The 103,419-nt window shown below is 39.9% G+C and overlaps 3 protein-coding genes across 3 annotated transcripts in view; 1 reads left to right on the forward strand and 2 right to left on the reverse strand.

Moving 5' to 3' along the window:
- The first annotated feature begins 276 nt into the window (after nt 1-276).
- hspa12a (heat shock protein 12A) lies at nt 277-65,216 on the forward strand. Its single transcript, XM_030070933.1, has 13 exons — nt 277-539; nt 26,608-26,684; nt 27,699-27,826; nt 35,061-35,247; nt 36,448-36,552; nt 37,661-37,777; nt 43,020-43,191; nt 43,568-43,582; nt 50,441-50,527; nt 51,593-51,697; nt 53,078-53,336; nt 58,053-58,156; nt 61,528-65,216. The coding sequence occupies exons 1-13, from the start codon at nt 500-502 to the stop codon at nt 62,157-62,159; spliced, it is 2,028 nt and encodes a 675-aa protein (XP_029926793.1). The 5' UTR covers nt 277-499; the 3' UTR covers nt 62,160-65,216.
- An 11,533-nt stretch (nt 65,217-76,749) lies between these two features.
- Nucleotides 76,750-90,766, reverse strand: LOC115372675 (inactive pancreatic lipase-related protein 1-like). Its single transcript, XM_030070742.1, has 12 exons — nt 90,712-90,766; nt 90,221-90,372; nt 89,982-90,104; nt 89,480-89,614; nt 88,951-89,059; nt 87,869-87,988; nt 87,026-87,142; nt 82,222-82,340; nt 79,597-79,726; nt 79,301-79,415; nt 78,357-78,521; nt 76,750-76,819 (listed from the first exon to the last, which is right to left on the reverse strand). The coding sequence occupies exons 1-12, from the start codon at nt 90,764-90,766 to the stop codon at nt 76,750-76,752; spliced, it is 1,410 nt and encodes a 469-aa protein (XP_029926602.1).
- Nucleotides 90,767-100,508: 9,742 nt separating this feature from the next.
- pitx3 (paired-like homeodomain 3) overlaps nt 100,509-103,419 on the reverse strand; it is a 10,525-nt gene continuing 7,614 nt past the window's right edge. Inside the window, exon 3 of the mRNA XM_030070694.1 lies at nt 100,509-101,161. Within this exon, the coding sequence (XP_029926554.1) occupies nt 100,592-101,161 (570 nt within the window). The 3' untranslated portion in view covers nt 100,509-100,591. The remainder of the gene's footprint in view (nt 101,162-103,419) is intronic.

Consider the following 103,419-nt stretch of genomic DNA (forward strand, 5'->3'; position numbering starts at 1 on the left):
ATCAATTCTTGTTTGTTAGACATGACTTCTTTGTCCTTTGTTCATAACGACGGTCAAAAGATCAAATGTGGACTCAACTCAAAAATGCCCTGAGCCACCCATGTCTGAGTGGTGGAGAGCACAGCATCCCTACCGGCTGTCCTGAGCAGAGCTGCAGAGGAATGGGCAGCATTCCTGGCCAGGACAGCCGTGGATGTGATGGGAGGGGCGGGCAGAGCAGCAGTCTGGGGTCCAACATCCTCTCTGCCGAGGCAAACACTGACCCCCCTACTCCAAAAGCCTCCGGACCCCAAACCCTGCCTGTGAGCTTCTTCTTCTCACACGAGCTGCAGAAAACTGGGAAAGGAAGAGGAAGTTTAAGCGGAATAAGCAGCGAAGAGCCTAATTTGTGGTTCTTTTTTCTTCTGGTGGCCCGGTATTCCTTGTAAAGCCAGGAAAAATTGCTTGGTGTAGCTGTATTGGAGAGAAGGCTGGGGAGGAGGTGAAGCTGCGGGATACGATGACTGAGAAAGATTCGGTGACGGAGAACATAATATCAGGTAAAACAGCCTCATTTTGTCTTTGCTAACCAGTTTGTTTCGGAGTTTGTCCGCATTGATCATCTCTGGTTGCAATTATTGCGTGGTGTGGCCGTCGGTGTGATGCGTTCATGTGGACTTTTTTCGGCGGGGCGGGGAGGGGAGGGGGTCTGTGAATCATACATGTAAACGAGGAGTGTTGCGGCAGGATAATGTGACATTAGAGAGCCTTATTCGCTTTAAAAGTGACTTTGCATGACCTTTGCTGCAGCGCGGGGTGGCTGCAGGTTATTAAAGCGCTGCTCTGCGCTCGTTTTCCGAGGGCAGCTGCAGTGTGGAGGACCTCGCCTATCGCCCCGCAGAGAGCATATTAAACGTTTCTGTCTGTGTCTGCCGTGTTCCTGTTTGAGTAGACCTGAGTGTGTGTTCACAGTAGGCTGGGAAACCAATCCTGGTCGCTCAGTTCGGTCCTCCATAACGGTGCAGAGTTTGGTCACATGGTCCGTCCCACCGGAGGTCTGACTCAATGCAGCAAAAAGTCTGCACCATCTCCTCAGGTAGTGCGGTGTTGGTCCACCGCCCAGACTGTGCTACCTACCGTGAGCACTACTGCTTGGCCAGGCTAGTGCATTGGCGCATTTATAACACGGTTTATTCTCCATCTATCATCAAGTTTTGATTTTGTTTTGTCCTCAGTGGATGATACCAAGAGTGAGCCAAGCCCGATACGTTTTCTTCCGTATGTAAAGAACGCCGCGCCAATCTGCATTGAAAAATCTGGCATTGTGTTGTTTCCGTGTTCACGGCGAACAAAAACACTGTTTGAACATTACTCAAGACATTGTCGCGCATCATTAGGTGCTACTATTAAATTCGGCGTACTTACAAAACACCAGCCACCGCTCAGCTCAGTAAAAAGTCAACTTTTAGAGGTGGTTCGACAGCTACTGCCGTTATCGTTTCCCACCAAAATCCGTCGCCGAGGGCGCCGGCAGTGAGCAGTGAGAGGCAAACATTTAAATTACATTTATACTGAAGCTGCCCGCTTGATCACTTGCAGGCCTACGCCGAATATTTTAGTGGCACATCCTGATTCGTAAAGGGCCTTAAACTTTGTTCTGTGTGTATGAGCCGTAGCTAATAAGCAATATAGCGCTAAAATATAAGATTTTTAAATACAGCTTGGCGTCACAATTTTTTCTGCATAATATATAATGGAAGATACTGGTTAGACTTTTAGTACTTTAACCTGTTGATTAATATAACTGATATTATTATGATGATGTTTATGTTTCAAGACTGCATCCAAGTGAGGAAAGCAAAGCCCTGTTCACTGTGTGTTTCGAAAGCCTGAGAGAAAAGGGTATTTAAGGTAGAATGTCATGTTGTTGATGGGAGAATGCATGTGAAATCCCTCCCGTCAACCTGGGAGCCCATGCTACATTTCAGTCGCATGGGAAAGATGGCTACCAGAACCCACCTCAACTGTCAGCTGGCAAATGCTAGAGACAGTTTCTCACTTAGGGTTGCCAGTTTGTGAACAGATCACCCAAGACACCTTAATGCCAGGTGTGAACAGGGCCTCACTTTATTATTTCTGGCATCACAAACAAGGACATACCTGTAGTTCCGTGTATAATTATAATGACTGGTTGGATACACACATTATTGCTGGATTTTACATTTGTGATCAATTGCTGAGGTTGTAAAACAGGAGTAAAATATATCACTTTCCATGTGTGAAAAAAGGTAATTAGAAGCAAACCAAAGTTGGAAAACTTAAGTTTTAGCGTCAAAAGAGTTCAAACACTTGAAGCCGTTGCTTTGAGCTCTCAGGGTGTTCTGATTATTCCCACATGACACTATCACTGCATCACTTTGCTGATGCCCCGCTGTGCTGCCTCACCCCTCCACCCCCTCAAAACCAAGTCGCATAATTAGATGCAGGAAGTTGCACAAGCTTGTTGTTTGTTAAATGAAGAGACTCACTCTCTTGCCATATGTTGTGACAATGACCTTGATTGACTGGCTATTTGCCTGTTAAAAACAACAACAAAAAAAACTTTGGCTCAGGAGATTGCAGCAGCTTTTAGAGTTCCAGTTTTCCCACAGAAGTGTATCAGTTCACTAAAATCCCAAGCTATGGTAAAATTTCTACACCTAATATGATTTACAATGAAAGCTTGTGAACCTATTTATATACATTTGATTTCTGGGGACAAAATGGAGCAAAGACTGATAACTCAGGAAATATTATTTGGTTAGTATGATTTGTTAGATGTAAGTTACCATACTTTAAGCTTACAGGGAGCATTGGTCCTATATGTCCCACAATTTCTGCTTTATCTTTGCTTTGCATTGTCATGATAAAAACTACAAGATCACATTTGAACTCATATAGGCTAAGGTTCTATATAGCTTCCTTATTCTATGTGATTTGACACGCTGTCTTTGAATTATGTTCTAATTTGTGTTTACTTTTGCATTCCCTCGATGGCACTTGGAGGATACTGGTAAAAGGGGCCCTTTGTTCAGGATTCAAGCATGCTGCTGCTCTGGCCGGCTGAACCCTCTGTGGGCCAACAACTCAGGATGACTAAAAAGCAGGCATGTTGTCAGATGTTAAACATGAAAAGGGTTACAAGTGTCACGAAAAGAGCACATTTGGTATTTTCAGCAGACTGAGGAGAACCTCACTGGTTGTCTTCGTTTTGTCTGACATGGAAGTGACAATGGAGCAAAGATATTATGCAGTAGTACTACATACTGATCTTTCATCTCCATACTATAAAGGAGGACTAAGGCTACACAAAAAAATGAAAAAAAAATGTGTTCTGAGATTAATCTCAAAATTCAGAGATTATAGTAAGAATTGTGAGAATAAAGTCAGAATTCCGGGAATAAAGTCTGAAATTAGTCTCAGAATTCTGACTTTATTCTCATAATTCAGGCTTTTTTCAAGTTTTTTTTTTTTTTTGTGGGTGTGTGTGTGGCCCAAAAGCTCCTCTGTACTTTGGTAATCTATTGTGGTTTAGCTGTTTTTACTCCCTTTGCTGTGCCCATTCTGTGGGACAGTGGATAAGGAGGAAAGTTCGAAACAACCGTCTCACAGCAATTTGTGCAGTAGTCTCAAAATTAATCCACAGATTTGTATCCATGGACACCGGTTGTCCTTTTTTTTTCATGCACAAATGGACACATTAATTTCATGTCCATGGACACAAATTTTACTCAACCAGAAGTAGCTATATTCTGGTAGCTTTAGCCAACAAAACAACGTGCTCAGGTTAGAGAGAGGTAATGGTTGCAGCTAGGAAAATGTGATGGTTATGGTTAGGAAACGTTAACCCCTCATAACATAACAGGAAATGAACAGTGGACCCGTGGATCAAACTCCGATCTCCTGTGGGAAAGTCGTGATGATTTACCCATACATCACCCCACCTTCGTCCTGTCTCGTGGACTGTGGACTGTCTCGCTCTTTCTACTACCCCATGGTGCATGGCACAGGCATGAAACATCTTGCAATTGAAATACGTTACTCTGAAAGTCATGCTGTCACAAAAAAATGGCAATTTGTGAGTGTGCACATTAATCGAAGCATTACATTTCCTTAGTATAACAAGAAATTCTGGAACATTTGAAAAAACATCTGAAGGAGGCGTAGCGGCTAATTTCATTAGTGTCTCACAGAGGCCCTGGTGAATTGATCTGTACACATAGGAGCTGATGCAGCACATCTGGACACACATTGCCATACTGTGCACGGTATGGCTCTAAGCTGAAAATGCCCTGTCCTATCAGGCACTCATCTTTTTCAAAGTATTGATAGATTTTTCGATGGATGGATGGCACTGCAGTTATGCATAATTCAGGGCGTAAACGTGGCACATTGACATCAGTTGGAATGCCACTCATGTGATTACCTGAAGCATTAGAAATGTTTCTCACCATGAGAGGTAATTATTGGCTGATCAGTGATTCAAGTGCTCCATCAAGTATGTTGATTCCACATCACATGCAAGATCTTTATTAGACATCACCACAAGAGCTTGTTGATGCATCTACATACAGTTGAAATTCTGAATACCCATATAATTGAGCCAGTAAGCCTACATTGTTGTGCTGCTGTTATCTACTCAGTCTTTGCTTAGAAGTGAAAAATTAGAGGCGGATATTTGGGAGATTTCAAAACATAAGCTGATGTCAAGTGAGCCTGCCCAATTACTGGAGGAACAGAGGAAGACTACATATGTTCAAACATTCTAAAGTCAGATTGGAGGATGTTAGAAGAGGAAGAATTTTAAAGGACCATACCAACGATTTTTAATGTTTGGCTGATGTAGAACAATTTACCCACATTTTACATTGCACAAGTGAATCTTTATTTTTATTTTTATTTTTTATGGATAAGGAAGAGAGTTTGAAACAACCCTGTCTCTCGGCAATTGGTGCAGTAGTCACAAAATTAATCTACAGATCCGTGTCCATGGAGACCATTTGTCCAATTCTCCATTTTTTGTGCATGAATGGACACAAAGAGGAAGGAATTTAAAGGACCATACAAGTGGTTTTGAATGTTTACTACAATTTACTCACATTTCACATTGCAACAAACTATTTTTTAAATATTTGAACTATTTTTCAAATTTGAATTTCTGGATGAAATACCCACCTTAGAATGTTCTGCCTCAGCAGCAAACAAAGTCGTCACCATCCCTAAACCACAGAACTTACAATTAAATTTAGTAAAACTAATGTGGTTACCTTTATTACCGTGATGGAATATTGGTGTGAAGAAAGTTTGAAGTCTTTGAAAGTTCAATATTGTAGTGTAGTGCAATGAATGGAAACCAATGGCTGGATAAAATGGATTAAAATGATATTGAAGTTCTAAAATCCGCCTGCCTGCTTTGGGAAAAGATTAGCAAAAATAAGCAGGACTGGAATGGTGATTGAAGATGCAGAGGAGGGTTTGATCACTGAGATGTTCACATTTTTAAAAGGCTGAACCGTTCATGATTCCAAGTTGCTTGGTATTTTTCAGTGGCTGTCGTCCTGATTACATGGTAGATGTAATGTGTGTAGCCACCACGCATGTTGTTCTGTCATTCCTCATATCAGCTCAAAGGAGCCTCATCAGTCTGTGGGTTGTTTCACACTCACTCTGCAGCTCTGCGATGTACTTGGAATCCAGTTCCGTCAGCAGAGCAGTCAGCTAGGACTGTCAGCCAGCAGCTCTGCCAGTGGTGATAGTAGATGTACAGCATGTTCTTTCTGACTGCTTCATGTTCTAGGCTCTGTGTCGAGCCAGCTGACCTGTATCCAGGTTTGTATTTACATTTCCAACACACACGCCTCTGGTCACGTTTTGTGTGCCCAGCATTCCCTAAGCAATCGGAGAGCAGTTTCATAACCATTTTCGGGGTTTTAAGTAGTTGAAATTGTAGTTGGCCAGAATGTGACACTGAAATTTCAGAAACTTCAACCTGGTTTGAATTTACCAAGCAAAGTTATCAGCCAATTAGCACGTCTTAACATATATTTGCCCGAGTTTAATTGCACAGTTGCATGATTGACTAAATCCTTGTTGGAGCAAAATAGCAAATATCAAAACGCGCTAACACCGCAATTTAACTCATGTAACACAATTAGGATATTGAGCATGGTAACATAAAGATCATCACTCATGGCTGGTAAATTTTAGTGTTTAGAAATACTCTGCCACGGGAGCTATGGTCTTTTGTTTAATCTCTATCTTCTAGAAATGCTTTGATTGCTGATAGGCTATATTGGACCTTGTCTTTTTATTAAAAATCAGATACTGGTCAGTCAGCATGATCCACCTCTGACTAGATGGAAATTCCTTCCAGACCAGCCCTAGTCAAAATGTTTGCTTTATTTTCATATCAGACACCAGAAAGGTAATTCCAGTATTGTATTCGAGGATTGACTCAGCTGCAGTAAAATTTCATTGTTAATTTTTGTCTTGCTTGAAATCATTTGATCATTTTCTTTTTGCAAATGAGCTCTTAATTTAAAGGACTAACGTATTCCCAACCCAACCCGAGAAGAATTCCGTGACTGTGGCTATATGGGTCAAACCCCAGCTTCAACCTGAACCCCAATCCAGATGACAATGCTAGTAAAAAAAATCTTGACTACTGAGCATTGCTGCAATTCACTTGCCACTGAAACAGTTGTAGGGCAATCAAATTACTCACAACCACGTTCTAATGAACGCCAAGATCTGTTCTGAATTCTTTGTGTAGACGAGTAAAAGCTCTGTTGGCATGTAATTTACTTACCAGTGTCGAAGCAAATTCTCTCCCTCACGTTCGTGGTTGTCATCTATGTGTGAAGTGTGTGGGGGTGGCGGGTTCACGGGGGGGTTGGGTGGGCTAGGTTGGAGTCCTGTGGTGATTTAAGGCCATGGTGATTAACTTCTCTGTTTGAGGTCAGCACACTCTGAACTATCTTTATCAGGTTTAAAAAGAGTTCCTCAACCCTTCTCTGGTATCCTCAAAGTACTGCTGCTGTTCATTTACTCAAGCACTAGTAAAAGTATTGATGTAACTAGTTAAATGAAAGAAAAAGAAGCTCTTTTAAAATGTAAACAGAGAGAAAAAGCTTTGGAGTGACATAAAAAGCTGACTTTAAAACCTGTATGAATGCAGAAAATAATGTGTGAGGGCGATGCAAAGTAAATCAACACAACAGTCAAAATCCAAAGTCAGATAATGATCAAATTATTTGTGATTTTAAACTATTTAATTTCCCAGATTAGATGTTTGGAAAAATGAATACAAAATATAATCCATGTGGATCTTGACATCTCCATTCACCAACTTTTATTTGCTTTTGTAAATATAGCATCTCTTATGTATCGTCATTTTGGATCATAGCTTTTGTTGTTTTTGTTTTTTTTCCAATGGCAAAAATGCTTTTTTTTTTTTTTTTTTTTTTTTTTTTTTTAAATCCCCTGTACCAGCTGTTTTGTGAAATAATGTTATCAGGAAAGACCAAGCTGTTACATATTTGTTACACAGGCTAGTTTAACATGCCACAGAGTTTTGAATTTACTAAGAGTCCTGGAAGAGTTGATGCCACAAAATGCTAGAGTGCTAAGCTAAGTAAAGCTAGATTATTTGATTGCAGCTGTCAAAACTATCAGCATCCACCTCAGTAAATAACAAAATGCACCATAGACTCTCAGGAAATAAAGCACATAATTGTACCTTTAGGGGTCCAGCAGCTTGTCACTAGGGCCTCTAAGGTCCAGTTTTTGTATCCTTGACACCGAGTTCTTATTTGTCTGCTTGTGGTTTGCACCTTATAGAGGGCAGTCTTGTTCCTGTATTGTAACTACAATATTAACTGGAGAATTGTATTACCTGTTTTACATATTCACAAATCTACAAAACTGCTTTCATTTTGAGGAAACGGTACATTTATGTTCCTTTTGCTGCTGTGGAACACACACACATATATATATGTATATATATCTATAACTATAACTATATCTATATCAATATATCTATCTATCTATCTATCTATCTATCTATCTATATCTATCTATCTATCTATATATATATCTATATCTATATCTATCTATCTCTATCTATCTATAGATAGATAGATATAGATAGATATAGATAGATATAGATAGATATAGATATATATACCTGTTTGGCTGTGAAAAAAAGGTTACCTTGAGGTCCAGTAATTAGCTCTATAGGGGGGACATCTGTATAGATTGTAGCGTGGGGGACAGAAATGGACTCCTACTGCACTGCTGTATCTGACAGTGCAGAGGAGCCCTGGAAAGCAAAAATTATCAGCATTAGATCTGAACATATAAAGGCATTAACATAATTTTAGCTTGGAATATTGCTCATGCTGTAAAAACAGTGTTGAAATTGCATTTGTTTTTATAGACTGCTGAGCGTGCAAAAGTTATATCTTTACTGAACCTGCAATTGAAAAAATTGCCTAAAAATATCCACTTGCTTTAGACTGTACTGTGACATTACTACACTGATTCTTTTGCTATCAGCGAAACACTAACCGAAAATACTTTATCTTCATGGATGTTATGTCAGCAATTTTATTGATAGCAGGCTGTGAGAATTAAATCTAACAGCTGGTTAAATTAGATACTCGTGATGTAAATGCAGTTCAGTTTCTGATGTGTTCGCCTACTAACAGAGAAGAGCCCACAAAATCTGCACTTCTATAAAAGATTTGATTTTAAATCTAGTGAAGTGTAACTGTTAAGTCAAAAATACAGGAAGGAAAATTACAGACTTTGAAAAACTCCTTGTGTGAGAGTGTGTGTGTGAGAGACAGACAGTGAGAGAGAGAGAGAGAGAGTGTGTGTCATCATAATCATAAGAAATAGAAATCATAAGATCATAAAAATAGAAAATAAAAATAGTTGCTGACGTTTTGGAGTCTCAAGGAGAGTAAGATTACCACCACAAAATATTAAAGGCTTTTTGATACTTTTTTCTAAATGGAGTGCCTTTGCAACATTTCTTTTTGAATTATAAAAATAGGTGCATTAGAAATTTGTAAAAAAAAAAACAAAACAAAAAAAACCATTGTGCATTATTTATACATATGTGTGTTAATCCTACTTGTACGTTAATCCTAGTTGTAAAAGAATATGTGCGTTGTGTGCATTTTGTATAAATATGTGTCTTAATCCTACAAAAATATTACAACAATAGATACAGAAATAAGAAACTGATCATATGATTTCCAGCAAATCATGAGCAAGGACTCGACATATTACACACATGTAAACAATGCAAGTTGTGTAATGTTCCAAAAGGCTCGACAAATGGCTTGTGAGGTGGAAAAAACATGCATGTGTTTTTTTTTCCCAACACAACATGTTTTGGTGAGAAAGTTTAATGGAAACAACACGGAGTGTGTTAACAAGGACAACTACAACTACAACTACTACTAATTGTCAATTACATCTTACAACAAATATGGCTACCTTATGAAGGGTTATGTAGGTTTTCTCAAAAGGGCATTTCTTTCCAATCAAAAGCCAATTTGACATGCCCATTTTGGCATGGATCAAAAATTTCATTTCAATCATAGAGCCAGTTGCACTAAAAAAAATCTAAAGGACCAAACAGGACAAACCACCTTGAAAGCAGTTACGGCTCATTTACAAGGTATCAGTCATATTGCAAAGAAGTAACACAATCTGAATGTAAATTGAAAACATATTTGGGTCAAAATAGACAGTACACAATACCAGACCATAACTGACTTATTGTCTGATTGGCCGATGAGGAAAACCTTGACAAAGTACAGAGACAGTGACCTGTTTCTCCAAATTCATAAAATGTGTAATCCAGAGATAGTTTCAGGGTATTTCACTTGTGTGAGGCCGGCTCCAGGGGGCGACGTAGAGCAATAAAACAGGGCTAAACAAATTCAAATGAAAAGCAGTCAATATGACTTTTACCAAAAAAAAAAAAAAAAAAAAAAAATCAGCTCTCTTAATGATAATGATTCTTTTACTGTGCACCGGTGACAATTACAGCGGCGTATTAAGGCCCTTGTAAGGGAAAAAATATGGAGCCAGTAGAGGCAGGCAATATTACAAGAAAAAACATACTCTGTGAGATTAAAGTGGTAAATTTATGAGAAAAAGGTCACAAATTTATGGAAAAAAGCTGAAAATTTAGAGGTGGTAAAGTCAAAAATGCATGAGAGAAAAGACTTTTTTTTGGTCAAGGAACCACATACAGTAGCTTCACTCTGCTGAATCCGGCTCTTGGTTTCTTTGATAAAAAAAAAAAAAAAAAAAAAAATTAAGAGAAAAACTATCAAGTTTTTTTACTTGTAAATTTGTGATTTTTGAATCTCAGAAATTTTTTTTTTTGGAATTTTTTTGTAAATTTGTGATTTTTTCCCTCATAAATTAACAACTTTAATCCTAGAGAATTCCACCAAGATTTTTTTCTCAGAAATTTGTGAATTTATAATCTCAATATTTTTAAGTTGTTTTTTTTTTTTTCTCAGAAATTTATGACTTCAAGCGCAGAAATTAAAAATTTCTTTCTCAGAATATTACCTCCCCGGCTTGGCAGTTTGACCATCTCTCTGTATTGGCCTTGGTATGTCGCTTTAGCTGCTTCTTATGTAACATCCTGTGGAAAAACAAGACAGGATACACAAACCACTTGCTGGAAGAGGTTCCATCCTCACGTACACATCAACTGATTTCATACATTATGACAAACAGCCTTTCTTTGCATGCGACAATGAACAAAATTTGATAGCAATTTGACAGCAGTCTGTCAAAAATACAAAAATTTCCTTTTTTATTATTATCACTATTGCTGCTTTTATTAACATGTTTTGCTTGGCAAGCAGATATTAGTATTTATTGCCAGGATATCTCATTTGAAATGAACTCAACTGAATTAAATGGAACTGAGAGTCACAGTGACATTTGCATTGGCGCTTTGACAGTATACCAATTGTGGTTATGTAACAGCAGAATAATATCAATGCATGTTCATCTTATATTCAGTGCATGGCTACTCATAAATTTTGACTAAAGAATGTTAACTAAAGACTACACTGCATTGCCAACAAAATTTAATCAAACAGGCACAAAAAAAAGATTAAATTAGTTGATTCTGGATGTGTGAAGTAGCTTGTTATTGTGCAAAGCAAAATTAGAGGGCAGATTTCACCTTTTTACAGCCTTTCCAGTGGTTCATAATTGGCAGCTAGATAGTTTATGAGAGTGTTTTGGAAACTTCATGAGAGATTTCAAATAGTCTTGTGCTAGAAGAGCAGTTTTAGTGATGCAGCCCACTTATGCCCAATAGTCAGACATATTCAAAAAGATCATGTCAGAGCAAAATATTCCTCCCAGTCTCTTAGAAAGGAGATTTGTTGGCTTGGGAACACAAGGCCCTTGGTCAGCATTATGTCATGTCTAAGATATTGGCCATGTGGAGGAGGAGGTGGCGATCTGTGAAGGAGTGGGAGTTACAGGATGGGGGAGGCGCTACTCACATGCCATGAGATAGGATCTGAGAGAGAGGAGGAAACGGGAGTCATTCGGAGGACGAAAACAGCAGTTGGCAAAAATCTTCACAGTCTTTGTAAATATAAATACAGTTCCCCCTTTGTTGACTCATTAAACCTCTCAGAAATGCTTCAATGGCAGCATACCAGTTCAGTTCAGCAGTGCTGAGTGCAAAAGCAGTGCTGCTTAGAGTCTTTTCAATGAGATGGTAATTGGTTTCAAATGTTGCTGTGGTATTTCAAGTATGTAAATAAGCACCAAGTGTGTGTACATTGTAGTTACTCATAATATTTGTGCATTTCCAGTGTTGCTGTTGAGACTTTTAACACTCAATTTGACAGCAACATGAGGACGAAATGCAGGATTGTTAGTTCTGAAGTCCAGTGTTGTTGTTGGTGTTCAATTTCCTCACACCTTTCTAAAAATGTGCAACAGTATGCTCACTTTTTTTTTTTTACCTGGTACAGCTGAGATTTATTTATATGGAGACCACAAACATAATGTCTCATATCTTATTTGTTATCGCCATCTTTATTGAACACTGTAGCCCTAAGAAAACAGTTTGGGTAAACAGGTCAAACTTAGCCACCAGGGGTTTATAAACCTACAGCTATGTGGGGACAAGGGCTCAACAATACCACTGTTCCATGGGATCTGACAGTCACAGCTTTGGCCAGGAATCAGGAATGCAACGTATAACTGATTGCTTTGAGAAAAAAACTGCTACTTTTTTTAAATTAGGAAACAAGCCCCGTCATTGCTTGATGAGGTTTCACTTTTACTGACATTTGAATCGCAGTAATCCAGCAAAAACCACATGATAACAGTGGATGAAAATGACTCCATCTGTTTTATTTCACTTTAGAAGCAGCCAGCACTGAAGGTTTAAATGTCTGTCCAGTCAGGTTGCTTGTGGGCATGACAAAACCAAAGGCCGCCCGCTGGACATTTGTGTAAGAAATGCAAACTAAAAATGCCAGAAAGGTGAACCAAAACCCAGGGCATGCCAATGCTGTTAAAAAAAAATGAAGAATTGCAACTCATGAGGAATTTAATCGCAAACGGAGTGAAATTGAAAATATGAAATCATGTTGTTTGAAAACGAACTTTTAAATTTAACCTGCAAAGGCAGTGAGTTTGAATGCAAATTAGATTTCCTTGACCTTCACATTTTGTGCTTTGTCGTATTTTGCAATTTTCACACTTTTAGATCGTAGGCTAATTATTGGCTTTTGAATTGTGATCCTACATTTCTGTGCATTTTGACATTTGTATAAAATTAGCTAAAATTACTTCAAAATTACTTGAAATGGTCATTGCACTGTTTGTTGTGATCACACCTTAACTTTGCATATTCCCAGGCCTGGCATATAGTGACAGTGAGTGGTTTGGGTCTCGAATGCCTTCTGGACAATCATGCAGTTCATACTCACAGGAGCTAAACCACTGGACGTACAGAGGTGAAAATGGAGTATTCTTTTAAATAAAATTGTGCAAATTTCCAGAAATTAGGCAAGAAATTAGGTGAGTGGCCCAAACAGACAAGGTGGCCCGCCACATTTGTAATATGCTCAGGCAAGCCCTAAGAATTTAAATGCCTCTGTCATCTAGTGTGTAAGCCAGCCTGGACAGATTTGTACCCTGGTAGTACCGTTTTGTAGGCCATGCTGTACGCTGGGATGCTCTGCAAAGCTTTGAATAATTCTTCCCTGTTAAATAATGAATAGCTTATTTAAAACATACACATACACACACACACCCAAAAACACACATCTGAGGCCAAGCAAAGCATGGGTGTGGATGAGACTGTTTAGTACAAGATCGAACAGCTGCACACTCAAAATGTTGAATTTCATTGAAATCATTGAGTTTTTAACTGGTTATGAAGCAGTCTCAATTTGATATTGATAAGCAAATGAGACCATCAGTGAGAAGATTTGTATATAGTTATTCTAAATGCCTGTCAATACGTCTCTGCGCAGTCAGATAAAGCCATTTACGGTGCACAGACCTGTGCTCTGTGTGAGAACTGTCAGATCCCAGTTCCCAGTGGACCTGGCTTCACTGGGAACTTCGCTCTGCTTAATGTCCTCTCTGCCTTTGCTGTCGCTCCCCTCGGCCGTGGCCTGGAAGACGAATGCTGTGCTACTGAGGCAACACCGCACTTTGCAGCATTTTCCGCAGGTAGCCATGGTCCCCAGTCCAAACCGAAGTATTTCTGTTCACATGCTTTTTTGACGTCTTTCTTTCACTCGCTTTCGAAACGAGGCCAGATCAAGATCTTTGCAACACGAGGCGGCGATGCGCGCGGGGAATACGGTGCTCATTCTCGGAAACACCGCTTCTTTTGTTCGCAGGGGCCGCCAAAGTCAACACCAAATGAACGCTCCTTGTAGCTTTTATCCAGAGTTTGGATACTGGCTAAGCCACACACAGATGTTGTTGTCAAAGGATACTTGATGCATTGACGTGGATGTCAGCACAACAGTAATCTATTTTTGTCTTGTCTGGGTTGAAGTGAATTGTGTTTTACTACCAGACTATTTCAGTCAGGCTTTGGTTGTTATCAGTTTTTCCATTGCAGACAGGCAGGAAGGAAAGCCATTGTTCAGCCAAGAGTTTTAAGGCGTTTCCTCAGTATGCGACCAAAACGCTCTGCCCTCTTCAGGAACCTGCCTCACTCTTCCTTTCTTTCATACATCTCTGTTCATTGTTTCATATATGGGTTTTTTTGTTGCTTTGTTGTGGTGAGCCACACTCCACCGGGATCTTTTATGCATCTGTCTTATTGAAAGTCAGGCTGAGTCTGGCTGCTTCAGTCTGGAAATACTGAGCACGGTTTGGAGGTGGATGGTGTCAGGCACCGAGTGACTTCATGACCAGCAGGCAGTCACAGATGTCGCGGGTAGAGTTTTGGACTTGCATACTCAGCACTTGAACTTGGGACTTGATCGCCTTAGACACATCTTTTTAGTGTTACCCTAAATTATCCATGATCAATTTAGGCCTACATGCTGACCCAAGCTATGTATACTTACCTTACAGCAATAGATGATAGAATGATAGATGAAAAAGGTTCCACCATGAATTCTAACATGAATTTGACATGTAGTGCCAAATGTGAAATATACAAAAGGACAGTTGAGGAAAGGACTGCACTAGCATGGATTATTTGACTCAAAACAGGTTACCTGGACTCAAGTACTGAAGACTTGAGACTTGACTTGAATATGACCCCGTATTTAACATAAAAAAAGACAGTACTTAGAGTTGAATATCATGTCGGGTCATGCCAAGAAACACATTGGGATGTGTACAGGGTTTTCTTTTATCTTGTTTCCCTCTCAGTGAAAGCAGCTTTTCGGCAGACATTTCCATAGAGGACCTGAATGATCCGTTAATTGAAACAGCTAGACTTAAGGAACGCTTTGGATAGATGTGCAAGATATGGCCTTGTCCATTACTTCACCTAGTTACAGCCTGAATGCTGTGTTCTGAGCTCTCACTGCTGCTGACTATACTGACCACTGCATTTTTAATACAGCATATCTGATTGAATAACTAAGTGGAAAATAACCAAATGTGTGGTAATTATATTTTTAAGCATATGTTTGGTTCTTAGGTCATATGCAGTCTACTTGCATGGTAAAGCATTACAACATGTAGTACACTGCTGTGAGTATATTGGTTATAAATCTGTCAAAACATTCTGATGGCATGTGTTTGAAGGCCTATGACTTTTAATTCAAGTCTTTCAGAAATCACACACATTCACAGAAAGGGGAATACAATACAAAAATTACAGTTCTTAAAGGGGTAGTTCATCCATTTCTAAAATGATGTGGTGCTATCTTCCTCTCTTCGTTATTGAGTACTGGATACTGGTTTTAGAAAGTGATACCTGTGAAATGATGTTAATGATGACCTTCTTTGAATGGATTTAAGGCGATTATTTTTAAGAACGTTCGTCCACCTTGTTGACAGGAGGCTAACAGTTAGCATTTGGAGCATCCAGCCAGTATCCAGCACTCAGTAACAATGACAGGAAGATAGCACCACTACTGTCCTACACAACAGCTGGGGAGGAAGTGAAATATCATTCTTCCCAAAATGGGTGAACTATCCCCTTAAAAGGTATTGTTCATTTTAACACTTCCTTGGGTCAGGTCTGGGACAACATACATTTGTGTTACGTAGGTTATGTCAGCATAACCTACGTAACAATGTAACATAACTGTGGTATGTAAATATCCACTGCTACTGACATGTTGTGTGTTGAAAAGTAGCATAAATTCCTGTTATCTCAAATGGAACACATGGAGGATTCAAATGAACTTAGAATTCAGAGAAAATACAAATTTTTTCCTCTCAGTCATAACACTTCCTTATCATCAGATAAGGTGAGGGTGCAGTTTCTTTTCATTTTCATTCCAATGAATAACTAAATATATCAAAACGTAAAAAAAAAAAAAAAGATGATTAATAGTTTTTTACTGACTGTATGCCATATTCGTAGATATCTCAAACTGGACCAATCCAGCCAATATAGCCATTTTCAACTTTGATGCCTCTGGGCATCTGTAGACATCTACAGACATCTAGACATCTATAGTCACTAACACATTGAAAAAAATATCTATTTAGTGTGACAGCTGGCAGCACAGGAAACAGCAAGATCAGTTATCTTACAGGGAGAGGAGGAGGAAAGTGAAACAGAATGTCCATGTGAGTGTGATGAAGTTGATTTTGTTCCAAATTGTATTATTTACCTCACTGTAGAACTGTAGAACCACATAACCTCAAGTCCCCTGGAGTCTTACAACACATCCTTTCCACAATATAACCCATTCTGCAGTGGAATCTGACTATGACCAAATGCTGCCAGAAACCTGTGTATATTGTGCCATCAGATATGTTTTTGTAACCAGTTAAAACTAGCTAGTTGACAAGTCAACCAGCGATGCAGCATTGATGTGTTGGAGTTTCTGTAAATGCTTCTGCCAAATCCCAGCCATTACTTAGCGAGGCATTCACAGCTGTTACCTCCCTGTCTTTTTTGGTGGACCAGTCAAAATTATCAGGTGAATATCCACATTCCTCAGCATGTATTCTAACACTTCCTCAGGCAGCTGAAGTACTGCTATCACTGTGTCATCTTCATTTATCTCCATTTGGACTCAATCCAAAGGGAGTCCTGCTTACCCTGTAATCAGAGGGCTTTTGCCCTCCTGACAGACTGGACCTAGGGGTTGCTGTGTCAGTGGGTCTGTCTGACTGTCTGTCCATATATCCAGCTGTTCAGCATTTTACTCTGAGGCAGTATGTCTCCAAATCTATCAGACTGGTTGCCATTAAATTTGATATGTGGGTTCATGCTCCCCAGAGGAAAAACCCTGTTGATTTCGATGACCTCAGTGCAGCGCCACCCTCAGGCCAAAATACCAACTTTGCACAGAAGATGTCATGAAGTGTAGTCAGTGGATCGACATGATATACTCCCCCGAGGAAGATTCCTCTTGATTGTGGTGACCTCGTGACCTTTCCTCCAGTGCAACCATCAGGCCAAAATTTGGCGTGTACACAACAGCATCTGCACATGTATAGATACCATGGACAGACTGACATGTAATTTGTCGAGCATACTTATGTTTCAGCTTTGGTGTCACCATCACCTTTCCACTAGTACCACTGTCATGCCAATGATATATCATTATCATATCATTATCTGAAAATGCATGGTATTTACATCAGAAAAGGCAACAATATGGACGATATTAGGGTTAGCAGCAAAATCTTTGATTTTATTATTTTTTTTATTTTAATGCAGCCTGCAGTCTGTTCTGATCAGAAAATGACTTTGTGAAGTAACAAAAATGATATCCATTTGGTATTATTATGCTGTTTTTTGTAGAATGCTTACTTTCTGCAGATGTTACACTTACGTGTGAGCCCATATTGCATTACTATCGAGACATTCGGCGTAAATATCGAGACATGAAATTTTGTCCATATCATGCAGCCCTAGTCGATAGCCTTGAAATTTTATGAGCACATTTGTGCTCTCCAGAGGATGGACCCTATCAAATCTGCACGAGGTTGTGTCCTTTCATGCCAACACAGACCTGTGTGCATGCCAGCCGTCAGCGGTAATCTGCATGTTCATGTGCAATTTTTAGCAGAAAGCATTTGATAATCCAAAGCGTCTGTCTCAGCTGGTGCGATTTCTCTGAAGTTAGCCTTGAATATCTCAGGCTTTAGCTGAGCGAGCAGCAGAATGGTGAGGATGTTTACGAGGGGTCACCATAAATGCTAAATAAAACCTGTGCAGAAGCCTGGCCTTAATTTCAAAAAATGTAATCTTTAATTGTTGAGAATAATATTTTGACATATTTGCTTTCCTTTTATTTGGACATCCTCATGTTGTATGACTTTGCATCAGAACCTCACATATTTACCACCACTTCCCAGGCAACTGTACATACGTAAGGGGGATGAGGTGCTGCTGAGGGTGCAAACACCTTTGTCTGAAATACATACCTGAATTCAATGTGTGTGTTTGTGTTTCTGAACACAGTACACATTCCACAAGATGAGGTTATTAGTGGTCTGTAGAAGACTGAGGTCGCCATGTCAAGCTTTCTGTTAAAATTACATTTGAGCCAGTCAGTGTCATGCATCTCTGAGATGATGAGTTTGTTTATTATTTTTATATGATGTTCAAGGTTCAAGGTTTATTTGGATCCCCATTAGCATATGAACATAGCTATTCTTCCTGGGGTCCTCAAATGTGTGACCAAAGAAATAATTCCAGTGAGGTGTAATGGTCTGTTAAACCTGCATTGAAAACCGCCTCACCCTGCCTTGAGGAATTTCATGATTATATATTATTGTAGCTTTTAATGTGTTAGTGTCCCATTGGTGTTTAATTGGTGTTTCAGGGGCTTTTCCACTCAGACCCAAACAAAAATGTAAGGAGACACTGAAAACTTACCACTTTTAACCCCTTACGTCCTGGCAGTCCCACATTTATTTTCAATTCTATGGTAGATCCCAAACTTTTTACAGATAATTTGTTTAGCTGAATTCCAGGAAAATGTATATAAAATGATGTGCAACACATCTAGATTTTTTTTTTTTATGTAATCCTGCAGCCATAAAACAATGACATTGACACTGACTTGACTCAGTGTAAGTGTAGCTTCAATGAGGCATTGCATTTTTCAACTCTCAATTTAGAGATGAGCATGGCATGAAAATCATGAAACCTAACAATATTGAACAATATTGAATATCAGCAAGCTATTAGCATCAATCCAAAATATTGGCAAAATATGATCCACCTTCAAATATACATGTTAGTTGGTTCTGTGTGTATTATATTTTTGTGTGGATCTTTGTGTGTTTGTACATGTGAGGTGAAGTGTGTGTGTGTGTGTGTGTGTGTGTGTGTGTGTATGTATATATGTGTAGTGGCTGCAGCTGTTGTCAGGCTGTTTCTCCTCACTGTGTGTCTGGGCAGACGGCCAGCTGGATGCAGTCAGCCGAAAGAGGTGGGGGAGGTACTCTCTCTCTCTCTCTCTCTCTCTCTCTCTCTCTCTCTCTCTCTCTCTCTCTCTCTGTCTCTCTCTCCCTCCCTCCCAGTCTGGCTGCATGGCATGAATGAATAGAACCTCAGATGGGAAGAAGAAACGGGACATTCTCTCCAAAATAGAGCTGCCCCGAACTCATTTTGCCTTCATTTTCATGAATGTTGGCCTTTGATAGCTGATTTTGTGTGTGCATGCATGCGTGTGTGTGTGTGTGTGTGTGTGTGTGTGTGTGTGTGTTTGTGCGCCACTGAGTTTGCTGCAGTGAATTTAATGAGGTTGCTCTTTTGCAATTGTAGGTGATGATTGGTGCCTTGCATTGTATTTGCTCTGCTTTTCACCATCCTAGTTGCCACCATCTCTGAAACAAACTGCTGTTGTTACAGAGTTTGAAGACCTCCCAAGATTCTTTCTAGGTTTATTAACCAGTGGCACTGCTTCATACTACACCAAGTATATTACAAACACCTCCCCCACATACATTTTGAAGATATGTTACGGGATAGCTGAACTTTACAGCTGTGAAGCCTCAGAATGACATTGAGGTGAAATTGCAGAGTCTTAGTGGAATTTGCATTTGTCTATGTTAAGCTTCTAAAATTGAATGTGCTCGGCTCAACACTTCTAATAAACCATCTGCCTGCCCATGTGGGAACCATCCAGTGTTGCTTTTCTTGTACTCTGTCTTGTGGTTTCTGTATTCCTTTGTTTTTCTTTATAAAATTACTTTATTATTTGGTTGATAGGTCAGATAATACTGGCTTTCCACAGCTCACCTCTAATTTCCTCATACACTTTTGATTTCCTTTGTGAACTTTTCAACTTGTCCTGGACGTCTCTATTGTACCATATTGACAGCAATGTCTTAGTGTCTACGTCAGACCACAGGCTTATTGTTTTCGGTGCTTCACTCATTTTTTCTCGTGATGAACTACCTTTGTGAAAAATGGCAGTGCATCTAGTTTCTTGTAAATAACAACATTACCCCACTTCCTCTTCCTTGTGGTCCTGTATAGCACTAGTTCCTTGGTTCCAGACCAGTAACTGTATGAATCTGGCAAAATAAAAAAAACACCAACCTTTTCACTTTCACTCCGGCACCAGCTCTGAGAGAAAATTCATGATGGAGTCTTTGGCTGACAGCTGGCCCTGACTCTTCGGCTTTTTATTAAGGAATGGTCCCTTTTTTGGTTAATATTCTAGTAGTAACACTTGATGGACCAAGGATTCAGGAGTGTGGTGTGAAAGAACATTAGAGTAACTGTGCAAGTTTCTTGTTTAATTGTTGCTCGCCAGTCACTGCCATTTCAGGGATTTCACTGGATAGATGTTGACCAGTGTTCAAAACCTGAGTAAATATAATGCCAGAATAAAACTGAAGATGACATCTTAGTCATCTTAGACTGTTGTCTTGGCATAATTGTGCAAAATATGGACATATCTATTTTTCTGACACAGTTCAAATCAGTTTCCAAACCTGTTTTAATGTCAGTTTTTAACATGCTATAATATCTCATTGGGAAAACTGTGTGCTCGTTTGGATTGGATTAACTTGGTCTCTTTCTGTATGCAGCCATCCATCAAAAGCCTTTTGGGATGTGAAGGACATGGCATATTCAGCCATCTTGTGTGTTCTGGTGGAGTGAGGATTGCTGTCTAGGTCTAGGTGGCTGAAAGAGTCATCGGTGATGTAATCTGTCCCTGGGGCACTGCAGGGCTGTAGGTTAAAAGCATAGATTGGATTAGTTGCTTTTTCTACTGCCCAGATACTCAATAAAAGTGGCTCCTGAAGGATGCAGCATAGTCATCAGAAAATTGAAGCTATCCCTCGCTTCATGGTGTGGGAAACTCTTAAGGAACCTGTTTTCTACTCGACTGAAATGAAATTGCTTCATGGCTAAGCTGCCTGATCATTTTTCTAATATCCCTGGACTGGGCTGCAGTTTACAGACCAGCTATGTTACAGTGTATGTGGCCTGTCATATTTTTGTCTTTTGAGACATAGCGCACAGTAGAGGATAGACATGTAAGTTTCATTACCTCTGCCAGTGGAGTTGGACAGGGGTGATGTTTTCAGCCCATTCCATTTGTCTGTCTGTTTGTTAGGGCGATATCTGTAGACGTTATCAATGGATTTGCATGAATTTTTTTGAAAATGGCAGGTCATGGGGCAAAGAAGAACTGATTAATATTCCAATCCAGTCTAATCCACTTTATTTATATAGCACATTTTGAAAGCATAAAAAGTTTATCAAAGTGCTGCACAGTAATTTACAATAATAAAAGACACAATGGTTAAGAAAATGAGGATTAAAATGAGGATACAGATAATAGAGGAAAAAGACAGGTTTAAAAAAGAAGATAAGAGTCATACAACAGATTAAAAAAAATATGTATATTGCACACAGATTGGCCAAAGCGGGGTGTGGCAGTGGGCGTGGCTTTGCATAAAATGCATGTAGTTTCTGTGTAGATTCACGCAACACCACGTAACTTTGTGGAGAGGATGGTCATGGGGCAAGGAAGAACTGATTCACTTTTCACACCAATTGGTCAATGGCAGGTGCAGCAGTGGGCATTATTAACTTGTATTCCGCATCTGGAAGTGACATACACTATATTGCCAAAAGTATTCGCTCATCTATCCAAATCATTGAATTCAGGTGTTCCAATCACTTCCATGGCCACAGGTGTATAAAATCAAGCACCTAGGCATGCAGACTACTTCTACAAACATTTGTGAAAGAATGGGTCGCTCTCAGGAGCTCAGTGAATTCCAGCATGGTGCTGTAATAGTAATGTAATAGGATGCCACCTGTGCAGTAAGTCCAGTTGTGAAACTTCCTCGCTACTAAATATTCCACAATCAACTGTTAGTGGTACTATAACAAAGTAGAAGTGATTGGGAACGACAGCAACTCAGCCACGGAGTGGTAGGCCACATAAAATCACAGAGCGGGGTCAGCGGATGCTGAGACGCATAGTGCGCAGAGGACGCCAACTTTCTGCAGAGTCAATAGCTACAGACCTCCAAACTTCATGTGATCTTCAGATTAGCTCAAGAGCAGTGCGTAGAGAGCTTCATGGAATGGGTTTCCATGGCCGAGCAGCTGCATCCAAGCCTTACATCACCAAGCACAATGCAAAGCATCGGATGCAGCGGTGTAAAGCACACCGCCACTGGACTCTAGAGCACACGTGTTCTCTGCAGTGACGAGTCACGCTTCTCCGTCTGGCAATCTGATGGACGAGTCTGGGTTTGGTGGTTGCCAAGAGAACGGTACTTGTCTGACTGCATTGTGCCAAGTGTAAAGTTTGGTGGAGGGGGGATTATGGTGTGGGCTTGTTTTTCGGACGTTGGGCTCGGCCCCTTAGTTCCAGTGAAAGGAACTCTTAATGCTTCAGCATACAAAGACATTTTGGACAATTTCATGCTCCCAACTTTGTGGGAACAGTTTGGAGATGGCCCTTCCTGTTCCAACATGACTGCGCACCAGTGCACAAAGCAAGGTCCATAAAGACATGGATGAGCGAGTTTGGTGTGGAAGAACTTGACTGGCCTGCACAGAGTCCTGACCTCAACCCGATAGAACACCTTTGGGATGAATTAGAGCGGAGACTGCGAGCCAGGCCTTCTTGTCCAACATCAGTGTTTGACCTCACAAATGCACTTCCGGAAGAATGGTCAAAAATTCCCATAAACACACTCCTAAACCTTGTGGAAAGCCTTCCTAGAAGAGTTGAAGTTGTTATAGCTGCAAAGGATGGGCCCACATCATATTAAATCCTATGGTTTAAGAATGGGATGTCACTCATGTTCATATGTCTGTGAAGGCAGCCGAGCGAATACTTTTGGCAATATAGTGTATCTTGTCAGATACATGGTGCTGGCAGAGGTGTGCACTTGACTGAGTGCCTTCTATTCCTTGGTTTTGTTTGTTCACGGTTGTTATAGCATTGTATATGCTATAACTAAGATGATCAATTTAGTTTACTGCAGACATGCTGACCAGTAAGTTGAGGCCTTCCTGCCTCATATACAGTAGCACTGTGTGTACTCAGTCACACAGTGCATGAATAGTACTAGTGGAGAAGGAAATTTTGATGTAGCAATCTTTGTTTCTGGATCAAAAAGAGTGCAAAAAAGTGCTCCACCAAAAAAAAAAAAAAAATCATATTAATAGGAGATATAGTAGATTGACAAAAGGACTAGCAGACAGCACAACCCCCAAGAAAGAATCAGAGTGGCCGTTTGACACACTGAACCCCTCAGTTGTCTAGGGAAAAGGTGGAATGCGAGGCCAACAGGAAGTCACTGCCCCTGCTGAGAGGAGAGAAAAAACTAGCACTCCTCACATTCTTTTTCAGCTGTGGTGTCGATGCAGCAGTATCCACACCAGTCTCACACACTTCTCAAAGCAGTGACAAATTTCATGTTTAATCTTACTGATTCTTGATTCTGTAGATCAAGGGTACCCTGTAACTCCTGTGAACCCCTAATACTCTCATGGCTTAGCTGTTTAGCCTGTTGAAAGCTGTCTATCTCTCTGTTTACTATCAAAATGTATCAGAAATCACCATTTACTTCCCAAAGCTAATGTACTACTAATGTATTACACCCATTACCACCCATTACCTTCTCTACATAATCCACTGGAATACTCAAGATCACTAATACAGTTTGGTTTCCTTTTGTTACTTTCATATAATTCATACTTTTACTACTATGCCATCAAAATGTAAACAATTAATGGCTATACATTAAACAGTGTATAAAAATGATTATCCATTGAAACATGTTTGAGTAATCCAACAAATAAATTATATTACTTTCTTATAATTAGACGAATAATTTCCAGTCAGTGTAACTGGTTTATATTCCCATGTTGGATTCTACTAGATGAAAAGTTGAGTGGGGTATGTGGATGACACTCTGACACTCAATCTGTCCATAGCAAAGTTTTTGTTTATTTCCTTGTTTTCCTGATTGAAACAAGTGGGAATGAAGCCAGCTCAGACGCTGAGATGCTGAAGGAGTTTGGGAGTCTCATTTAAAACCAACACCCATCAACTGAAGGGCTCAGATTTAACAGTTTGATTGCGTGACTGAATCTAACAAATCCAATCACACTGCATTGACCAGAAAGGGTATCTAGGAGAAGATATGGAGTGATATTTTGAAAGCTTACATTTTTTTTTTTTTTTTTTTTCTCATACTGTACGAATACAGTAGGAATGACCTTCATACAAATCGGAAAAAAGGAATACCACTGGAACTGAATATAACATCATTTATTGTATATCTGCTATCTTTTTTGGTATTGTTCAAGAAGTGCAAGGCTACACACAGACTCAAACGAGATTGCCCTGGCTGTTTGATAAGTGACCTATAGCCTAGGTGTTATTTGCAGTCTTGTTCACAGTTGATTACTAATACTTCACTTGATGTCTCTGTTTTTGTATTCCATGAAGAGCAGCAAGTTGTTTCAAAAGAATCCAATTTAGAAGTTGCAGATAGATTAACAATTGTCATCGACTATTCGCAACTGCCTGTTTAGAAACTCAGTAATGAAATTTCTTATTACATGCAGGTAAACAAACCGAGCCAATAAAATAAAAAAGAATGGTTGAGTGAACCTTCAAATAACACTGCAGTTGAAGTATTATTTATCACAAGAGCAATCATTTTACTCCCCTAATCTTGATTTGATTTTTCATAGTGAACGTTGGAAATAAAAACTCAAGGTTGTAAAGGTGATTTTGGGAGCGGGCAGGGGCTGGGGAGGGACTAGATAGATAGTGGCTAGATGGAGTCTATCCACAGGTGGTCTCTAATTCTGCACCGTAATTGCCTGGCAAAGTGTATTATGGGTCTTCAGACCACTCATCCACTCCGTAGGGGTGGACGAGAGAAAAGGGTGAGCGAAGCGGAAAAACAGGACGGATAACGTGATGTCCCGTTGCGAGACAATTCCCCCAGACACTTACAATACGTCGAGGCAGTATTATTATTGTGTACGTTAAAAGAACCACTTTGAAGGCTATTAAGCCAAACTAATGAAGATGATGGTGGAAAATGGGGAGACACATTCTCAGATTCAATTGAAATGTCATTGTGTGTTTTAAAGGCAGGTGCAAAAGACATTTTCTCCTTTTTGAATGGACTAGAAGTTGTCAGATAGCCTGTAACATCGCACTTGAAAGGGAGGCATCTTTTCACTTCTAGGGCATTTACTGCCTATGATTTGTAAGAGTGCAGGATCAGCAGCAGGGCAGCACCTCTGGAGTAATTTTGGCGTTCAGAGCCTTGTTCAAGGGCACTTTTGCAGCGTTGCTGGACACTGCAGTTTCAATAGAAGGCACTGGAAAGGCCGAATGGAAAACACCCTCTATCCAGAATGAGGGATCAGACCAAGAACATTTTACGACCAGGCCGACCATCCTTGATAACGACTTGTTCTTGGTTGCTTCACTTACATATTCATGACATATTCAGTTAGTTTTAGGGTGTGTTTACACCAAGCATGCCTGGAGCTGATCTAGTTTACTCCTTTGGCTAATTTGGCTCAATCAGATGCAAACAATGCCATTCTAGCTACAGAGGCACCAAATAACCACACCTCGACAGTACGGCTGGGCAATACAGCCAAAATAAAATATCACAGTACTTTTGACCAAATACCTCAGTATTGATATTGTGATGATACTGAAAGGATGAGTATTGCTGCTTTCACAAAATGTTTACACAAAGGCATTTTTGATAAAGTCATTAAGAATGTGGATATGATGACCAAGCAGGTGGAGGGAAATAATAGAACAGCTGCAAGAGTCCAATAAGTTCAGGAAATTGCATCCCTTTGCTGAAATGCAGCCTTCAAAATCACAAAAAACAACACTTACACCAAATCAAAATCCCAGATGATATTTATTATTATATCACAATGTCAATGTAATACTATAATAATGTCCAGCCCTACAAGATGCCAGAGAATCGTCTCGGTCCTCTTCCAAGACAGTTATCAGCGGAGAGAACATAAAAGTACCAATCACAGGAAACAACCCCAAAAGGCAAAGTATTATGGGTAGATGGAGATGGGTGTTGACATCCAATGAGCAGCATACTTATAGTGTGGAGTGATATATTCAGCTATGTCTTCATTGATCCCTAGCTGGCATTAAGACCAGAGAAGAAGTGCACACAGTTCATCATGCTTAAGTTACAGGAATCAGGTTTGTTCAGGTTCCCTTGCCCTGCAGCTAACCTGGTGGAATACCACGTTACCAAAGCTCCGTCCAGTAGACAAGCTTCTTGGTGCGGTTTATTTGTAATTGGGGTTCACTGAGTTTCAAAAATGCAACAAAAGTTATAGTTCAGAGCAGTTCAAGCTGGGGGTGTCACAGCACTGTTAATGTATTTTTCTCTCTTAATTTGCAGATGCCATGGCAAATCCATCTCCTGCCAAGAGCATGGGTGACCCTGGAATCACTCCACTGTCTCCCTCACACACCCAGGTGAGGAGCTAATCACAGCAAGACAGCTAAACAAATTAGAGAATTTATTCTCCTGTTATCACACCTATCTGGTGCCACAGCAATATATACCTATGTACCTAGGCTGTATGTATACCACAAGAATGAAAGTTACTAGTCCCTTCCTCAACCCTTAGTAAAATAAGTCAAAAGCCTGTAAAAAACATTGTAGAGTGCAAGCAGTTGTGTTGGGCACCATGTAAAATGATGTGCTCCTATTTAGCGGCAGTCACACAGAAAAATGTTAAAGTATCTTTTCCATTGTATGGAAGCGTTTTGTGAATAGACCTCGCCCAGTATTGTTTTGTACTGCTTATACTGTGCCATGATTTTAGTTGTATTTGATAAATTATTCTAATCTCCATGCAACATTTCAGTTGTGAGTAAGCGATTAACACAACAGTTCTTTGTCATGATCATTGAAGAAATTGTTTAAAATGATCACTGAAATCATCTGACCAGCAAGCACATAGTACAGTTATATAATGTAATTTATAAAGCATGTCTAATGTGCAGAAATGGAAAACAAACAAACAGTCTTACTTCTGGGTATTTGTAGATTCTTTAAAATGAAACTAAATTATGGTATTATAAGAATGTGTGGGCACAATAAAAAAATACATGAAAATGTGTAGGTTGAAAATGAAAAAAAGGAAATTAAATATATGTGGTATGATAACAGGAAAAACATATTCACAATATGAACATGTTTGCAATAAGTAACAATATAAATAGAATTTGAAGAAAACAGTTCTGTTCATTTGCAGTGTCTAGGCATACATTGCAAAAGTTATGTTGTTGCATTTATATGTATATGTCTCATTACATTATCCTCAGGGTTACAAATGATCCAGCGTTACTGATATTATTAATCTTGATCCTTTGTTGCTCTTGTCGATGCTGTCTTTTTGTGCTGCTGGTTGAGGTGGAACTCTGAGTGGGTGTGTACCTGTAACAGAATAACCCCGACAAACTGTGTCCCGTCTCTCTCTATAGCAAAATAACACGGACCAGGTACCTTCAGGACCATCCTTCGTGGTCGTGGTCGCCATTGACTTTGGCACCACGTCCAGCGGCTACGCCTACGCCTTCACTAAGGAGCCCGAGTGCATTCACACCATGAGGTGAGCCAGCGCTGCAGTGCACACACTGAGGGTGGGGGCGGGGGCGATGATGTATTACTTTTCCGATATCAAGCTGATAGCGGCATTTCATTAAAAATTGGATGTGGTCCAGTCACTGCCGTCCTCCTCTGACATGATGGATACGAAACTAGCACTCACAGCAGAATTGATCACTAGTGCACTGGTTGTCTGTAGGAAGATCTTAACCTGAACTGATTGTAATGCGACACTTTGATCATTAAAATGGGTGGCAGATTTTCAGCGTCCAGTGTTGGCTTGTTGTTTCAGAGGCTTTTCCATCCTTACAACAATACAGTTCAGGGGAAACACTGCATACTGGGAATTTTGGGCAGGACTTTCCAAAGATAGTCTGAGGTAACAGTTAAATATGAGACATTCAACTTTATGATTCAAATACAATACCAGCTGGCACAAATTTTTACCCGTGTTGTTTTGTCATGTTTTATACTGATCTTATCTTTGTATACAGAGAGACTGAGGGAGCCATTGTGGCTGCAAAGTTCATGTTATTGTCTGTAAACTACAAAGGGGACTGGGCATATTTCTTGTGACCACCCACTTAGCTGCCTCATTGACTCTCATAAGGATATGACCCTCGACCGGTCAGAGTAATGGGCCATGCGTTGATGGTCTTTTGACTCAGATGAGCACTCTAGCCAGTGTTTTTAGCTGTATTTGCATAGAACCAGCATTACTTGGGGATGCCCACTGACTTGTAATAACTTTCATATTTAACCCTATAAAGCCTGAACTATGAAAGAATTGGCAGAAAATTCCAATTTTTTGAAATTGAACCCTTTATTTAGTCCTATAACAAAATGTAAAAAAAAAAAAAAAAGAAAAGATTTTTCAAAAAATATGTTATTACACACGGTTTTTCTGTTGTATCATATATGACAGTACTTGAAGTGCCAATGGTATGGTCCAGGGTGAAGAGTGGAAGTGTTCAAAGGTATACAACAGTATTTTGGTTAGGTATTGATTAAACTGAAAATGGAATGTGTTATTTGATAACGTGTATCATATATGATACAAATGGCTTTATAGGGTTAAAGGTGCACAATGCAAAATTTTCAAGGGCTGATTGAGGTGAGGATCTTTAAAATCCATCTGACAAAAAATGAAGTAAGCATGGAACTGGATGGTTGTGTTGACATGGTTAGTTGTCATTGTTGGACCAACTCGCTGATAAATTATGTGCTTATTCTGTTTTTTCTCAGCTGAGTGGAAACACTTGAATACTGGTAATTTTGCACAATGTACTTTTAATATAAAGACAGGTGTCCTGTAGTGGTACTGATCCTATACAAATTGACCTCTCTGTAATATCTGTAAGAAAGTCTGCTTTGGGTGCATAATTTCTTTTTCGTCTTCTAGACACTATTTCTGCCCTCCTGCTCCTCTGTCTTCTACATGACAAATGGAGGCTTTAGCAGAATCTATAGAGGAAGGTTGGACTTTTTTGGGCAGCTTTTTTGTTTTGCTCAGTGGGAAAGCTTAATGAGAAATGGGTGTTCACAAAACACTCACACTTCTTATTTCGGTACTTGCGCTGATAGCAACACCGAAATTCAACTTTTTTTTTTATTGTTGCACATATTGTAATTGGCATTGTCAGCTACATGTGTAATATCTGGGACATAAATTTTAGCAAGCTCTCAGGCACTCTGAGGCAGGGAGTAACAGGTGTAAGAAGTATGAGCAGGATAAAAAACCTCTGCTGGATAGGTTAACATAGAAAGGAGCCGGACTGAAGCCCTGAGAGTCTCATGACCTCTCAGGTCAGTGCTCCTCAGGGGTTAACAGCCTCCATCCCACTGACAGGTGTTGAAGTCGACCTGCTCATGTGTGACTCTCCAAATTCTTGGCATTGCTGAGCAGAGCTGCAGCTCTTGTACATGTGTTATGGGGATCCGTCTGCTAAGCACTTGTAATCAGATCAACCAAATAAAGCAATGGAAACCATTTGTTGTGTGAGGACAAGTGTCTCTTGGCAGGGGAAACCGCTGAAACGCTCCCATTTCTGAAGTTCATAGTCATGGCACCTAGTACTTAGGAAAGAAGCCTTGGCTGTGCAGGCTGCATGTCATACCGTTACATGAGCCTGAACCTTCTGCGCTATTCAAACCTTTTATAATTTTATTTAAAATTATTATTAATTTTTTTGATCTGTTAACTCTGAAGAAGCTGTTTTTGACAGTTTGTCAGCAACCAACATATACATAAGAAATGACCACTATGGATTTTCAAAGTTTTAATGTTGTGGACCCCCAGGTAGTCTTTCATAAAGCCACAGACCCCCATTTGAATTGATTTTGCTCTCTGGAACTTGAAATTGAAAGATAGTTTGGTTTGTGTTGTATTAAATAGTTTAGATGTCATACATGGACACTGACAAAGTGGTGAGATTAAAATGTGGTATTAGAAATTCCTCATGTTTCTGAGGAGCCCCTGGAATCATAAACTACTGCTCTAACTTAGCCTATTTCCTATTTGTAATTAGCAGTTAGAATTATTAATCACAGTATGAAGGACAGTGCATTGAGTGGTGCGTTGATCAGTTTTGGCTGATACTTGATACTATAGCACTAATTCTCTAAAAATCTGGAAAGTTCTGTGGCTAAATGACAGCGAGTGGCTGGTCACTTCCAGGTGGATTTTCTTCTGGTTTAGGAATATATGTTGCAACACTTTGGCAATAGAACGTTTTATTGTCCACACAAATATAAGCAAAATGATAGTGGCAACAAAACTATTGAAAGCCTAACACAATAAATAAAGGGCTGCAATGCAAAATGAACACATCCTTTGGTGGCCATATTGGAAGTCCCCGGCTCAATAAAAAGCTGATTGCGCCTCCAAATGTAAAACAGCTTTCTCTACATAATTAAAGAACATTTTCTTTGTGTTTGCTTTTGTTAACTGGAAACTGCTCATATTTTTCCTGATATGGTCGACTGATTTTGTTAGCTAGGTAACTACTACTGTCTTGCTTTTGCACATTTGCTCGGCCATAGATCAAAGCAGATGTGCAACAATAAGCAATTCTAGCAAGCTAAGTAACATTGAGAAATTACTGTTGTGTGATTAATTTTTATCATTCTTTTAATTTACATTAAGTCAGACACAACATTTTATTCAGCGATTAATATTCTTTTTATTTTATTAGTTGTGACACACCTTGTACTATCAGTTTACGTATACGTAATCATTGATACATTTATGAGATATCACTTGAAGGTTCACCCAATTGGTGAAACCGCACTTTTTATGTCTCATCATCGCACAATGATGCTTACACACAGCTTTATATTAGGCTGATGAAAAATTGATGTAAAAAAGAATGCTTATGCATATTTGTGCCAGTTTTCTGCCTCTGGCTCCTCTGTGTGGCTGTGCACTGGGAATGTTCAGGCCTGGGAAAAAAGGATTCTGGGTTTTAGCCCCGAATGCCCAGGCCTGGCAATGACCAAGCCACAGGAAAATGTATTGTTAGGAAATCACCACTACCTCACTATCATAGCGGCACCACCAATAGTGTGTGGGTGACAGCACACAAATCTCTTCCGGTCCAGGCAGATGGCCGCCCACCCAGAGCCGGGTTCTGCTTGAGGTTTCTGGCTCTGTTAAAAGGGTTTTTTCCTCACCCCTGTCGCCCTGTGCTGCTCCTGGGGGAGATTTTGGTCCATGGATTTGGCCAATATCTGCTGGGTTTCTGTAAAGCACCTTGAGATAACTTCTGTCATGATTTGACTCTATACAAATAAAATTGAATTGAATTGAATTAAATTCAATCTACTTGTGTGTCTTGTGAGCGTTTTAAAACTGCAGTGTGTGTGCTGTAGACTGTCCGCGCGCTGCACTGCCCTTGCATCAAGAGTTCTGCCTTTCATTGTCTGCCAATATCACATTAAGAATAACAATATAAAGCCAGTTTTTGCAGCTAATGAATAGTAAATACTCAAACTTGTCAGTGCACTGCGGATGCTCCTCAGCAGCACACCTGCCAAGTTTAAAGCTGATCTGAAGTTCGATCGCAGACATAATCGAGCCACAGACACGCATACAGCGCTGCCCCCAAAAGGCCAAAAGTCTGCACTGCACTCTTTTTTCTGTATCACAGTCGGTAACCCTGGTTTGGCTTTCTCGCTCTCTGTAGGCTTTGCTATAGTGTGTGTTTCTGAGAAGCGACTAGATGTCAAGACAGTGACAGGCTAAAGACAGGGCCAAGAACAGGGCAGTTTACTGTGTCACAGTAACCTGCATTCAGGAAACAAATATACCTACACTTACTGACTGAGCCCACATCCACACCACAATAATATTTTCAGGTGGTCGCTGTTTTTATTTGATTTTAAAATGGTAAATATCTCATCTTGAAATCAATCTCTTGAATGCCTTTGGAGAGAGAGAGAGAGAGAGAGAGAGAGAGAGAGAGAGAGAGAGAGAGAGAGAGAGAGAGAGAGAAAACACTTAACGCACAGCCAGGCCTAGTATGGCGCTGATGGGGGAATCCTCTCCCCAGTCCCCGTACGGGTCATTAACTCTGACCATCAGATAAAATCAAGCAGGATATTTTAACTTAGTGCTCATAGATCTGCAGTGAAAACAGCCCTGGATACCCAGGATTATTTGGTTTGGACTGAGCCTTCTTCTGCCCAAATCCTTACCCAAACAACGGTTGCTAAGGCTAAGCGCTCAGAGAGGATGGGCAGAGGTTGCCTGTGTTGTGTCAAGGAGAAAGTTTTTAGTTTCTAGTGAGGAATGCTTGAGCATAAGGGAGGGGAGCGGACTGCTACATTAGTGGTGGGTATCAGACATTCTTTTCCCTATAGACATGGACATTATTATTCATCAGCTGTCCTCACAGTTGCAGGGGGAACACAAAGGCCCGGGAATCTGATTGCATGGCCTAACACTCCAACTATTGAAAACCAACCTGAGTTGCTGACAGCTTTTCAGGAACTGGCAGCCAGCTCCTCATCTCATCATTCAAACTGTCCCACAGAGAGACAGCACACTCAAAAACATTCTCTTAGGAAAATGTTAACTAGTTTAACCAAAAAAAAAAAAAAAAACCTCTTCAGAATTAAGCACCTACGTATATGTGGAAGTGTCATTATATGCTTAAAAGAATTTATGCTGTGATTTTCATGGTGTTGAATAGATTGTCAGCCAGATGCTGCTCTTAAACCTCTCTTGGTCAGTTCACAGGAAAAACACATTCATTATTGATAACTCCACACTACTCAGTGCATGTTTCAGTGAGCTGGAGCAGACTGGTCACGGTCCACTCTGGGGTTATGGTAGGCCATACTCAGTCACGTAGCAGTAGTTTGTCATCTGCCATTTTAATCAAGACTAGCTTCCAGGCTAGTGAGCTGCTTTATCATTGTTAAAGGGGTTGTTCAACTTTTTTTTTTTTTACGTGATCATTTTTTACAACACAGGCGGAAGTACAGCTTCTTCTTCTACTACTATTTCCAGAAAATTAGACAACTCCGCGCATGCCCAAATGATTTATTCTGATCAAACGCTTGGTGCATGTATACGCACGTCATGATCGGATCATTTTATTTAGTGTACATGTAAACAGTGGATTTGGAATTTCCGATCAACCAAGGTTTAGATCGGATTGGAGAAATTTTGCGCATGTAAACATAGCTAGTGTTACTCAGTGCTGGATACTGGCTGGATGCTCCAAATGCTAACTGTTAGCCTCCTGCCACTGAGCTGGACTTCCCCCCAGCTAACATTCTTACAAATACAGTCAAAGGAAGTTTAACATCACTTTAAATGAACTCTAAAATGCACATGATAGATAGATAGATAGATAGATAGATAGATAGATACTTTATTCATCCCGAAGGAAATTCCCAGTTTTCAGCAGTATCCACAGATTACAAGATTAAATAAATAAAAAATAAAGAATAAGAGATGACACTAGAGATCTAAGTACAACAATGTGCAAAATACCGTGTGCATAGGTGTATACAATGTGCATAGATGTAGGTCAATGTGCAAATTTAGAAGAAATATACAGTATAAACAGATGATAAATAGCAGCAAGCAATATAAACACTATAAACAAGGAATATATAAACAATAGAAGTATGAACAATTTAAACAGCAGTGGAAAATAACCTAACCTGAGGAACACACGCTCCGACCGAGGTTCAGAGTTAGTGTGAAACCATGAGACCAAGACCGTCGACAGAGCCCGACGCCCGGTACTGGGATTCAAGAACTGTCAGACTTGATCCAGCCTTATGGAATCACCCCTTCCCCTCCAGTCTTTACATGTGCACACAGATGATAGTTTTGCTTAGATTACTGTTTATAACTGTATTTTTCTTGTTGTCAACATCCAGAAGGATCCAGTAACTTCTGTACTTCCTTTAACAAACTGATTGCTGTAGTGCTTGTGGCACCATAGTTGTAGTGGTTACCAACTACATTGGGTACACTGGGCAATAACCACAACAACAGCCACAGCATAGTAAAATCCTCCAGTAAAACTTTCAGTACGTTGTGCTAACAGAAGAGATCATCAAATCAAACCAATCATCTGCAACATAATTAAGATCAAATAAAGGCTCTTTCATCTAGTATTTCCCTGAACCTCCCAAATTAGTTCTGCTTCATGTCAGGTGTCCCCAAGTGAGATGACCTCCATAATCCCATCATGCCTTTGTCCCAAGGAACAGAGCTATGCTAATAATAGCTGGCCTTCATTTGTCCAGAACTACAGTGGCAGACCTCAATTAGGTTCGAGGCAAAGTTCAGATGTCTTTTTTTATTTTTCTACTGACTGATTTCCCAAAAGCTTGATATGAGAGCTTTCTCTGTTAGGAATGTGCTTCTTTTCTCCTCCACGCAAGGATTTAAATACTGTATGTTAATGAAATCAAAAGCATTCTGTATTAGTTCACTGGATCAAGTGTGTCATACTGTATGAAATATGCTGACTGTACAAATAGTTTGTCAAAGATGCATGCTTAATTGATGGAAAGTCACAAAAATGCACTGCTCAAACAGTGGTACATGTAGGACCGTGCTATTTAGCTCACATGCAATAAAATGACGCATGCAAAACAAGAGACGTGGATGTATCTTTACATGTAGCAGTTCTGACAGGTGCCTCCTGATCAGTACTATGAGCTTTCACACATGTCTGTGTATGAGAACTGACGTGATGTGTCCTACCGTTCAGGCGCTGGGAAGGCGGGGACCCTGGCGTGTCCAATCAGAAGACTCCTACTACCATCCTGCTGACTCCAGATAGAAAGTTCCACAGTTTTGGCTATGCAGCACGTGATTTCTACCATGACCTGGACCCCAGCGAGTCCAAACAATGGCTGTACCTGGAGAAATTCAAAATGAAACTCCACACCACTGCGGTAAGGGCACACACACAGAGGACACACACACACATAAAGTATATAAATGCACACTTGTTATTCAGGATTGCTCACCTTGCAAGCCCACAAGAAACGCAAGGACAGACACACTTTGCTGTCATCGCTCAGTGACTGTCTGTCCTTGTGGGAAGCAAACAAGGTGGCTTAGCGAGCCTGAGCTGATACTGCAGCAGAAACTCCAGAGTTTCTCTCTATCCTGCCAAGTGGGAGGTCTCTCTGCCAGCGGCTGTTGGCCCAAGATGTTTTATTGCACACGATTCACCTCCAGGACATGATCTGGAGGAGGCGATTAGAATCAGCACTTCGCCTGGTGACTGCTGTAGCATTTTAATCAGAAACTCAATCAATAGGGTTACTGTATGTCCATAGGCTAACATTAGCTTTTTATTATATTATTATATTTATTATTTATTTGTTATTTTATTATACTCTATCATAGTCTTCAACTGTAATATTAACTGTAGTTAACTCTTGTCTGTGGAGAGAGATGTATGTCTGAGAGAAACATGTACTAAGCTATGATTGGCTAGTTTGCATTTGGGGGGTGGGACTTATGATCAGTCAATTGCATGTTGGACACATGGACGGAGCCCAATGCATAGTTCTCTCCCAGATCTTTGATAATCACGGCCAAAAATAAGAGTTGTCGATTTGTAACAATACTAAGCAACCAACAACCAGGGCAAAATGTAATTATATCTTTTCTGTTTTCCTTTAACATGAATTGATGCTAATGTTGCGCTTGAATCAGATCAGATACACAAGTATGAATGAAAGTTTATTATTACAATTAATATTACTGCTACTAATTACTGCTACTAATATTATTAATAGTAGTAGCAGTGGTAGTAGTGGTAGACTGGTAGACAGAGCACTGGAGCTTGTAGACTGTAGTAGTGATAGTAGTGGTAGAAGTCATGATAGAACTGATTTCTAACCGTGTGGTTCAGTCATCGGGAGACTGAACCAAACACAGAATATACTGAGTATTTATAGAATATTTGCCACATTGTTTCATCACCAGACTCTCATGTTTCAGTTACACATCACAGGTCTGCATGGGAAGTTGAGTATCAGTGTTGTGTGAGGAAAAATGAAAAGAAAAATTGAAACCCGTTTTTGTAGCATTTCTTCATTCAACTCAGCATTTAACCTCTCTGTTTTCTCTTCCCCAATCAGAATCTGTCCATTGACACAGATCTCCACGCAGCCAATGGAAAGAGAGTGAAAGCTCTGGATATCTTTGCGTACGCCCTTGCCTTCTTTAAGGAGCAAGCACTAAAGGTAGTGCTGCATTATGTAAATAATGCATTAATGCTTGCTGTGAATTCTGTATTATGTCGCACTGTATTCATTCCTTTGTTTAGAGAGCTGGCAGGTAATCAAATATTCAGTAAATCTGTTTGAAATTTTAATCATAAGGCATGGTACAGCAGCATAAGCAAATTATAAAAATTACAAGAGCATGGTGACCTAATTAGAGTGTATTATCATCGGCATACAGTCTGCATATTCAGAGAATTGAAATGCATTATCAGGTTCTGTGTCATTATTAGCACCTCAAAGTATGAGTCTTTTAATGTGCTATTATTCATGTCACAGTGTGTTACAGTGAAAGTAATTTTGTTATTTGCTTTTTGTAAGGATGGTGAATATACACCTATAATGTACCTATTATATGTCATAAGGTACCTCTAGTAAAGTGTTTCCTATATTATTATGCGTGGTTAAAGATTATCATTATTAATTAAAACGTTAAGTCCAAAACCAGGTGTTAAAATGTTGTTGTTATGAAATAGAAATGAAAACAACCCTTTGTGAGACTATGAAAACTAAGTGAAAGCTATCTTATCTACATGTAAAACTGATACTGATTTTGGCAGTGTTGTAATGGACCAGAGCTATGATGCCAGGGTCTTTATTCAGAAAATACATTAATATGAAAGTATCCATACATTTTCTGGGAGTTAATTACTATGACAAAGCCACATTACTACTGCCTTACTCTAAGTCAGGGGTCACCAATCATGTGCCATGCAGGGCCGAGAGGCTGCAGGTTTTCATTCCAACCAAGACCTCCACCAGGTGATTTCACTGATTAGCTCCTCCTTTCTGATACAAGGTGAGGTGATCAGTGAAACCACCTGGTGGAGGTCTTGGTTGGAATGAAAACCTGCAGCCTCTCTGCCCTCCATTGCACATGATTGGTGACCCCTGCTCTAAGTGATAGCTAAGATGACAAATTATGAGAAGCGACATATAAAGTAAATTACATATTTGACACCCTGATAATCCAGGCCTGTGCTCAGGTTGAATGGAAACATTTTGTTTGTCTGTTTGATCTGTCAGTGCAGCAAAGAGAGACAAAATTGTTTGAATTTGCATCCTGCAGGAGCTGAGTGACCAGACAGGCAGTGAGTTTGACAACAACGATGTGAGATGGGTGATCACTGTGCCCGCCATCTGGAAAATGCCCGCCAAGCAGTTCATGAGGGAGGCTGCTTATAAGGTAGGCTGAGATCCGCAAAAGCATTTATATGTACATACTTGTTTCCAAATTCCTGCCCAGCCTCACTGACCTCAGTTAGCTCTTTTCAACCAAAACAGTTGTTCTTGAATCAGCTCTGTTTAGGATTCTAGGAACCAAGGTGCTAACCAGCAAACCGGCCCGTGTTTGCAGCAGTTTGCAGCAGAACTACTGTGACAGAGGTGTCTGTGGGTCACTCACCACTAACTTCAGCAGTAGTGGTTGAATTCAGCCACGTGTATACGTGTACATGGTTAGCCAATCATACACGTTTAGAGAAAACACTGACCGCGTACACGTTTTTTCATCACGTGACTTCAAGTTCACTCACGAGTGCGATGGCAGCCACCAAAAATAGAAGCACTGTTTTGGCTGTTTGTTTGAAAGAAACGGAAACACTGTCAAGTGCACATTGTGTCACGCTGAATTATCCTTTAAGGGTAGCAGCACAGGCTCAGTGGTAAACCACCTGTGGTGGAAACACCCGAACAGCCTGGGGACAGAGCCCAGCGTCAGTGCAGGTGCGAGTGGAGGACGACAACAGCAAGCTAGCATGAAGGATTTCATGTCCAGAAAATGTGACAAGTCACGAAGCGAAGCAATTAACAACTTAATTATGGAAATGGTCGCCCTCGACATGCAGCCTGTGTCAATTGTTGAGGACGCCGGATTTTATGTGTACACCTGTACATGCAATTATACGGTGCGTATACACGTTTAGAATTTTTTGTATACAATCCCATCCCTACTCTATACCAACTTTTTGGGTTCCAAACCAATTTATTTTTAGTTAAAATGCTTAGGCTCGTAATTAGGTTTGTGTAATTATGATGCAGCAGTTTGTCTGCATTTGCAAACTTGGAGGAAAAGTTGACTACATGCCATCAGGTAAGAAGAGGTGACTGGCCAAAGATCAAAGATCTGATGTAATGGCTTCCTCCTTAAAGGGATGGCAAACAATGAAACATGGAATTCTTCATTGAAATAATTTTTATTGTCAGCACTGTGTGTAGAAATCATTGTGAAACTGAGAAGCTGAAGTCCTTTCTATGCAGAGAAAGGCCCATCAGTTGATTTCTTCTGAGTCAAACCAGCAGTTTTGCTGGGGATTAAAAGCTACTTTCACACAGAAGAGTGGAATGATCCAATGAGAATGCAATGTCAGTTGTTGTTCCTCCCTCACCCGTTTGACTGATCCTTCAGCTGTATCTTTTATCCTCCGCCAGGCTCAACAGAGAGTAACAGTAACTGTTAGCTCATTAGCATTGTGCATGTTGGCATTGTGCTGTTGTTGGATATAGAGTAGATCCACCATTTTATCAAGGAATATTTTGCCAATCTAATGTCATATCACAAGAGGCAAGGGCTAGCAAAGCACTTAATTCAGTATACATTTTTTATAATTTTTAGAATGGAAAAAAGATGTACCAACATTTAGTTTTGTTAAAATCCACTTTGAATGTCTCAGGGTCACAATACCAAGACCAAATTTCTAAGTAAGAGTGGTGCACAGAACAAGGCCTCAATGCTGTATTAGCATTTGCATCTTTGTTGCACATATCATGTGGCCACTGTTATTTTAAAAATCGGTCCTTGTTGGTTTTAAATGCTGATGCAGGTCTTTACAAATAAATGACATCAGCAGTTTGAGGCTGCCCTTCTGCGTCACATCTATTTTTGCCTTTCCAGGGGCTTTCCATTTTCCTCTCAGCACTCATTGCCTACTAAATCACTCTGATCAAGGAGCCTGAAATCTTTTAACTGAATAGATGACACTTTCTGCTGTAGCAGAAGCCATCTACAGGTAGACAAGCAGACTGCAGGTGAGGTGAAATGATGGATGTGTGTGATCACATTTTCTGTAAAGAGAGATAGAGATAGAAATAGAGAAAAGACAGGTGGATGGATGCTGTAGGTTCTAGTGCCACACAGTAATCAAGACTAACAGTCCCACATAACCCTCATACGAGCATGCTCTCATACACACTGACCTACAGGCAGTGGCAGAGGACATGGGGAGGGACTGGTGAGAGAGAGAGAGACAGGGAGGGAGAGAGAGAGAGAGAGAGAGAGAGAGAGAGAGAGAGAGAGAGAGAGAGAGAGAGAGAGAAACAAAGGGAATTCCGCTCCCTTTGTTTGAAGGGGTGAGTGGAGATGAGCCACCGATGCTCACAGAGGAAAGCAATAAAAACCTTGTCATCTCCCACAAATAATGCAGCTGCTCTTGTCAACACATGGAACAAGTTATACAAATATGAAAATGGTTAAAGTTTGAAGTCTATAACAATGCAAATACATTCCAGTTGGCCATTTATATTGTCTGCTGGTCTTTTTTTTTTTTTCACTGTACAAATGACTTTTAAAAGGATAGTTCATCCGTTTTGAAAATACTGACATCTACCCCCCTGAGTTGAGAATTTTAAAGTTTGGCTTATAATTGGACAGGCTGTTTCAGTGTGAGACCATGCAGTGTGAGAGCAATGGTGAGATACTTTTCTCTCATGACAGTTCCATCCATGGTGTCTACAGTATAACAGAAAAATCTGGAAAAGGGGATATGAAACTGAATCCGGGCTATAGTTTTTCCATGCATTCATTCCTAAATTCCCTTTTAAACATGCATGGACTCATCCCGACTACTTGAAATGTCATAGGCCTGCTCCCATAGACCCTTTTCACAGCAGCTAGTTTGACATGAATTTGCAGAGTATTACCAAAAAGCGTTTAGGAATTGGGTTTTGGAATTGTTCTTGTCCAGATTTGCATACCAGGTCTACTGAGTGCACTCTTCTAGTTAAGGTTCTGTTCTTTTTCAGTGCCGCACATGTCCCTTTACTTTTAATTTGCAGGCCTTTTTCTCATTGTGTCCAATTATAGTTTCAGCAGCTTTTGTTAGCTATATTCAGTCAGAAATAGTCTAGTGCTGCAGCGTTAATTCCTTTTCTTTCTTTCTGTCTTTCTTTCTTTCTTTCTTTCTTTCTTTCTTTCTTTCTTTCTTTCTTTCTTTCTTTCTCATGGGGGGGCTCACGAGTGGGTGGAAAGCAGAGGATGATCAGGTTTGGTCACCTGATATCTGCAGTGGGACTAGGCAGGGATGGGCGGAGAGGGAGGAACAGAGAGAGGAGGAGAATGAGAAAGAGACACTGAGATGAGTTCGAGGAGGGGAGGGAGGGACGCCAGGCAGCTACAGTGACTCAGCATCAGGCAATCTGGATCTTTCGATAGGCTGTTCATGGTGCACGGAGGGAAGGAGCGACCGAACAGCATTCCTCCTACTCTTCCCCCTCCTCCTCTAACTACATCATCTCATAGTTCACCAGGGGCAATGACGCAATCCACAGCACTGGCTTCTTATCCCTCCCTGGTTCCCTTTTATTTTATCCCACCCTCCTGTCCGGTCACAAATGGAAACATTCCTCTCAGTAACCCTACTTTCATTATCTTTCACATCAGATTGGTCATTTTCATTTGATTTGAGTGCTATTTTAGATCCCTCCTTGCCTAGTCTGTGCTCATTATGGAAACGGTGCAACAATGCAACATACAAAAATACATAGGAAGAGAACACCCAGCAAAGAGGTCTCAAGCGAGCTGCAATATGGCCACATCTGGGATTTCAACTTTTAATATTGGTTGAGTGTGATTTGCTCGTGCAGTAATTTCCTCATGGAGTCTGTGGCCACGTCTCATATGCCTCCAAAAGCCATTAATCATTTAGTATCTCACCAGATTACTGCTGGAATTTATGATGTACATGTAATGGCTGGCTCTCCTGCAGTTGTCTGTGGTCCTTGTGGCATATGGTTCACAATAATGAATCTGGTATGAGGATCTACCTTAATGAACTTTTGTGTTATTTATTTTATTATTTATTTTATTTTTATTTATTATGTAATGATTTTATTATGGTCTTTGAACATGAAATTGTATCATTATCTTCAAAAACGTTGGTTTGGGGAACAAGTTGATGTTTTAAAATTGCCTTTGCATTGCATTTGACTATTCTGCAGAATAACCCTCAGTGCTGGCACTTCATAGTAACACTTCGGCATGTGCTATGTTGAGTGATGTAGCCACTAGCATAATCCAAAGCAGTAGATTCATTAAGATTAATTAATTCATTAATTAATTCTTCTTCTTCTTCTTCTTCTTCTGGTAGAGCATGTGCCATGCGTTAAGGATAAGTTCTTACCAGAGCGTCCTGGGTTTGAATCCCTGCCCAGGCCCTTTGCTACGTGTCATCCCCTCTCTCCGCCCTGCCTTTCCTGTCTCTCTCTACTGTCACTTTCAAATGAAACCAAAAAAAGTCTGCAAAAAAGTCAGTGAAAACTGGATGTTCATTTCACCCTGCAGATGACAACATGCAAATCCCATATCAACAAGAAATTATTAGGCTTTTTGTGTGTGTCTGTAATATCATCCCTTATTACATCAGTACACTGACAAATGTAAAATGAAATAAATAAATAAATAAACACATAAACAGATGAATAAGGATTTAGATTATATGAATTGTCAGTCACTTACATAAGAAAACCTTCTGTGGAGTTTTCAGCATGCTTGTATGGTTATTATTTGTATTTTTTTGCATTACTTCCCTTAATGTCTTTATATGATCAAAGCCTTATTGCTATGAATTTTGGCTAATTCTACAAGGTCTGCAGTGGACTATCTGGATGTCCACATGAACGTGCACGTGGGCCTCTAGTGAGGTCTATTCCTATCACACACACACAGAATGTTGTGTCTACAGACACATAGCGCCACCATCTGGACAAACTTTCAGTTTTCAACTTCTTGTAACTTTCTCCCCGCTTGGCCTATGGACTTTGTGCCATATGATGCTAAAACTCTATATTTTTATATCATTTTGCGTAAATTTAAACAAGTTCCCATGTGAAGCTCATTTAGCCATATATTAATTAGGATGCTTAACATTTAGCTTTAGAGCTGCAAGTCGTCATTTGTTCACTATTGAGATATTGCTAATGGCCTGCTATCAGTCTGTGTGGTGTATGCTACAGCGCCAGCATGGAGTCTATGCTTACTCAACAAAGTGTAGTGCAAATATTTAGTATGAAGTGATGGATCCAACACTTTGCCAGTGGTTTTCTTCACAGCAGTTAACCGCTAAGTTGACCAACCCACTAATCTGTTGAAAACTCACTATGTCAGCCTCAACTAACCCTGACTCTGATGCCTGTTTTCATTCTCCCTTTGTTAGTCTGGTCTGGTTTCTCGTGAAAACCCGGAGCAGCTGATCATCGCCTTGGAGCCCGAGGCAGCTTCAATCTATTGCCGTAAACTCCGCCTCCACCAGATGATCGACCTCGGCAGCCGGACCACCCAGAACGGCTTCAGCCCCACTGACAATGTAGGGTCCACCATGACCCAGGGTAGGTCCCACCAACTCTACGTTGTAAACTAGTGTTGTTAAGCTATGCTAGTGTACAGTTTTCACATCAGGATTACACTTTCAGACAAAACATACCTCACCACTGAGCTCAGGCTTCGTTGATCTTTGATTATTCCTATGTCGTTACACTGTCCTTTAGGACGTTTATGCAACTACAACAAAAGGAAAAACAGTACATAGTTTCAAAGTGCTCATATTTCGAATGATGAATAATATGGTGTCCATGTGAGTCAATCCATGTGAGTGTTCCAATAATTGCATTTTACAGTTTTTCTATAAATACTTTTTATTGCAGTAATTACAATGTCATATTAACATGCTATTTTCCCTCCTTTTGAATATTGGTTATGGCATAGCTTCCCCAGGTCATGGTAAACATACTTTTAGTTTCAATTCAGACACCAAATGCATGAAGAACAGAGGAATGATGACTTCCTGTTCACTCCCCACCATCACACTTCCACTTGCTTTTGCTTCTTCTTCATAAGGTCTTCCACTACCATCTTGTGATATTTCGATACACAAGAATATATAAAGTATCTCAACTGATAATGAGCAATTGATAGTTTATATTGATGCATTTATCAAGGCAACAGCAATACAAATCATCAGTATTGTCCTGTGGTATCCTTCAGATATCACACATTTTGGCAGTGCAAATAATGTCTAGAAAAAGTGCTGTTTTTTGTAAGTGAAATTCTGGAAATAGGGACGACCATTATTTGCCAGCATGTGAAGCAGCAACAGCATATCACTTTTCCATCCCACCCTTCCTTTTGTCCGCATCTGCTGTGGTTTTATTTGGGCCGGAGATTCGTTCTGTTCCACATCAATCTTTTAAGTGAAGATTGAGAAGGTCATTGCTTTCAGTCCCACCTCTTGTCCGCTCTATGGAGATGCACCACAATTCACTTTTATGCTAAAAGAACTTATTCTTTCTTTTGGAAGATCCGGGTTCAACAGCTTTTTTGTCGAGGTGGCCATTGACAGCAGCAAACATTGGCTCAATACCATATGCTTATTGCTCTGAGGTCCTCACAAATCAAAACATCTCCATACAACATAGCCAATATAGGTTAATTTTTTCTTCATTCAAAATAGCCACCATTTCAAAAGCAACATAACCTTGCTTGAAATTTCCATTTCCTGCAGATAAAGTGGATTCATTAATTCTATTTTGTCTCCTGAAATGTGAATGTGTTACCTCTTTTCAAAAGTACTTCAAGCTGCTTCCGTGGAAAAGCGCTTCCTTATGGACGTGTTTCTACTCTCATATTCAAAGGCTGTGTTAAGACCTCTGAGACATTTCAGTGGCTCACAGTTCAATAGATGCATGAATCTCATGTGCGGGGCACGTGTCACATTTCTCTGTGTCTTTCAGAAAATAGATGCCATATATTCAAGGTGCCACAGATTCAAAACCAGTTGGCTGCAAATACAATTTCAGCGACAAAATGGATTTAATTGGAGGAGCTTGAATAGATTTCATTTTTTTTGCAGTGTTATTGCAAAGCCTTGATATGATTTATGTTTTGCAATAGATCACAGAGTTCAGTTGGGCCTGAATACCTTTTTGGTTTTCTTCAATATATCAAAGCAAATGTATTGAAGTGGACACTGGTGAGGACAGCTAATGCAGTCTCCCAGCGTTGTTGAAAGCTTATCAATTACTTGCTCAAGGGCGGTTTATAAAGCTAGCACAGTCACCCAGAAAGTGGAGCAATGCTGACACTGTCTCTTTATGCCTTTCAGCATTAGAAATTCAAAAATTTAAAGTATATAAAAGTGAACATAGCTAACATCATGTCTGTCTAGTAAGTAAAATGTAAAATATTTTGATTTGGTTTTCCAAAAAATCTGCAAAATTAAATTAAATTAAATTAAATTAAATTAAGGCAGTCCCTAGGTGTGAATGTGTGTGTCTGTCTGTCTACCCTGTGATGGACCAGCGACCTGTCCAGGGTGTCCCCCTGCCTTTTGCCCAGTGAGCTCTGGGATAGGCTTCAGCACCCCCCACAACCCTCATGGATAAGTGGTTTGGAAAATGAATGAATGAATTAAATTACATAACATTACATTAAAAATAGTAATAATTAAACAATAATATTAAAAATGGCAGGGATGGATATCAATAAGCAGGTCTCTCCATGAATTCCACAGATTGAATAAGCTTCCACTTAAGTAATGTCTGTTTAAACCAATACAGCTTATTGAAGTGTAATACCTTTAAAAGGACGTTTTTTCAGCATCTTTCAATGTGACCATTTTAATTTTTAACACTAGTGATCAGGAACAACGGTTCTGTGCAAGTATGCTTTTTCGCTTTTTTGGTTCAACTGTTAGAGTGCATTTGCCCTATAGCTGTTTATTAGACAGCAACACTCCCAGCGAACTGAGGTTAAGTCAAGCTCTGCAGTAAGGTGGTGAAATTTTCTATCATTTCTTATATTAGCCAAAACTAGGAAAATTAGGCAAGGGGTGAAAATAACTAGAGTTATCCTTAAATCATCATTTTATCTGCAGCTTTTGCAGAATCTACACATTAATGATGTGCCAACCTTAAGGCTCATTCTAATGGTCTTTTGGTCCTAGGATTAATGGTGATTAGTATACGGCTAATTTTATGGTTTTGCAGTTGATTCGTAAAATTTGAAGTGACTTTGAGGGATCCTTACTATTAAGCTAGAGAGATTTTTGAATACTATAAATATATAGTATACTAATACTATATATATTTTCCATGTGATATTCCTAGTTATTCCAAGGCAAAGACAACAACAATAATAATAGTCTATATGAAGCCTACGTACATAACTCAGGTAAAAGCAAACCTTAAAAGTATGTTTGTGGAAGGAGTATGTTTATGTCTGTTGTGGAAGAAAGAAGAATTTTGTTTTATGGTGCCCCTCAGCTGTCTACTTGTATTCGGATTTCTCAGGACGGTTGTTAATACCAGGTGGGAACAGCCTATTTGTCCTTTGAATCATACTCACTGGAATTAACTGGTTTAAATGGAGTTTGGTTGCAGTGAGGTCATATCTCAGTTGTGTGTGTGAACGTAAACTGTGTCACAGTCTTACTGTTGCAAGCAATGCCCTTAAGGTGAGTGATTCGCCATTAATTTTGGAGCAGGAGGAATACAAAGTCAGAAGTATGTTTCCTCATGAAAATTACAGTGTCTTAAGAGTTCAGAGGTGATTAGTTCCCACCAGTGTTGTGCTGTGTACTCAGACAGTTTCCCTCTGCGCTAGGACTATCAGACCTGAGGGTCAACCTGTGATTTGTGGTTAAAGTGTATGCCTGTGTTGTACTGTCCTCAACAGCTCCCACATGTTGTGAATTCTACTGCTAAAATGTGAAAATCAAGAGCAAAAGCTTACAAATAGACATGTTTCTTGATTATGATATATTTCATTCAAATTAAGTCAATTGTGAATATGCTCATTTACATAATCAGTCCTGGCAAATCACCTGCTAAATTGAGAAATTTTACTGATGCAACGTTTTGCAGCCCTGGCAGTAATCCTGGGATGCTTAAACACTAACTAAGGCCCAAGCCCAAATCTCTGTGAAACCTGACCTGTAATGGTTAAAATTACAGCTTACACTATATCTTTCACTATGAGAGGTTAGGCTTCATGCAAATTTGTATCATTAGTTAAAGAAAAACGGGTATATATGAGTATTGCCAGTGTAAAACTGGATACAGATTTTAATTCACAGCAACCAAAGCATCTAAGTAGAAAATAAAAGGGGGCCCAGGGTGGAGCCCTGTAGAACTCCACAGATACCCTTGCTTATAGTGGAACTGGAAGTTTCAGTGCTTACATAGAGGGTTCTGAAGATAGGTGGGGTGAAAAACAATCCAGAGCAGTACCCAGTATGCCAGTGCATATAAAATGGTCAAACAAACTAAAAATGATAGAAGGATCAGAAGCTAAAGTCAGTTTAGGGCTTAGCCATAGCCATAGCCATTAATCATAACCCCTTGGTCTGTGGTCACTGGTCTAAAGTTATTTATGAGGTTGGGGTTAGGTTTAAAGCTGGGGAGGCTCTTGAGTAAAAGTTAGACAGTAGCAGTCTGAAAATGTATAGCAAGAACAACCAAATGTAAAATGTTTAAAATACAACATACTTTAAAATGAATCATTGAAAGGTTCTTAGTTTTCTGCCAAGCCCAATTTCAAAATGAGGACAACAGTCAGACTCCCTCCCTTCCATGTCCAGTAATGTTTCAGGATGTTCAAAGACTTTTTCCAATGTAGTAATTCAACAGGAAAACTCAACTTTCAACCTTACTGTCACTGTTTCCAAATGACCCGAACATTCCAGTAACAGTCATTCCCACCCAAGAATCCTGTACCTAAAGTGTCCCACTGCAAATTGATATAAATACTGTTTGTCTCATTTTTTTTTTTTTATAATTTTTTGCTTGAAGTTAAAATATATTATGACTTGAAAGCGATACCTGTTTCAAGACCCTTGTTGTTAAAATACATATCTATATCAGATTTTATGTAGAGCATTTTGGAACAAAACTGCTGCATTGCGAATCATTTATCAAACATTAATTGAAAGGTTAATTTTCTCCATGTACAATCCATGAGTGTTTGACGTAATGTTGACAATGGCAGACCCCTCTCACGAGAGGCGGAAAGTCCTCTTTCCTCCTCTGCATTGTTTCCTCTGTGTGGGAGGAAATATCTGTCTAACACCTTTGTCAATGTAGTCATAGCATGTCTTCCTGCTGTTGATGAATCTAAAGCCACATGTCATTGTGGTCATAGATGAGTGGAAACGACAGTTGCCAGTTCAAATCCCATGGACAGACTGCACCTTCATCAAACTGTACAGCTTTACAGGAGAAAATGAAGTATTGTAGTATATATAATCATTGAAATTTTCCGAAAAATGTTTCTATAAACCAAAACCTCAGATGCTAGACAATTAGTTAATGCCAAAATAGGTATGTAAAGCCAGAGAATTTTCTCACTGTCTCAACTGTTGATAAGATGAAAACTGAGTTAGGCAAAAGTGCCCATAAGTACAGTGCCTTGCTTTGTTTAGTTAAGATTCTACTAGGAATCAACCCTGTGAACTTGCTGTGTCGATGCTGGAGAAGTGGATGTTAGAGCACTTACATATAAGAAGTTGTACTTTGCTGTCTCATTTATGTGATTTTGATTGTATTTTGATTTTATAGTGGTACCTTGTAGTGTTGGTCTGCATATTTGTCCTGATTCTGCCCTCTTGGCAAGGTGTCCCTTGATAAAGAAATACATAGTTTCAATGGGACAAACCAGGCTAAATAATGACCATAGAGGATAAAAAATAATTCATTTCTGGACAGATTTGTAAATGTATTGGGTAGTAAGTATTCACAGTAGCAGCAGCTGTCTTTATATCATATGGACTGCTGTGGGCGCCTTGATGTTGTACCTCACAGCCGTATAGCGATGACTCTGACTGCTTGCACACTGATCAACTTGGCTGTGCCTCTATTCTTCTTGACTGACAGAGGCATTGTTTGTATTTGTATAAGGTTCTGCAGTTTCAAAGTTTAGAGCAGGCAAATAATGTGTCTTCTACTGCTTTGCTATTGTCTTTCATCAAATTACAATGTTATGATGAGTTACCTTTCAGCAGCTAAGTATCAACCAATAACTGGGTAGCATTTACAGAAAATAAACATGTGGTTGATCGTAAGCTCTTAAGTCAATAGTTCAAAAACCAGTTCACTCCACACACAACCACAAACTTTGAGGAGGTGCCTGAAATAATGAAGGATGCAACTGTGAACAATGTGCCACGCTTTCAGTCACCCTGGTGGTTTAGATGTAAATTTTGATATGACTGTAATGCTGTAAAATGGCATGCTGAGCTTTCAAGATGAAGGTACATGGGAACGTGGGGCCTTGGTGATGGTCTAGCCTGATGCCTATGCAGCCTCCCCCTCTGAATTTATTTCTGATGGTTAATTTGTTGGATGCGGCACATCTTGTTGTTTTCCTTTTGAATCCTGTTTTTGTATTTTGATGTTTTCTTTTCTAATCTTGAACATGTAGCCACACATTACATTGGATGTTTACATTGTCCTTCAAGCATATTTAGGAACTACAGTTCCCATCACACTAGTGCTGAACAATCATAGGTGTTGGCAAACAGAAGGATCATCTAGGGCACATTTGTAGTCATTGACTGTTTCCAGCACTTGTTGTGATTATTCAGATTCTTCCCCGTAGAGTGGTATTTATTACTGTATTGGAGTGTAATACATCCACCAAGTCTGTTGTGAGAATAAGAGCTTCACCATGTGCTGCTCAATTTTGATCAGCGACACAACGCTGAAAAATTGTTTTGAAGGATACACAGCAACTCATCTTTGTTAAGGTTTCGCTTTCATGGCTCTTTCCTGTCCCCTGGCTTCCAAAATGGTGGAACTGATTTAATGGCCCAAACTTGGTTGATGTATTACCCTTTCATAAAGCAACAAGCACGAGCATTCGGATAAGAATCTGAACTATCTCTTTAATGCCCTGATGAAGGTCTGAGACCAAAACCTTTGCACACTGAAAAGATGAAATAAACTATCGTGCTGAGAGTGCTGAAACTTTTGTTCACAAACTCTGCGATGTCAATAAAATGACTTCAGAGCTTACCTTCAACACCAATGACAAAGTACGTTTTTGAGACATGTGTTTTTGTAGTCTTTCAAATGAAATTTGTAGAGAGCTGGGAAACCTTGAGTGGCTGTAGTGAAGGTCTTGTCCATTTTGCATGTGCAAAGCTGTAACATGTAAATTGGGAAACAAGGAAGCATGGAAATCTAATTTGCTTTTGACAGTCAATGTCCTTGAAAAGTTCAGCCATGTTGAAAAGCTTGTTGACTTATCACATATCGGCCAAGTATCCCAAGTCTCTCGGCTCTGTAGAGGACCAAAAAATCGGTCATAAGCTTTGATCGAAACAATTTGAGATAAAAAGAATTCAATCACTTTTGGAAAAAAATGATAGGTTTGAAAACCTACATATTTTGGACACAATAGCCTCCATCAGGGCTTGTTTGGAAGTTAATTCACTGACTTATATGTTGCTTGCAGCGTGGACACACAGTGAGCACCAAGTAGTTCTGTTAGCCTGCTGCTTGCCTTGACCCACACTGCTTCACACAGCAGCGCTTCAGCCCTTCATCACACTCACACGGACGTTCTCTCTCTGTCAATAACCAGCTAAGGAGCATGTTCGGCGCAACCGGCAGAGTCGCACCTTTTTGGTGGAAAATGTCGTAGGGGAACTTTGGTCGGAGCTGGAAGAAGGTAGAGTCTTTTCTGTTCTTTTACTCCTCCTCTGTTTCACTTTCCTTCTCCTCTTCCTGTAGAATAACTGCTCTTGCTGTTTCCTGTGCTGCCAGCTGTCACACTAACTGTCTAGATGTCTATAGATGCCTAGAAGCATCAGAGTTGAACATGGCTATATTGGCTGGATTGGTCAAGTCTGAGATATAATATTTTGCCTCTGGAACTGCTGTGGTTCTATAATATATGGCATACAATCAGTAAAAAACTGTTAATTGTATTTTTTTTTTTTTTTTGTTTTGTTTTTATCTCAACTGGGTAAAGTGAAATAGTATCAGATTTTTAGAAATGAGTAAACTATCCCTTTAAGAGGGGCTATCATGCCTAAAAATAAAGTCAAAAACCAGAAAGAGTGATCATGTACAGTTTATCCTTTTTCAACATATAACATTTAATTATGATAAGATAAGCCAATTAATCTTTTCCTAATTACCTTAAGAACTGTAGTACAAACAATATCATTTGATGAGGTTAGGGTTAATTTGGGAACTGGTAATCTCAATCTTACTCTAATGACAGCATATTACAAAACCCATTACATTTTCAGCTCCATCTTGTAAAGAGATTACATGAAGATTTGCCTGGGGTGGATTTGGCATCATTTGAATGCCTGTGGTAGGCTCCCTCACCTACTGCTACATGCTCAAAGTTCCTCGACTAAACTCCATCACTCCACCTTCCCCAAAACACAATCTAACCTACTAAATCCCTCTCCCTCCCTCATCACATTTCTCTCCTTTCACTGCTTAGCCATTGTGCTCTTGAAACTACAAAACTAGAAAATCTAGGCCACCAGTATACTCTCTGGCCTGGTTGAAGAGTTGTTTTAAGGATATTGTGTTACGAGAAGTTGCGTCCAACCTCCCTGGAGTGGGTTCCTAAAAATCCTGCAAGTCAGAGCCGTGAATCCTGTCAGGAAGAGATGCAGTGACTTTATTCACATCCTGCCAGATACCATACATTTTGGAAGGCATTCTGCTGAACTCACTGCACATTATGTGACCTTTGTGTTCTGTCTGTGCGTAGGCGACCGTTACGTGGTGGTTGACTGCGGTGGAGGAACGGTGGACCTCACTGTCCATCAGATCCGTCTTCCAGAGGGTCATCTGAAGGAGCTCTACAAGGCTTCAGGTAAAACAACAAATTATGTATATATTATATATTAAAAAATTAGATATAAAATACATGAAAGCAGTCTTTTCTCTCTGCCTGCTCAAGATGCCACAGTATTCCTCAGCATTCGGTCATGTAATCAAATAGTTTAGTTCAGCTGAGGTCACAAAACCCCATTAGAATTGTCCTTTTTGGTTCTAACCTGCACATTTCAGTTGACACGCTGTCATTTGAGCTGTTAATGTTGACAAGCCCTCCCACTGGCACCTAGCATCCTTTTACAACAGGCCTCCACCAGCCCAGGCCGGCTCTGTAGAGAAGTGTGGCTTTCTGAACACCTGTTATTGTGAATACAACACACATTTTGCACATCCTTACTGATGCTGTCAATTTGCACATTTCCTTTCCTTGTATGTTCATTCTCTCTCATTTTTCTCAGTTGTTATATGTTGCATATTTATTAATATTTTGCAGTTTCCCACTTTATACTGCATATGTTCCATATTTTTGGAAAAAAAAGTCATACATGACATACTCTGCATTCATTTTTTCTTATTTAAGTATTCTTGTCCTATTTTGTTTAACTCTTTTACCTCTGTAATCCATGCTTTTCCTTGTATATTTTAATCATATTGTAATGCTGAAATTGTCAGTTGCATTTATTTATACATTTTCTAGGTTATGTTGTTAACATAATCAGCTGTTTTAATAACCACATTTCTCCGCAGCAGATAAAAGGTTCTACGTGTGGCAGTTTAACATCAGTAAATCATCGCTACACTTTACATCAATAATTACCACAGACAAACAAGACTGGCCCCCTCCACAGGCCACTACACTGCAGGTCACACTGTGTCCTGAGATACTTTCTGGCACAAAACAAAAGCTGTTTGTAGTTTGCATTGAACCCTTTGGATCCTGAGCAATTTCACTTGATTGCTTTGAGATACAGTATACATTTAAATTTGAATTCCAAGATAATGACCTAAAAATTACCACATTACCATAAAACAGTTACAAGAAAATTTAATTACCAGAATTTTACTATGAACAAAATTACTGAAAAAATGTAAAGGAAAACTAACCTAAAGGAATATTTAAAATAATAATAATAATAATAATAATAATAATGCTGTTAGATGGTTAAATAAAAACTTTCAAAATAAAAGCCAGCCCAAGGGGTCCTGGGCCTCAAAGTGTTAATGCACCAATTCTTGTTTTGTTATTCTAACTGCATCGGTTTGACTTGACATGAGCTTATCTGGTCCGGATGGACACTGGCTGAAGGACTGTTTCAGGGAGGATGCTGCTGTTTTCCCTGGAAACAACAGGGCTTATGGGAAATATCTTGGTCTAAGATGAAACTTGAAGCACCTCTTTATATCATTCTGTCCCCAGGCGGTCCCTATGGCTCTATCGGGATTGACTATGAATTTGAGAAGCTCCTGTGTAAGATCTTCGGACAGGATTTCATTGACCAGTTCAAGATCAAAAGGCCGGCTGCTTGGGTGGACCTGATGATTGCATTTGAGTCACGGAAGAGGGCAGCGGCCCCTGACAGGACCAACCCCCTCAATATTAACCTGCCCTTCTCCTTCATTGACTACTACAAGAAGTTCAGGGGCCACAGTGTTGAGCATGCCTTGCGCAAGAGCAAGTAAGTACATGAGTGCTACCCAACCTCCCATAACCAGGCTCCATGCATAGCCAGTATATATATATACAGTACAGGCCAAAAGTTTGGACACACCTTCTCATTCAATGCGTTTTCTTTATTTTCATGACTATTTACATTGTAGATTCTCACTGAAGGAATCAAAACTATGAATGAACACATGTGGAGTTATGTACTTAACAAAAAAAGGTGAAATAACTGAAAACATGTTTTATATTCTAGTTTCTTCAAAATAGCCACCCTTTGCTCTGATTACTGCTTTGCACACTCTTGGCATTCTCTCCATGAGCTTCAAGAGGTAGTCACCTGAAATGGTTTTCACTTCACAGGTGTGCCTTATCAGGGTTAATTAGTGGAATTTCTTGCTTTATCAATGGGGTTGGGACCATCATGAAAATAAAGTCATGAAAATAAAGAAAACGCATTGAATGAGAAGGTGTGTCCAAACTTTTGGCCTGTACTGTATATGCATGTGTGTGTGTGTATGCTGTGTAAGGCTACACACACACACACACACACACAAATGTTTTATGTATAAGTTTTAATTACAAATGGAGGCGGTGTAGTCACTGGTGATTTTTTTTTTTTTTTTTTTTTTTTTGTGGTACACAGGATGTGGTGAACCAAAACTTCAGCATAAAATTCAAAATTGTCCCCAAAACAGTGCCAGGCAAGCATAGATTGCTTGTCAGTATCCAGAGGCGGTCCACCTTCAATGTCTTGTTGAGAGTCTGCTGCCACTCTCTGTTTCTAGTTTCATGAAACAAAAAACCATTATTGTTTATGCCTCATAAACTCCCTGCAGCAGAATCAAAAATGTAATCACTAAATGTTAACTGGACAAAAGCCCAAAATCAAGACAGGGGTCGTAACATACACAGATCATTGTAGCTGCTGTTGAATGTAACTCAGCAGAGGTAATAGCTCTGCTCCAGACTTTGGAGTACTGAGAAGTGGAGAACAACCAGAAGTGGGCGTGGTCGTGGCCTGGCAGGAAGTGTAAACATAAGAAGTTAATATGTTAAATTTTGTGTTTTTTTGCAGTTTTTTGATTTTAGAAAATAGCACCCCCAGAAAAAAAAGATCCTGTTTGGACATGCACCTTTATGTCAAAAGTTTATCCTTTTTTTTTGAATTACCGTTCCAAAAAACTTAAGACCAAGAAATGCCAACCATGAGGCAAACAAGCAGGTGCTATAGCCAGCTGATAGATGTGACAAGTGCCTTTTTGCCCCTCTAGAATATCTCATGGTCCCCTCTTAGCACTAGCACGAGCACTTCAATGCTGAAATTCCTCTTAATCCCATGACTTCATAAGACAAAATATTATAAAATCCCACTAAAGAGATCCCACTGTCATTGCCAAGTAAGTATTAGTGGTAATATGGCTTTCCACTTGCAGCCATTATAAACATTTTACTATTGACCTGTACAACCACCATGCAGTCTAGCTTTTAATGGCACTGTCTTATGTGTGTGTGTGTGTGTGTATTTTCATAAGCCTGTAGTGAGGGACACTTTAAGATATTTATATGGTGGAAACTGGAGCCTCCAGTGGTCCCTCAGCTCCTCTGACCCCTAACTGTAATGGGCTGTCTGTCTCAGTGTGCTGGAAAGCACAGGGAGGGACCATTAGACTCGTGCACAAACACATGCACGCTCTCGGATGCATATTAGCATGTACACACACATGAATCACACCCTGGAGATCATAGCAGATGGATACCATGGATTCTTTCAGGATTTATGAGTGAGGAGGCAGACCGCACTGCCTTGCATGATACCGGCCTTGAGGGACCGGCCTGAAAGTCTGCTGGAAAAGATATCAAATATCGATTGTATTGCACTGCTGCTTATATGGGTTCCAAGCAGGACATTCAGTGTATTGGACCAGAGGTGCATGCTAAGCAGGGGCGTTGGCGGGACCTTTTTCTTTTAATGTAGGAATCTACACCAGAGTGTGCATCGAGCCCTAGAGCCCAAGAGTGCAGTAACTGAGCCCAACCTGAAACTGACAGGCATTGTTTTTTCCTGAGTTTTTGCTTGTCCTCCATCACTAGGTTACCTTTTACTGCCTGAAATATCTTAAGTGTTGCTATCAGCGTTGTCACATAAACTCCAGCACTGTACAGGAAGTTGCCCACAACAGACAGTAGGTCCATCATTTTTATTTCACTGTAATAATGCAGACATGACTGAACCCAACCCAAACTCTAACATAATTTCTGATTTTTTGTGTGAGCCGTGTTGGATCCTAATGGGTCCCAACATGTTCAGGTCAGGTATCCACACTCCAGTCTACACACCAGTAAAAATCACCATCCCACCACCACAAACGTGCCACAATGGAACAATTACAGAAGAACCACCTCTTGCTTTCCTCTCCTCTCTTCTCCTCTCCTCTCTTCTTTCGTTTATACCATCAAAACTAGTTAATGTTACACTGTCTGATGCTAACATTTTTCCTGAGCTAAGCCAGCAGTGGCACTGCCTGCTAACCTGTCCCTGTCACAAACCTGGTTTGGCTGGCTCAGCGGGACCATCCAGCCGCTGAGGCTCCCCACAGAGCCCTACTTCTCTGTTTTGGAGGGAAAACTTTCATATATCCATCGTTTTGCTGTCTGTGGCGTGTCCCTCACTCACTAGGTGGGGGAGGGGCCACAGTGACAGCAGCAGGTGCCGGGTTTTGATCAGACCAGATGCGGCTGCTTTTTGGGTCTAGAATTGGGGACTTTAGCCCTGAATGCTTAGGCCAGGTGACACCCCTGATGCTAACCTTGTACACAGAATGCTTTGCATTTGTGTTACTCAGGTCATGTCTGTAATTCCCTCCACCAACAGAGTTGGATGGGGGTTATGCTAAAGGTTAGTCATGAATCAAGAAAGAGCTGATTCATGCTGATTGGTCATTGGGCATTGCTGATCACAAAAAGGCTGATAATTTCTGAACTGATTTCATATAAGGTGGAAAAAAACTGTGGAAAGCTTTGTCATGGGGCAAGAAAGAGCTGATTACTTCGATTGGCCAACATGGGGCATGGCAGTTGGCCCATGATAAAAAGGTACATAACGTTGAAACAGATTGGCAAACACATGCCATGGGAAACATGGCAAAACTATGTGGAAAGCTTGGTTATGAGGCAAGGAAGAGCTGATTAGCCTTTCAAGCCGATTGGCCAAAAAGGAATGTGGTGGTGGTGTGGTCTATCACAACAGCGGCAGACATACTCTGTAAATCAAATGTGATGTGGAAATGGCAGATCTTGAAAACTGCATAGCTTTGGCAGAGGTACGCACTCTACGAGGTGACACCTTTCAGGTTTTCAGTGTGCAGGTTTCCATCCAACAGCCAACTCATCAAATGTCATCAAACATAAAATGCAGATTGGGTGGTGGTTGTTTTTTTTTTGTTTTGTTTTGTTTTGTTTTTTTTTTTGGATAGATTTAACAGATAAAATCTCCTTGCTGAACGACAAAAGCACAAGCCCTAGAAAAAAAGAACGATTTTTCAAGAATTGATAGAAACAGGACAAGTTGTTCTGGTGCTTTTTTGGTAAATTAGGTGCAACTGAAACCAAGTGGAAAAAGGCAAGGGGTGCAAAAGGACAAACTTTATTTTATGAGGCCTACTAATCTTGCTGCTGAAGGAAAATGTGTAATCAGGCCATATGTAGTTATCTAGAGTAGCTAATTTATCTCGCTGACCCTCAAAGGTCAGCCTGTTCATATTAGCCTACTGCCAGTGTTGAAGTCAAGTCACCAAACCTTGAGTTCAAACCAAGTACCAAATTCTCTGTTTCATCTTGTATGATATTGTAGTATTTCATTTAATATTGGTAATTGTGACAATTCAATTCAATTCAATTTTATTTGTATAGCATCAAATCATAACAAAAGTCATCTCAAGGCTCTTTACAGAAACCCAACAGATATCGGCCAAATCTGTGGACCAAAATCTCCCTCAAGAGGGCCACAGTGGTGAGAAAAAAAACCTTTTAACAGGGGCAAAAACCTCGAGCAGAACCCGGCTCTGGGTGGGCGGCCATCTGCCCGACCGGAAGGGCTGAGGGTTGAGAAATGGAGAGAGAGAGAGAGAGAGAGAGAGAGAGAGAGAGAGAGAGAGGAGCACATTGCAGGACATAGAATGACGCAATGATGTATAGTAATACTAGTGGTGATAATAGCAGTAATGACAATACTAATAGTGGTTGCAACAACAGATGAGAGATGAGATGAGATGAGATGTGTTGCAACAACAGTAATAATCATAATAATACTAATAGAAATAATAAAACCACTTCTGATAATAATAATAGCAATAGTAATAATGATTGCAAGAATAGTAATAATAGTGATAATGATAATTATTACTATATTTGTTGTAACCCGACATGTTTTTAGATTGTGAATGATGCTACATATCGCATCAGCATCATGTTTGGGTTGCAGAATATATATATATATATATATATTTGGGGAGCTTCAGGTTAATATTTAGGATGCTATATGTTCTAAACCCACTGCGCTTCCAAAATGACCAAAATACCAAAATTACAATTACCAAAAATATCTTTGTCACACCCAACTGAGCCCATTGTGTCAGTTTATCATTCATTTTAAAGTTTACTGTTGCCTTGTTCTCACCTTTTGACCTCCTCTCTCCTCTCCTCTCCTCTCCTCTCCTCTCCCATCCCCCAGTGTGGATTTTGTGAAGTGGTCCTCCCAGGGGATGCTGAGGATGAATCCAGATGCCATGAATGCCCTCTTCAAGCCCACCATAGATCACATCATTCAGCATCTCAGTAAGTTGCACTCACATCCTCCATACACGTCAGGTCACACCACTTACCTTAGACATAGATAACACGCACTTATGTACAGTTAATAATAACAACAATAATAATGATGATGATAATGATGATGATGATAATAATGATAATAATAATACTATTGCCATTGCACAATATATTCTTGAAAAAAAAAAATGGTTTAGCAGTCTCAAAGTGTGCAATGTCATACAGAAAATCTCTGTAAAAGTATGAGACATTTTGTTTAGCCTCAGCGAAACTTAATAAATTCTACCCTCTTTCACAATATTGTTCACTACTTCACACTACATATAGTGAGTGAGCAAGCATCACTCAATATGAGGTGAGAACACACTGTTTGATTTTAATTTGGCTCATGATGAACACGCCTTGCCTCTTCAAACAAACTTATTCCCCTTCCATTAATTGGTGTGTACCGTGACAGCTTGACATCACCTCCTCTGTATTCAGTATGCTGCCCAGCCCTTGTCAGAATTATAAAAGCAAGGCAGCAAATACAAGTAGACCGTGAAAAGGAGGTCAAAGAAAATGAAAAAAAAAAAAAAAAAAAATCATATTATAAAATTGAGCCTATGTACATAAATTGCCTATATATGAGCCTTAACTTAAAAAGTGAGCTATAAGAAGTAATTCAGTAAGTAATTCAGATGATCGTTCAGAGCTGCTTCCACATTCTACTTCATTGTGTCTCAGTTGCTTGAGTGGTTTGGATCAGCCACTGAGTTAGGCTTTAGAACATAAGCAAGTACACTAACAACCTCAGACGTGAATGTCTCTATCAACGCTTAAAAGTCCTTAAATGAGAATGAATATTTCCTTATGTGCCAGAATACTTTGGATATCAGTCATTTTGTACAATGTCTATCAGATGTACTCTTTTCCTGCAGGAACAAGGTCAGTCCCTCCTCAAAACCAGACATTCTCTATAATTCACAGGGTTTTCAGACTAGGGAAAGTAGGTCACATTACTCGAGCATGGATTGGTCTGTTGCAGGAGGCGGCACAGTAGCTCAATACCTAGGCTTGTAGACTCACAGCAAAGAAGTCATGGGTTCAAATCCCACTTCTGTTCCTTTCTGTGTGGAGTTCACACATCCTCTTAATGTTAATCCTGTGATGGACTGGCGAGCTGTCCAGGGTATGTCCCTGCCTTCCACCAATACATGCTGGGATAAGTGGGTATATATAATGCATGGTCTGTGAAGTCAAAAACACCTTGCTTTCTTCCAACCAGAATATACAACTGGTTTGTTTTGGCCTTTGCTATTTTTTAAGAAATTTTGTTATGAAGACCTAGAGAGACCTTTTAATGAATATGCCACATATTGCAGGAAAAAATATCTCAGTTAGTGGGGTGGCATAGCTAAACTATCGTTCATTTTGTGATAAAAGCACCAAATTTGGTACACTCATTGCTGAATATATGTTGAATGAATCTGGATATTGGGCCACTGCAAATTGTTATTCTGATAACTGTGGCAGCCCTTTTTAAAACTGGCCGCCAGTGGTTACTGGCATGGAATGCTTTGCCTACCCTACAGCTGCTGTTTCATGTTTTCAGCACCACAAATATAATTTAGAGACATTTTAAAGTGGGGGAAAAAAGCTTTATTACAATGTAAAAGAACAGAACATAAACTTTAATAGGCTCTCACATTGCCCTTCACAGTCTACGAATCTTGTATTTTAAAAATTCTACAAGGGCAAAATCCTTGTCCTGAGTGTGTGACAGTGATGGAGTGATAAAATAAATAAATAAAAAAGAACCACATGGGTAAAGGAGACATTTAAGTTCTAAAAAAGCATAATGAAAGTAAATTAAGTTTCTTGCTTGCAGGAAGTGTTTTTTTAATATTTGTTTTTAGCTCAAACAGTCACAAAACTACAGTAAAATAAATACGGCTTGTTTGCTGTCACTAACGACATGGCTATTTTTTTTTTTTTTTTGGCATTATCAGTACAGCATTTCAAAGAATATCATTATTTTCTTACACCCCTACTATCTATCCAAATGTAATTTTGTTGAAATGTCTACATTCTACAGTACATCATTTTACAGTGTCTTACTCTCCCACACTCAGCTTTGCTACATACTTGCTACATTCCAAGCTAGCTACATGTTCCAAGCTAACTACCTAGCTCAACTACCTAGTTTTGCTAGCTTGAAAATTTACTTTATTAAAATTTAATTTATTAAGTGTAATTTGACTCAAAATAAAAATAGAAGGCAAATTAGCTTACTACAACTTTCCATTCGTCCATTAGCCAGAATTCCAAACTTTATCTGACTCAGTAAATTTGTCCAACTTTTCCTGTAGTTTGCTTGCATTTCCTCTGTATAATGTACCACATGTAGTGCATATGAAATTTGGTAGATGTTTTTTGTCCAAAATGATCTATACCACAATGTGTACAATGTCTATAGTACAACGTATGTGGCTCTTGTAGGAATCACATTCCTAACCCCAACACACGGGCAGTGTTAGTCTCATACTCTTGGTGCTACTTGTAACAGCCTCATCAATGCATCATTAAAATCGATAATCATCAATAAATATCAGTGATGAAACCTGAAACAATGCCTGAAAATATGGCTTACCTTTTGTGTGTCCGGTCCTGTTAACCAGCCAAATACAGTTGAAGCCTCAGTCTTATTGGTAGACGAGAATATCCAGCAAGGGAGGTCAGTCAATCAGTCAGAGATAATTTCATAAAATCCTGTTTTTTTTAGCCAATGCTGCTTGGGCCAAATATCCTTCCATCCATACTATACAATACAATACCATACAATACAATTTTATTGTCCAGCACAGTGGAAAATTGTGTTTCAATCACTAAGACATAAAGTATAACATGTAGCAACCCAAGTAGTAACAACAAACAACATCAGTTAATGAATGACAAAGGACCACAAAATACTGACAGAAGAAGAAGAAAATATGATTTAAAAAAAAAAAAAAAAAAAAAAACATTACAAGATAAAATACTACAGAGCACATCCAGCAGGTTGGGTTTTTGAATTAAAAATTCTGATGGCACAAGGAATAGAAGACTTCATTAAAACCTTTTTGGTTGCCAGAGACATTCCTTAGTGCGTTCAGGGTCCCAAACCGAGTGAATACAGGATCAGAGCAATCTGTCATGGGAAACTGACACCAGATCATCAGTCTGTCACAGGGCTAACACACACAGAAATACACACACACACACACACACACACACACACACCCACACACACACACACACAGACCTCCACACATTGAAAAAATATATTAGTGCCTATAAGCACTGCATCTGGCAATTTTTCAACATTTGTTCATACAAATTCCTTTTGTCCCTTACAGCTGAGCTGTTTGAGAAGCCGGAGGTAAGCGATATTAAGTTCCTGTTCCTGGTTGGGGGGTTTGCTGAGTCGCCCCTGCTGCAGCAGGCAGTCCAGAACATGCTTCAGGGTCGCAGCCGCATCATCATCCCCCATGATGTGGGCCTCACCATCCTGAAGGGTGCTGTGCTGTTCGGCCTGGACCCTGGTGTCATCAAAGTCCGCCGCTCACCCCTCACCTACGGCGTGGGCGTGCTCAACCGCTTTGTGGAGGGTAAGCACCCTCCAGAGAAGCTGTTGGTGAAGGATGGCACGCGCTGGTGCACCGATGTCTTTGACACCTTCATAGCAGCCGACCAGTCGGTGGCGCTGGGCGAGCTGGTGAAGCGGAGCTACACTCCTGCCAAACCATCGCAGCAGGTTATCGTCATCCACGTCTACTGCTCCGAAAGCGAGAGCGTGGGATTCATCAGCGAGCCTGGCGTCAGGAAGTGCGGGACACTCCGTCTGGATGTGAGCGGAACGGAAAGCACGGCACCGCGCCGTGAGATCCAGACGCTCATGCAGTTCGGCGACACGGAGATTCGCGCCATGGCGGTGGATGTGGCTACGGCACGCACCGTCAAAGCTAGCATTGACTTCCTCAGCCATTAGACAGGCAGTGAGAGAGCTGATGTTAGGGAATCGTGTGACCAGATGGAAATGGAAACTTATCAGCTTACACATTTACACACACACACAAAATGAGCCAGGGATATTTACTGGAAAATGGTTGAAGGTAATGATTCTCAAGGCTTGGGACGGTTTCTATGTTAGCATGAAACTTAAACTAGCACCCAGACTGACTTTCCAGTGTAGTCTCTATGTTATGACGGAGAAACAAAGTGATTTGGATAATTTCTCCTCTTCAGCTTGTTCTAGGTCAGCCTTTCACCATGTCCAAGTTGTTTGTGTGCTAAGATGCTCCATTGTATTGATGCACAAAGAGCAGACAGATATTCCCCATGTAAATTCACTGTAAGGACCAGCTCCACTATGGTTCAGCAATGGTTGTGTATTTTAACTGTAAGGTAGCCTGATGCTGTAGTGGATACTGGGGCACTCTGCCTTGTCTAACACAGTTGTATGACACAGTGCTCTGATAACCTCGGCATCCTCTCAAACTTTGACTCACAGCACACTGTTTTCATCAGTGGTTACACCAAGACATGATAGCTTTAGAACAGCACTACCCTGGGCTTCCATAAACTACATTCATCTACTCTTCATTTCATGAGGCCAGAGCTTTGTTGAGTCAGGTTTGAGGGCTCCAGATGAGAAAGATGAAGGAAAACCAATGGATATTCACTAAAATATAATACTTGATCATTTCTCAGCTGTAACGAATTGCAGGACAGCTTATGAAATCTGTATTTATCTCTACGCATTCCAGAGAAAAGGCATGAGATGCCAGCGGAAGGAGACATACTATATTAACATACAATCATGGTGCATTCAGACTACATCCTTTAACACTTGAACTCCATTAATTATTGGGTCAAATTTCAGCAGATCATCCAATATTATTGATGGTATCTGATTTATGCAATGGCTATGGGATTAATAAAATGTCATAATTTGAAAATGAAAAAAAGGTTTTGCAAGGTTGAACCTAGGTTTTGAAGGCTTGCATAATGTTTTGATTGGCTGAGAAAATATTCTCCATCTCTAAACATCATTTTGTACTTGAGTTTCTGTTTTTCACATTTGCAGTGCTCTTTTTAAAGTGTTTCTTCAATACATTTTGAGAGTTTCAAGTTTGTCACGGTTCTCCTGGCACAGCGGTTTGTTCTCCAGGTTTGAAACCTTGGAAAAGCTGATCTGAAAACAAGTGTGTATATGGCGGGAAGAAAAATTTGAAAGGTTGAAACTTGGGTTTCAAAAGGATGGATCTTTATTTTGAATCCTTGCAGATGTACATTTGCACTCATAGTGCAGACTGTTCCTCCAGAGCTGAAACCCACTTTTCAGAGATCTGCTCACACAGTTTCAAGCTTGCAAGTCATATGATTTCTGGCAGGGTTGTCTTGCAGCTCTGATCTGAAACAGACAGAAAAAAAGTTAGCAGAGAGCAAACAATAGGTTAAGAGCAAATGCCCCTGCCTCCAGGGTCTTGGCTTTTTTTCCAGACTGCCTGTTTCAGACCAGAGCTGTGAGACAACTGTGCCACCAATCACATAACTTGCAAACGTGTCACTGTGTAGGCAGATCTCTGAAAAGTGGATGTTGTAAACTCAGCTCTGAAAGAACAGTCTGCACTACGAGTGCAAATGTACATCTGCAGAGATATCACGTGAGGATTTGCCCTTTCAAAGCTCAAGTTTCAATCTTTCAAAACTTTCCTCCCCACATATGTGCACCAGTTTTCAGATCACAGTTTCCAAGGTTTCAAACCTGGTGAACAAACAAATGCACCAAGACAAGAGTGACAAATTTGAACCTTTGAAAATGTGTTGCAGAAACACTGTAAAAGAGTGCTGCAGTTGTGAAGAACAGTAACTCAAGTACAAAATCATGTTTGCAGAGATCTGAAATGTTTTTTTCTGCCAATCACAATATTGTGCAAGCCTCCTAAACCTAGTTTCAATCTTGCAAAACTTTTTTTTGTATTAGATTTAAAGCTTTTAAGCGCTGAGTTTTCAAAAGTTTTTTTTTTTTTTCAGTTTCAAATTATGATATTTTATTTAACCCATACTATGGTTGGATGCTAGATGTGGTATACTGTGCACTACAAAACCTTTTTGTGCGATTAAAAAAAGAAAGTATAAAAAGAGGTCAGAGTGACACACACAGTTTCAAGGTTAGTTAGCAAGTCTTAATATGACTTCTCTCACAAAATTATATACACGTCCACTTCAGTACAGGTCAAGATGTTCCATAGTGAATTATGAATCCGAGAATGTGAACGTTTCATAATAAAGCAGAGCTGAATGTGCTGCTTGAATCTTAAAAGCAAGTATAGCCATCAAATGTGCTTAATTGTTGCCTTTATTCATTTATGCTTCTTATAAAAACCACGGACAAAAAGCCACTGAGTTTTCCCACTTGAATATTCTGAATCCAGGTGATGTGCTGTGCAGAAACAAAAGTGCAGGCCATTTCAGACAGAAGAAATAATGAAAATATGTTTATTTCTGTAAATACAGTATTTAAATATTGTACAGATTTTTAGCGTTATTATTTCTGCAGCTTTAGAGCCGAAAGTATGCGTGCATCTGTGGGTGTGGGTGTGGGTGTGGGTGCGCTTTCACGTGGACATCTTTCTCCTTTTTTTTTTTTTTTTGTCCTCACCAGCCATAGCATGAGAGGCCAAGGCAGGTTTGATTGTTGTGTTCAATCACAGTGAGTGTTTGGATGTGTCGCTTTGCTTTGCAATTCATGAGAAAAGACACTTGAATACCTCCGTCCTTAAAAAGCATTTCGACAAAAATGTCTGTCAACTATCAATTTGATTAGAATTTGGAGTAGTAATTTTTTTTTTGTTTGTTTGTTTTTTGTTATTTTTTTTAACAGAGTAAAATTTTAATGTCCAATTGCCTTTAAAAATATCTATCCTGCAATACAAATTCTATAGCCATTACAACTGATTAACTAGCCCGAGCTTACCTGTTTTCCAAAGACACTAATATGTTTTGGCACTGCTGCTGAAAACTTTAGGTACTTAACTGACTGCATCAAGAAACAACCAAACCTTTTTGTATGAAGACTTGGGTATAGTCAGCAATAATCGTACAGCAAAGTTAAATATCCGACTCCCAAATGAGAGGGAAAGGCTTATATGTTTTAAAGTTTCAATGAACGTAGTGCCTAATGTATACAATGAGATGTCAAGACTGATTTACCACAGCCAGAGCATACAGCACATTCCTATCAAAACGTCTCCAAGTGATATATTTGGCATTTTACTGCAGTGTGGCTTCAGACATAATCACTGAGGATCACACTCAGTCAATTCATGACGCTCATAAGATCACCATCACTAGCACAACTTTCACTTGAATATTCATACTGTAGTGTTCGTCTAACATTGATGACTTCACGTATTCAATTAGAGGGGTATTAAAGGGATAGTCTAACCCCTAAATTATTATTTCACTCCCCCCCAGCTGTTCTGTAGGACAGTAGTGGTGCTATCTTCCTCTCATTGTTACTGAGTGCTGGATACTGGCTGGATGCTCCAAATGCTAACTGTTAGCCTCCTGCCATTGAGCTGGACTTCCCCCCAGCTAATATTCTGAAAAAAAAAGCCTTTATCCACTCAAAATTGGTTTAGCGTAACTTTACAAGCATCACTTTCTAAACTAAAATGCACATACATCTACTGAGTGCACCTGGACGATAGTTTGAAATTACTGTTTATTACTGTTTTTCTGCTGTTATCAATATCCAGAAAGATCCGGTAACTTCTGCACTTCCTGTATCAGTCCGCACCAGAGCAGCAGCAGCACCACAGAGACAGAAGTGGATTGTTTGAGTTTGCTGTGGTTTGTTTTCTTCATTGAACACATGTTCACATGCTGAAGGACAAGAATAACAACTTTCTCCAAAGTGTTCAAAGAGAGCTGACAAGGAACATTGTAGATAGCATTTTCCTCCACTCCCGTCCATTGCACATGTTTCATGAACCTTTCAGGCTCCTACCAGCCACCACTGTTACTGAGGACCAGCACGGAGAGATTAGAGCACCCAAGAAAGTAGTTCTACTATTGATGCTTGTTATTTTTAAAGGGTCAATATATTTTAGACCTTTTTGGGCCATAAAATTTATGCTACATATCATTTAACTCAAACTATGTTTATTTAATAATTTGAGTGGATTAAGGCACTTATTTTTCAGAATGTTAGCTGGGGGGAAGTCCACCTCAGTGGCAGGAGGCTAACAGTTAGCGTTTGGAGCATCCAGCCAGTATCCAGCACTCAGTAACAATGAGAGGAAGAGAGCACCACTACTGTCCTACAGAACAGCTGGAGGGAAGTGAAATAATATCACAATTTTTCAAAATGGGTGAGCTATTCCTTTAAGTAATATTTTACCTTTATTGACCTTGGCTGGCTACTTTGGCTGGCTGTACCAGATGTCTCTGGCACAGTGCGTTCACCCCCATCCCCTTGAGCTACAGTAGCCCATAAATGACAGATACAATGAAGTTGCATTTGGGCAGTGCCAACAAATAAGCTAGCTAATTAGAGCAGAGGTCCACCAGAAGCATCTTGTGAAGATGCAGTATGTCATCATGCTACATAGTGGAATAATAACACTGTCATTTGCTTTTTTAGCTTGAGGACAAGGCCTTTCGGGAAGGACGGGTTAAGAGTTTTTTGCTCCAAAAGCGTCCGGGCCAGAAACTTCAGCTGTCCAAGTAGTCGTTGAGCCGTTGGTATTGATCAACATGTCAAATAATATTTCACATAATTGCTACATAATATGTAACAATCAAGATATCGTGGTCACTCTGAGCTACGAGGCATTAAAATGACACATTTTGCCCCTTTAAAATGGTTTTTAAGCTATTTTCTCAACTCTCTTTTGAACTGTGAATCAAGGCTGTCTCGCTTTTCAGTGTCAATGTACAAAGTTGCACAAGCTTCAGTCTCTTATGCTGTCCTTAGCACTCTTCTTGCACGATTCGCATGAGCAACATGGGAATAACAAAGAAAAATTGATTGCTATCGCTAATACTCAAAATTGAAGTTTACCACTGATGATGCTGTTTTCCGGAGGAGTGTGTCCTTTAAAGGTTTGGATGAGACTCACTGTGCTGTCTGCCATGTCGTCTTGCTTGCTGAGCTGATGGAGTCGATGTAATGCTCAGAGGTTTGCAATGGGAGCTGAGCATTACTGAAACTCATTATTAACTTTACAAAAGGCAGCACTACACATACCTTTCCTGTGACTAACCTAATAACCTTTCATTCCTTCCCCCCACCCCTGTACTCACAAAGGATGAATACTGAGTGGAAGGAATTAATATAACACCATGTTTTTTATTGTACTGTTAGACAATTACAATGTATCTTGTGCAACCTTTAGTATTATGTGAGGCACAGGATACCCTCATGTAGCAGCTTTATACTCAAAGCTATGTTGAAACTATATGAAGACAATGTTTAGACAACATTAGCGTTATATTCGCTGTGTATAAGGCAGCGTTTTGGTGGAAATGTCAAGTGAATATTTGACTGATAAGTCGAAAGTCAAATGAGTACAATTAATGTGGTTTGGGGTAGCAGTCTAAGCTAGCTTGCATAATGAAAAAGTAATTGCAGAACATTTTATCTAGAGTATGTAATGATTCAGAACTTGAAAAATTTCACAGCTAAAATGATTGAGCTTGTAGTAATGTTCATCTCAGCCAAGACTGGCACAATTTAACTGGTCACAAATCACACTCATTTTTCTCTCTCAGTCCATTGGTTGATAACTGTGTTTTTTCTAAATCTTGAGTTACTTTAAGTGTCTCATTTTCTTGCAGTTTTCACAGAATAATTGCTTGTACTTTGACCAATGCCAGGTATTCACCGTCCGACTTTCACCAATAAAATGTATGTGTATTTCAAAGAACAATTATGTGCCTGGTGTTATTTTTTTTCCAATGGTTTTCATTTGCCATGTGTTCAAGAAGTAAATTCAGAGGAACATTTTCTTGTGCTCACATGGATAAATCTAAAGTAAATAACCCAGATGTCAGTCCCTGCAACAGAAAGTGGTGGTACCTGGGAAAAAAATCATTTTCATTCTGAAATGATGGCTGACTGCTTTTTGAAAATCAAAAGTACACAAAACTTCTCAGAACCAATCAAGAAAGTGGTGCAGCCTTTCTGCAGATGTTATCTAGGGCCAACTTGAATTACAGGTTTTCCTCATGTGTCTTATATTTTGGGCTTAGAGGAATCTTTCAACTTGAGCATAGGTCACTTCCAATGAAATGTCTCTGGGGCCTGTTGATGGAGGTCTGGAAATCAGCTGGGTACAGGGAGGACTTTATGAAGCAACACTGCCTCCAAGTGGATGGGACCAGATGGAATCAGTTCCATTGGCCAAGTTCCTTTGCACATCCTGTACAAGCAAATCAACTTGGTGGCTCATGTAACACAACACTGTCAAAGTGGTATATAAAATGCATGAATATGAATTTAAGAAACAGGTCTCTTAGAAATATAAAAATAAGTATACCGTTATAAGCAGTGCATAAAACAGAAGAAATAGTCTACATATGCCATAGTTTTCTTTTCTTTGTATGTTTTAATGCCAGCAGTGGATTGCCAGTACCAATATGAACAGAAACAAGCTACTGTTAATATTTTGTGTCATTATACCTTAAATAATTGTAAAGCAGTTTTTAAAAATAAATAAATAAATAAAATGCTGCATAATTTGACAGTTAAAGAGGAAAAGTCACCATGAAACACTCATATCCTGGGATAAGTAATTAATAATGACACAGTAAAGAGCAATACAGGAAGTCCTTGCCAACAGGAAGCAGACTTTATAGAGCATCTGCACTTGGTTGTGCATAAATTACTTGCACCGCTGTGCAATGTATATGTATTTAGGTTTCATAGTTGTTGGGTTTTTTTTTAGGTTTTTGTGTTTATCTTTTTCATCCCAGTTTTCAGGATTTTAGGGTTCTTGTGGTTTAATGTTTACGTTAATTGCGTCCTGGTTATTCTGAATGTATGTTTACACATATGATTATGTTTAAGAATGTTATTTAGGGGCAGCAGGTGAACAGATAGCATTTGGAGCATGCAGCCAGATTCAGCCACAGTTTTCAAAATGGGTGAACTATCCCTTCAAGTTATCTTTGGAAACAATCTACCTCACCAGACTGTTCACTTCTACTTATAATGTTATAAAACTGACACATATCCATGACATAGCAATCTTTTTCATGCGAGTTTGACTATACTGGTTGTCGTAACTCTACTCTAAATGACTTGCCTATAATAAGCAAGCTACTGTCCCTTTTCCAGCATACCATTTGTTGGCCATGTGTCTGGTTCTTTATTGTTTCTACTATATTATGTTGGGGGGAATCTATACAAAAAGAAAGAAAGAAAGAAAGAAAGAAAGAAAGAAAGAAAGAAAAAGCCTGTCATGCAAAAACAATTTTCCTCCAAATTTATGGCTTCATTTTAGTTAGCCTCAAGCACCCCCACCAGTGATTCAGCCAGTGGAATATGAAACTAAACACAGGCACTTATTATTCAATAACCAGCATACATTTAGGGAGCGAGTGTGTTATTCTTACAGAAGTGGTGGTAGAGAGCCACTCAACCCCTTATAAGGCAAGGTTGTTTTTCGTGTGTGTGTGTGTGTGTGTGTGTGTGTGTGTGTGTGTGTGAGAGAGAGAGAGAGAGAGAGAGAGAGAGAGAGATTGGGTAAGTAAGGTGGCAGGGTCAGAGGGGTGGATAGGTGTGCCGGATTTCCCCCAAATGGCTTTGAAGTAGGGCAGTTGCTACGGCAATCGGGAGGGACAAAACTCTCCAAGTGGCCCTTTAGTTGCCGGCTCTGCTGCCCTCCCACATGCTCTCTTCCAGTTAGTGGTGTGGTTCAAAAACTGCAAGGCTCACCGATGAAATCATGCAGAGAAGAGGGAGCTTGACACATATTGTTTCGCTGTTTGTGCTTATTAATGCTCAGCTTGGCTGAAAAACAGATGGAATGGAATTTCATTAGAGTTTACCTCACTGTCAAACTATTGCCACTGAATGGCAGTGTTTGTGTAACCTTCACAAGTGTGCAGGTGTAGAGATGCCACCCTCCACACACCCCCACCCCACACTCTCCCACCTGCCTTTTCCAAAAGTGAATGAGGCAGGGCTGAGCTGTGTGCAGTTTGAGTGGGATCTAAGAGAAGCCCTTTGCATGAACTGATTCTAATGAGACATTTCACTGCTTGCTTTTCCAGGCTGCCAAAAATTCTAGAAAAACAGCTTACTTGCAAATTTGGGATTTTTTTTTTCATTAAAAATATCAAATTTGAAGGTTCTGGATATCAGCAGCATCCATCTAAACATACTGGTACTGGCCTTCAAAAACCCATATTGAATTCAAGTGGTAAGCTTCCTGCCTCGGTAGAGGAGGCTGACCTGTGTGAATGAGCAGCATCTAAAGCTGGCATAAAGTTGTTAATTGGCTGAAGCACTCACTCTCTCTTAGTATTTTCACATTGTGTGAATAAAAGTGAACTCAGCTGAACTGTGCTAGATTGGTTTGCTGTTTGTCACCGTTGTTGTAACCTGCATGCTACAGTGGCTGTCAACAGGAAACCCCTGACCTTAATTACTATAATTCTGATGCAACATTTTGATCAAATTCCTCACAGTCACTCGTGGATATACTTTACTTTAGTAGTATTGTTTTTATTCTTATTCTCATACCAATGAAGAGTTTTAGTATCCCATAGTCTGTGGCTTTTCCATCCTGGCAAGGATGAAATAAAACATACACACACACACACACACACACACACACACACACACAGAGAGAGAGAGAGAGAGAGAGAGAGGTTTGGACCAGAGAGGCTGTGTGTGTTTGCGCATGTGTTTGCGTCTGTGTGTGTGGGTTTACAACGGGGATGCATCCCCCTTGTTAGCAAAATGACCCATGCTTCTGACCAATGGCTCTGAAATATCAGTAGGCTGACTGTGCTGTGTATTGATAAATCCAGGGTGCTGTCTGTGGTGCTGAAGTTTGTCTCTCAGTCCTGCCCTTCTGTTAGTTTCATCTTGGGTCTATGATATTCTCTAAAATATACACTGTACATATTCAATTCTATACTATATCATAGCCTTTGTACTCCTATGTCCACCTTCATGATCAAAGTGACAGGTAGCCATGTAGTTGCATAAGAGCAGGAGGAAAAACACACCCCTGTCTATAGTATTCCTATAATATTCCTTTAATATTTCTGTGATCATTCAGTAGCATATGTGCTGCTGAAACTACACCCCACACCAAGCTACCTAAATTTTAGGAGAGACATGACTACAGATCTAGATAGATTAAAATGCTGATTCTTAGCTTTAGTGACAAAAAAAGAATGACCACTTTGCTGCAGCTTCTTGCTAGCCTTCAACACAGTGTATCAGGGCACTCAATTCCAGCTTCTCAAAAACTGTCCTTTTTGAAAACTGGAAACAAACAGCATTGTCAAATGTGTCTTTAATGTTTTTCACATTATGTTATGTTTTCTAAACTGCTTGCAAGTCATGCTTTCTCACAGGTTTTACATATTTACAATAATACAGTGCCTTGAATACATTGATACTGCTCTGCTGCTGTTAGGCTCAGACAGTGGTATTATTTTGGGATTCTGTTGGCTGGGAAGGCTGCTGCGCCAAAGTTAACAGTTCGAAAGGTAGTGCGTGGTTTGTGAAATAAAGTAGTCCTGTCCAAACGGAGCAGCTCTCCTGATTAAATGATCAGTTTGCAAACATTTTCTCTGAAGAACATTCTGAGATTGGAAAGACTTTACAACAAGCTTCCTGTTTGCGGAAAATGATGTTATCTTAGTTTTTCAAACCCATTTATGATCACCCAATTGGTCGCTATTGTTGTTGAGCAGGAGCCTGCAGCACATCCACAGCAGGATCAATAAATACTGGTTTCTAAATCTCAGGATGTTGTCAGGTCATCTGTAAACAGGGCCCTGGTTCCAAAATAGTGAACTTAATGCAGATCTATTTGCAGGGTCCTTGATAGGCTAAATAGTAATGGACTGCATTTCTATAGTGTTTTCTAGTCTACCAACCACTCAAAGCACTTTGCAGTTTTTACCTCACATTGATCCATTCACACGCTCTCTGGAGGAGCCAGGGATTGAACCAGGAAGCTTTGATTACCAGACGATCATTCTACCTCCTGAACCACATCCACCCCTAATTTTCCCCTTGCTCTGAATTGGCTCACTTTTGGATTATGGCACAAAGGACTGCAACATCAAATTCCAGTGTATTGGTAAATTCAAAAATGCAGACCAAGAAAAAAATTAAACAAGAATCTTACAGGTCACCATTTCAGAGATACTGAATATCCACTATTGATGACTTCAGTGCAAACACATATTGGTTGATCCATCATACTCCATTGTACTTCACTTTCCATGAGGGTAACAGATTCTTTTCTGGGATCTTCTATTACTTCTGTGTAAATTTATTTTGGAGAACCATAAAGGTTAACATGGTTACACATCCACTCACACGGCAGCTTCGTCAGGCACTGAACAATCAGGATGCTTTGACATGAAACATTTAGGATCATTACAAGCACTTTATCAGTTCTGTACCACTGAGCCGTCTTTTACATTAACATTACGTGATGTGAAAATTCATATTGTTGAGCTTTATTTCCATGAAATTGCCTTAACTTTCGTTAGTGCGCATGACTCTTCCTCTCTGTCCATGGTGAATCGTTCAGAGTCTTCTGTGATGTCTGTCAGTACAACACAGCTAATGTCCAGGGGTTAACTTTGTTGTGCAACTATTCCCCAGGGGACCTATCTTTCGCTTGCCACATTCATCTATCTGGAAGTATACCTCGCTAATTCATGACCTGTCTATAAATGCTTTGTTAGCAACAAAGCCGCCCCCAACGCTACTGACTCAAAGATCAGAAAGAAGCGCTGTCATTCGCAAATTCCCTCCGACAAACAGACATAATTACAGGAATTAGCCTGCTATTTTGTCATTAGCCTTCACTTTCAATGAGCCAATAATGAAAAAAGAAACAAGAGTGAGAGACAAAGACTGATGTCTTTAGAGGATTTCAAGACACTTTCTCCCCCCACCTCTTAGCCCACACATTCAATTTGGTGTTTTATTCATACTATTAATGTAGTCAAGCTTGAAGCTGTGAAGCTAAGAGAGATTTTCGTCTGATTGGTATTGTGTGAGCACTGATGGCTTGGCTCAGGAGAAGTCAGAGTGAATTCAAATGCACTTTGTTAGTGCCATGATGAAAATGGCAGCTTGCCTTTTAAAGCCATATTTTTGCAAGCGTGATTATGGGGTGTGTATTCAAATAAATGAAGCCAAAACAATGACACACAATCAGGACTTCATAAGCCGGTGAAAGGCCACGGACAGATTAATGAGTGCTCTGCGGAGATGCACACACACGCACGCACAGAGGCATGCTGGAATTACAGATATATATGACACATTAGACAAGATTTTGTTCGGGTGCATTCTGTATCCAAATGAGGAAGAGAAAGCAGTGATCTCACCATGTAATTTACTGTTGATTTGTGTTTGCACAAATGGAGCCCGATGTCTTTCAACATTAATAAGGGTAATATTTACCCTCTCCTTCCCCTGACAAGACTTGGCAGCAAGGAACAGTCGGCTTTGTGAAAATAGAAAGAAAGACAAGGGAAATCAACAGCTGGACATGCGACATATCCGTTGTGCTTTTGCTCTTGTTGAGCCCAAGAAAGTGACAGTAATAACACTGCAGTAATGGGGGGCTATAAATAGCAATGAAGTTGTCAAGGATGACTTTTATAGATGTGTATTCTCAGCCCTTCTGAAAAGATTGATAATTAATGAATGGAGATTGTAAAGCTTGTACATAAGCGAGCTGAACTGAGTGTAAGCGCTGTTATCTGGAAGCTGCAATTTGCAACTTTTTGTCACACTAACAACAACAGCAGAGGAAAGCAGTCAGGAAAGAAAGCCTGATCTATTATTGGCTGTGTTCATAGAGGCCAGTTACCTCACTCTACTGTTTCACAGTAAAACAGCCTGGTGTGGGGCTCACCCACCAAGGGGTCATAAATTAAAAAAAAAAAAAAAAAAAAAAAAGATCCAACAAGAATAACTTTAATCATCAGAAATAACTGAAATGCATTGTTCATTGATTTACATCACCATCATGTATTGAATCAGATTCTGTGTTCATTTAAAACTTGCTCATCTGCTTATACAATTTGGCATTAATCATGAAGTGCAACCAATGTCAGTATAACCTGGACATTCAAATGTTACTCGCCTCCAAAAGTTATTTATTTATCTGCCAAAGGCAAAGTTTATTGGCAAATTTTGGTGCTTTGATGGTGGTTATTTCTGACTCTTTGGACAGCTCATGAAGATATATGACAAGTGCTGGGGCAGGAGCATGACCAACAGGCCTCAGGGGTCACACTGACGACAAATCTTTACCCAAATATGGAATTCCAAGACTGTCCTCCGGCAACAAAACAACTGCATATGAGGTTTGTGCAACAGCTTATTATTACCTATAGTTAATTTTAAGTGACCTCTCGAGGTTGTGTAAATAACAACACTGTGGTGTAGTAGAACAACAAAGTCTGTGTAAGGAGGAAGGTGGAGTGGTGGAGGGGTCAATCAACATGATTTTTACTCAGCTGACCTTCATTCAAATCCAAGTGACAGCAGTGTTTGTTTTTAGATAGCAGATACAAAATATGGTCAAAAGTACTGGGCCTCACCTCTTAATCACTGAATTCAGCTGTTTCATTCCGTCCCATTGTCACAGGTGTATAAAATCCAGCAGCTAGCCATGCAGTCTGCCTTTACAAACATTAGTGAAAGAACGGCTCGTTCTAAAGAGCTCACTGAGTTCCAGCGTGCTGTTGTAATAGTAATGTAATAGGAAGCCACCGCTGCAACAAGTCAGCTGGTGAAGTTTCTTCCATCCTAGATATTCCACCATCAGCTGGAAGTGGGATTATTGCAAAGTGGAAGTGTTTAGGAACCACAGCGATTTAGCCACCAGGGAGCAGCACCATGTGAAGTTACAGAGCGGGGTCACCGAGCGCTGAGGCTCATAGTGCGCAAAAGTGGCTGACGCTCTGCTGCCTCAGTAACTGCAGAGCTCCAAACCTCCTCTGGCATCAACATCAGCACAGAAACTGAGCCGGGAGCTTCATGGCATGGGTTTCCATGGCCGAACAGCCGCACACAGGCCTTACATCACCAAGCACAACGCCAAGTGTTGGATGGAGCGGTGTAAAGAACGCCACTGGACTGGACTGGACATTTCTTTATCTGGCGGTCTGATGGAGGAGTCTGGGTTTGGGGAACGCCAGGAGAACGTTCCCTGCCTGACTGCATTGTGCTGACTGTGCAGTTTGCTGGAGGAGGGATAACGCTGTGGGCTGGTGTTTCTGGGCTCAGCCTCGGCCCCTCAGTTCCACTGAATTTGGCAATTCTCTGCTTCCAGCTTTGTGGGACCAGTTTGGGGAAGGAAGGCCCTTTCCTGTACCAGCATGACTGAGCCCCAGTGCACAGAGCAGCTCCATAAAGGCATGGCTGGCTGAGTTTGATGTGGAGGAACTTGAGCGGCCCGCACAGAGCCTCGACCTCAACCCCATCCAGCACCTTTGGGATCAACTAGATGAACTTTGCTCGTCGAGCATCAGTGTCTGACCTCTGTGATTTAAAATGGCATTTTAAATCACAGACTGTGACATTGGACATTTTTATCTGTTTTATCTTTTGTCTTTTGAATAGATCTGGATCCTCTGACTTTTGATGCAGCTTTCCAATCAAAATAATTCTTTGGTAACAAAAGCTATCTTTGAAGTATACATTTGGCTTTTATGACAAGCTTTGCCCAATACATTTTTTTTTTTTTTAACTAAAATCACTCCAGCTTGATGCTGCTGAGCCATGGCTAGCTAGTTACCATTTTATATTTCTGTTATCTTTATTCAAGGATCATAGCAAAAGTTTAATGCGTGCCTAAATGTTCTTCTTTTTTTCTTTTTTAAATTCCAGTGTCTTGAAAATTCAAACAAATCAGAAACAAATAACGACCTGACATCCAAGGTCTATTGAAGGGTAACAGGGTGGACCTAACAATACACTTCCTGCCTCAAGGCAAAATTTTCATATTGTATCATAAGTATTTCCCTTTCAGAATTCCTAATCTCTCAGGTCATCAGTACTGTAAGAAAGTGCCTTAAGGCTAGAAGTTCAGACATTATAGCAATTCATCACACACCTCATCTATTCTATTTTCTACCTTTTAATAAGCTCCTTTTTTTTGTCAAACAACCTCACAATTAGACCCAGCCTCAGTCCTGTGCTCTTTCATCCTGCTGACTTCATTGTCTGGTCATATAATGCTGCTGCTTCCTGCACACCAGCACAAAGGGTCAAATGAAAGACACCCAAGGGAGTTCAAATGCAAAATCTTTATTGAAAGGCTGTGAGTGATGCCTGTGCCTGTGGCAGGCTAAGCTTGGCATGGAAGCACAGACTGGATTGTATTCTCCGTCACATTCTCTGCTCCACAGAAGTGGTAGCTGTAAGAGAAAAAAGAGAGGAGAGTAAAAAAACAAGAGCATTCGTATTGCGAAAAGCATTGAAGTGTAATCTATTTGAGGCTCTCTTGAATCAACTGAATGGTAACATTATAATGCTGTAATGGTTATGCGTGCGTAAACATAGTGCAATGTGACAGATCCATTGTTTTGACTCTTATTTGTGGGATTTGCTGCCTGTTACTGCTTTTTTCTTGGATCTCCTATGGAATTAATATGTTTGGTCCAGCAAAAGCACAATCTTATTCTCCGTTGTGCTGTGATGTCACTCTATTTGGAGAAGTTGTCTTGTGCTGATATGATAGGAAAAAAAAAACTATCTTCTCTAAGGAAGTGAATTTTAAGTGAGCAAAGAAGGGTGGTGAGAAACACTTTCTGAAGCATGACAACCAGTGTTGGTGTCATAAAATTTCCAATGATTTCCCAATGCCAAGTTGGGACATTCCCAAGTGTCATTATAGATGTGGATAGTTAATTCTTTATGTGTTTTTCCATTAAACTTACACCGATCACCTCTGCTATAGGGGAGAAAATAGTGAGACAACTCCTCTGAATCCCAGTTTCATCTTCATCAAGATCATCCTTATATTTCCCCACTGTCTCATTCCAGTCCCTCTTCAGCCATGTTTGACCAAAACTTTTCTCACCACATAGAGGTTCCATGGTGCCCTCTAGTGGACGTAGCTAATCACTGTCTCTTTGCACAGGACCATTGGGAATTAGTTTGACAACAGAGCAAAGCCAAGCATTTAATTCTATTTATAGCCTTTTCTCTGAGATCTCATCTTTGACATCCTGTGACACAAAGGCTGTTATCAACTGACATCCTGGTTCAAAGGGTGATCCATTCAGAGAGACAGATAGGGTCACTCATGTTGCCACTAGGAGGCATGCAGTCAACATCAGCTGGATGCTGTAGCTTTATTCTTGGACATGGGCAACTGACAGGCAAGTGTAGGACAGACAGACTGGCAGATGGTAGCAGACAGAGAGTAAGTGGAGCATTAACAGATCATTTTTAACCTGTCTATAGTCCTACTAGACTATAGACAGGTTAAAAATGCTGACATAGATGAACACACACTATATGATATTGACAGGTAGGACTTGAAATTGAATTTTTATTTACAGGTATTCATGTCATAGGCTTTTTTTTTTTTTTTTTTTTTTTTGTCTATTTAGAATAGCAATTGACATGTGGGGAAACAGAAAATGAAACTTTCAAGCAGATTAAAGAGTTATGCAAGAATATTAATTTAAAAAGTCAGTTCCTATCTTATATTTAATATAATAATGTTCCCAATGTCTGGAGACATAGTGGGGTAACAAGAAAAAATGTGATAAATTATTAGAGAAAGTTGTCTTAGATAAATGTTTGCTGTTGTTTGTTGTTGTTTTTTTTTCATTGGTTTTGGTCTCCAAAATTTTGTCTACTATTTTTGCATGAGTTTTGCTCTTCATTGCAATGATAGAAACTCCAACATTAAATCTGGGCTCAGAGTTATGGAAACAGACTTACATCTTCTTGTCTTGTCCTCTCTCCAGCTCGACCCTGGAGGCACCGTACTTGGGGCGCAAGGGGTTGAAGATGTGATTGTTCCAGCGAAAATTCACCTCCGTCACTTCACCCACGTCGGTCTCTGCATTGATGAACACCTCATAGTCACCGGGACGCAGCAAACCCCTTCAGGCACATGCAGGAGGAGCAAACATAGTTCTATAATTATACATAATTTTCGGTGTGCATGAATGGCTAACATGAGTAGACATTTTTTTTCTTTATTCAATATTTCACACCCTTCAAACTGTGCATTGTATTTTTATGAAAAAAAACTAAAAACTAATGTGGTTGACTTTATTACGATGATGGAATACTGTGTGTGAAGAAAGGTTGAAGTCTCTGAAAGTTCATTTCCATCTGATAGTGGAATGAATGGAAACCAACTGCTGGATAAAGGTAGGAAAAATGTCATCAGTTTTAAAATATGACTGCTTGCTTTGGGAAAAAAATCAGTATTTTGTAGATTAAGAATGCAGTTTAATTGTATGAGAATGTAATATTTAGTAGCCAGGGCTGCTTGAGGTGTTGTGGTCCTAACTCAACAACACATTGCTGAAGAAAGGCCTGACCTTGTCTCACTCACCCACAGGTCAGTATAGGTAGCCTGTCTTATGGTAGATTTAGGATATCCTAATGTGTTCTATGGTACTGATTTTCATGGTAGTTTAACATTGGGAGGAACTCTGTAATCAGCCTCTGTTTGAAGGCTCATCTTCATACAAGAAATAGCAACATCATACCCTGTACTGATAAATGTCTGAGGACAAGCCCAACATCAGGCTATGTCAATCACAGATTCTCTAAAGTGAAGAAAGGAATATGCAAAAATCCAATGCCCAGTGTGCAGAATGTGCTAGAACTAGATTACATTCAGGTTTTAGGCTTTAATATAATGTTCTTACGCATGAAGCTGATACTCCTTGGTCTTGACTTTGCCTCCAGACAGTGCCACATACAAGAAGCCCGGGTTAGGCCTGACAGGACCATCCAAAGTTACCTTTGCTCTGTAGCTGTAACCTGCAATATGCCAAGCAGTTGTATTATGCAGTTATACCTCCTATACAGTTTCCCTTACATGCACAAATATCAAAAATCAACGGGAGATAAATCTAGCTATCTGCTTAATATGCAATTATTAACATGGTGAGTTCACAAAATTTCTTTTGCAATCAGAATAGGATAGACAGGATGTACATACGACCAAAAGGGCTTGAACTGCCGGTGTTCAAGAAGAACTTCATCTTGGAAACGCCATCAGTCACAGCATACCTGTCAGCATAATAGCCCATCTGTGGACATGTCATGTTTGGACATGGGAAACACTTTCCCTGTAAAGACAAGGACAGCGTTAAAGAATGAGGTCGTCCTATTATGGTATGTAACAGGATGCTCCAGTCAAACAAGCAGAAAGGAGTTTTGTTTCTTTTTTCTGAGGCTACTGTTTAGTGTAAATGGCTCCCACAGTGTTTTAGCTCAACCTTACCCAACGTTAGCTTTGTTTACAGCTTTGTCAAACTCTACAATATAGTTAAGACTCTTTGCTTGTTCAACACTTTTTGCTAGCACTCAGGTAGCCAGTGTCGGTAGCCAGCTTAGCCAATGAGTAATGTAAATGATCCTAATAATGTTTCCCAGTAGTGAGTGACATGCATATATTTCAAGTTATTGTTAATGTCTTTGACCAGTAAAAGTAAAAATTGCACAGTTGCGGAACAAGAAATTGGGAAAATCTGTTGAAACAAAGTGCAGGTATGCAGTGTGTGGCTTATGTAATAGAATCAATCACCCTTTTATGGAAAAGAAAACTTCTTATGAAATGAAGAATAACAGGCATAGAGGTTCAACAAAGCTGAATTCACTGGTTTACTCCGTTTGTAAGAGGAAGTTTGAGCCCCTCAATAGCAGTTGAAAAATTTGGACCCTTGGAATTTGTGCAACATGTGGTTGGTGGGTTTATTAATATTCATCATAGTGTCATCATGTTTTTTTTAATATTGGGCTCAAACTCAAACATTACATATTCATGGATGTTATATTTAAAAGAACCATTTTCAGCATCATTGCACCAATAATACTCGAATGTGTCCAAGTGCCACTGGCCTTTCTCAAAGCAGTTTCTCACTGTCCTGTCAGCGCCTCTGGGTTTTGAAGTGCACCCCGGAGGTAAAGGTGACAACCTTGAAAGGCCTTTTCCTCTACGCTCCTAACTTTAAAGCATCCTAGCTTGCCACCCTATAAATGTGGAGGTGGGAATGACACTGGGTTCACAATGCTTTATTGTGTGGGAACAGGCTGAGTTTGTGGCTGTCAGCTGGGGCTGCAGGAATAACACCCAAGAGCGTTTATGAGGCGAACAAGGAGGTGTTGTCGTCTCTCAACAGGGACATAGTCATATGAGGTCATGCTCGGCACTCCCTGGGCCCTGTTTGATTGGGACACGGGCCCAAAGCAGGGATAAACTGTCATTAACACCAACAGCTGCAGACACAAGCCTTCCCCATGGAAGGCGCTAGGGAAGGCCGTTCATGTTGTCCCCATCGCTGCAGCAAAAATCCAATCTCACCGAATCAACTTCTAAAACCAAAGAAATGGTTCACAGCCATATCAATGTCATGCAGCGGCGACAGGTGGCAGCTCCACTCACATACCACTGTGGCTGGGATGTGGTCCCCATCTCCTCTACCAGCCCTCCCCAGCTCTTGTCCCAGTAGAGAGATATTTTTTTTTTAAATGGAGGACAAAAGATGTCTCCTCCAGAGGCCTCCTCTGCCCTTTTGTAGGGGAATATTAAAGCTGCACTAGGTACAGTTTTAATGTAAAAACACTCTGATCAGCCTAAATCATGGGTTTTCAAACCTTTTCATGTTCTAGACTCACCGACTGACTGTCAGAAACACTCAGACCTCCATTTGAAGTGATTTTACCCTAAATCCCTTATATCAAGGGATATTCTTGTTTATGTTATTAAATACCTGTGAAAGGTGTCTGAGCATAAGAAATCTGATACTGACCCAGCATCAGTGATCTGATGTACAAATATATAATTGTAATAATTAATAAATCTATAATTAATAGATATAGTTTTATTGTAGTGTTTATGATTTTTGTTTTGCATATCTTTGAGGGGTTTTGTGCAGTTTTTTCAGTTGATCTTATTATCTAATTTGCCATGAATGATCTGTTTTTTATTTTGTTTGTTTGTTTTTTTTTTTTTTCCAATTTCTTATTCACCTTTTCTTGTGTTTTTGAATGATATCAAATGAATTTGTGCAGGTTTCAAATGGTTAAATTGTTTAGATATCATATTTGAGCAAATGTTAAAATGTTAAAATGATCCCTAATACATTTTCCTGTATTGTAACAATTTCTAGTAAATGAAATTACAGTGAAATTGTTCATTTTTCCTGAGGACCCCCTGTAAGCCCCTCAAGGACTCCTGGGGGTCCCTGGACCCCACTTTGAAAACTACTGGCCTAAATCACAAGGTGGGGCTGTAAAAGGAGAGCAGCATCCCATCCTTGCTAATTAAGACGTAGAGTCAGTCAGTTTGCCCAAATTAATGCCATGTGTTAGGCACTGACACTGGTGGGAAATGGTCTTCACACAGGAAGTGACAAATTAATGGCTAAACCTCTTCACCATCTCCACCCTGACTACACACAAGGAAGAAGTTCAAGGAGTACAGTTTGTCATGTTGCACAATTTCTGAGCAATCAAACTCTCCAAATGCTTAAAAAATTCCAAGGTATCCCTTGCTGCGACTTGAGCTCAGTGAAGTTGCCAAGGACAGCTTTAATGCTTGAAAAGGAGTGAAAAGACTTACGGCAGCAAAACTGTCCTTGTCAGAGCAGGGGTATCCTACAAAGCCAGGGGCTTTAGGAATGCTCTCACTGTAGTACTGGTAAGATCGGATGTGGTTACAGGCCTCAAACTTCTTGGTACCTGGCAAAGGAACAGAAATGGTGATGACAGGGAAATGGAGGGTGACGGCGATGTTGTGAAAAGAGGGAGAGTAAGGTGGGGAAGAAGAAGTGAAGAGATGTGAATGCAGATTAGACTGTCTTGAATTTCAGATAACCTAGCATGAACTTCTGACCTTCGACAAGGGTTTGGCCACTATAGTTTGTCACGCAGCACAAGGAGGTTAACACTTTAGTATAGAAAGGCTGAAGGGTTTTTTGATGTTTGAGAGAAGGCCGACATGCTGTCAGTTGAAGATGATGAAGATAAAATATGACTATTTCCTGGCATGATTTTGAAAGTCTTACAACACCGGTTTGAAGAGTGGGTCCAGGAAAAGTCATGGAGGGACATCTTAAAGGTCCTGTATTACAGGAATTTAACTTCTCCCCTATTTATGTGCTGCATGTGTATGATCAAAGATGTTTGATGAACAAGTTAAAATTTCTGTGCTTATCTGTGCTTTGCTCTTGACAATTTCAGACTAACTCCAAGAAAAACACCTCACGACTAGATGTGGATGTGATTAGCTCCCTTCATTAAACTACCACAATGTTTCCAATCAGCTGCATATAGCAGCAAATTAGTCACCAATAATCATGAAAGAGAATCTGGGACTTGAGGTGAGAATGTGAGAAACAGGGAGCGAAAGACAAAAAGGGATGATGGTGGAGAAAGAGGGGCATTCAAAGAGGTCGGGGGTTGTGTTTTCTTTCCCTGTATGGGGCAAACACCAGGCACTTGGAGACTTCAAGCTATGCAGCGCTGGCTCCCACTCTCCCTCTCTTATCTATAGGATCAAAAGTGGCAGATTCAGCTGTGCCACCCCCCCTTCCCAGGCACGGCACCAATGCTGCCACTTGAGCCTTGCTACTCAGCGGCACATTTCAAAAGGAGGCCAGCAGCAGCCATTTCAGAAAATATTTGCTCAGATAGGTCCAACTGGAATAACTACGCGTGGAGTTTCCTTATGATTTTTCCATTGGGACAACTCCAATATTCCATTGGGTGCTGTGTATTGAAAGATGTGTCACACTGAGAAAATAGAGAAGTATGAGTCATTGTGTTATGTATAGGAGGAGTGTCTGTGTTGATGCTTGTAATAATATTGTGCCAGAACATATCAAAGGTCACACTGTGTGCTCTGTAGGTTTTAGATTCTTCTTCTTATTTGAGGGGAAAAAAAAAAAGTGAATGATTCGTCACCAGGAGTTTTTTTTTTTTTTTTTTTTTGTAAATTATTACTCTTTGATGTATGGAGCTGATTTATAGTATGTGGCCCAATATGTACAGTAGGTTCAAATCTTTATCACTAACCTGTTGATGTTTTTTGATGTGTCACCTATTTACTAATCTGTGGAACGCTGCATTCCAGAAATGTCAGAATTGCAAGCAAAATGCAAATCAGAGTCCAAGTTGGAAATTTCTCAACCCTCAGAGATGCTAATGTCTGATGTCTCATCAACACATGCTTATAACAAGTTAATAAACCTCAAAAAACATTTAAACTACATTTTCAGCATGGAATAAATCAATGCATGCAAACACCTAATAAATGGTTATATATAGCCATATCAATTTCAAGTTACTTTTAGTTGTATTTAATGTTTCATGCTAACTTGCTGGCTGACATTGGTAAATATTGTGATACTTGTAGTGGTACATTAGTTATTGCATTGGAACAGCACATCTTCACTGAGAGAAGAAAATTTCCCTGGTGTCCACATGTCTTCTTTATTTCACTGCGAGCTTGAACCCTGGAAGCCACAATGTTTGTAGTTACAGCCTACTGAGCAGAAATGACCCATTTCTGACTCTGACTGGAATTCAGCCCAGGTACACCAAGGTTACTGTTTTGACTGGAGTGTCTGTTTTGGCAAGACTTCTAAGATCCATTGTCTTCTCATCATGCGAGCCTGATGACGGCTTTCTTTTAAAAGCATGAGCCAGCTTTAGCTCGGGACACAAAATGGGCAGAAAGCTAAATACATTTATCTGGGGAGACACCCTAGTCAAAAATCCAAGGCTCATACTGTAACTGAAATGTATGAAACCTTATGTGACATCTTTTATATTACTAAGCGTGTGTCATCTCAGAATGAATCAGTTCATATTGATGTTGTGTATCAGTTACTTTCCACAACAGATGAACAGTCATCCCAAAACAAGCTGTTTTGATCAGCAGTTCAGATGTGATCATTAAAGCAAGGCTGAACCTTGGCAGAGAGTTGGCTTGTATAGTTCCCTGGCTGTGATTAGACTCCACATGGTGATGGAACAATTTTCATTAGTTCCTGCATGCTCCCCTGGGCTGTTAATCCACAGTTCTGTGTTTCTATCACTCCATTCACTCCCAAAGCAAAACTGGGCTCCAAAAGAACACTTGTAGTGCATAAACCAACACAAACAAAATGAATTATGCTAATACAAAAATAACAATTCCGGTAACCATTTTTAAGAAGAAATTACACTGTTTTGTTGTTGTTATGTTCCTATTTGAATTGGAAAGTAGCTCTGGCAGGTAGCATCTGCAGGAAACTAATGCAGAGTAACCTTGTGGCAGGAAGAAACAACCTGACAGTACAGTACTTTCACAAATAATTGTAATTACACATTTTTTTAATATTGGTATAATCCTCTTTGTTCATGTTCATTCATGTGCTAAAAGTGTTACTTTGGAAGCTGTTTTGCCATATTATTAAAGTCAATTGGAAAGACACATATAGGGGAGACTGGGGACAGTTGCAACACTTTTTACATTACCCTCAGTTACTCAGAGACTATTTGGACTAGGCACACCAAATTTTTACATATTAAACCTACATCTGTCTGCTATATACCCATACCATTTAAAGATGGCTACATATAACATATCAATCACAATATTTATTTGAATAAAGGAATTCAAACGTTGCAACTGACCCCAAACCTGGGGACAGTTGCAACACGGATCAGGGACGGTTGCAACATATTAAAAAATCATTAAATTTCACCAATTATCTTCTGATTTTTGTCTGAATAAGCACAGTATACAGTATTAAAGTATTTACTAAGTTTTGTTTTGTGTAAAACATAGGCCTACCCTGAGTTAATGTGTAGATGTTACTGAAGCTATAGAAACTCAATATTTCAGTTTGGGACAAAAAGAAAAAACATTTATTAAACATGTTAACAAACAGTTAACGGTTTTAGTTAACAAAATTAACATTGTTTTAAAACTTCAGTGAATACAAACTTTTGCTCAACAAGTTATTTGGGGAATTATTTTGTTTATCATTAGCATTAGTTTCTCATTATGATTGCCTGTTCTGTTCATCATGAGCAATGAAATATATTAATTGTGCCTATTTTGAGCTAAAAATCTTCAAAAATACTGTTGTGTGGTCTGTTTTGATATTAGCATAGGGACAGTTGCAACTGTTGCAACCATCCCTGTGGTATCAGTCATGACAAAACACCATGTGCTAACTAGCCACAGTGACATTGACACATGTAAATGGTGTCACTGAATAGTCAACAAAACAGTGATTCAAGCTAGGTAGGTTTGGATTAATTCATACAAAAGACCAGGACAGTATGACAAAAATACAGCTCATGAAAAAATCTACTTTCATACCTCCAAAACAGTTTTGCCTTGATAAAAGCTGGACCAGATCATCAATATGGCCACTCTCTTGTTTGTGGGTAGAGGGTCTAACTGAGCATATGCAGTGTGAGTGTCATCACTCTAGCATGTTTCTGATTGGAGAAATAAGGCTTGTTGCAACCGTCCCTTGTTGCAACTGTCCCCAGTCTCCCCTACTGTATTCAGCCCAGAGGAGCACGGAGCAGCTAATGACTAATGAATATTTCAGCACCATGTGGACTCATATAACACCCAGGTAACTGTACAACCCAACATTCTACCAAAGTTAAGATTTGCCTTAAAGCTTTAAGTGTGAATGCACAGCACAATCTCTAACAAAATTATTTTCCCCTGCAACTAAAATGCATTCTTAATTACATTTAGAGGGAAATGTATTTTGTCGCAGATTGCATTTGTTTCTGATTGTGTCTTCCTTTTGTAGCTTTTATCGCATGCCAGTGTCATGTGGTTAGGTTTAGGCATAAAAACCACTTGATTCAGGTTAGAGAAAGATTAGGTTCAGGCATCAAAAATAACTTGGTAATAGTTAGGATAAAGTTAGGATTAGGCAACAAAACTACTTGGGTAAGGTTAAGGAAAAGTTAAGTTTAGGTACCAAAATGATTTAGTTATGATTAGGATGAGGCTACGTTTAGGCACCAAAAACAGCTTGGTTAAGGTAGCATAATATAAAATACCCTAACATACTGTAAGCTAAAAACAAACACTACTGTCATTTGACAGGGGATGCACGCGGGTCACTCAGATTGCCTGAGGGAAAACCAGCTGTTTAACCCATCTGCCACCTCACTGTCCTCCTCATGTGGACATTAGACAAAGCAGTTACAAGCGTTTTTGTCATAAGTGACAAACAAATGTAATATGTTCCCCTCAAAACATAATTGAGAATATAGTTCAGTTGTAGGATAACATAATTTTCAGGAAATGCAGCCTTTGGAAGGGCAGGATGTTCCTCCTGTAATACATTAATACAGTATTTTCCCACTTTGTCTGTGTTGTAATGTGTCTCGACTTATCTCACCTTGCCAGAAGGCATCAAGGTCAGAAGGCTTGCCTTTGTTTTTAGAGCAGCCGGGCATCAGTTCTCCTCCGTTGGGGTAGAAGTCAATGTGGCCAATAGGCTCAGACATCCCCAGACCTGAGATGGAAACAGAAATCACTTATTGTTCAAAGTGATGATACTATAACTTTGTACAGCTGCTTTGTTTACTGCACATACTGCACTTTGTTCCATTCTAATCAGACAGTAATAAAATACAGTGTGGTCAGAATTGATAGGGCTGGTTCTTTTAGCACCAAAAGGCCTGTGACTCAGCTAAACCTGAATATTTATTGATGAGGTTGTTGGTTACATCTTAAGAAGACTCAACCAGTGTAATTATTGTTCATTCTGCTGTTTCCTTGTTATATTTGTAAGAGTTCTGTATGACTGATATTTTTCCTAGGTACAGTAAGTACAGTTAGCTAAATAGAATAACATTTTTAGCAGATTTAAAAAGTGGCTTCGATTTGTCCTTTTCCCTTTGACTACCATTACCCATGGTGCAACTAAGATGCATAGCAGTTTCCAGTTGCTTTCCCTTGTATTTTATTTTATTTCATTACTATTTAATTCACCAAATACAGGATTTTGCCATGTGTGTTACATATAGACAGTTACATTTTATGCTTCATGTCAGTGTATTTCAGGATGCTGTGATCTTCTGCTACCTGTTTATCTACTGCCAGTTTTGGCCTTTGACATGATGTCTTTCAATTTCTAGCTGCACTCTGTTTTCACTTAGTTTTAAAAAGGAGAGAGAAGTTATGAATCCCAATTGCTTGTTTCCATTCTATTCACAAAGAGAATGAAAAAGAGTTGTACCGAGTTTGGAGTCAAAAGGAAGTCCGTCGGTGTGAATCACATCCACAAAAGTGGCATCAGTGACGTCCAGGCGCACTGTGGCATCACTGCCTTGAAAATAGGGTTCAGTTGGGTCTAGTCCTGGTAAAGGAATGAGCAGTATGTTACCATGGGGGCATCCAGGGAACAGAGACATTTCTATGACTAGTTAGTTATCTAGCAAAGTCATACTTGTTGAGTTGTATCGTTACCTCTAGGCATTATATGAGTCCTCATGGTGGTGAAACGTGGACTTTCTTCCTTGCGCAAGGTTACTATGCAAAACTTACCTGCAGATGCTATCTGCTGGATCTACTTTCTCATTCAAATAGGGTAATAACAAGAAAAAAGCTGTTTAAAAAGCTGTTTTGTCTTTTTATCCTATATAATAAAGTCGGGCTGTAACAGATAAACTAAACATTAGACCAACGATTCACCCTATTTTATATATTACAAGTGCAGACAGGAGAGTATGTATCGGTGGAGTGAGGACTGTTTTTTCTTTGTAGGGCTGACTCTAATGTTGATCGCACCACGATGCACCACAGAGCGACACAGGAAATCATTCCTGCCTGTGGCCATCAAACTGTACAACTCCTCACTCTGAGTGTCAGACACTCTGAGTCAGTGGGCTGGCCCCATAAACTAACTCTTGTGCAAATTCCCTCTGTGCAATAATCCATATTCAATACCATACTTATGTGCAATAACCTGTGTAATAATCCATATTCAATACCATACTTATGTGCAATAACCAGTGCAATAATCCATATTCAATACCATACTTATGTGCAATAACCTATAGTGCAATAACTCCTGTCCATGTTTGCACTTGTACATACATTTTTTCTTTCTTTTTATTCTATATATATTTATATTTATATTTATATTCCTTTCTTTATTTTTCTTGACTATTTGCTCTTTTTACTTTACACTTTGAGTGGGAGTTGTTATTGTAACGAAAAGTAATTTCCCCCTGGGGATCAATAAAGTATTCTGATTCTGATTCTGATTCTGATATGAGCCATTTATAGTTAAGTTTGATTAGGTGGCTTGTTACCCACCTGTGATGCGGGCCAGGCCGGGGATGGCACTACCAGCCCCCCCTGCAGCGTGAGCGCCCAGGCTGTGACCAATGATGTGGAACTTATCAGGCTTCTGTTTGTAGTGGCCCTGGGTCATGTTACACGGTCATGTTAAAGTCAGAAGATAACATACTGGCATAGATTCAACATGAAATTAGTGTTCTTCAGCCGCTGCCTGTGGTGAGAAAGTCCTCTTAAATTCCAGTTGTGTCCATCCGACCAGCTGTTTGAACCCCTCACATTGTGTACTTTAAGTTTATTTTTGGCCTCTGTGATTACACTGATACCTCACGGTTTTTCACAATTACATAACTTTTAAAAAAATTGATAAAGTCTACATAGTTCATAGTATAATAGTGGTAAGCAGTAAGAATATAAATAACAAAAGATTGTTTTTAAAAATAAACCCTGTCTCAATCAGTTTCCCATGTGTTTGCATGTAACATCTGTGTCATTTCAGTGTGATTTGCACCAAAACCAGTTCTTCTCAAGAAAGTGCTTCATGTACCATGACGAAGTTGATCATGAATGCCACGTGGGCGCCCACCACCCTGGCATTATTGGCCGCCTGGGCGTACAGGGTCTTCATGCCATTCTTCCATTCTACAGCAATGCAGTTCACGTTTTCCCTCTTGATCATAACCTAGAAGCAGCCACAGCAATGCCAAAATGAGTCAAAGCAGTGAGCACTTAATGGATTACACTGACATTCTGTTTAGATGCTGAAAGGAGAGGGAATGGCAAGACTGAAGGAAGCAGAATGAACTAAATTCAGTGACTCTTTCCAGCCTCAAAGGGGCATTTGTATTTTAAAGCTCTGAGACGAAATGGAGAGCGGTCCTGGGTCATGACTGGGTCTTTTTCAAGCCAAAGGTGTCAAGACTTTGGTTTTCCTGAAGCCCCATGACAAAACCGTCATCACTGGTTGTTTCCATCAAGTTGTACTTCCCAGACTAACAACATTTCTCAAAGAACATCAACGACTCACTCAAACATGTGTGCCTTCCTACCTTACACATATCCTGTGGCCAGTCCTCATCTCCCTTTTCCAAATATCCAGGGATGATAAATCGGGTCTTCCTCAGCCCATTGTAGTTTGATGCCTTCATAATGGTTTCATCAGGCTTGATCTCCTGAGGAGATGAAGGAGTTTTGAATAAACACCTAATTACCTGTTTTATCATCTCTCAGTGCAATAACTGAGCAACAAAAATGTTTCTTGTTAACTTGAATAAACCCTCCAACGTGCCTGGTAGTGGCGGTTCTTCTGGGTGAAGAGGAGGAACCGGGTGCCAATCTCTTCAGGGCGCCAAGGCAGGCAGGAGAGGGGTCTCTGCACCGTGCCCCCCCAGGGAGGCTGGTCACTAAAACAGCCCATGTCATCAAAGCAGACCTCAGCAGCTGTCAACATGTAGGACAGACCACTCAGGTAAACTCTCACTCCCTCAAATGTAACACTGCTGTGAGCTTAAAACCTTCAATGTGCAAAAGATCCACTTCCTCATGCAGTTTTGATATCATAGGATTAATTTTTTCCACACAGACATTGAAGTTACAAAGCTTTCATACAATAAAGTACATAACTGGCACCTTCTATCCTAAAAAAAAAAAAACAGCATCATCCCTCAAAAGCCCATATTAGTCAAGTGCTATTGCTCAGATACTTGCATTAAATCTAAACATGAGTGAATAAAGTGACATGTTCTAATTGTGGTGGAACTCAAATTAAAGTCAACTTGCCATATGTTGCACCGAGGAGGCAACAGAGCAGACCCCAAATCCAAATTGGTGACATCTGGCAAAGAAAAAGCTCCATGAGCAATTAAAAAAATGAAAGGAAAATGAGGCAGAGCATGTCATCTACTTACCTCAAGGCTGTAGGGAAGGCAAACTAACACTCATTGCCATTATATACAGGTGCCAAACAGCCTTGTGCACACGCAATAGTGGGAAACAAGCAGCTGGACTGACCTGGATGTGGTGCAAGACACAGGACACTTGTAATTTGTTTGCTTTGTGGAAATGCAAAGTGCCATACAGTCATCATGCATACATTGATTCATATTAAAGCCCTTTGCCTGCAGTTCAAAATAAGATCCAAAGTACATACATGTGTCAGTAGCCTATGAAAAACATACATGCTTTCCCATGTAGTTATCTTCACTGAACACAGTTGCATAATCCCTGGGCTGTGTGCTGTATCTGCAGCTGATAGGAATAATGTAGTGTTCTGCACTAAACAGTTGGTTGATGAAGCCAAACGTCCACTACAGGAACTTGAGGGAACCTGCTGTTGTTATTCCCATTCACACACATTCAGTTTTAAAACATTGTATATTTCTGTTTGGCCCTGTAGTCATGAAAATTTCTCACTACACAGAGGCAAAATACAAGAGAGGCAATGAAAAATGCAAAACCAAAGGGAATCGAGTTGAGGCATTTTCAGTAGGCAGTAATGGAGCAGCAGTAATGCAGTGTAGGATGAATCCACCTTAGCTCAGTTTACCAACCTCTACAATTCCAGAGGAGAGTGACGCACCTGACCTGTTGGTGGAAGAGGAGCAAGAGATAAAAATTCTTTCCTTATAGAGATCAACAAGCCATTGTACTGATAATGCTGGGGGTAAAAAGCTTATTTGGATATGAGATTCCTCCTTTTACGTTTTCTTTTGGATATTTTCATACATGTCCAATAGATGGCATCACAGAGCAAGCAGTGGTAATACTGACTGCCCTGCCATCACTGAGCCATCCTCTGTAGTCTCATATCACTGAGTGAATATTGTCAATTCTGAACATTAAAAAAAAAAATTTAGGAAGTAAATGGTGGAAATGGATTGTTATAAACATCAGCATTATTACCTTGGAACTCCAGAACTGCATCTTTCACTTCACTTCACGTCAGCTCAGTTCATTTCTTTTCAGTTTGATTCAATTCAGTTCATTCCAATTCATGTAAGCTTCCTATATTCTATAACGTATGAAAGGGAGATCACCAATATTACCAAAACAAATCAGTACATCACAAAAGAATTATTACATTTACAGTACCTTATAAGTGCATCAGAGAAATATGAAATAAAACCCAAAACACTGTGAATGCAAAATGTGTGGCGATACAAACCGAAGAAATGAAACTGCAGAACTGAGGCGTTAGAAACTAAGTTACATTAAGCAGCTATTATCTTTACATATGTAGAGAAAGTAAGTAAGTAAGAAAGTAAATTAACAAGTCTCCAAGCACTACTGGGAGTTTCATGACTCTGGAGAGAAGAGAAAAATCTAGATCAGCTGGTCAGTAATGTTTGTAACTGACTGATTACTCATTTAAACTATACGGTTGTAAAAGCGTGCAATGCACTAAAGGTCCCACACACAGCAGTCTTAAACATCATTAAATAAGTATCAAATTAAAGATGTGGCTCCTTTTGAAGTACAGCGCCCTCTTCCTGTTTCAAAGCAATCCAGCTGCGGCACATAAATTAAAATGCCGGTCGAGGCTGGTAGAAGCTGCCAATTCTTTCCGATGGCGCTCTTTTTCCTCTGCAGTAACAATGAAAATGTGTCAGAATCAACGAGGTAACCGTTTACTGATGTTAAAGCTGCATGTAGAACCTTTAAACACAGTGCCGATCAGCGGCTCCAAAACACAGAACCAAAACCAACATCTACCACCACTTCAATTTCAGATTCATCAGTAGGCTGGTAAGATAGGGTAAACAGGCCGACGGGGGCTAATCTTTGCCAGATGATGCAGTGAGAGCATCGGGGTTTTCCCTGTGAAGTGTGTTGGGCTTTGGACCTGGGTTAATCCCATGTGAAAACAGCCCTAGGTGCACTCTCCTCTCCTGGGCTCCTGGATAAATACTGGCCAATTAGAGGTGTCTGGGATAGGTTTTAGAGAGGAGCTCAGTGTGTGTGTGTGTGTGTGTGTGTGTGCGCGTGTGGCTGTGTGTCTGTGGTTAAAGAGTGTGCTTGTGAAAAGTAGCGTTTACCATTTAAGTTTGATCAAAATTACTCCCCTACTACAATTCAAGCAAGCATATTTAATTTAATTGGCTTAAGGCATATTGTATAGAAAAAGGCAAAAAAAATATGGACAAAAGACTCTTAGGGTTTAATTGCAATGAATTTTAACCAAAGACCACAATGATATTCAAGTGAACAGATTTCATTTTTATGAATTGCATCACATTTTGATGAAAGGGTTTGTTAAAAGAAATAAATATATCCATATAAAATTGTGATAAACTTGTAATGGCCAAAGCGATTTCATTTCAGCCACTCTGCTAATCACAATGGAGGGTTAGGGTTTAGCCCCAGGCGATATGAAAATGAAAATATCAGTGAACACCTGGAGTGTGACCGGAGGTAAGAGAAAACCTTCATAAAAATTGTTTTCCTGGTGCATCGTGGGATTTGTTTTTGGGTTGTTTTTTTTTTTTTCTCTCATACTACATGTGTAAAGACAGAGAAACAGGCAGAATTCAGGCCTGGACTACTTGCATACTCGCTGTACATGCACACATATGTACATGCCTGCGTGTGCGCTGGCGTGCATGTTGGAGTGTATTATAAAGGGTGCAGGGTGGAGGGAGTTGTAAGGCAAAAGGGAAATTACATGCAAGACAGTGCAAGCTGGAAGGGCTGGGGGAAGAGGACAGAAAAGCCGGTAGGTTGGGCCTGCACTGTGGCGGCTTACTGTAGGAATGTTAATCCCCCTAATGTATTACAGTTGGAGGAAGAGCAGGACCACAGGCTGAACTGGGCCTGCAGGGCGGGGGTGGGGGTGGGAGGAGGGGGTTTGAGGGACAAGGGACAAAAATGAGGGGGGAGCAAAAGAAAATTAGACTCCCACAGCAGTCCCTCACAAAACAATAGAAAGTGTGGTTACTGGTTGTCAGTGTGAGTGAGTGTGTGTGTGTGCATGTGTCTTGTTTTCCCACCACTTAACACACAGACAATACTTTCCCCCCCCAAATCTCCAAAACAGCATTGAGAGTACAAATCTTTTGAGAGCCTCCAGGCCCTGAAAATTGGAGCCTAAAGTGGATATTGTAATGGCTTCTTCTACAGGTTTACCAAAGTAAGTGAGTGCGTATGTGTGGTCCAAACACCCTCAGGGAAATGGCTCGCAACACACACCTAACATTGTTCCTATTGTGAGTCAGCATTACGGAGCAACTGATATATCAGTCCGCCAATATCTTAGGCTGATATTGATTCTTTATTAGAAATCAGATCTGCTCCAGTCAGTGTCATCCCAGTGGGGCAGGATGGTCATGGTGCAGTTTGACTGATTCCATATTCATGGTGGAACTGCTCAATACTACATCAGGTGTCTACTGAAGTGCCTTGACCCGAATTGATTCTAATGTTGCACTCATCAGATTCCACACACATATGCAAAAATATGTTTACTATAATTATTAGTAGAAGCAGTAGCAGTACTTGTAGTAGCAGTAGTAGGAGGAGGAGGATTAGCAGGACCAGCATTATTATTAGTAGTAGTAGCAGTCATAGTAGTAATAACAGTACTTAGTCTGTAGTAGCAGTTATAGTACTAGCAGTAGTAACAGTAGCATTATTATTAGTAGCAGTTGCATTAGTAGTAGTAGTGCCAGCAGTAGTAGTAGCATGAACGTTAGAAGTAGTTGTAGTATTATCAGTAGTTGTAGCAGAAGTAACAACAGCAGTAGTAGTAACAGTGGTAGAGGTAGTAGTTGTAGCATTAGTAGCATTAGTAGCAGTAGTAGAAACAGTAACATTAGTAGTGCTTGTAGCAGTAGTAGTAGTAGCAGAAATATTAGAAGTAGTTGTAGCAGTACAAGTAGCAGTAATATTAGTAGTAGTTGTAGCAGTAGTAGCATCAGTAATAGTAGTAGTACTTGTAGCAGTAATAGCAGCAGTAATATTAGTAGTAGTTGTAGCAGTAGTAGCAGCAGTAATATTAGTAGCAGTAGTGGCCGTAGTAGTAGCAGTAATATTAGTAGTAGTTGTAGCAGTAGTAGTAGCAATAATATTAGTAGTACTTGTAGCAGTAGTAGCCGTAGTAGTAGCAGTAATATTACTAGTAACTGTAGCAGTAGTATGAGTAGTGGTAGCAGTAATAGTAGTAGTTGTAGCACTAGTAGTAACAGTAATATTAGTAGTAGTCGTAGCATTAGTAGCAGTAGTGGTAACAGTAATATTAGTAGTAGTTGCAGCAGTTGTAGAAGTAATATCTGCACAAATTATCAGCACTCAGGGGCTTCAATTCAAAAACATCAGCATCATATCAAAACATCCAACGGTCAAGCCCTCGTCAGCATATCTGCCTTTGTGCTGCTCATGAAAAGGACAGCTCCACACAAGATCAAAAACCCCAAAAACTAGGTGTGTTCCTTTACATCTCTGCAGTTTTGGCCTCACTTACTGCCAGCTGCAGGAAAATACGTATTGTGTGGCTCCTCACACCTGCTGTGAAGTTTTATGTAAAACAGAGTTGGATTAACATATTGGTATCCACCTTTCAATACATATCAGATATCAACCAGTCATGTTGCTCTAACTCTTCTCCCTGAGCACAGCTACACGAAAGTTGTGATGAGCTTGGGTGAAATCTCCAATACCAATGCCCCATTTTAGAATACAGAGACCAGTGTTACAGGTATCAGCACATCCCTAGTCGAAATGTCAGGGGATTTATCAGCCTTAACAAAATAAAATTCTAGGTGAAACACTAAATTCTTGGATTTTCTGAGCATAAAATGCTCAAACTTAAAGACATTTTTATTGGTATTTGTACAAAATATTGGCAGCTTCACAAAATATAGGACGCTTCAGTTCAAAAATGGCAGTATTATGCCAATAATAGCCAACTCATCAGACAGATCCTTTGTAATTAGATGATTGCCCCAGGGTTGATATGTAAAGGTTATTATCAGATGAGGACAAAGATCGAATACGATGGTGTTTTTACCAGCAGGGAAAAATCCAAACTCATATGTGACAAGATGAATTTGCTCCTTTCCTCATCCTCACTCCTTTCAAACTTTTCTTAAATCGGTGCTTGCTATTAACTCCTTAGGTTTATCCCACTTTAAATAGGTTGAGCAAACAGCTCATAAAGAAGTATCACCAAAAGTCACTTTGTCTAGTTAATAAGTTTGAAAAGCCATATCGCTCGTCTCTAATTTCTTCTAATCCTCTGTCAGGAACAAACAGTAAAAAAAAAAAAAAAGAAGAGTCTGCTGAATTACTCCATCACCCTGTTTGTATTTTTAACACTAATTACCATGAAGGCGTTTTCTGCTTGAGTCCCAATTATATTTATGAGACTCCTTGGATTCATTTAGTGCATCTTCTCTGTGACAGCAATTTACCATATCCAGGGAGAATAATGAAATGCAAATAGAGTGAAGTTCTTCAAATTATAACTAGGTATGATATGCAATTCATCACCAATTTGTTGACACAGGTCACTAGAAATGAGCCCTCAAATTGACCCCTTACATTTCTGAGGCTGTGAATATTAAATATGAAAGTTTTTAATAAAACATTCATCAACAATATTTTCTTGTCAAATTTAGCATAGGAGATTTCGTATCTATCAATATTTTGGAAAGTTAAATTAGTTCGGCGTGTCATTCGATAACGGTGGAGATTAAAAAATATGATGTTGATTTACAAATGGCTTGACAAAGCTATTTTGTCAGTTCATCATGAATTTCTGTAGCCTCATTAAGCTCTTTTCTTGATTTTGATTTAATTAAGTAGAAAATATGTGCCAGTGCTCCTATTCATAATAGCCATATGATGTTTAATTGCAAATTCAATGAAAGTAACTGTCACACAGTGTATCTTAGATTTTTTTTTTTTTTTTTTTTTTTTCATTATTTTTTGCCTGGCATTTTAAATATTCCTTGTGTTTTACATAAAGAGTCTGTTCACCAGACGGTTGGCGCTGTTGTCTGTTTAAGGTGGATAAAGGTTGTGAACAGTAACTGCCTTTCTGCTAATCTGTTGTTGGCTGTAAAAGTGATATTGGTCCCAAGGAAGTTGGAGTGACAGCTTATAGCCAGCTCAAGTTGCTCTGAAGTATGTATGCTATGGCTTTCTGGCCCAGGGATGACTTGGCTTGTCTCTATCAAGCTATAATTGTAGGCTGCCTTTTCTAAAAATGCTATCCTTTAATAACAAGAGCATCCTGTAAAAATGACAAATAGGTTTGCTTAAAGTCCCTGTCTGGCTCCATCATGCAAGAACATGATGGAGGCACTGGTTAGAAAACGTGGTGTAGAAAAAGTTACAAAATATCCTGCTCAAATAGAAGGATGACATGCTGGCAATGTCACTTAATTAAAGCAAAACTGAACTTTGGCAGAGTGTCGGTTTGATGTGATGTGAGCCTACATGGTGGTGAAATATCCTCATTAGTTGCTCTGTGCTCCCCTGGGCTGCTCGTCTACAATACTATATTTCTATGTCTCCATTCACTTTCATAACAAATCAAAACAGCTTCCAAAAGAACACTTTAGCACATAAGTGAACACAAACAACACAGTTTTTTTTTTCCAAAATAAAAATCAAGAAAATCCAGTACCCTTGTGTGTGTGTGTGTGTGTGTGTGTGTGTGTGTGTGTGTGTGTGTGTGTGTGTGCGCGTGTGTGTGTGATTACAATTATTTATGAAAGTACTATCAGGTTTTTTCTCCTTGGTGAAATGTTATGTGCAGATGCTACCTGCCGGATCTACTTTCCAATTCAAATAACAAGAAAAAGGAATTCCCTGATAAAATGTACTAGGTACAGGGCCTTGTTGTCTTTTATATTGGCATAATTTGCTTTGTGGTAAATGTGTTATTTTGGGAGCTGTTTTGCTGCACTATAAAAATGAAAGGAGAGATAGAAATATAGTATTGTGGATTAGCAGCCCGGGAGCATGGACCAACTAATGAGGACTCCACTCACATCCAGGTAACTATACAACCCAACACCCTACCAAAGTTCAGCTTTGCTTTAATTGAGTGAAATGTTATTCTATTTGAGTGGGATATTATCGTAGGATATTATATGTGTAATAATGACATCATGTGATCTACAGTTAATTTGTGCCAAATTATTTTAATATTTTGGGAGAAATTTAAAGCATTGCTCAAATACTATGCAAAGCTGTGCTGTGAGCGCTGGCTTCCTGTTCAGCCATATACAATCCTTAGAATATTTCCACCTCAAATTCCACTCATCTCTACTTGTTATTTTATCTTTTTTCCTTCCCTGTATTCTCTGAGGTAATCGTTATCAGTTCTTTGGGTTTCATAGATTTTTCCAGACCATGGTTTTTGGTTTCTTCTCAGCTGCTGTAGTATTGCAGTGTGAGTAAACATCAGGGACCGGTGGACATCTTCCCTCTGGTGGAATATTGATTGTATGGTGTGGAGGGGAAGACCAGATACTGTGACGGCTTCAGCTCACTCCACAAACTACTTTTCTGTCTGTGCCACCGGGAGAATAGCTACCATCAGATAAGCAACTTGGACTACAGAGCTCTTCATCGCCTTGTTTCCAGGTTTAAGTAGCCTTTCTCTTATGAAGGGTTCATTTGGCAGGATTGCCCGCTCTCAATTTGTGTCTAATGTGAGTTAGTAATAGATATAATCTGAAGCCTGAGAAATCAAGGTGGAATTGCTTGGATATTTGCTAGGGTTAGACTGATGTATCTGGGGCCGATATTGACTTTGTCTAAGGGAAGATTTTAACCATCTTCCTCATGGTTGCACTGGTCATAATATTGGTATTAATGGTGCAGGTAACTGGTAACAGGTTTAAATGTTCAGAGGTCTAAATGCTGTTTTAGAGACTTTTCCACCCTTGCAAGAGTAAAACTCTCAGGGAGACTTTCAATATTTGCCATTTTTTGTCATTAGATGCTGTTGAATATTGGCACAAAATATCAGTGATTGGCAGCTTTAATCTATACAGTAAGTATTGGGTTTAATGTCAGCCTTCATCTAACCCTAATATTTACATTGCACAGTTAGTTTGTTTAACCCTGATCCTGACAAGATTCGCTTCAACTTCAAACTGTCTTTCGGTGACATAAAGAGGACTTAATTAAAAATGTGACATTGTAGAAATGAACAAGAAATTAGTGTCACAAAAAGTGGATATGCCACTGCAATAAACAGTTAATGTGTTAGTGTAGGAGTTGAAGGGGGTTGATGGGCTGCTAACCCCTTGTTTGTGGTTCCACAGGGACAACTCGCTCCTTGAAGCCTTATGTAATATTGGCACTGCGAACACTCAATGTCGGCCTCTCTGAATTCCTCCTGTGTTACTGGATAGCCTGTGGTTACCACTCAGAGTGTAGGTCAAACGTATCAGTGACCGGCCATTGGGAACATCTACATCTCCCCATCTCTCTCCATCTACTACCCTGTTTCTCTCTTGCGTAACCGTTGCCATGGAGGTGAGACGGGGTTTCCATGGCATCGCGGTCAAGTTGGGAGAACATCATGTTTTGGCTTGTGTCACACCGACTAATGTCATAGGCCATAGATTAGAGTTATGGAAGGACATGTGCTGCTCCTTTCAGCGGGAAAAGTACATTTGTAGTTCATAAAAACTGATCCTTTTATTGGTTCTTTAATGAGACAAAGCAGGCTACACCAGAAAAAAGCTTGTTTTTTTGTTATAACAACTGCACTCTTACATACATTTTTTACAGTCATGGACTCCCTTTGTATAACACCACACAAATCTATATATTCAATGGCTTTTTAGAGTTTTACTTTAAAAAGGTTTCTGATATTCTGATATATGTGTGTGTAAATTGTTGTTGTTGCATCTAACCAGTCGAGGTTAGTTTTGCTTTCCAAGACTATGCTCTATGACCTCCTCTTGCCTCTTTGGAGTTGACCTTTGACCTATGATCTTCCATAGTGAGTGGAATTCACAACAAAGATTAAAATTCCTAAAGGAGGTACTCATAGTACATCAATCAAGTGTCTTTGCTCTTGAAGAACATGCTTTTCTCATCTTCAAAGTACTACATTTTTCATAGATTGTTTTTTTTTTTTTTTTTTTTTTTGTCACATACAAAACAAAAAGTCCATTATATACATCTTCTATTTCTCCAATATTGCAACCACAGGTCCCTTTTCCTGTGACGATGACAAAGATCGCCTCTGACTTCATTTTTTTTTTCTTTGTTTTGTTTTTTGTTTTTTGGCCAAGATGTTGACCACCAGTCCAGCTGAAGCATCCATGTTTTTTTCCCTTGGTTTCTAAGTTTACTCTAATCATGCAGTTCAAAAGAAGAAAAAAAATGATAGTGGATAATAATCTTTAGAAATCCTTTGAAACAGTTGGTCGGTTCAGCGACAAAGTCTCAGCATATTGGAGAGAGTTCCTTTGAAGCACAGTGGTCCATCTGGGCATGTCTCTTTGCTGTCTCTATTTTGAAGATTATTCCCGTCATGTACCACCAATACAACGTTGCGTTTGCCAGTCTGTAGCACATTTGGCATTTTAGAGATGGAACGTGGCTGGAGAGATGTAGGGGCTGGAGGGGGGGGGGGGGCAGTAGTGGACTTACGGCTGGTCAGTCGGGTCAGGGGTGCTTCTAGAAGGTTGCCTCTTCATACTGGTCGGTCCACAGCATACTGGCAGGGGCTCAGGTTGGACACGGGGTTCTGCACTGCCGGATAGGCGAAGTTGGCGTGCTGCTTGGCCTTGAGCCGCAGGCTGGCCAGACTGGAGTTGCAGGTGTCTCTGTACATGTACGGGCTTGCTGTGGTGGCATAGGGGCAAGTAGCAGCCGTCACCGCTACCGAGTTAAGTGCCGTGGGGCTGTTGAGGTTGTTGAGGTTGCCCAGGTTGTTGAGGCCCGCGCCAGGAACCCCAGCCACCGCCGAGGGCACCATGCTGGAGGCCATGTTCATGGAGGGGATGGAGCTTGGGGGGGAGAACATGGGCTGGGACGACAGGGGGCTTACATTCATGGAGTTAAAGAAAGGGAAGCTCTTGGCCGACAGTGGGCTGCTCGCTAGGCTCTTGGTAGCCCAGTTATTGTACGAGTAGCCTGTGTACATGTCATCATAGGGTTGCATGAGTCCATTGAACTGGGCACCGAAGCCATTTTTGCACAACTCTGCCTGCTGGTTTCTCTCCCGCTTTCTCCACTTGGCACGGCGGTTCTTGAACCATACCTAGGGGAGCCAAGAGGACAAAAATAATCTGAGTATCTGATCAAATCTGAGTAATCTGAGTGGTCTACTGATTAAATTACACTGGTGGAGAATCTGTAAGCACACCATCCACAGATGCTGGGAAAGTTGGCAAACACAGAGCACAAGGGCGGAAAGGCTGATTTATCTTAAAAGATGTTGAACATCTGTCAGTTACCATCTGCTCTAGACAACTTTGAGAATTGGCAGCTCCAAATGCCAGGAAAAGGTACAATATTTTCTTTTTTATCAGTCAGTAAAGGAAAGATCAGTCAGTCAGAAAAGTCAGTAAATTACACAAAGCACACTTGGGCTTTGCCAGCCCAGCTGGTCCTTGATGTTTTATATCAAGGAATACCAAAGGGACACAATGAGTAAAAGATCTCATGTTTGTACAACCCACAAACATTAGATCAGGAGACACTCTGTATTCTACACTTAAGTTTGGATTCATCACTTCCTGAGGGCAGAAGAGTGACCATACCCAAAACCAGAATTTCATTTAGGCAAATAGGATGAATATATGACACCTCAGTTTGTTAGTCTCTGTTACAGCCCCATTTGTGATTTAGGCAGATAAAATGGGCAATTTTCTATCATATTTATGTATGCAAGGAAACGCTGGCAAACTATGACAGAAGCTAATTTCAAATTACTTTTTACTTAACTATAAAAAGTGTCATGGGTTAATCAAATTTAATTCTGAAACATTTCTAATGAGTATAGAGCATCTTTCCCCTAGTAATATTATGTGCATTTGTACCCAGAATTTTGGAAAGACATAATGATCCCAGAAAGTAAGTTGAAGTGTAACATCAAACAGTCATATTAGGCAAGGCTTATTAAAACTAATCATTGACTTATTTGAATAGAGAGATCCCAATGAAAGAAATGTCAGGGAAGGGCAATCTTCCCATTTGTCATTTTATGGTCCTATATTTGGAGGATATGAAGTGGATTAAAGCTTTAGTGGAAAATCTAAATTGAGGGTTTTGGAAATGAGGACTGTGCTGAGTTTCTCAGAGTATACAGTTTTGGACAAACTTTGGTCTGAATTAGAGGAAAAACTTTTCATTTTAATCTGTAGGAATACTATATAGAGCATTACAGAAATAATGTGGTAACAGAAAAAAATCTGCGCTGGTCATTGATAAAAAGTTTTGAATGTCTTTTACATTAAAGTTATTTGCGATGAGACACATCATTTGCAATCCTTTTAAAAGTTTTCCTGTGTTGATACCAAATGGCCTCTCTGCTGCCTCCCTTGGCATACATGCTGTGTATCATCCAATCCTTGGTTATGATAGTAACAGAATGCTGTTGACCATTAATATGAGCATAATGAGCATGACACTGTATTTTCCATCCCACTCAGTGACAGCAGGGGAAAACCCCACGACAGAGGAGTGTAGCCACCCAATCTTTACCGTGACTCGGAGGCAATGCTGTTTGAATGTTCATGGAAAGGTCTGAATGTCAAGGTTATTAGATGGCTTGTCCGCACCAAACTTATCCAACTTTTCACAAATGGTCAAATGACTGCTGGAGCAGGATAATCTAGGGAGCCAAATATTCCTTTGTAACACTCTACTTAAATGTATCTGATAGATATTCTTGTCAATGAATGAAATGTCATGACTTTAGGTCCAGAGTATACTTGGAAGTCAAAGATGGACATCAAAATTTGCCAGTAGGTATGTCGTAGGTCGTCATTTCAGAGATGTCAGAATGTGAGAAATTCTGGCTTCCTACGCAAGAAAAATGCCATGTGGTGATGAATGAGTTTACTGAGATGCAGTTACCTGAAGTCATGTCAACATGACATACACTATTTTTAACATGTTGCAATCCTCAAAATACACTGCTGTTTGATTTTCAAGATTGAATAACCCAATTTGGGTTCCAGGGAATTTCAGGGCTCAGGGAGTTACAGGAGTTCCCAGAAAAAATGGGGAATGTTTTAATTACATTGTTATTACACTGATTAGAAGTTAGCCCAATGAGAGAATGCATAACAATGCCTAGCCTGTTCATAGGTTTCACACTCTTCACTTATCTGCTAATCTACAGTATAGATAGTTATGGATTAACTAAATCTTATCAGATGGGGATCCCTGAGACTACATCTTATCAAATATGGGTCCATGCCCTGACCTATCAAAACATTTTGAAAAGTAACATTGTGCTTACAGGCACTACAATGATACTACTATGATAAGTAACATGACATCAGTGTCATT

Source organism: Myripristis murdjan, chromosome 15 (genome assembly GCF_902150065.1).
Source record: "Myripristis murdjan chromosome 15, fMyrMur1.1, whole genome shotgun sequence".
In the NCBI taxonomy this organism is placed as follows: Eukaryota; Metazoa; Chordata; class Actinopteri; order Holocentriformes; family Holocentridae; genus Myripristis; species Myripristis murdjan.

What these genes read in the sequence shown, in the direction of transcription:
- hspa12a (XM_030070933.1), top strand. Translation starts at nt 500, where the DNA reads ATGACTGAGAAAGATTCGGTGACGGAGAACATAATATCAG. An exon ending in TGTCTCCCTCACACACCCAG is followed by an intron (nt 26,685 to 27,698) that starts GTGAGGAGCTAA and finishes CTCTCTCTATAG; the next exon opens with CAAAATAACACGGACCAGGT. An exon ending in CATGCCTTGCGCAAGAGCAA is followed by an intron (nt 53,337 to 58,052) that starts GTAAGTACATGA and finishes CCCATCCCCCAG; the next exon opens with TGTGGATTTTGTGAAGTGGT.
- LOC115372675 (XM_030070742.1), bottom strand. Translation starts at nt 90,766, where the DNA reads ATGTCACCAATTTGGATTTGGGGTCTGCTCTGTTGCCTCCTCGGTGCA. An exon ending in AAGGAGTATCAGCTTCATGC is followed by an intron (nt 78,522 to 79,300) that starts GTAAGAACATTA and finishes ATGTGCCTGAAG; the next exon opens with GGGTTTGCTGCGTCCCGGTG. An exon ending in AGAGGACAAGACAAGAAGAT is followed by an intron (nt 76,820 to 78,356) that starts GTAAGTCTGTTT and finishes TTTCTCTTACAG; the next exon opens with CTACCACTTCTGTGGAGCAG.